General features: G+C 44.4%; 4 protein-coding genes across 4 annotated transcripts; all 4 read right to left on the bottom strand.

The window, feature by feature from the left end:
- Positions 1–45,416: 45,416 nt before the first annotated feature.
- LOC141148078 (forkhead activin signal transducer 3-like) lies at positions 45,417–99,829 on the bottom strand. The gene is made up of 5 exons (XM_073635230.1): positions 99,556–99,829; positions 97,950–98,054; positions 97,096–97,717; positions 49,269–49,466; positions 45,417–45,421 (listed from the first exon to the last, which is right to left on the bottom strand). Exons 1-5 carry the CDS (start codon positions 99,826–99,828, stop codon positions 45,417–45,419), a joined length of 1,203 nt encoding a protein of 400 aa, XP_073491331.1. The 5' UTR covers position 99,829.
- Positions 99,830–102,766: 2,937 nt separating this feature from the next.
- LOC141148079 (forkhead activin signal transducer 3-like) lies at positions 102,767–106,512 on the bottom strand. The gene is made up of 4 exons (XM_073635231.1): positions 106,228–106,512; positions 104,608–104,712; positions 103,694–104,375; positions 102,767–102,780 (listed from the first exon to the last, which is right to left on the bottom strand). Exons 1-4 carry the CDS (start codon positions 106,498–106,500, stop codon positions 102,767–102,769), a joined length of 1,074 nt encoding a protein of 357 aa, XP_073491332.1. The 5' UTR covers positions 106,501–106,512.
- Positions 106,513–110,238: 3,726 nt separating this feature from the next.
- On the bottom strand, positions 110,239–114,098 carry LOC141148080 (forkhead activin signal transducer 3-like). The gene is made up of 4 exons (XM_073635232.1): positions 113,814–114,098; positions 112,149–112,253; positions 111,250–111,916; positions 110,239–110,252 (listed from the first exon to the last, which is right to left on the bottom strand). The coding sequence occupies exons 1-4, from the start codon at positions 114,084–114,086 to the stop codon at positions 110,239–110,241; spliced, it is 1,059 nt and encodes a 352-aa protein (XP_073491333.1). The 5' UTR covers positions 114,087–114,098.
- Positions 114,099–117,832: 3,734 nt separating this feature from the next.
- LOC141148081 (forkhead activin signal transducer 3-like) lies at positions 117,833–121,686 on the bottom strand. The gene is made up of 4 exons (XM_073635234.1): positions 121,402–121,686; positions 119,737–119,841; positions 118,838–119,504; positions 117,833–117,846 (listed from the first exon to the last, which is right to left on the bottom strand). Exons 1-4 carry the CDS (start codon positions 121,672–121,674, stop codon positions 117,833–117,835), a joined length of 1,059 nt encoding a protein of 352 aa, XP_073491335.1. The 5' UTR covers positions 121,675–121,686.
- Between the last annotated feature and the right edge of the window lie 3,254 nt (positions 121,687–124,940).

Below are 124,940 nucleotides of genomic sequence, written 5' to 3' on the forward strand. Positions count from 1 at the left end.
AATGGGGATATTTATTATAGCAAAAAGTACAAAATATTGTGTTTTTTCCAAAATTGTCGCTCTGTTTTTTTGTTTATAGCACAAAAAATAAAAACCGCAGAGGTGATCAAATACCACCAAAAGAAAACTCTATTTGTGGGGAAAAAAGGGCGTCAATTTTGTTTGGGTACAGCATCGCACGTCCGCGCAATTGTCAGTTAAAGTTACACAGTGCCGAATCGCAAAAAATGGCCCGGTCATTCAGCAGCCAAATCTTCCGGGGCTGAAGTGGTTAATGCTATTGATCAGTTAAATTATTTGTTATTTATACTTTTGTTAATAAAAGGCTGTTGTGGTGTGGTCATTATATTGGAAGGGTGGTGTTTTTTGGGTATAGCAGTTAAGCACAAGCCATATTTTCTACCGTAGTCAAGCATTGTACCAATTGTTTCCAAGTAAGGTGGTCATGTGCCTACAGCTGTTCTTCTATGTTTCCAGTACAGAGACTCCTTTAGCCACTCACCTGTGGAACCGGACTTGGGGTCTTTCCAGTCGACTGCCTGGACTGCCAGACCCAGCCTACCTCAGTAGAAGAAAGATGATGTTTAGGGGCCAAGCGCCTGTTTATTTACTTTTACGTTTACTGGAGTAGTTATTCCCTCTATAGTCTGTTTCTATGCAGTTTCACATAGACTGTGTTGTGCTGCCACCTAGTGTCCTTACTGAGGAACAAAGGTATTGCTCTCAGGAGCTCCTGTTTGCATTGCTACATTAACTGTTTAACACGGTTCTGTACAGAATGCATACTATTTGCCTTTCTGACCCCATTGGTATAGTCCTTCCCTCTCTGCACCTATTTAGTAAAGCCATTCTTGAAGCTACCCTCTCTCTGATCCTTTGCCTGATTACTTGTCCTGTTACAGCCTTGCTACGCGGAGTTCAGCTTTAACTCTTGTGGGTCCCTCGATTCCTCATAAAACGTCCTCACTTTTTCTCCGTCTGTTTTTTGCTTTGGCAATAAACAACGCACTGATGTTATCGCCATGTTTTGAGAAGTTCTTGAATGAGAGAATCTTGTTCCCACATGATGGGGGGGAGAAAAACATCAAATCCATCCCTGGAGACGAGACAAGGACCGTGATGGCACAGGGGTGGGTTCTGCACTGCCGAACGAAAACATGTCAGCGTTGTTTTCCAAAAAAAAAAGAAGAAAAACGACACTCGGAGTTAAGAAGTTTGGGGATGCTTCTGCTTACATGCTGATTGATCAAAGGCCACAGCTGACACCGTTATGTAAATGTACTGTGAATTCTTGTGGGTAGATCTGGCTATAATTGACAAATGCTGTACGGCTGACATTAGCCTATGTTATAAATATCTAATGTAGCAGTAGCACCCCTCTGACACCCCAAAGGCAGAATAGCACCTCCAGAGGCCAGAGGTGGGATAGCATTTAAGAAGTGGGTAGTTGGGGGTCCCAGATACCGTAGCAGATCACTTATACATACCTCCCAACTTTTGAACTTCAGAATGAGGGAAACTTGAGGAAGGAAGTAACCTTGCATAGCGCGCTGCGGCAAATGTGGGCGTGGTCAAACTTTTGACAGTGGGAGGAGCTTAATGGGCATCATTACACAAAACTTGGGCTTCCTTGTATCTATAAAATATGCTTTTATTATTGTTCCACAAGCAAGAGTCTCATGGATACATACATACCCCAGCACATTCATTTAAAAAAAGGATAAAAGAATGCAGTGTTTGGAGTGCATTACGTACAAAGTGCAGGGTTGTAGGATGAGCTATATACAGAGTGCAGGGTTCTGGCATGAGCTATATACAGAGTGCAGGGTTGTAGGATGAGCTATGTACAGAGTGCAGGGTTCTGGCATGAGCTATGTACAGAGTGCAGGGTTCTGGCATGAGCTATGCACAGAGTGCAGGGTTCTGGCATGAGCTATGTACAGAGTGCAGGGTTCTGGCATGAGCTGTGTACAGAGTGCAGGGTTCTGAGATGAGCTATGCACAGAGTGCAGGGTTCTGGGATGAGCTATGTAAAGAGTGCAGGGTTCTGGAATGAGCTATGTAAACAGTGCAGGGTTCTGGAATGAGCTATGTTCAGAGTGCAGGGTTCTGGAATGAGCTATGTGCAGAGTGCAGGGTTCTGGGATGAGCTATGTGCAGAGTGCAGGGTTCTGGGATGAGCATATATACAGGGTGCATGGTTCTGGGATGAGCTATATACAGGGTCCAGGGATCTGAGATGAGCTATATACAGGGTTCTGGGATGAGCTGCATTCAGAGTGCAGGGTTCTGGAGTGAGCTGCATGCAGAGTGCAGGGTTCTGGGTTGAGCTATGTACAGAGAACAGGGTTCTGGGGTGAGCTATGTACAGATTGCAGGGTTCGAGATGAGCTATGTACAGAGTGCAGGGTTCTGGGATGAGCTATGTACAGAGTGCAGGGTTCTGGGATGAGCTATGTAAAGGGTGCAGGGTTCTGGAATGAGCTATGTAAACAGTGCAGGGTTCTGGAATGAGCTATGTGCAGAGTGCAGTGTTCTAGGATGCGCTATGTGCAGAGTGCAGGGTTCTGGAATGAGCAATGTGCAGAGTGCAGGGTTCTGGAATGAGCTATGTGCAGAGTGCAGGGTTCTGGAATGAGCTATGTGCAGAGTGCAGGGTTCTGGAATGAGCTATGTGCAGAGTGCAGGGTTCTGGGGTGAGCTATGTACAGAGTGCAGGGTTCTGAGATGAGCTATGCACAGAGTGCAGGGTTCTGGGATGAGCTATGTAAAGAGTGCAGGGTTCTGGAATGAGCTATGTAAACAGTGCAGGGTTCTGGAATGAGCTATGTTCAGAGTGCAGGGTTCTGGAATGAGCTATGTGCAGAGTGCAGGGTTCTGGGATGAGCTATGTGCAGAGTGCAGGGTTCTGGGATGAGCATATATACAGGGTGCATGGTTCTGGGATGAGCTATATACAGGGTCCAGGGATCTGAGATGAGCTATATACAGGGTTCTGGGATGAGCTGCATTCAGAGTGTAGGGTTCTGGGATGAGATATATACAGGGTGCAGGGTTCCTGGATGAGCTATATACAGGGTGCAGGGTTCTGGGATGAGCTATATACAGAGTGCAGGGTTCTGGGATGAGCTATATACAGGGTGTGGGGTTCTGAGACAAGCTTTATACAGGGCACAGGGTACTGGATGAGCTATATACAGGATGCAGCAGAGGCGTAATTAGAACCTTCAGGGGCCCTGGTGCAAGAAACCATGAAGGGCCCCCCGACCTCCAGCCTGGGCCATTCCCTTCGAGCCCAGAGCCCTTCCCACTGATCCCATCACCCTTCATGGTCCCACAGCAGATTGGGCCCGGCCATGGTGGCAGAAGGCCAGGGCCTAGTTGCAAGTGCAACCTTTGCTGGTAGTTCCGCCAGTGGTGTCAGTGTGGACTGTGAATGGTGTCAGTCAGTAGGGCAGTGGACATGGTCAATAGAGCAGTGGAAGTGGTCAGTATGGCAGAGAAAGTGGTCAGTATGGCAGAGAAAGTGGTCAGTAAGGTAGTGGACATGGTCAGTAGGGCAGTGGACATGGTCAGTAGAGCAGTGGACGTGGTCAGTAGGGCAGTAGACATAATCAGTAGGGCAGTGGACAGGATCAGTAGTTTTTTTTTATTGTTGTTATTTTATTTTTTTTATTATTTTTTACCATTATATTTTATCCATTTTATTTTTTAGAGTTTTTTTTTACAGTTTTTGATGGGAGTTGGTGGCAGTGGAGGGCAGTATGATGGGGTGGAGGGCAGTATGATGGGAGGGGGTGTCAGTGGAGGGCAGTATGATGAGAGGGGTGGCAGTGGAAGGCAGTATGTTGGGGGCGGAGGCAGTGGAAGGCATTATGATGGGAGGGGAGGCAGCGGAGGGCAGTATGATGGGGTGGAGGGCAGTATGATGGGAGAGGAGGTAGTGGAGGGCAGTATGATGGGAGGAGGCAGTAGTGGAGGGCAGTATCATGGGAGGGGGGGTTAGTGCAGGGCAGTATGATGGGAGGGATGGTAGTGGAGGGCAATATAATGGGAGGGGGTTTAGTGGAGGGCAGTATTATGGGAGGGAGAGCAGTATGATGGGAAGGGTGGTAGTGGAGGGCAGTATGATGGGAGGGGTGGTAGTGGAGGGCAGTATGATGGGAGGGGTGGTAGTGGAGGGCAGTATGATGGGAGGGGGGTTAGTGGAGGGCAGTATAATAGGAGGGGTGACAGTGGAGGGCAGTATAATAGGAGGGGGGGCAGTATGATGGGATTGGGGCAGTATGATGGGAGGGGTGGTAGTAGAGGGCAGTATATTGGGAGGGGGGCAGTATAATGGGGGGGTAGTGGAGGGCAGTATGGGGGGACTGTACAGCATGACTGGAGAGGGGCAGTGTATGGGAGGGAGCAGAGTGACCATGAGTGTACTCAGAGTCAGGGCAGTGCAGGGAGCATTTCTCCTACCTTTATTCCAGCGCAGGAACAGCCTTCGGGGAAGACCCGGATTGGGGGCGGAGTCAGGGGCTGAGCCGGGGGCGGAGCTTAGGCGCGGAGAGGATTCCTCCTTTGGCTAAATGCTGGGGCTCCACTCAGGGAAGACCCGGAGTCGGGGGCGGAGTCAGAGGCGGAGCAAAGAGGACTCCTCCTTTGGCTAAATGCTGGGGCTCCACTCTCCTCCTTGTCGTGACGTCACTGGTTGTTAGACGCCAGGCGGGCCATGCCTAGCAACCAGTTGTTTTGGCAGTGAGCCAGGCAGCGTCTGGGGGTGAAATGAAGCGGTCTCGGCCAAAACTAGTACAGCGGGCAGTGAGGGACAGCGGCAATGCGGCGGCAATTTTTAGGGGGGCATCAGATCGGCCAGTGGGGCAATTCCGGGACATTGTATTGTCCCGGAATGAAGGTGCCTGGGACGTGGGACAGACCTCCCACAGCGGGACTTTCACGGGCAATCCGGGACGGTGGGAGGTATGACTTATAGGCTCTCCAGATCCAGATCAATGTCCAGCTTCACAGTGTCAGAATATTTAAGCTGACCCCGGCAACACTGTGAACATGTTCCCAAATTTCAGTGCGTCCTCCAAGTGAGTCACTCGGCCCTTCTAAGAGACCAGCCTTCTTACTGGTTCTCTCCAGCAAGGGGCCACCCCTGGGTCTCCTCCTTGGCACGGCTTCCTCCAGGCCAGGCAGGACAGCTTCGGGACCACTTCAGCACACGTTAGGCCCCGAACCAGGCTATTGGGCCTAACTGCAGAGCTCCATTGAGCAGCACCTCCCTAGGCCTCAGCCCAGGGGAAGAGAGCGAGCACATGGCCTGTCCCAAATATTTATATCCTCCTCCCAGCATGCACCAGTGGCCCAAACCTCCTACTGGATTGTCTGAAGAAAATATAAACATTCATAACTTAGTTTTGTTTGTGAAATCTCATACTATGACCAGTGACATCTACTGGCGACAGTGAGAAATCGCAAGCCAACTTAAAGTGGTTGTAAAGCCTAAACATTTTTTACCTTGATGCATTCCTTGCATCTCCCCCTCACCCCTTTATTTACCTGAGCCCTCATTCGATCCAGTGCCGTGCACTTCTGCAGATCTCCTCTCCTCTCGCTTCTGGGTCTCGCTGGCTTTGCTGGGCCATTAAGCCAGTGACGAGGGAGCGGGGCAGAGTCCCGTTGTTTGTGTCAATGGACGCAGCAGTGGGGCTTGGGTTGCAAGCACGCACAAGTGCCCCCATGGGAAGCGGCTGGTCACTGGACAGAGGGGAAGGGCCAGGAGCGCCGGTGGGGGACCCCAGAAGAGAAGGTTCGCGGTCGATCTGTGCAATTCCATTGAGCAGGTAAGTATAGACATGTTTGTTACTTAAAAAAAAAAAAAAAAAGAATTTTACCTTAACAATCGCTTTAAGCTTAAGGAAAAACCAGGTGAAAAACTATACAATCAGCCTGAGCTAACTACAGCCCAGCCAAAAACTACATTGACATAGTAGCCCCTGTTTAGGACACTATACTCACTTAAGTCCCTCTTGGATATTTTAAAAGAGAACTGAGTGATTGAAGACTGCTGATCACTCGGTTCTCAGAGCTCCGTGAGCAGAGAGCTGGTGACTGTCTGCTATGCCCCCCCACACACACATACACTGGAGCACCGGGTTGCGGAGGGGGCTGGCTCAGGCTCTCAAAGGCTCGCTGAGAGGCTGAGCCAGGTGCCAATCCAGGCTTCTGGGTGGATTCAGACTCCTTGGGACGTAAGCCGACTGCGGGCTTCAGGTGTCATTGAAAGCGGGTCACAGGACTGCGGAACGAACTGCACTCCTGTGATCAACAGAAGTACAACCCAACAAGCTTTGGCTGTACTTCTCCTTTACCCACTTCCCACCCGTAGGACGTCATATGACGTCATTATGTTGAAATGGTAATATCTGAATGATGGGTGCAGCTGCAGCCATTATTCAGATATCTTTGTTATCAGGCAGCAATTCCCTGTAATGTAAAGGCCATCCTAGCGGCTATTCAGCTGCTGGATTGCTTTTATAGGCAGCGGGAGGGGACATCTCTGGGCTCTCCTGTGTGATCAGAAAGCCAGAGTATCAATCTGGCGGCGGCGCAAAATTTCCATAGAGATGGCTGTGGACCTGATGGTCTCCGGCCATATCTATGACCCTGGGAGGCCCGAAGTGATGCCATGACATTACTTCCGGCTCTGGCAGATGTAAACACGGCCAGTTTTTTCTTCCTGGGAAGCAGAGATCAATGTTTTGGGTTTTTTTTATCCCATGCTTCCCAGGGTAAAGAAGATATCTGGTATATTATTGACCCCAGATGTCTCCATAAAGAGGACCTGTCATGGCCTATTTCTATTACAAGGGATATGTACTTTTCTTGTTATAGAAATAAAAGTGATCAAAAAAAGAAATTAAAGGGACAGTGCAAATAATGATAAAAAAAATATTTTTTAAGCACCCCAGTTCACTCGCATGCAGAAGTAAACGCATAAGTGGGTTGAGCACGCTTATGTAATCGGCGTTCGCACCACACATGTGAGGTATCGCCGCAAACGTTAGAGTAAGAGCAATAATTATATCACAAGACCTCCTCTGTAACTCTAAACTGGTAACCTGTAAAAAAATTTAAAAACATAGCCTATGGAGATTTTTAAATATCTTAGTGTGACGCCATTCCACAAGTGTGCGCAATTTTAAAGCGTGACATGTTAGGTATCTATTAACATTATTTTTTATATTGTACCAAAAAATTGGGTTATATTTTTATTTTTTTGCATTAAAATGCATTAAAGCGTATTTTTTCCCAAAAAATTGCATTTGAAAAATTGCTGCGCAAATACAGCGTGACATAATAAATTGCCTTTTTATTCTCTAGGGTCTCTGCTAAAAAAAAAAAAAAATACATATATAATGTTTTGGGGGTTCTGAATAATTTTCATGCAAAAATATGATGATTTTAACATGTAGGAGAGGAATGAGGTCAGGACTCTGTGTAGGCCAGCCAAGTTCCTCCACCCCAAACTCGCTCATCCATGTCTTTATGGACATTGATTTGTAAACTGGTACGCAGTCATGTTGGAACAGGAAGGGGCTATCCCCAAACTGTTCCCACAAAGTTGGGAGCATGAAATTGTCCAAAATGTCTGATGCCTTAAAGTGATTGTACACCCTGTACAACCGTTTTTACCTACAGGTAAGCCTATATTAAGGCTTACCTGTAGGTTCTGGAAATATCTCCTAAACCTCTACAGTTTAGAAGATATTTACAAAAAAATAGTGCGCTGATGCCTACGGCACATGCGCACTTTAGAAATGGCAGATCGTGCCGTTTCTAAAGGGGTCACGCCGTGACTGGCGGTCACGCAACTCCGGCCAGTCACAGAGCTGGAGTTTGCGGCCCCGGGAGGAAGAGGGGTGAAGATGGACGCTCGCTGCTAGTGGGGACAGCGGTGACATTGCAGGCTTCAGTTCCAGGTAAGTGACACATAATGGGCTAGTATGCGATGCATACTAGCCCATTATGCTTTACATTTGCAGGGAAATAAAGAGGAAGTAAAACCCATCAGGGTTTACTTCCTCTTTAAGAGTTCTCTTCACTGGAACTAAGGGGTCAAGCCCAACCCCTTTAAAAACAATCCCAAACCATAATACCCCCCACCAAATGATTTGGACCAGTGCACAAATCAAGGTCCTTAAAAACATGGATGAGCGAGTTTGGGGTGGAGGAACTTGACTGGCCTGCACAGAGTCCTGACCTCAACCCGATAGAACATCTTTGGGATGAATTAGCACAAAGACTGTGAGTCAGGCCATCTTATCCAGCATCAGTGCCTGACCTCACAAATGCTCTTCTGGAAGAATGGTCAAACATTCCCATAGACACACTCCTAAACCTTTGTGGACAGCCTTCCCAGAAGAGTTGAAGCTGTTATAGCTGCAAATTCAACTCAATATTGAACCCTACGGACTAAGACTGGGATGCCACTGAAGTTCATGTGCGTGTAAAGGCAGGCGTCCCAATACTTTTGGTAATATAGTGTCTAACATATGGGTTTGTACCACACCCATGGCCAAATGTTACCGGGACCTGGAAAAGGAAGAATTCAGATGTTGGTGCATTTTTGTGAATTCTGTGAAAATTCAGAACAATTTGGTCAGCAAAATACGTTTTAAAAGTACAATAAAGGACACTACGGAGTTCAGCGATGACCTGCATATCGATCGTTCCCCCAACTAGTTCTGGATCATCGTTAATTCAGCATAAGCTGTTACATTCTTCTCTCCTTCACACGCGGCCTTTTCTCCTAACTCAAGAATTTTCCACCCAAACCCATTTACATTTCGTCTCATTTTATTTATTTATTTTTTTTTTATAGGAAAAGGGCAATCGTTAATCTGGGCATTCCTTGTCATGCAAAATCCAATTCGTTCAAAATTCCGGGCCCACATGAAGGAAAAGAAGAAAAAAAAAAAAAAAAAGTTTTCCTCGTCCAAAACTATTTTAATTTCCATAAAATGTCAAACGTTGATAGTGCTGCTGGCCTGGAATACAGCTGCTCCTGTTTAGTCACAGTGTGAGCGAAATCGCATTTAAATAACATATTCTCACCGGAATATCTCACAAGGCGCTCCTCTCCTCCCCGCAGCTACATTAACCTCCTCCTGACCAGAGATGGTCAATGCAAATTTATCAAACAACATCCTAAAACAAAGGTGATTGCTGGGAGACAAGAATGGGATTCTACGACCAAAGCAAAAAAAAAAAAAGGCACCACTTCCCACCCGCCCAGACATCCCTTTAACCACTTGCCTACCGGGCACTCTCACCCCCTTCCTGCCCAGGCCAATTTTCAGCTTTCAGCGCTGTCACAATGACAATTGCCTGGTCATGCAACGCTGCACCCAAACAAAATTTTTTATATTTTTTTGAAACAGATGGAGCTTTCTTTTGGTGGTATTTAATCCCCACTGGGTTTTTTTATTTTTTTGCTTAACAGGCGAAAAAAGACTGAAAATAAAATTTTGTAAATAAGTAATTTTTCTCCTTCACTGATGAGCACTGATAGGCTGCACTGATGGGCACTGATAGGCTGCACTGATGGGCACTGATAGGCAGCACTGATGGGCACTGATAGGCTACACTGATGGGCACTGATAGGCGGCACTGATGGGCACTGATAGGCTGCACTGATGGGCACTGATAGGCGGCACTGATGGGCACTGATAGGAGGCACTGATGGGCACTGATAGGTTGCACTTATGAGCACTGATAGGCTGCACTGATATGCACTGATAGGCGGCACCGATGGGCACAGATAGGCTGCACTAATAGGAGGCACTGATGAGCACTGATAGGCGGCACTGATGGGCACTGATAGGAGGCACTGATGGGCACTGATAGGAGGCACTGATGGGCACTGATAGGTTGCACTTATGAGCACTGATAGGCTGCACTGATATGCACTGATAGGCGGCACCGATGGGCACAGATAGGCTGCACTAATAGGAGGCACTGATGAGCACTGATAGGCTGCACTGATGAGCACTGATAGGCGGTATTGATGGGCACTGATAGGTTGCACTGATGGGCACTGATAGGCTGCACTGATGGGCACTGATAGGAGGCACTGATGAACACTGATAGGTGGCACTAATGGGCACTGATAGGCTGCACTGAAGGGCACTGATAGGTGGCACTGATGGGCACTGATGGGCTGTACTGATGGGCACTGATAGGCGGTATTGATGGGCCTTGATAGGCTGCACAGATGGGCACTGATAGGCGGCATTGATGAGGCTGCACTGATATGTGGCACTAATAGGCAGCACTGATGGGCACTGATAGGCGGTACTGATGGGCACTGATTGGCACTGACAGGCATTACTGATGGGCAGCACTGGTGGGCACTGTTGGGGCTGTACTGATCACCAGGACACAGATGATCAGTGCCCTGATTTTCAGTGTACATGTCCCCTGTGTGGATTTGCCGGTTTTCGGCTCTCCTCTACTCATGCACTGCCAGCGTGAGGGGAAGATTGCCGATAACCAGTAAATCCTGTTTACATCCGTGATCAGCTGTGATTGGACACAGCTGATCACGTGGTAAAGAGCAGCTGTGATTGGCTCTTTTCCCCGATCTGTGTCAGCTGTGTCTGAAGGACGCATCGATCACAGATTACTGCTCATGCGCACCGCAGGGGGAGCACGGGCAGCGCGAGCACGGGAGGACGTCATAATAGGCCCTCCTGCCAAAGCTTGGCCTCGCTGTAGCTATAGCACAGTCACAAAGAAGTTAACCACTTGAAGACCAGGCCTTTTCTGGCACTTTTTGTTTACAGGTTTAAATCAGTATTATTTGCTAGAAAATTACCTGTAATTGACATGACAGGTCCTCTATATGGAGAGATCTGAGGTCCAAAAGACCCCAGATCTCTCTATTACCTTTAAAAGCAATATATATATATATATATATATATATATATATATTGATCTTTTGCTTTAAAAAAGAGAAACAATGTTGTTAACGCGTTTCACATAGACAGTCCATGCTTACTCCTAATGAGTAAGCACGAATTGTCCATGTGAAGCGCGTTAACAACATTGTCCCTGTGTGTCTGGCATGGTGACGAATAAAGGATTTGAATTGCTCCAGCTCTGTTTGTGGTATGCGGCCGTTTCTTTTTCTTTATCTGTATTGTTTACTTCCACCTTGGACCGGAAGTCACGCCAAAACATTGTTTCAGTCCTCCAAGGCCATAGAGGTGATCAGAGACAATCTAGTCTTTTATCGTCTCTGTGACCAGCCGGTTGGAAAGTTTTTTGGGCGTGCCGGTAATAACAGTAAGCCCAAGAAACACCGGTGAGCGGCCTCCTGGCATTTCCGAAAGCGTTCCAGTGGCCCTTGAGCCACTCGGAACGCTTTCTAGAGAAAGCCAGCCGTCGGGTGAAGTAAAAGATCCCATGGTTATGGGTGATAGTTTCATTTTGGTCTGATCTACAGTATGTAGTTGTATATAAAATGCACTTTTTATCTTTCAAAATGTGTTTCCCAGCGCTAAACCTTCCATCCGATTTCTAAATTGCTGCATTTGTAACATTCAAAAGCCAATATAAAGGAATATCAGTCGTAAAAGCACTTTTTTTGTATAATTCTCCTTTTAAGGGGGCGTGGCAGGGGGTGTGTCCTATGTCTACTTACTTTTGCTAATAGGTGTCCCTCATTCCCTTCTCAGAAAGTTGGGAGGTATTGATGTGTAGGTTGCCATTGTTCTCTTTTGTGAACTTGCTAGTTTCCTGCCTTTTCTGTTTCTCCATGGGTCACTAGTTTTAGAGTCACTGACCCAGAATAAGTATGCAGAATAGGAGATATGACGTCACCCTGAATTGTTCAATGACTCAGAAAGCATTGGGGACACAGGAAGCCAGGCACTCAAGTATCTCCTAGAGCAGGGGTCTCCAAACTTTGTGAGCAAAGGGACAGTTTACTGTCCTTCAGACTTCAGGGGGGCCAGAATGTGGCCTGTGGGAGCTGAAAATTCCCTGGCATTAGCGGCCATAGACAGTGCTCCATCATTGGTTTTCTAGTTCAAAAATTGTATTGAGTTTTACATCTGCCATCCCACACAAGGCCATGTAAGAAAAAGAGATGGAGATCTCCTCGCAGGTAGAAGTATAAGAAAAAGTCCAATAATAACATACAGTAGCTCTTCACAGTATACAGTACATGTGCATGCGATAGAATGCAACAAGGTGATGGCAACAACACAGACTAAAATCAGTTTTAATGGGAGGAATAGTACCCCATCATTGGTGTCAGTGGGAGGAATAGTGCCCCATCATTGGTGTCAGTGGGAGGAATAGTGCCCCATCATTGGTGTCAGTGGGGTGGATAGTACCCCATCGTTGATGTCAGTGGGAGGAATAGTACCTCATCATCTGTGTTACTGGAAGGAACAGTGCCCCATAATTGGTGTCAGTAGGAGGAATAGTGCCCCATCATTGGTGTCAGTGGGAGGAATAGTGGCCCATCATCGGTGTAAGTGGAAGAATAGTACCCCATCATTGGTGTCAGTGGAAGGAATAGTGCCCCATCATTGGTGTCAGTGGGAGGAATAGTGCCCCATCACTGGTGTCAGTAGGCGGAATAGTGCCCCATCATTGGTGTCAGTGGGAGGAATAGTGCCCCATCATTGGTGTCAGTGGGAGGAATAGTACCCCATCATTGATGTCAGTGGGAGGAATAGTACCCCATCATTGATGTCAGTGGGAGGAATAGTGCCCCATCATTGGTGTCAGTGGGAGGAATAGTACCCCATCATTGATGTCAGTTTGAGGAATAGTGCCCCATCATTGGTGTCAGTGGGAGGAATAGTACCCCATCATTGATGTCAGTGGGAGGAATAGTGCCCCATCATTGGTGTCAGTGGGAGGAATAGTGCCCCATCATTGGTATCAGTTGGAGGAATAGTGCCACGTCATCAGTGTCATTGGGAGGAATAGTGCCCCATCATTGGTTTCATTGGGAAGAATAGTGCCCAATCGATGTCAGTGGGAGGAATAGGGCCCCATTGTTGGTGTCAGTAGGAGGAATAGTGCCCCACCCATCATTGGAGCACAGGTGTGTCAGGAGGAAGCTGTCTGGAGCTGCTGCAGGTGATCCGTGTCAGAGGGGAGTGGTGAGGAAATCTCTCCCAGCTCTCCTGGCTCCTTTCTGGGGAAGCCATGGAGGCCAGCAGGGCCTCTCCTGCTGGAAGCTCCCAGCCATCTCCTGGGCCATCAGGTGACATGCCTGCCCCTGTGCAAACCATGGCTTGTGATCTCTCTACCCCTGGTGAGAATGAAGGCTCAGAGGCAATTCAGGAGCGAGTGGTGGCCGGGATTAAGGTCCTGAATAGGGAGAAAGACAAGCTCTATAAACTGAGAGCGGAGGTGAAGCGCTTGAGAAGACAGCGTGAGAGCTTGCATAGCCAGAGACGTGGGTCCATGGATCCGGAGATCCAACTGGCCAAGGTCCGGGTTGAACACCAGGAGACCATTGTGGCCATGATGGAAGGCAGAGATGGGCCCTTTAAGGAAAAATTCTGCAATGACCGAAGGTTTGCCAGGATGACAAAAATGGAGGTGGAGGAGGAGACCCCCAGTTCAGACCCCCTGCCCCCTCAGGGAGAGGTAAGCAGCCCCATGCCTTCCCAGGACTCAGGAGGCATGCTCAGGGTAATCCAAGCAATGGAGTCTCCTATGCGGGAAGATCAGTTGGTATTTCATGAGGAGGACATTACAGATAATGTGCCTGACAAGTAAGGATGAGCTCCGGCGTGTTCGCATGGCGCACGTGCCGAGCCCGCCAGGAAGTCGGCACGGCGCAGCGCTAATCACAGGCAGGGAGACATTTCCCGATCTCTGCAGCCGCACATCGGGAAATGTCTCACTGCTTGTGATTAGCGCTGCGCCGTGCCGACTTCCTGGCGGGCTCGGCACGTGCGCCATGCGAACACGCCGGAGCTCATCCCTACTGACAAGGTAAAGCCTGTCAAGCCTCATGTGGTGCATAAAACTGTTTTTGTGAACACTGTGACTGATACTGACAATGTGCCCAGTGACAATCGGGCTGCTAGTCCTATGTGTGGCAATGCTGTGCCTGCTGATGCTGCAGTGCAGCAAAAAATGCATTTAAAAAATGACATTCCTGCAGAGGAACTACAAGATTCAGCAGAACCAATTAACCCCCCTTTAGCTGAGTCTAAAGTTGTTTGCCCCACAGCTGCTGAGGACTCTACAGCACAGCTTCAGGAGACAGCTGGTATTACATCAGAAACTGTGACTATTCCTGATGGGAATGTGAATGTTTGTGTGACTGATAAGAATCTTCCCAGCACAAGTGTGATGGACAGTCCTACCAACTCCATTCCAGCAGATAATAATAATAATAATTGTAATGTACAGACTAATGTTACATCAGTGTGGGGCCTTGGCCCTGATAAGCCTACATTTGCCCAGGTGGTACGCTCTGCTCCTGGTAGCTCCGCCCCCAAGAGGGTTTTCCCCCTGCGACCTACCACCTTGAGCACCCCAGGATCTGGTCTTGGGTCTCTGGTTTCTGCTGGGGGTCCGAGACGAAATGTAGTGATTCTTAAATGGGAAGGTGGTGCAATCCCTCCAGCACGGCGTGTGGTGGTGGACATGATTTTGGAGATGGGTTTTGGGGCAAACGATCTGTATGCCCTAATACATGTTGCTGGGAGCCGGGAATATACTATTAGTTTCACCAGGCCAGAGGGTCTTGACCTGTTCTGGGAGAGATATGAGGCTCGGTGCAGGTCAAGACCCGAATGGGAAGGTCTGGCCCCAGTGGCGGTTTCACAAAGGTCTACAGTGAAAAAAATCACAATTATTCTCACTAATGAGAGTGTTCCTGCTCGAGATTTAGAGGTCTGGTTAAAGAATTATGGTGAGGTATTGACTAAGCCCAGCAAAATCCTTGATGAGCGTAACATCTGGACTGGGGGTTGGTCGGTTACAGTCAGGTTGGCCAGGGATGGGAATGTTGTCCGTCACCTGCCCTCCTCAGCTTTTATAGGGAGGGATAGGATGAATATTTTCTACCCTGGTCAGCCGAAGCTGTGTCACCGCTGTGGAGAAAAGGGGCATTTGAGTTCCTCCTGTTCAGCCTTGATATGTTCAGTGTGTCGGGGTCAGGGTCATATGGCCAAGGACTGCACCGAGATGATCAGGTGCAACCTGTGCCTGCGCCTTGGCCACCCCTACAGCAGATGTCCTGAAGCCTGGCACAATATGGAGAAGGAGGTAATTGATGACATGTCAAGGCTGGACAGGATGGAGGGTGAGGCCCCTGGTGTACCATCCTCCTCTGCGGTGACTGACTCCCCTGGTCCTGCTCAGGATCCCTCTCCAGTTCCTGTGGCCACCCCTCCTGTATCTGTAAGTATTCCTTCTGTATCTGTCTCCCCCCAGCCTACTGTACCCTCTCCTCATGTGTCAGAACCTTCCAAGTCTGTGCCCCCCGAGTCAGTTCCCCCCCAGGAGTCTACCCCTCCTAAGTCTGACTCAAAGGGAGCACCCCCCCCACCAGGAGTGGTAACATGTACTAAAAAGGTTGCTTCTTCCTCTGTAAAGAAGTCTTGTGGAAAGACTTCACAGAAAAAAGTAACAGATGAGGGCATCTCTGAAGCTGACCTGCAGTACCTGGAGGAGAGAAGGAAGGTTGGGAAGCGAAAGAAGCAGGTGGTGAGGGCGGAACAGGCTCCAGTGCCTGTCTCCAACCGTTATAGGTCCTCTAATTGGGATATCTCTTCATCTGGAGCTTCTTCGGAGCGAAGTTCTGATTCCGAAATGGAGTTTGAGGCGGCCTCAAGAAAGAGAGAGGCATCTGGTGATGAGCAGCAGAGGGGAGCTAAGAAGCAATCCACCCAATAACCCAAATGGCGGTTCCCCCTCCGTTAAAAGTGGTGACAATAAATGTCGCCAGCATTAAGTCAGTAAGAGCTCGTTCTATGGCCTTCTTTTTGTTCAGCCAATTAGATGCTGAAATTTTATTTTTGCAAGAGACTAGGCTCACCTCCTTGGCAGATATTCATATGGCCAAGAGAGAGTGGAGGTATGGTCCATCTTACTGGTCTCTTGCGGCCGAGCCTTACGGCGGTGTGGCGGTGTTGTTTAAAACCGGCATGGTAACTGTCCGGTGGGTTATTGAGGTGGAGATTGGGAGATGTATGGTCTTAGACGTCCTTGTGGGAGGGCAGGACCTGCGCCTAATTAATGTTTATGGGCCGCACACAAAGTGGGACAGGAAATGCCTTTTTACAAGGATCAAGCCATTTCTTTTTACATCCCGGCAAGTGGTCTTTGGAGGTGACTTTAATACAGTAACTAGGCCCAAGGACAGGAAGGACTTCAAGGACAGGCTGGGATATGATAGCGTTTTTTTAAATAGTATGGTTAGGGATGCTGGTCTTGTGGATGTGCACATTAAGCACCTCCCGGATGACACTGGGTTCACCTTTCATCGAGGTAATAGTCAGAGTAGAATAGATAGGTTTTTTTTGAAGGAGAACTCTGCTTTCTCACCCCCAGTGGTGCAGGCAGTAGAGTTCTCTGATCACTGTATGCTATCTGTGGTCCTGAATGCTTCAGACGCCCCTCAGAGGGGTAAGGGCATCTGGAGATTTAATTCGACTCTACTCAAGGAAGAACATGTTAGACAATCCTTTGAGGAATTCTTTCAGGCACAGGTGACCATCCTGGACTTTTGTAGCAGCAAGGCTGAGTGGTGGGAGCTGACCAAAAAGAGGATTGCTGGATTCTTCAGGGGCCTAGCCAATAGAAAGCAGTTTAATAAATACATGACCTACCAACGTTTACGGAGGAAGCTGGATATTCTTGTCTCGAGAGGAGGAGATCCTGGGGCAATCTCTGAAGTGAAACTCCTTCTCAGGAAGTGTCAATATGACCGGCATGCCTCTTTGGTTCTGGAGAGGGACTATGGGAAGTACCACTCGCCTGACCCTTACCAGAACTGCAAACAAGGTGTAGCTGTTAAAACGGTCATTGGCCTTAAGGACAGTACAGGTTCCTTGACAAAGTCCAGGTCAGGGATTCTGGAGGTCGTGAGGTCCTTTTATGCTGACCTTCTTGGGAGGAAAGAGCTTGACCGTGACAAGATGGAAAGCTTTTTGGACTCTACTCCAGGTCTAAATGATGAAGATGTCCCATTGATGAATTTGACAGAGGAGATCACAGTTGAAGAGGTGATGAGGGCAATTGAACAGCTTGCCATCAAAAAGTCACCTGGACCGGATGGCTTGACGGCTGAGTTTTACAAAGCTTTTAAGCCTATTCTGGCCCCACATTTGGTAGAGGTTTTTAACAGTTGCCTTGCAGAGGGGGTACTTCCCCCTTCCATGAGGCACTCAGCTGTGATTCTTCTTTCAAAGGGTAAAGATCCTTCGATGATTGAGAATTGGCGCCCCATCAGCCTTCTTAATGTCGATAGAAAGATACTGGCAAAGATCATTTTCTGGCGCCTATCGTCAGTAGCAGAGTCTTTGCTTTCTCGCCATCAGCACTGTTCGGTCCAGGGTAGGTGCACCTTCACAGCAGTTTTAGCTGTCCGGGAGGCCTTGGAGCGATGCAGGGCTGCAGGCTGGGGAAAGTATTTGCTGACATTGGATCAGGCAAAAGCTTTTGATCGTGTTAACCATGAGTACCTGTGGTTGCTCCTTAGTAAGTACGGTCTGCCGGGTGGTTTTGTCAATTGGTTAAAAGTCTTGTATAAGGGGGCAGAAAGCTTTCCTCTTGTTAATGGTTGGGTTGGGCAGTCCTTTGAGGTTGGCTCCGGGGTGCGCCAGGGTTGTCCCCTGCTCTATGTGTTTGCAATCGACCCCTTCATCAGGAGGCTAGAGAGCGGCATGTTGTGTAGGGTGCCAGTGGGGCTCCCAGGTGAGCCGCCTTTGAGGGTTGTTGCCTATGCGGACGATGTGTCCGTGATTGTCACTGGGGCGGATGAAGCAGAGGAGGTGGTCTCTCTGACATCACGGTATTCTGAAGCATCAGGCTCCAAGATCAATCAGGAAAAGACTGAAGTTTTCTGGATGGGAAAGGAAGGTGAGGGTTTTGATCTCCCGGACACCTTTCCAGTGCCCCAGGAAAGAATTAAGATTCTAGGCATTGAATTTGGACCTGGCGATTATGGCCTCAAAAACTGGGAAGGCAGACTAGAAATTGCCAATACTAAGGTGGTCAGCTGGAAGAGATGGAAGTTATCTATGAGGGAAAGGGTTGATCTGATTAAGACTTACCTGATTCCGATCTTCTTGTATGTCAGCTTTGTCTGCATCTTGCCAGTGTCTCTCTATGCTAGGGTCAGTAGTGTGTTCTTCCAGATGTTGTGGGGGAACAGACTGAACCCCATCAAGAGGAATGTCACCTATCTATCCAGGAGGGAGGGTGGCTTAGGTATGGTCAACCCAGTTCTTTTCTTTTCACTGCTTTTTCTCAAGTTTAATATTGGTAATATGCTTGCAGTGGAACCTCCTGGATGGGCAGGCATATTTAGATCTTGGTTTAGGCCTTTTCTACGACTTTGGGAAGAAGGTGGCCAAGTGAAGAATCTCAGGGGTCATCGTGGTCAGCTACCAGCCTATGTCGCTCCGTGCCTGAAGTTACTACGGCAGTGGCGATTGTCGGCTGAAGATCTCAGATCGGTTCCGAGGAAAGTCCTTATGAGCCGAGTCTTGAGCGAAGTCTTTCATGACCCATTGGCCTTAAGGGATTGCCCAGGCCCAGTTTTGAGGGCAGGGTTAAGACTTATTAATTTGGACAGAGTACCCCCTAAATTCAGGGATCTGGCCTGGTTGTGCTTCCATGGGAGGCTCTATGTTAGGGGCAATTTGAAATTCCGCAGTGGGGTGGATCGTAGCTGTCCTCGGGAGGAGTGTGCAGGTGAGGAGGAGACTATGGACCATTTTCTGCTTCATTGCCCCTTTAACATAGAGGTGTACAAACAGGTGGGGCGGGCCCTCGGGGTCCCTTTCCTCTCCAGGCTGGGTTATGCTGAGTGGGTGTACGGAGCATTCAATACTGGTGGTGGTTTTTGTTTAGATACACTTTTTCTAGTTAGCCTAGTAGTCCGTTATTTCACTTGGAACGCACGGTGTCAGGTCAGCATTCGGCATAAAATCCTTCCTGTTCAGGTGGTGGTGTATGACATTCTGCATGAGGTGGAGAAGATTCGGGTACTTGAGAGAGACAAGCGGAGTCAGGGGGCTTGGTTGAAGGCGTGGAGGGGTTTCAAGCCTCCCTGACTGCCAGGAGTCTCTTTCCCGGGTGTGGCTGTCTGTCTCTTATCACCCTAGATTATTATTTTTTTTGGGATTAATTTTTGATAAATGGCTGCGTACATAGGTGATGGGTTGTGCCTCTTAGGCCCTCTCTGCTGCTTTATGTAAATAATTTTGGTAGTGGATTATGTATATATTGTATATATTCTGAACATGGATGTGTATTCCTTGGATTTCTGTTGAAGTTTTGTACTATGGTTTTGTTTTTTACTTTTGTATAAAATTGGTTGCTTGATTCTTTTTAATAAAAGATCAATAGTGCCCCATCATTGATGTCAGTGGGAGGAATAGTACCCCATCATTGATGTCAGTGGGAGGAATAGTGCCCCATCATTGATGTCAGTGGGAGGAATAGCGCCCCATCATTGGTATCAGTTGGAGGAATAGTGCCACATCATCAGTGTCATTGGGAGGAATAGTGCCCCATCATTGGTTTCATTGGGAAGAATAGTGCCCAATCGATGTCAGTGGGAGGAATAGGGCCCCATTGTTGGTGTCAGTGGGAGAAATAATGCCCCATCATTGGTGTCAGTGAAAGGAATTGTGTCCCATCATTGGTATCACATGAAGGAATAAGGCCTCATCATTAGTGTCATTGGAAGGATTAGTGCCTAGTATAGTGGTAAAGGCAAGCAAAGGACGGCATCTGGCCCATGTGCCGCAATTTAGAGACCACTGTTCTAGATTATGAAGCAGGGTAAGTGTCTTCTACATTAAGGAATAGGTTAAGCATCTTCTATATTATGGAGTAGGGTAAGTGTCTTCTACATTATGGAACAGGTTAAGTATCTTCTATATTTTGGAGTAGGGTAAGTGTCTTCTACATTATGGAACAGGTTAAGTATCTTCTAGAATCTAGATCATGGAGTAGGGTAAGTGTCTTCTACATTATGGAATAGGTTAAGAATCTTCTAGATCATGGAGTAGGGTAAGTTTCTTCTACATTATGGAACAGGTTAAGTATCTTCTATATTATGGAGTAGGGTAAGTGTCTTCTACATTATGGAACAGGTTAAGTATCTTCTAGATCATGGAGTAGGGTAAGTGTCTTCTACATTATGGAACAGGTTAAGCATCTTCTATATTATGGAGTAGGGTAAGTATTATGGAATAGGTTAAGCATCTTCTAGAATCTAGATCATGGTAAGTGTCTTCTACATTATAGGGGAAGTACGTTGAAAGTTACTCAATCTCATGTATTTATGGTGTTCATTGTCCGCATTTTTTTTTTTTACCAAAGAAATTATGACGGCTAAATGGTTCATCAGTGTCCTGTTATTTGTGCACATTCTACCCTAAGTGGTGAACCCAGTTTGCCCCCCAATAAAACCATTCCCATTGCCAGCTCCAACCTGTATCAACATATCTGTCCATCTGGCTCCACGCTGCTACCCCCACCAGCTTGGAAGAACATGAACAGAGGTTTCGCAGAAGCTTGTGGCTCTACATGCTTCGTGCCGCTGGTGGGGGTTGTAATAAAAACCACATCTGGAGCAGATAGCGGAGGGTGAAGGGAATGACCGAGGGCGAGAGGAAACCTGGCCTCCACAAACAGGGTGTTGGTGATGTGAGAATGAGCTGCTGTGAGAGGCACTATCATCTCGCTGTCCCACAGAAAACAAGCATGAAGAGAGGGATAAACACTGTGAGAAGAGGGAAGGCTGTGGTCGCTCGGATAACACATGAAGCAGCGACTGAAAGCCATCCAGGCCTGCTCCCATCTGGTGCTCAGTGACAGGTGCGATGCTGCGTTGGAATTCTCTGTTTCCAGGATATGAGTAATACAAACACACAGAGGAAAGTGTGCTGAGAGGTGCTGTTCTCTCCTGTATGGCCCTTGCTAAGAATAGAGGAAAGAAAGGCAATGCTGCTTTCGCAAAGCAAATACTTGCCACAGTTTAGGGTTTAGCAGCAGTCATCAGGATAACTCTTGGCCTGGTCCATTGTCTTTGAGTCGGAGGAAGGCCAATAGCCTGATGGAAGTGTCCCACCTGTGCACATAGAGTTCTTTTCAGCTGCTATATCCAATCTGAATCTTTACCGGTCTTGCTGTCCTTGATTTAAAAGTCTCAACCAATTGACCTCCAGAGTGTTTTACTCCCTTCATGACCAGGCCATTTTTTGCTATTCAGCACTGCGCTACTTTAATCCCTTGGCGTCATCTCCCGCTGGCCCTTTAAGGGGTTCGGCATTCAGGGAGGTGGGGCGGGGCTTGTGACCATGTGGCCGCCGTGATTGACTGTCACAGCGGTCACATGATCGGAAGACTCCTATGATCCCATTGTAGCTCTACTGCTAGGTCTAATGATGGCAAATCATTTTCATGCTTCCTTCTTTTGAAGTAATAGACTATCTGGGGTAAACTTGTAAGTGAAATCTCTTAAATGTACTATGTTGGTGGTATTATTATGTATACTTATGTTATATGTTTATTTGATAGCATGGCATAACTCGCAATGGACAAATACATCCCCTGAAGAAGCCCAAGAGGGTGAAACATGTCAGGACCTTGCCTAAATCATGCCAAATAGGAACTGTATGAGATGATTTTCCAAATGTTATATGTATATTTGATGGAATGGCATAACTCGCAATGGACAAATATATCCCCTGAAGAAGCCCAAGAGGGTGAAACATGTCAGGACCTTGCCTAAATCATGCCAAATAGGAACTGTATGAGATGATTTTCCAAATGTTATATGTATATTTGATGGAATGGCATAACTCGCAACGGACAAATATATCCCCTGAAGAAGCCCAAGAGGGTGAAACATGTCAGGACCTTGCCTAAATCATGCCAAATAGGAACTGTATTAGATGATTTTCCAAATGTTATTATACTGACCAATTTGTATTGTACTTTTTTTGGATATGGACTATTTTAATCATGTTTATAAATAAATACTGGATTTGAATTCAATCATTGTCTATATTATACCAAACACCTTTTAAAATCCCCAAATAACTCTTTGCATTTCTATGTTTTCTTAAAGCGGTAGTAAACCACAGCTGGTTAAAAAAAAAAAAAACACCTGCAAGGCAATTGTATAATGTGCTAGTATGTATACTAGCACATTAGGAAATACTTACCTTGGAACTAAGCCTTCCAGCAGCGTGCTGTCATCAATGAAAGGGTTCACATTTTCCTCCAGTCTTTCTTCCGGGTTCGCAGGCTCCGGCTGTGTGATTGGCTGAAGCAGTGATTGTTTATGCAATACATGGTCACCCCTTAGCGCTCCTTGTAATACTCACTTTAACTTGGCATCCTCTCGCCCTATTGGTTAGGATGCATTAGTATCACACCGCTTATTTTGTTTCATTCATTGTCAAACTTATTGAATACAATACACTTGAAAGTTTTTTGTCACCTTTTAACATGTTTATTTTATTTATTTCTATTTTCCACTTTTGTTTGCCCGTTTTGTGGTTTGGGCATGAACTGCTTACCTGCACACCCTTACCATATATTTGATTTAACACGCATGTGTTTTCCGTATACACTCTTCTTTATGACATGCATCTTTTCAAATGGATTATATTCATTCGGGCCGCCATAAGCGGTAACTATACACACACAGACACCTATTTCCTCTCTTCACCTTGCTGACACAATATCATTGTGTCACTCTTTACTGTTTATAACATACCCAGATCATCTGTTGTATGCCAAGTACTAAGATGATTGTGAGAACAACGCGCAATTCACCATTGCAATTAACCACTTCAATACCGGGCACTTATACACCTTCCTGCCCAGACCAATTTTCACCTTTCAGCGCTGTCGCAATTTGAAGGACAATTGTGCGGTCATACAACACTGTACCCAAACTAAATTTTTATCATTTTGTTCCCACAAATAGAGCTTTATTTTGGTGGTATTTGGTCACCTCTGGGGTTTTTATTTTTTGCTAAACAAATAAAAAAAGACAGAAAATTTAAAAAAAAATAAAAGTTTTGCTTTTGTTTCTGTTAAAATTTTTTGCAAATAAGTAAGCTTTCTCTTTCACTGATGGGCACTGATAAGGCGGCACTGACAAGGAGGCACCGATGAGGTGGCACCAATGAGCAGGCACTGACGATGGGCACTGATATGCGGCACTGATGGGCACTGGTAGGCGGCACTAATGGGTGGCACTGATATGCAGCACTGATGGGCATTGATAGGCTGCAAAGATGGGTTCTTATGGGTGGCACTGATAGGCAGCACTAATGGTTGGGCACTGATAGGCGGCACTGCTGGGCACTGATGCGTGGCACTGATGGGCACTGATAGGCATCCCTGGTGGCACTGGCAGTGGCAGGCATTGTAAGTGGGCACTGATTGGCAGCTGCCTGGGCATTGATTGGCAGCTGCCTGGGCACAGATTAGTTTTTCCTTGGGGGGGTCTAGGGGGGCATACCTGGTGGTCCAGTGTGGTGCCCATCCTGGTGGTCCTGAGCGTTTTCCCTGGTGGTCTTGGGTGGGATCCGAGGTTGGGCTGTGCTGATAAACAATCAGCACAAACCCCCCCTGTCAGGAGAGCAGCCGATCGTCTCTCCTCTACTCGCGTCTGTCAGGCTCTTCCTATGTACATCGTGATCAGCCGTGACTGGACACGGCTGATCACGTGGTAAAGAGTCTCCATCAGAGACTCTTTACCTAGATCGGTGTTGTGGTGTGTCAGACTGACACACCGCAACAACGATCGCCGCGATGCGCGCCCCCGGGGTCAATATCCTGAGGACGTCATGTGAAGCCCAGTCAGGATATTGAAACCACTTTGCCGCCGTCATTTTGCTATATGACGGGCGGCAAGTGGTTAAATAGAAAATGATATACCATGTACGGCGTGACTTGGTGACATGGTTTCTCTTATATAGGGATTGGATATAAACTTCCCAACCCCTCTATGGAGAAAAAACCTAGATTATATACTGAGTTAACATTGAAACAACCCCGGCAGCGCATGGAGGGGGGACTCCTTTCATTAAGATTCTCCCCCTCTTACAATGTCCTAAAAAACGACCCTTACCTCTTTCAGGTGCTCCTGCCCATTTGATTCCCCATTGGGGGGCCTTTAACATGTGACCACTTGTAAGCCTCACAGATCGGGGTCGCCCCCTTGGGTTGAGGGCGTGGACAGGCTCTCAGTGGGTCCAGGATCGTACTTGAGGGGATTGGTTAAGCGAGTCTTCCTGGCGGAAAGGGTAAATACACTGTGATTACATAAATCAAACACGAGACAATGTATACGTAATTAATGAGACTGTGTTGGATATCAAATTATATGAAAATTAGAATATTGAAATCTGTCCTCTTGATGTATTTATAGAAATGTAAGAACACCCTGAAGAAGACCATAACATGAGGTCGAAATGCATTGGGGCATTTCCATACATCGGATGGTGCAATTCCAAGTGCAACAATGTATCACCCTTGGTGTATGACCTTTCCTAGCCTAATTTGTCTCGCCTTGTATATACCAGAGCTCATATTTTAATAAATTTTTTATATATGTTTTGTGTCCAACCAATTTTTGAAATAAATCTGTGATTTTTACAAAATATTTGACTCCTATTTGCTGCAAAAAAGTCCTGTGGGGAACCTTCCACTTTTTTTTCAAAGACTTTAATTGGGGTGTGCAGCCCTCTTAGACTCTCACATATGTGTCGCTCTATGATATATAACAGCCCCCTAGAAAGAAGCACCTCCCCCTATAGATAGCTCAGCTTAATTCCTATAATGTACATATGTCACATCACAGTATACTGTAAGATGTATATACTATATATCCAAATGGGGATGCAACATCCCAACGCGTTTCACACTTAAAAGAGAAGTATGGGTTTGTTTTTGGTTTTTCATTCATACTTACCTAGGTGGAGCTGGATCGAACACCACCGATCGCTCAGTTCTCACAGCTCCCCGAGCAGAGAGCTGGTAACTGTCATTCACAGCTTTCTGCTCTGCCCCCTCCTCGCTCACTGGAGCACTTCCCTGTGGAGGGGGCGGAGCGGCTGGCTTAGGCTCTCAGCGACTCGCTGAGAGCCTGGGGCTGGGTGCCGGTCCAGGAATCTTGCGGATCCCGACTCCATTGTCGTGATGACCCCGAGCCTGGACCAGCTCTGTGACATCAGCAGAAAGCGGATTTCACCCCACTCTCCGCTGAAAATGGGTCACAGGAGTGCAAAACGAACTGCACTCCTGTGATCCATAGAAGTACAACCAAACGAGCTTTGGCTGTACTTCACCTTTTAGGGTAGACTTAAATATGGTTGAGAAACCAATTTTAATACAGTGGAACCTTGGTTAACGAGTAACGTGGTTAACAAGCGTTTTGAAAGACGAGCAACTTTTTTTTTTTAAATCCTGACTCGGTTTGCAAGTGTTGTCTCGCAAAATGAGCAGGATTCAAGCTAATGGGGTGTGCAGTACCGCATTTGGCCAGAGGTGCGGGGGCGCCAGTGGCACTCGGAACGGTTCAGAGCCGTTCAGAAATACTCTGAATCACTCGGAAATACTCGGAAACACTTGAAAATACTCCATTCCTGAGCCTTTCAGAGGGTTTCCCGAGTTCAGCCAAGCTGTCCCCGGGTATTTCTGAGGCTCTCCGGTGCCCCCCCACCTCTGGCCACATGCGGTATTACATGCAATAGAAGTCAATGCGGAACGAATTATCTTCGCTTCCATTGACTTCTATGGGGAAACTCACTTTGATTTGCGAGTGCTTTGAATTAAAAGCATCCTCCTGGAACAGATTATGCTCGTAATCCAAGGTTCCACTGTATACAACTCCAAGGGAGTATAACCCCGAAGGGGTGTATTTAGATCTGATAATAATCTCTCAGAACGTGGCTATGAGCGTAAAAGGCAAAAGGATGAAAAGTATGTAGGAGCGAAGCCCAAAGAACCTGCAAGGAGATCCCAAGACAATGCCCAAGGGGAGTCACAACAACCCATCAATCCCAGATGGTGCAATGGCCTCCATAGATAGAAGTATCCAGGAGACAGATCTTAAAGACCACTGGTCGCTGTACAAGTGCTTCACTTATCTTGGGCAAAGATGTAAAGATCACGCCACTGCACACCAACACCGATACCAGCCCCCAGATAATAGAATAATCTCCCACTAGCAGAAAAAAAATCCTGTATCATGATGGAATGCATGATGTACTTCACCTTTAAGGCTTCTTCGGGGGTTCATAGGGTAGACTTAAATATGGTTGAGAAACCAATTTAAATACAGTGGAACCTTGGTTTATGGAGTAACGCGGTTAACAAGCGTTTTGAAAGACGAGCAACTTTTTTTTTTTTTTTTAAATCCTGACTTGGTTTTCGAGTGTTGTCTCGCCAAACAAGCAAAATTCAAGCTAATGGGGTGTGCAGTACCGTATTTGGCCAGAGCAACGGGGGCGCAGGTGGCACTCGAAATGTTTCAGAGCTGTTCGGAAATACTCAGAAATCACTCGGAAATACTCAGAAACACTAATGCCCCGTACACACGGTCGGATTTTCCGATGGAAAATGTCCGATCGGAGCGTGTTGTCTGCAATTCCGACCGTGTGTAGGCTCCATCGGATATTTTCCATCGGATTTTCCGACACACAAAGTTGGAGAGCAGGAGATAAAATTTTCCGACAACAAAATCCGTTGTTGGAAATTCCGATCGTGTGTACACAAATCCGACGGACAAAGTACCACGCATGCTCAGAATAAATAAAGAGATGAAAGCTATTGGCCACTGCCCCGTTTATAGTCCCAGAGTACATGTTTTACGTCACCGTGTTTAGAACGATCGGATTTTCCGACTTTTATGTGACCGTGTGTATGCAAGATAAGTTTGAGCCAACATCCGTCGGAAAAAATCCATGGATTTTGTTGTTGGAATGTCCGAACAAAGTCCGACCATGTGTACGCCCTATTAGAAATACTCCATTGCCGAGCCTTTCCGAGGGTTTCCCGCGTTCAGCCAAGCTGTCCCCGGGTATTTCTGAGGCTCTCCGGTGCCCCCCCATCTCTGACCACATGCGGTATTACATGCAATAGAAGTCAATGCAGAACGAATTATCTTCGTTTCCATTGACTTCTATGGGCAAACTCGCTTTGATATGCGAGTGCTTTGAATTACAAGAATTCTCCTGGAATTCATTATGCTCGTAATCCAAGGTTCCACTGTATACAACTCCAAGGGAGTATAACCCCAAAGGGGTGTAATTAGATCTGATAATAACCTCTCAGAACGTGGCTATGAGAGTAGAAGGCAAAGGATGAAAAGTATGTAGGAACGAAGCCCAAAGAACCGGCCAAGACAATGCCCAAGGGGAGTCACAACAGCCCATCAATCCCAGATAGTGCAATGGCCTCCATAGATAGAAGTATGCAGGAGACAGATCTTAAAGACCACCGGTCGCTGTACAAGTGCTTCACTTACCGTATATACTCGAGTATAAGCCAAGTTTTCCAGCACATTTTTTTGTGCTGAAAGTGCCCCCCTCGGCTTACACTCGAGTCAAGCACTTTTCTAGTGCAAAGAATTACATTTTCCGAACCGAACCGTATCTCGGGACCACTTGGAGCTAGGAACCCCATATTTGGTGTGCATACCCAGTGGAACTAGCACTACAACATATCTCCAGCTTTGGATATGTTGTAGCACTGGGTTTGCACACCAAATTTGGGGTTCCTAGCACCAAGTGGCCCCGAGATACGGGCCCCAAAGTCGGTCAACTGTGTCCATCTGCAGCAATGTCATTTCGGGACCCTTTGGGTCCAGAGACCCCAAATTTTGGCTGCAGCTAGGGGGCATCTAGGAACCCTTAACTACAGAGTTTGAAGTTTGGGGGACCTATGGCTGCAAATGGGCACAGTGAGGCATGCAAATGGGCATTATTGACCCTCTTTTCCACTTACAGTAGCTGCGCATTTCTCACCCTAGGCTTATACTCGGGTCAATAAGTTTTCCCAGTTTTTTGTGGTAAAATTAGATGCCTCGGCTTATATTCGGGTCGACTTATACTCGAGTATATACGGCATCTTGGGCAAAGATGTAAAGATCACGCCACTGCACACCAACACCGATACCAGCCCCCCAGATAATAGAGTAATCTCCCACTAGCAGAAAAAAAAATACTGTATCATGGTGGAATGCAGAACAGAGAATAAAAACGAAAAAAACAAACAAATTTCCTGAACATTTTGCAGGATAAAAAAATATAATAAATGATGATGTTTATAAAATTCTTGGGTACTGTGTTAAAGTAATGTACATTGACATTGCCAGTGACTTTTCCTCATTCTGGAAGGATGGGAACCTTCAGGTCCCCGAATATCTGGAGAGCTCCTGGTGGGTTTTCGAGCGGCAAGCGTTCTCAGCCATTTGAGCAGCCCGAGAGCAGAAACTGCAGAGAAAACAGATTGTTTTGGAAAGGGACAAAGTTTACACTGTAATTCCTAGCAGATTCGGAAACATGTGGCCTGCATGCTGTATTTCAAGCGAGCGCAGGTGTTTGGCCCCGCAACCTGGACAAGCAACATTTAGCAGGCAGTAAAGTTGAGTGTCAGAGGTCACCGCTTCTCCATTCACACATTAAATGCAGATTAATGGGACAGGAGTCCCCAAAGCGCCCTCCGAGGAGCTTAACGCTAATGTGTTTTCTGTTTTCTCTGCGAAATTAAAACAAATGATAAATTATTCTCTGTCTTCCACCCTTTAGGAAACATCTTTTGTTTTCTTTTAAGACAGAGCATTCCGTTTAAAGAAAACAAAATGGATTCAGCCCACATGGTTGGGTCTAGGGAAGCCTTTCTCAACCTTTTTGCCTTGGAGGAACCCTGGTAACACTTGGGAGATTTCGGGTATCCCTGAAATATTTTTTTTTTGCTTATAAAATATAAAACATAATGGCATACTACTGTATATATCTAAAAGACAATATTGCAAAAATAAAAAAAAATTAATAAATGTCATTTTGGCACACATTGTTTAACCGCTTTCAGACCGATCGCCCACAATGCACTGTATGTCGCTGCCTGCTTTGGGGTCTATAACGCACGTATGCGGGCCCACCCACCAATATCCGCTGTGATTGTACACAGTAGAAGTCTGTCAGCAAGTCCCAGCCAATGATTCATGGCTGGGACCTGCTGATCGGCTGTGTCCAATCACAACCCTGTGTGTGACAATAAACACCGGGCTCAATATAGATGGAATGATCTCTGTTTCTTATCCCTGCAAAGCACAAGCCTTTGGAATGTTTGCACTGATGTAAAGTTATGCCCTGTACACACGGGCGGACTTTTCAAATCCGTCGGACAATCCGACCATGTGTGGGCTTCATCGGACCTGCAGCGGACTTTTTCGGTCGAAAATCAGACGGACTTTAGATTTGGAACATGTTTCAAATCTTTCCGACGGACTCGAGTCCGGTCGAAAAATCCGCTCGTCTGTATGCTGGTCCGATGGACGAAAAACGACTCTAGGGCAACTATAGGCTACTGGCTATCAACTTCCTTATTTTAGTCCCTTCGTACGTCATCACGTACGAATCCGTCTGACTTTGGTGTGATCGTTTTTAGGCAAGTCCGTTCGTTCGAAAGTCTGTCGGAAGTCCGTCAAAAGTCAGTCGGGAAAGAACGTCGGACCTTTGATGTCGAAAAGTCCGGGAGAGAGTGTTCCCGCCCAGGGCTATGGCCTGGGTGGATGGTGTATGTAGAGTTCCTGGCTGCTAGGCCCAAGCCTGGGACTTATCCAGGATGATTCCGGCTGCTAGGCCTGACCGAGGCCCATCCGGGCGTCCAAGTTTTTGCGGAGGAAAGCCTGCCAAAGATCCGGAAACGATTCTAGAGGGATGGAGCATCAGAGGGGACTTTTCATGAGCTGGAGGCTATGAACTGGCTGGGAGGACTTCAGAGAGAACTCATCCAAGGGAATCAATGCATGGAGCAGTGAGTAAAGTTCAGTTACTAGAGGAGACAGCCTGTCCTGCAAAGTACAGATGTGCTGGTTCATGATAAAGGTTCTCATTCCTGTACTGCTGTCTGCCTTATCTCACCTATTTTTGTCTAAGGAGTCTGCCAATCTGCCTATTACAGATCGTTACTAAGGGTATCCTGTGCCCTATTCCCTCTTTCCCACATTTTTCCTGTTTTAGAAATAAACTTCTCTATTGTTTAACCACTTAAGGACCGAGCCTCTTTCTGTGATTTGTTGTTAACAAGTTAAAATAATTTAGTTTTTGCTAGAAAATTACTTAGAACCCCCAAACATTATACATTTTTTTTTCTAACACCCTAGAGAATAAAATGGCGGTCGTTGCAATACTTTCTGTCACACCGTATTTGCGCAGCGGTCTTACAAGAGCGCTTTTTTTTTTTTTAAATACACTTTTTTTAATTAAAAAAATAAGACAACAGTAAAGTTTGCCCGATTTTTTTTAATATTGTGAAAGATAATGTTACGCCGAGTAAATTGTACAAAATTATATATAAACCTCTAAAGGGATTTTTAGGGCAATGAAATTTAATCAAATTTTTGAATAAAAGAATATTTATTTATACCAATAGATTCTTAGAAAATATAAAAATACAAAAATACAAAAATTACATTAATGGTGCAAAGACGAAATTACATGAATAACAATTCCTGGGTTCAAGAAAAGCTTATGTGTACAGCAAGTCGCATTACAGTGAAATGTAATGTAATGTATCGCACTACCCGGTAGAATCACTACAGACGATACCGTAGCGTAGAGTAGTGGGACCTTTGATCCTTACCATGGGAGACTACACCCATCCATGAGATGTTCTGAGAGGATGTAAGTCTATGTGATATTTTCACAATGTGGAAAATGCATGGATACACAAAGTTACAAAAAGTAATATTATCATCTCTGAATCTTTTTACATTGCGATGTATTTCCCTGAAGAAGACTGTATTTGTTGAAACGCGTTGGAATCCACTACTCTACGCTACGGTATCGTCTGTAGTGATTCTACGGGGTAGTGCGATACATCACTTTCCTTCATATACTCTCATTTTTTAGTCCATGTTACACTGTAATGCGACTTGCTGTACACATAAGCTTTTCTTGAACCCAGGAATTGTTATTCATGTAATTTCGTCTTTGCACCATTAATGTAATTTTTGTATTTTTGTATTTTTATATTTTCTAAGAATCTATTGGTATAAATAAATATTCTTTTATTCAAAAATTTGATTAAATTTCATTGCCCTAAAAATCCCTTTAGAGGTTTATATATAATTTTGTACAGATTGATATGGGATGATGGCAATGACACACCCACACCATCAAGGTCATATGTCTTAAAACGCCGAGTAAATTGATACCCAACATGTCACGCTTCAAAATTGCGCCCGCTCGTGGAATGGAGGCAAACTTTTACCCTTAAAAATCTCCATAGGCGACGTTTAAAAAATTCTACAGGTTGCATGTTTTGAGTTACAGAGGAGGTCTAGGGCTATAATTATTGCTCTCAGTCTACCGATCGTGGGGACACCTCACGTGTGTGGTTTGAACACTGTTTTCACATGCGGGCGCTACTCACGTATGCGTTCGCGAGCTCGGCGGAACAGGCGCGTTTAAAATGTTTTTTTTTCTTTATTTTACCTTTTATTTTTACACTGTTTTTTTTTTTTTTTTTTTTTAAATGTGTCACTTTTATTCCTATTACAAGGAATGTAAACATCCCTTGTAATAGAAAAAAAGCATGACAGGTCATCTTAAATATGAGATCTGGGGTCAAGAAGACCTCAGATCTCATATTTACACTAAAATGCAATAAAAAAGAAAAAAAAAATGTTGTAATTTTTTTGAGCTATGTGCGGAAGCGTCCTTTTGATGTCGCTTCCGCCCTGCAATGGTATGGAGACAGATGGGGCCATCTTCCCCTCACTCAGCTCCATACCCATGAAGTATCTGATCACCCTCCGCCACTACCGACGGCTCCAGTAAGCGACGGAGGGCATTGGAGAGCGGCAGGAGGGGGGGCCCTCTCCCGCCGCCGATAATCTCGCTGTGAATTCGCCGCAGAGACCACTATTATTAAAAACTGGACCGCCCGCCAAAGAAGAGGATACCAGGGTTATGGCAGCTAGCTGCTGCCATAACAAAGATATCCCTCTTCAAAGTTAGGACGTATATCGGCGTGCGGCGGTCTGGAAGTGGTTGAAGCATAAAAGTGACTGGCGCCTAACTTCTTTCTTGTTCATCACCCACCATGCCCACAAACCTGCACCCTGAGAATGTAGCTCAGCCATCCCTACCCATCCCTGGTAACCACCATCAGGCTCCCCGGACAGTTGGGGTAGGCGCTACATACATTCCTTCTCAGTTTTGGATATATGTTAATTTTTTCATAGAAACAGAAGACAAATATAAACACAGCTGGAGGCAAATCCACATGGCATATTATCCACACTACGCGGTGATAAATGTAATGTATGGAAATGATCCTCTATCCCCTTTCTATGCCTCAACGCCTCTCTTTCATCTGTGTCCGCTCTCTTCGGACCCGTCTTGTATTTCACAAATTAACTTTTGTTTCATTCTTCAGAATGTTTTCGTTTTAAAATTACAGGTAGTGAGGAACCCCCCGGGGGCCAAGTTTAAAGCTCTTCATAAATTAACACCTGAAGGAACCTTCAATAACACAAGTTCAAACAAATGTGGTTCCCTCCCGAAAAAAAATCTGTAAAAACTCAAGAGTAGAAGAAATTTCTTAGAAAACTTACCCCAAGAACGTGACTTTATTTTCCTTGAAATCCCCGGAGGGGGTCTCACTTTAAAAGGCCTGGTTCACACCTATGCATTTTTTAGTGCATTTTCAGTTTGGCAGATGCACACTACAGTCTATATAACATGGTTTTCCTTAGGATGTAGTTCACATCTGTGCTTTTTATGGAAAGGGCCTGGGACTGTTTTCTGGTTTTTGGTTCCAGAGACTCCAACGTGCATTGAAAAACGCACAATGCACCTGCAATATGCAAACTGCAATCTGCATAGGTGTGAATCGGGCCTGACCCTAGGTTCACACCCATGCGTTTTTTAGTGCGTTTTGCTGTTTGCAGAAACGCACTACAGTCCATTTAACATGTTTTCCTAGTTCACATCTATGCGCTTTGTGGCCGGTGCGTTATTGGAATAGGTCGGGGACTTTTTTCCCACAATTTTCGGGTAATAGACTTCACTGGAACGGCACCAGAAACGCAAGTGTTGTGTTTGTGATGTGATTTTTGATGGGTTTTGTGTTTTAGCACTGTAAATAGGTGGTTGCTAAGCAGGGGGCCGGGAAGCCGGCCGCCGTGTCCTTAACAACCAAGGAGTCATCAGCTTTCCCGCTGAAAGCTGAATGTAAAAAAATTAAAAAATTGCCAGCAAATAAATTAGCGAAAAAAATGGCATGGGGTTCCCCACCCCCAAGTCCATACCAGGCCCTTTGGGTCTAGTATGGATTCCCCCATGGCAATTTTTTTTTTTTTAAATGGCGTGGGGTCCCCCCCAAAATCCATACCAGACCCTTATCCGACCTTGCTGCCTGGCAGGTCAGGAAAGGGAGGGGACGAGCGAGCGTCCCCCTCCTGAACCACACCAGGCCGCATGCCCTCAACATGGGGGGGGGTAACGGCTCTCCAGGCGACGTTATTGGATGGCCACGCCCCATGCCTACATAAGAGGTGCCAGACAGTGGGAACATCACAACGGAGAAAGACAGCTTCACGACAAGACCAGATTTTTTTTGTTTTTTTACAGGTAACTGGGGGAGATGGCGGCGGCGAGGAAGAAGATGACAGTGGGAGAAGACGGCATGTGGAGAAGACAGCACCGTTGAGAAGACGGCGGAGGAAGAAGAAGATGGCACCGGGAAAGACGGTGGCAGGAGAAGACAGCTCAGAGCTATTTTACTAAGAAAGGACTTGTCGAAAACCGTTTTGATGTTTTTTTTTACATTTCACTGCTTTTTCAGGTGAATGGGTAGGGATATGATGTACCTGGTACCCATTCACATAGGAGGGGCTGGGATCTGGGGGCCCCCTTCTTAAAGGGGGGCTTCCAGATTCCGATAAGCCCCCCGCCCGCAGACCCCAACAACCACCAGCCAGGGTTGTCGGGAAGAGGCCCTTGTCCTCTTCAGTATGGGAACCCACCCCCCCCCCCCTATGTTGAGGGCATGCGGCCTGGTTTGGTTGAGGAGGGGGGGGGGGGGGCGCTCGCTCATGGTATGGGCCTGGGGTGGAACCCCACACCATTTTTTTTTTTTTTTTACATTCAGATTTCAGCGGGGAAGCCCGCTGACAGCTGATGACTCATCAGTTGTTATGGACGCAGCCTCCTCCTTAGCAACCAGCTATATACAGTGTGTTTACAGTGCGTTTAAGGAGAGAAAAAAACCCAAAATGCACGAAAACTGCATGCAAAAAAGCATAAAAAGCGCTGGTTTAAAAACGCAAAATGCACTGCAAAATGTGCCTGAAAAACGCATCAAGCGCAGCCGCATAGATGTGAACGTAGATTAAATGGATGATTTTGTTCAGTGAAAAGGGGGAAAAGGTGGAAGACAGATGATATATTTTTTTTTTTTTTTTTTTACGCCAGGACTTATTAACAATTTTATTAGTTCAGAAGACACACACTGAGACTTTGAAGATTATGCAATGCCGTCAAACTCCATTCAGACAGGTGTTTGTCCTGGCGCCTGAAGGCAAATCGGCAATGATGAGCCGGCGTTGTGGAAAGTGTTTTGTGATTTTTAACTTTTAGATGGTAACTATTTATAAACTGGAAGTAGAAATGTGAAAAGGGCAACAAAGTTTAAGTATCAAAGTGGAAACTCAATTCGGTTTTAGTGAGGAAGGTCCACAAAATGCATTGGCTTTTTTTTTACCTAGTATTGGAATAGATTTGAATCTAAAGAAGAATTCCAGGTAGGGATATTTCATGGAGTTACATTGGTCCAGCTTGGGCCAATTATATCCATGGCTATACCATACCTGGCTGATGCCCCTGGATCCTGGAAATAATGTGTAATTAGGTCTCGGGCAGCGCTTCCTCCGGGCGGCGGCTTCCCCTGCGTCTCCTCCTACTTGGCTTCTGCATCTACTCCCTCCTCCTCCTCGGCAGCCAATAGAATCGCCTCTCCTCTCGGCCAATCGGGTGACAAGTCTCAGGACCCGCTTCCTGATTGGCCAGGAGGGAGGAGACTCAGGAAGAGAATAGCGAATATTAATTAGTTATTGTCACACAACTGGGTGGGCTCACCCTTCTTTGAAGCCTATTATAGCCTCAATCACGTGCTTGTAAAAAAAAAAAAAAAAAAAACCACATTGGAATCTATGCGTCCGGCGCCATGCATGTAGATTAGGGGCTGGGAGCACCCTGTATGGACGGGCCTCCATTCCTATAGGAGGGCCAGACTGTGGCCAGTGGAAATAGAAAATGCCTGGGGCTTGGTAATCAGTGAAATTAAAATAAAATTACATAGTGTCTGTGGTCAACAGGAGGAGGAATAGCCTGGGATTAGTGGGAGGAATAGTGCCTCATCGTTGGGGTCAGTGGGAGGAATAGTGCCCAATTTTTGGGGTCAGAGGAAGGATTAGTTCCCCATCGCTGGTGTCAGTGAAAGGAATAGTGCTCTATCATTGGTGTCAGTAGAAGGAATAGAGCTCATTCATTGGTGTCAGTGAAGAAATGAGTGTCTTATCATTGATGTCAGTGGACGGAAAGTGCTGCATTGTTGCAGCCAGTGGAAGGGATAGAACCCATTCATTGGTGATAGTGGAAGGAATAGTGCCACGTCGTTGGTATCAGTGGGAGAAAAAGAGTTCCAACATTTATATCAGTGGAAGGAATAATGCCCCATTGTTGGTATCAGTAGAAGGAAAACAAACCCACCTTTGGTGTCAGAGAGCAGAAATATGCTCCACTGTTTGTGTCAATGGAAAGAACGGTGCCTCGTTGTTGGCTGGAATAGTGCCCCAAGGCCCAGCTAAAGACAGGCAAAGGGGCCGTATCCGGCCAACGGCCGCAGTTTGGAGATCACTGCTCTATGGTTTCCTGGGTCTCTGGGGCAGCGATCTGGTTAGATGCTGGCCACCCACATGACTCTGGTGGCCATCTTAAGTGTGAAAGAGTCTGGCTCCTGGGTTTGGTGTAGTAGTGAAGGGACAGTTCAACCGTCTGTCAAGCATAGTATTAGCAGTAGGAAAAGCTTAGGTTTCCACCACTCTCCTTGGACACTCTCCTTGGACACCTTCCCATTAGGGCTCAGACAGAAGCTGTCAGTTCGGCTGAAACCTGCTCTGCTACATGCTGTTGGCATCCATGAGTGTTCCTACACCCACCCACAAACGGAAGTAGACACCACAACTCTAGATCACATGAGTGGCTGTCCTGCTGCATTGTGAACACAGGTCGGCCACTCGGCATGGGCCCCGTTCAGTGAATTAGCATTTTATGAGTAAATGCAAAGTTTTCTTCGATTGGATGCAATGAAGAAGTGTAACAATGATGTCACTCTCTCCACCTTGTCTAATCAGAGAACACTTTGCATTCAATCAGAAAATGCAAAGCTTTCTCTGAATGGCGCCCATGCCGAGTGGCTGACCTCTTGTGTTCAGAATTCATCAGGGCAGCTGCTTGGCACGGGCCTGCATGGGTGGGTGCAGTGTGGTGCGGCGACGGCAATAACATACACTTAGTCTGGATGCAATTGAAAGAACTTGTATTGAAGTCAAAGTAAAGCAGTTCACAACAAGCTTTGCAGAAGGAAGCCCAACCAGGAAAAATCACGGATGACAGCAGCATGTAGTGGAGCAGGTTTCAGCCGAGCTGACAGTGTTTGTCATGAGGGGCAGAATGCGGCCTGGCCAGTCCAAACCCAAGTTTCCAGGAATAGTGATGGATCCCTATGCTTTCACTACTCATCTGGAACCTTTCCCTGCCGCTAATATTGTTCCTGGCAAATGGGTAAATTGTCCCTACGCTATCCACATACCAGGGTCCTAAATAGACTCTGCCTGACCCAAGATGGCCATCAGAGTCACATGGGCTGACAACTCTCTTGATTATGGTCTGCTTTGACCCCTGCATGGTCCATCTTTTTATGTCACCTGCCTTGACCAATGCCTGAACCTGACTATTCTCTTGTTTGTCATCTGCCTAGAACCTTGCCTGGATCTGACTACTCTCTTGTTTGTTGCTTGCCTCAACCATTGCCTCTCTTGTTTGTCACCTGTCTCGAACATTGTCTGGACCTGGCTACTCTCTTGTTTGTTGCCTGCTTCTACCCTTGCCTGGACCTGACTACTCTCATTTGTAACGCGTCCCAACCCTTGCCTGGATTTGACTACTCTCTTGTTTGTTGCCTGCTTCGACCCCTGCCTGGATTTGACTACTCTTTTTTTTTTGTCGTCTGCCTCAACCCTTCCCTGACTACTCTCATTTATTGCGTGTCTCAACCTTTGTCTGAACCCGACTACTCTCTTGTTTGTCACCTACCACAATCTCTGCCTGGACTCTCTTCTTTACCACATCTGGGAACATTTGCCACAGCTTAACCCTTCTGTTCCAATATACCCTTGGTGGATCATTCCTTAGGACTGGTACTTGGTGACAGTTTTGCAGCAGAAAAAAAAATGAGGACCACCAGGGTCTCTTGCCTATCTCCACTATTAGGAGCTCTGGTGAAGAACAGTTGGTACTTAGACTCTTCACATTGGGTGAGCTCTGCCATTGGGCACCATAACATCTGTGGGGAAATTTCTTCTGACACCCTTTTCTTTCTCCAGAACAGGAAGTGAAGGGAAATCTCCCCAATAGGTTTGAACGTTCTCCAATGCTAGCCACACCAAAAAAGTTTTAACTTTTTTTTCCAGTCAATTTTTATTGAGTTTTAAGAGAAGGCATACAGCACTAGACAATTTCACAGCACAATAACAATGAACAGAATTCCGCTAACGTATTCGTAAAGTGTAGTATGACACACACAATGCTACTAGTGTCATACATCTGGTAATCATGTTGCAAGTCATTGAACAGGCTGAGTATAGCAAGTAAACCACTACAAAATAAACTAAAATGAAATATGAAGAGAAGTTCCTTATTCCAAGGCCCCTACTGTAGTATATGTATCAGACTTTTCATAGATGGGGGTCTTTGGGCCTTGGGTAAGACACTCACCGCTTCTTTGTAGGTTTAGATTTAACACGTCGGAGGGGAGATGTAAGGATAAGAAGAAAAAAAAGGGGGGCGGTGGTACTAGTGAGGCAATGGGGGTTCATATGGGACTGTGGGTGTTATAAGTGGCCTTTGAAGGTAAGGGTAAGAAAGGGGGACAGTAATTCCCATCTTCTTTCACGCCCAAGGAATGATTGGACAGCTATGCTAGGTGCCTCTTGTAATCATCTGTCATGATGAAATGTGTCCAACAGGACCATGTGTCCAGGAGGGGGGAATCTTTCGCTTGATGGACAAGTTCCTCCATTTCTGAGATTTTTGTGATTCATTGAAACCAGTCTGCAATGGTCGGGGGAAATGGACGAACGCCATCGGGCTGGGATGCACAATCTGGCCGCGTTTACCAGATGCATGGCTAAAGAGTGTAGGTATGGTTTTTTTTTTTTTGGTATTGTCTAGTGGTGCAGCAGAAATTGTGCCGGTGAGTACTCTAACGCGAAGGTGGTGATTTTAATTGTGAGACGGTGGACTTCTATCCAGAATGGTTGGATTTGAGAGCAGGACCACCAGATGTGCAAAAGCGATCGCAACTCTTCACCACAGCGCCAGCACTGGAAGGGGCTTGTAGGCGAGATATTTTGTAGCTTGAGGGGAGGCCTATACCATCTGGAAAAAAATTTTAATCTGTTTTCTTGCGTGTGGATGTTTACTGTCCCCTTGTGAATATATGTGTATATATTTTCCCACTCAGGTTCGGAGAGATCTAAGGATATGTCTTGTTCCCACCTGCGGCTTGCTGTATTAGATTTAGTGTCATAATAGGCAAAGAGCATAGCATATAAGTCAGAGATTAGGTGTCTTTGGGGTTTTAGTCTTAAACATGTTGACTCGAATGGTGTGAGCTGTCTGGACCAGTCGGTTCAAAAGTTTTAACTTTACCTTTATTACAGCCATGGCCAAACGTTTTGAGAATGCACAAACATTAATTTTCACAAAGTCTGCTGCTTCAGTATTTTTAGATCTTTTTGTCAGATGTTACTCTGGTAGACCGAAGTATAAATACAAGCATTTCATAAGTGTCAAAGGCCTTTATTGACAATTGCATTAACTTTATGAAAAGAGTTAATATATGCAGTGTTGGCCCTTCTTTTTCAAGATCTGTGCAATAAGCCCTGGCATGCTGTCAATCAACTTCTGGGCCACATCCTGACTGATGGCAGCTCATTCTTGCATAATCAATGCTTGGAGTTTATCGGAATTTGTGGGATTTTGTTTGTTCACCCATCTCTTGAGGGTTGACCATATGTTCTCAATGGGAATACGTTCTGGAGAGTTTCCTGGCCATGGACCCAAAATTTCGATGTTTTGTTCCCCAAGCTACTTAGCTATCACTTTTGCCTTATGGCAAGGTGCTCCATCATGCTGGAAAAGGCATTGTTCCTCACCAAACTCTTCTTAGATGGTTGGGAGAGTCACTCTCAGAGGATGTTTTTGTACCATTCTTTATTCATGGTTGTGTTCTTAGGCAAAATTGTAAGTGAACCCACTCCCTTGGTTGAAAAGCAATCCCACACATGGCCTCAGGATGCTTTACTGTTGGCATGACACAGGACTGATGGTAGCACTCACCTTTTCTTTTTTTTTTTTAATTCCTTTATTTTGATATACAGAAGGCATAGAAATACAGTCTAGGTTACAGCAGGTTACGTATTCCATACAAAAATACTTTTGAATCATATGAAGTATGACTGTAGCCCAAAATCCAAGTTATTTACCAAACAAATATGGTAGCATAGATATGTTCTAGCCAAAAGTATATCTGTTTCATACATAATATATTATATCAAGGTTGCCTACCAACGGGCCTCCTTGCAAAAAACTTAATTTGTTTATGAACAGTTTTGATATATATTATAATATTTAAACCTTTAAAGACAGATATGTCTCTTGCTATACAGGTAAATGTTACCTGCTCACCTCAAAAAATGTCGTTCACATTGTATTCGTTATCGCCGTCACCACGGCTGCTTAGTGAGCTGATCGAAACACAAGATACTAAGGAGAAGAAAAGAGTAGAAGGTGGAAGGAAAGGCGGGGTAGGAAAAGGGAAGGGGAGGCATGAAAGGGTGAGAAGAGGGCAAAAAAGAAGGGGTTGTAAAGGAATGGCTGCGACACCGCCCCCAACTCGATCCCACCTGTCACACCCCAGAGGGGTGTACACATATATCTGTTTCAATGGGGTCCTTGGGGTTGTATCTCAGGTAGGCGGAGATTGTGTCTCTGCCATGTCCTGCAGATATGCGTCTGTACCAACAAAATATCTCCAGGGTCTCCATTTGTCAATAAATTGTTCCTCTTTGTTTTGTAGAGTTGCCGTCAGTTCCTCCATACGTAAAATACAGTTAACTTTTGAGTACCACAGGACCCTGGTCGGAGGGAGAGGATTCCGCCAGAGCGCCGGAATGCATGTCCTAGCTGCGTTTAGGAGTTGCATTGTCAATGTTTTCTTGTACTTTTGAATCAGTCTCGTGGTCAGGTGTAGGAGACATGCGGCCGGGTTATCTTTGAGATCGACCGAGGTCAGACTTTGAATAGTCGAAGTCACCTCCTCCCAAAAAGGTCTCAGGAGTGGGCACGACCAAAAGACGTGAAGCATACTTCCCACTTCCCTGTCACATCTCCAACACCTATCCGACAGCGATGGGTTCATTTTATGTAACACATATGGGACTCTGTACCACCTGGTCAGGATTTTATATCCCGCTTCTTGATAATGGCTCGCAATCGAGGACTTATGTGCTAAGACCAAGACCTTCTCTCTTTGCTGAGTGGAGAACTGAGTCTCCAGGTCCCTTTCCCATTTCAGAAGGAACTCTGGAGTTGAGTCCCCCCCCTGGCCCGTGAGAAGACTGTATAAGAATGACAGTGTGTGTCTGGTTCCCCAGATTTGCAGAGAGATTCCAGGGGAGTGTGGCCCTGAGGGACATAGGGTAGTTTCTGGAGGGTCTTCAGATAGTGTCTAAGTTGAAGAGTGCTGAAGCTGTCTAATGGAGGATCTATGAGTCTGGAGAGTGTGGAGGCAGTTGGGAATTCTCCCCGGGGCCAAATCTCACCTAGGGACTGTTTCTCATAAATCGTTAATTGTCTCAATCGGCGACTTGTGAGTCCGGGGGTAAAGTCCGGGTTACCTATAATCGGCGTCATGGGTGAGGGTAGCGGTGATATATCTGTGGTGCGGAATATTTTCCTCGCCACCCGGAGGGTGGCCCCTATTAGCGGGTGAGATTTCACGTCTACCGGCGGAGTGGACATGAGCCACGGGGATGGGAGTAAGGGAATAGAGGAATCTTCAATTTCCATTCCCACCCATTGTTTGGAGTCCCTGTTACAGTGCCAATCGGCAATCCTGGCTAAGTGAACCGCTTGGTAATATCGAGAGATATCCGGGAGACTCCCCCCTTTTCTTTGGGTTTGGTCAGTGTTTGTATTTTCGCTCTGGGGGATTTATGAGACCAAATAAACTCTCTAATGATAGACTGAATTTGCTTAAAGAAAGTAGTTGGTAACTGGATCGGTAATGTTTGAAGTACATATAAAATCCGGGGTAGGGCTGTCATTTTCAGGGCGGTACAACGCCCAAACCAGGTCAAGGTAAGTTTGTGCCATGTCTGGAGATCTATCTTAAGTCTCTGAAGTAGGGGTACGAAATTGCTGGTGTACAGGTGCGCCAAGTCCGGGGTGATGTCCACCCCCAGGTAGCGGATAGATTTCTCCGCCCACCTAAAGGGGAAGGATTTGCTCATGTTTACAGCTTCCCTAGCTGGTAATGTGATATTCAACACCGCGGACTTGGCACAATTGACTTTGAAATTTGATAATTCCCCATATACCCTAAGAGCTGACAAGATGTTGGGTAGAGTGATCTGTGGGTTGGAGACGAAAAAAATCAGATCGTCGGCGAAGGCTGCGATTTTGTGATGTCCAGAGGGCTTAGTAATTCCCGTTATATTAGGGTTCCCACGGATGCTACACATGAACGGTTCGAGGGTGAGAATGAAAATCAGTGGGGACAGGGGGCACCCCTGTCTCGTCCCGTTTGAAATGTCAAAGAATTCCGAACGCCACTCGTTGACCCGTACCGCCGCCGAGGGAGCCGAGTACAAAGATGATATCCAGCCTCTCATGTTTGGGCCCATACCAATATGCTCCAGGGTGGCCCGCATAAAATGCCAGGCCACCCTATCAAAAGCCTTCTCTGCGTCCGTGGAGAGGAGCAGAAAAGGCTTCTGGACTGATCTCGCTTCATGTATAAGATTGAGAACTCTAATAGTATTGTCTCTCGACTCCCTCAGCGGCACAAACCCTGCCTGGTCCAGGTGGACCAGTTGTGGGATATGCGGTAAGATTCTATTGGCGAGGATTTTGGAAAATAATTTCAGATCCATGTTAAGCAACGCAATCGGGCGGTAGTTACTGCAGTAATTGGGATCCTTCCCTTCCTTTGGGATCAGGGATATAAATGCCCGTAGGGAGTCTACCATGTTGGTACTACCCCCCTTTAATGTGTTGTATGCTTTCAGAAAGTGTGGCGATAAGTTGGGCTCAAAGGTCTGGTAATAGGTCAGGGTGAAGCCATCTGGCCCCGGTGCCTTCCTGGGCTTCGTTTGTGCCACTCACCTTTTCTTGTCCGGACAAGGTTTTTTCTGGATGCCCCAAACAATTGGAAAGGGAATTCATCAGAGAACACAACTTTAACCCAGTCCTCAGCAGTCCAATCCCTGTACCTTCATTCTATGAATAGTGTAGGACCCACTGATAATGGGGTACTTTGACGCAGTAGTGGACTTAAGCACTATATGGCCATATGGTGTGACCAAATACCCATATTTTTTGCTGAATATGTTCAGGTGCTTTAAAGGGGTTGTAAAGATAAAAATGTTTTAACCTATTACCACTCACTGTTACATACTGATTGTTAATAATTTGATGATTTCCTCCCAAAATATTTTATTACTTGTAAAATTTGTATGTAAAAATTGTCCTCCTCCTATCCTCCAGCGATTCTTTCCTCTACTTCCAGGTTTGCGGTGCGCGTGCATTAAAGCAACGTCACGGCAACCACGGAACTACCTTTCCCATTATGCTTAGCGGCATCGCGCATGTGCAGTTCCCTTTTTTCTATATTTCATCTAACGAGAACGAGCAACGTTCTCGTTCACACGCAGCACGAATGAAACGCCCATTCCCGCCTCCCCAGCCTCCTCAGCAAAGGGGTGGAGTCAAGGCGGGGCAGTAAAGATTAGTGCAGATTAAAAATAAGGCACATGAGGCGGCGCTGCGGCGTCATAGATACGCCCACTAACCCCCAGCTCCTGTGCCTCTGTGATACGTAGGGCTGTAGTGCTAGGGAGGGGGCCAGCACATTCACTCACCACCAGGCAAAACGGCTCGAATGACAGTGACAAGCTCCATGAAGACTAACAGGAAGTGAGGATTTCAAACAAGGATTAGTGACATTTAGAAGAGAAATCGAAGGAACAGGTAAGTGAACTAGCACTGCATTAGCTTAAAGGAAGCTAGTTAGCAAATAAAAAATGTACCTTTACAACCCCTTTAAATAGCCTTGCAGGAGTTAAATGTCATTTTTGTATGTGTGTAATCTTTTGCTCTGTTTGTATGGTCTTATAGCAGCAATCTTTCGCAGAATATCAGTCTGTCCCTGATGTTTTCCCTGGAGAGAAGTGGCTTCTTTGCTGCCCTTCTTGACACCAGTCCATCCTCCAAAAGTCTTCTCCTCACTATGCGTACAGATGTCCTCACACCTGCCTGCTGCCATTCCTGTGCAAGCTCCGCACTGGTGGTGCCACCGATCCCGCAGCTGAATCAACTGTAGGAGACGGTCCTGGCGCTTGCTGGACTTTCTTGGGCGCCCTGAAGCCTTCTTTACAAATGCAGTGGAAATGTTTTTATGGGATTAAGTTAGGTACCTTAATGGCAAAGATGTGCTTTGCAATTAATTGCAATTTATCTGATCACTCTTCATAACATTCTTAAGTATATGCAAATTGCCACCATAAAAATGGAAGCAGCAGACTTTGTGAAAATTAATATTTGTGTAATTCTCAAAACTTTTGGCTACGGCTGTAGACAAAATGCTGTTCATGGCTCCCTTTAGTATTGCTCACATCCTAGGCAATTGGCCATGTCATCTCAACCATTCCCATTGGCTGATCTTCCCATATAGCAGAGATCATGTGACCAGATGCCTAGGCCTTGAGTTATATGAGCTGTATCAAGGGGCATTTGAGGGAACCTAATGTAATGCAAGGTGTTCCACCTTATATAAATATATCCTGCAGTGCAACAGTTAAACGACATGGAAAGCATTGTGTCATTCTTTCAAAACAGAATGTGTTTAATTTGATCTTGTTTAATCTCTTCCTAGAACGATGAAAGATTCGAGCAGAATGGCGATGCCCATTGCTTATCGTAGTGGAATCTTGTGTTTGTGTAACAGCAGGGTATGAGACTACGAAATATTTCTATAGTGAGTATTGTGTCATCGGCGAAACAAGCATGTCGTGTTATCTTTTCCTCTCTTTCATGGTCGGTGCTGGCTCATTACATCATCAGCGTAAACACGGCCGGGAGAAAAGAAAGTTTGTTTGCTTTCTGGGTTATTTTTAAAGCGAAACGTGAAGTGCCTGCAGCCATACAAGGTGCAAAGCTCTGTGACGCTGCTCTCCCGGGGGCCTCTGCGACAGGTGAGGAGATGTCCCAACATCTGCAATAAGATTGTAAAGAGGACCAGCCATGAATGGGCCCAATGCAAGAAACCGAATACTCCGTCTCATGAAGAAGAATATTAAAGTATAACTCAATTTTGTTTTAAACTAAAAATAGAAGAGGCCAACAATATTAAAAATGTAATCCAAAACTGTCCACTGCACTAATAAACTTTTGCCACTAGATGCCTCCTGTGAAGGACCCCCATACTCAAGAGGAGTATGTCCGCCATATAAGCTTCCCTTGTCCAGTACCAGCATGATCCAAGTTCCCACACAGTCACTTGTCGAGGCATCAGAGTAGGGTGGTAAGAAGCATAAGACTGTTTATTCAAACACAGGCACAGAGATATACACTCAGGGGACAATCCCCCTTCTTTGCATAATGACACAGGGCGGGGTAAACTTTACCCCCTCCAGTAACATGAGACACAGGTATATTCAACTTTCCAGCACTAGACCATCTTTAGGAGGGGCTGCTGGAGAAATCCCCCCCTCCCTCTCTAGCATCTAATCCACATACACATATACATCCCAGAATACTTTGCTCCCAAGGCAGACAGAAACAATAGAACAATGGGATACAGGCACTCAACAAACACATAGCAAGATCCACCCCTCCTCAAACTATCTAGCAATGGTCTGAGACGAAAAGTGGAATTATTTATCTTCGTATATTTCTTGAGGGATATTGTTCAGAAATATTACTGTCCCAAGTGGAAGATCCCCTTCATTCTTTCAACACAAACCACACATATAAGACTCAGGATAACAGGGATAAAAAGAAATGCAGAGTCCGGTGTGGTTGTACGGTGAGTCTGGTGCAGACCTGACTGGAGTTCTCGGTCACCCTGTGCCCCTAATAGACACAGGGTGACTTTCACATAGGTGGGGCCGGGGGAGCTGGACAAGGAGTTTCCCAACTTAGGTAAGCTGGGTTCCACAAGCCCTCCGCCCAAATAGACTCCCGTCACACCGCCAGTATTTCAGGTTGAATGACAACCAGTGTCATTCAGCTCGCTTACCCTGAGTCGAGGCTGTTATGCACCTGCCCCTGGATCATCAGGCAGCCAGGGCTTGGAGTATTTCCCCCACCCCATCACCAGAGGAGAGGAGGAAGGAGCCCAACTGCACAGTCACACACATGGTCATTGGCCATATGAGTACTATGTGACTCTGGAACATCTGGGAGTTTGGCTTTGTTCCATTTGGAAATGTCCCTGTGTTGTGGTTCGTTTATGTAGCTGTGTGCATTGTAAACTGCGTGCCTGATATATACATCTTCTCTGGGACTTTTGTTTTTAAATTGGGTCCATTTCTATACCTCTTTGGCTCTCTCCGCACCCCTACAGGCTGGTTGGAAAAAGTGGCCAGCCACAGAACCAACCATCGGTTGACTGTTTGGTTGTGGTTGGTGTTAGGCTGTAGATCAGTGGTCTCCGAACTGTAGCCAGGGGGCCGGATGTGGCCCTTTGCTTGCCCTTATCTGGCCCTTGGGGCACTAATCTTCCATCTGACACCACTGATGGGGCACTATTCCTCCAATTGACACCACTGATGGGGCAGTCTTCCTCCCACTGACACGATTGATGGGGCACTATTCCTCCCACTGACACTAATGATGGGGCACTATACCTCGCGCTAATACCAATAATGGGACACTATTCCTTTCACTGACACCAACAATGGGGTACTATTCCTCCCACTGACACCAATGATGGGATACTATTCCTCTCACTAATACCAATGATATTCCTCGCACTGACACTGATGAAGCACTATGCCTCCCACTAATACCAATGATGGGACACTTTTCCTTGCACTGACACCAATGATGAAGCACTATTCCTCCCACTAATTCCTCACACTAATACCCACTAATACCAATGAGTACCATGTTTCTTTACAATTGTTTGGATTGGGACACTATTCCTTTCACTGACACCAACAATGGGGAACTATTCCACCCACTGACACCAATGATGGGATACTTTTCCTCTCACTAATACCAATGATATTCCTTGCACTGGCACCAACGATGGGACAATATTCCTCGCACTGACAACAATGATAAGGCACTATTCCCCCCCACTAACTCCAACAATGGGGCACTATTCCTCCCACTGATACCAAGAATGGGGCCTTGTTTACTCCCACTGACACCAGGACATATTTTACTCCCACAGGCCACAGTCCGGCTCCTCTAAAGCCTGAAGGACAGTAAACTGGACCTTTGTTTAGAAAGTTTGGAGACTTCTGTTGTAGCTGGACCTTGATTTATTATCAGAATACACATAAAAGCACATTTTTCAGTCCCGAAGAAGCAAGATTACCGTAAAATGCGTAGACTAAGCCAAATATATTACATTGGGCTTTCTGTGGCTTTCAAACATATGTCTGTTGCAGTTAAGAAGATCCTGTTCATTGTATGTACTGGTGGTATTTTAACATTTTGCACATAATAAAATCTCATTCTTTACCTTGGTATTAGTTGTAAGCACGATCAATGAAAAATTCCTGGAGTCCATATTGTCCTCTGTATACCATGTTTCTTTACAATTGTTTGGATTGGGACGATGCCCCGTGGAAACATTTTACTGACATACTGGAATTGACTTCATATATTTTTGATAATTTTTAATATTTTTCTTTAATACTTCTCCAGCAGTCCTCTCTTTTCCTTCTTCAAGAGCTTTGGCCTCCAGAAAAATCTTCTGCATTCAATACTTATCAATGTGTTTGGATGCTGCATTCCCTTTCAGGCTCCGTGGTTCCATCTGCCGGCCCCTAAGTCACCATAAGGGACAGTAAAGACACAGGAGCCAGGGCTAACTTTAATGGTGGCCCCACTGGTAGGTTATGTATAATTTCACTTACCTCTGCCCCTGCTCTGTTTGGCCACCGGGAGAGAAGAAAAATACCTGGAACATCTGGGAAAGGGAGAACATGCAACTAGGGAGGAGCTCATGCATGTTTGGATTGTAGTCTGAACCCACTTGAGCTATCCCATTAGGAAGTTCTCACAGCGTCCTGCCAATCATAATTGACCGAAGCATGTATACATTTGCTGAGGGCCTTGGAATGCCCTGGCTTCTTATGATTGTCAGGATGCCATGCCAGCTTCTCGATGGGATAGCTTAGGTGGGTTCAAACTAGGATCTGAACAAATCTGAGCTCATCCCTACAGACCCAGACTCCTATTCTTCCCACCTAAAACTGTAGAGCTGGTACTTGGCCATTCAAGCTGAGAGCCCTCAGCCCTGTATAAATTTGCCTGGAGGTTAATTCCATTTCACTTCCAGAAGCCCAACGGAGTAGCAGAGGAATGAAGGGAAGATACTGTGTAACCAGTGGGGTTAGTGTTAAAGTCAACCTGTTAACAGTTTTTTCTCTTTCTATGTTTTATAAATAAATTTAAAAAAATCTGATTTAAAAAAAAAAAAAAGTCAACCTGTTGCTTTGACCTGCATGGGCAAACCACAGGTTTATTTATTTATTACAGGTACTTATATAGCGCTATCAATTTCCACAGGTTCAGCTCAAAGCACAATGACTATTTTTTATTGTTTTTTTACCACTTTTAAATATTAAAAAAAGCTCTGGCTTCAATACTCACTTGGGTTGGCCATAGATGGCTTGCACTTTGGCCGATCCCTATCGAATTGGCCAAAATTGGAGCCATGGGTGGTCCTGCAAGCACTCAGATGGACAAAATTTGATCTAAAAATTGACTGAGCCAGGGGAGAAATTATTGACTGAGCAGTGACTGCATCCTATGAGATGTGGTCACTTTACGGCAGCGCCATTGTGCATGCACATATAAAATATCTGGGACTGTTTATCATGGAAGTGATGGAAATGATTTTCTTTTGGTCAGCCCATGGGCTGAATGTGGGAGAATCTAAACCTGTATGGATAGTTTTGCCCTCTCCAGCCCTGTCTCCTGCAAATTTACCACTCCCAGATCCAGCACCACAGCTCTTCCAGGTTGAATGACTCCCATCGTCATAAGCTTTTGGAGCCATGGACATGCCATTTAGGGATGCACCATCACGTTGCTCCAAGCACATGCCAAGATGTGAGCAGTGTTTAAGACCACTCACCATTGTAGTAGCTGTGACATCATATAACATATGACCCAGACAGAAGATTCCTGCAAGAAAAAAGTATGTATGCAGAAATTTAAAAACAAAAATATGCTGGAGTGGCGGGACACCAGTAGATGAGTGGGATAGGTTTGAGGGGGTAGATTTAAGATGGAATAGATTTTTAAAATATTGTTAAAAAATAGCAGCTAGATCCCACAAATATCTATCTCCTTGACATTGGGTGCCCTGAAGTCCTGTATTCTCCTGTGGTTGAGAAATTGATTGGCTGCTTGGGCCATAGAAAAAAAAACAAAAAACAATCCCCACGTCTGAATGGCAGCCCCTGCTGTCAGGACCTGGATTACCTGCTGGTGGCACTGTGCTTCCCAGAGCAGAAGGTTGTAGTTCTAGTGTCCACCAGTGGGTGTCTCCCAGCACATTCTAGTAATCAGTTTCCACCTGATGCTGGCTGCTGAGAGAGTATTTAGTCCCTCTTCTACTATTACACTTTGCTTCAGTGTTTTGTTTTGCTACCAGATGCTGCTAGCTGTTTATCTTGTTCCTGCTCTTTATTGTGCTCTTTGCCTTGTACTATAGCTCCCAACTGTCCCTGATTTTCTATTTGGAGCAATGTCCCTCTGTCCCTCTTTCCCCATCATTTGTCCTTCATTTTGGTCTGATCTATATAGTTGTATATAAAATGCACTTTTTATCTTTCAAAAAGTGTTTCCCAGAGCTAAACCTTTCATCCGATTTATAAATTGCTGCATTTGTAAATTTTAAAAGCCAATATAAAGGAATAGTAGTGGTAAAAAAAAGTCCTTGTGGATTTAATTAACCTTTCTTTTGTTAATTCTCCTTTAAGGGGTGTGGCGGGGGCATGTCTTATGCCTTTATACATTTGCTAGTTGGTATCCCTCATTCCCATCTCAAAATTTTGGGAGGTATGCTTGTACCTTTACCCTAAACCTGCTGCCTTGTACCTATCCCCCCCCCCTTGTTCCTGATCCCAATCTTGGTTCCCCCCTTCTTTGCATCTCCAGTTTTTACCCTGTGATCTGAATGGATGAACTTCCTATACCACTTCACATGCGCTATAATCCCTACAGTCTTGTGAGTTTAAAATCGTCTGTCCTATATTAAAATGTTTTTATCACGCTGCACTTAAATGGCGCTGCTCTCTTCTTTATTTTTACCCTGTGATCTACATTCCTCATTTTGCATATATTGTATTATATTTAGCTTGTTAGGTATTTTGCCTTTGGGTTATGGCATACAGTATAACCCTGCTGTTTGCTGGTATTTGGATGGCTCTTGGATTCACTGTAAATAAATCTTACTTGAAATAATTTGGTCTGGCCCCAGTCTCCTGAGTGTAGCTACACAGGTCTGGTCATCCCTGCTGCTGATTCCTGATACCCATATTTCTATCCTAACCAGTATCTTTAAGAGTTAATTACATTATTAATATTTTTTGGCAACCAAGACACCAAAAAAACATTTTAAATGGTCTCTAATAGTTTTTGTTTTGAAGTGTAGCCAAGTCCCAGGCCTCTTTAGGCCTTATGGTGACCTCCAGAGTTATGGAGAGCTGCCATCCTTCTGTGTAGAGTGGGTTACAAGGCATGGTGGGTGCAATGCTGGATGAACAGGTGGGCACCAGACACTTTTGAATGTAAAGAGATTTATTGTCTCTTAAACAGAACTGTGGGAGAGAGGGTTAGGGCCAGGACACCCTTAGGTAGATGTGTAGCGGTGCCCCCATGGGTTTTTGCTTGTTTCAGCTCCACACATCACCCTGCTTGGTCAGACATTCATTTTAGGCACACTTTCTCCAGTCAATGAACAGTCTCTTGCTTGTTTTTGTTGTTTTTATTAGGGGATTAAGCTTGGATGGGGAAAAGGGACATGGGATGCCCAAATGATGAATCTTTCTTAGTAGAAAAAAAGGTAGTTGAATCTAAATTGACAGCCTCTGCTACTTCACATGTCCTCCAGCACACTACTTGAGATCACTTACTTTCCTATACTGTCCGATTCTAGATTCCTGTCACTGTTAGCACATGGCTAGGCCTCACTCTGAATAAGTCCTAACATTTTCCTAGTAGCCCTTTGCAGGCAGGGGTCTGCAGTCCCCTTAGCTAAAGCAACCATTTAAGATGAGAAGAATAATTGTTCTGACACTTGGTGGACTACTGATCCCAGCATGTCCAATGAAATCCTGCCAACCTTCCTGGCTGCAGTAACTCAACTCCAAAAAAGTACCACAGTCTCTCCCACTGGCTTCACATCCAATCCTGGCATGTCTCTCCCAGAGCTTCTCACTGTGCTTCTCACTCACCAACCCCGGCATGGATCCCTCCTGAATGACTTGTCCAGCAGTGCTCCCCACTGTCCTCCTCCTGCTCCTGTTCCAGGACACCTCTCAAGGCCACTGCTATGGATGGTGGGAGTATGCTTCGGACGCCACACAGTATACACAGTGCAAGTCAGCCTGTTACAATCCTCTAAGATTCATACTCAAATTGGAGGATCTATATGGGTGCTATGTGCCTCTGGACACTGTTGCTCCTCTGCCTCATTTCCATTTTTTGGACTACACTGAGGCTGTACATTCTGGAGCGCCGTCTCTTTTTTACCAAAAACTTTTTATAAAAATCTATATTTATGTGTGCACCGCCTCTTGCTACTCCATTGTGGGATTTGTGTGGACAATTGGTGGCCCACTTATTACATCTAAGTCTTCGTGACAGTGTGGTGTAGGTCTGCGATGCCTCTTCTGCCCCTGATCTAGCAGCATAACCTCATGATGACCACTCAGGTGTAATTCCTTCCTGACTTTTTTCCCCTGATGAAGGGACGTTTGTGTCCTGAAACGCGTAGGGCTGTCTGGACTCCACAGAAAATCATCTAATTTTGTCATCTACTTTTTAGTGGTTTGATTTTTTGTATATATGTATAATTATTTCATAAAATGTATATTTTTGTATTTATGTATACTTATTGCCGTTAAAGTCCCAGCTCTCCGTGGGAGGTACATCTTTTTCTATACAAGACACCTCTCAATGACCGTGTAAAGAGGGGCTCCCTCCCAGCTCCTGAGTTCACCCCCTCCACCAGAAAGGGGGCTTCCTCAGACCACGGCAGTCTAATGCCCCGTACACATGGTCGGACATTGATCGGACATTCTGACAGTCACTAGGCAGAACGGGGAAATGCCTTGTTTACATAGGCATCTCCCCTGTCACGGAACGTCCCACACTCCTCTTAAGTGCTTCCGTCAGTATACCACTTCCTCCCAGTCTGGATATAGATATCAGATATTCCAACCGTTCGTGCGGCTCCGTGACACGATCCCCGGGACACCGGCGGACATCGAGTCCGCGGGGCACGGTTACGCTGTACGCAGCGGGCGCGCGCGCGCTAGCCCTGCCAATTAAAGGGGACGTACAGGTGCGCCCATTTGCCCACCGCTGCCATTGTGCCGACGTATAACGGCTTGCGGCGGTCGGCAAGTGGTTAAGGGCTGTGTCCTCAATCTTCTTTCTCTATCTCAAAAGGTGACACATCAGAGGTCTGTTTAGACCCCCAATATCTCACCAAAGCCCTCCAGGGGGGCTCCTAAAAAAATGTAAAAAATATATAAAAAAAAAAAAAAATTGTAAATAAATAAATAAAGCAAGTAATACATAAAATAAAATGGTAAAAAATACTAAAAAATAAAGTAACAAAAATAAAAAAACTACTGACACCAGTGGCGAAAAAAATGCCAAAGGCTCGCACTTGGGACCAGGCCCTGGCGTTTTGCCACCGTCGGGGAGGGGGTCAGGGAGGCCCCTTATGGTCTCTTGCAGCGGGGACCTGAAAGTTCTAGTTGCACCTCTGCTCGCGCCGCTCGGCCGCAGTAAATGTACTGTGGGCAGGCAGCAATTGTTTAAACAACAGTGTGAAAATGCCAGATTTTGGCCGCTAGATGATGTTGAGTGTCACAGGAGCTCCCTCTAGTGTCCATAAAGCAGTATTTTCCCCATTCGTCATTTTTGTTTCAATGACTAGCATTCGCTCTGCAGAGGATATAGCCTAAGAACTTTCAATTTAGCCCCATTCATACAGAATGAGGTTAAGTTATGCAATTTTTTTTTTTTTTTTTATAAAAACACCCTGAAGTGTTCCTGAAAGAGTGATGGTAAAATGTCACGTCTGGCACAAATATTCCCAGTCCTTTCTATGTAACAGGGCTGTGGCCCTCAGGTCGACAAAGCTTTGTAAAAGGTTCCTAGGTGACATCAGTCAAAGGCATATCTGTACTAGCAGTGATTGTTGAACTGATTGATTGCATTCTTATGCAGAATCGGTTGCAGTGAGTCATTTTTCTATAAAAAGTCCCCTACACTGCACCCTTCTTTGCATCAGAAAGGACAATAACCAGGAGCTAAAAAAAATCAGGTTTTGCCATTTAACGTCATAGAGGGGCCTCTGGACGTTTGTAAAATCGGCTGTGAGTGAGTTTGGCATGCGGAGGAGGCCTAGCCGTTTCCAGTGCCGATGCAGGTACACCCAAAACAAACGCAATCAAGTCAACACAAGCCACATTGCCTGTGACACGATACCGACAGAAACCTTTCAAAGACCTTTTTTTACATGATAATGATGTCAGTAATTTGTTACTACTCTCGGCTGAAGATCTTCCCTGGGGGGGTTGGTGTGGGGGGGGGGGGAGACAGGGGTTTAACACTTTACAATCTGTCACGGGTTTCGAGTCATGTGTATGCGTTGAGAAATTGCAGACGTCTATCATTACCGTGTCTGGCGCATTTGTTCTTAAAGCTGAACTCCAGGCAAACAGCTAAATGCACAGATGAGATACATACAGTGCCTTGAAAAAGTATTCATACCCCTTGAAATTTTCCACATTTTGTCATGTTACAACCAAAAAACATAAATGTATTTTATTGGGATTTTATGTGATAGACCAACACAAAGTGACACATAATTGTGGAAGGAAAATGATAAATGGTTTTCAATTTTTTTTTACAAACAAATATGTGAAAAGTGTGGGGGGTACATTTGTATGGCGCCCCCCGGAGTCAATACTTTGTAGAACCTCCTTTCTCTGCAATTACAGCTACAAGTCTTTTTTAGGTGATGTCTCTACCAGCTTCGCACATCTAGAGAGGGACATTTTTGCCCATTCTTCTTTGCAGAATATCTCAAGCTCTGTCAGATTGGATGGAGAGCGTCTGTGAACAGCAATTTTCAAGTCTTGCCACAGATTCTCAATTGGATTTAGGTCTGGACTTTGACTGGACCATTCTAACACATGAATATGCTTTGATCTAAACCATTCCATTGTAGCTCTGGCTGTGTGTTTAGGGTCGTTGTCCTGCTGGAAGGTGAACCTCCGCCCCAGTCTCAAGTCTTTTGCAGACTCTTATGCCGTGTACACACAAGCGGACTTTTTGACCAGACTGGTCCAACGGACCGAGTCCAGCGGACAATTCGATCGTGTGTGGGCTTCATAGGACCTGCAGTTTTTGGTCGAACATCTGACGGACTTTAGATTTGGAACATGTTTCATAGGACCCAGTTCCTATCGAAAAGTCCGCTCGTCTGTATGCTAGTCCGACGGACGAAAACTGAATCTAGGGCAGCTATTGGCTACTGGCTATCAACTTCCTTATTTTAGTCCGGTCGTACGTCATCACGTACGAATCCGTCGGACTTTGGTGTGATCGTGTGTAGGCAAGTCCGTTTGTTCGGAAAGTCCGTCGGAAGTCCGCAGAAAGTCCGTCGGATAGATCGTCGGACCAGTCTAGCTGAAAAATCTGCTTGTGTGTACGCGGCATAACAGGTTTTCTTCTACGATTGTCCTGTATTTGCCTTCATGAATCTTCCTATCATCTCTGACCAGCTTCCCCGTCCCTGCTGAAGAAAAGCCTCCCCACAACATGATGCTGCCACCACCATGTTTCACAGTGGGGATGGTGTGTTCAGGGTGATGTGCAGTGTTAGTTTTCCACCACAAATAGCGTTTTGCTTTTAGGCCAAATAGTTCAATTTTGGTCTCATCTGACCAGAGCACCTTCTTCCACATGTTTGCTGTGTCCTCCACATGGCTTCTTTCAAACTGCAAACTGGACTTCCTATGACTTTCTTTCAACAATGTCTTTCTTCTTGCCACTCTTCCATAAAGGGCAGATTTGTGGAGAACACGACTAATAGTTGTCCTGAGGACAGATTCTCCCACCTGAGCTGTGGATCTCTGCAGCTCCTCCAGAGTTACCATGGACCTCTTGGCTCTTCTCTGATGAATGCTCTCCTTGCCCGGCCGGTCAGTTTAGGTGGACGGCCATGTCTTGGTAGGTTTCAGTTGTGCCATACTATTTCCATTTTTGGATGATGGATTGAACAGAGCTCCGTGAGATGTTCAAAGTTTGGGGTATTTTGTTTTAACCTAACCCTGCTTTATACTTCTCCACAACTTTATCCCTGACCTGTCTGGTGTGTTCCTTGGCCTTCTTGATGCTGTTTGTTCACTAAGGTTCACTAACAAACCTCTGAGGACTTCACAGAACAGCTGTATTTATACTGAGATTAAATAACACACAGGTGGATTCTATTTACTAATTAGGTGACTTCTGAAGGTGGAGATCTTCTTTCCTTCTTACTAATGCAACTCACAAGAGGTGGAAGTCGCCCTCTCCGGGAGCCGGTTGCCTTTGAAAGTCATCCCCCCATCTCCAGGAGCTTGCTGCCTTTGAAGGTCATCCTCCTATCTGATGTGGATCTATACACCACCCAGTAAACTACGGTTGTCCTGGATGGAATCTATCGGTATGGTCTTCCAGCACAGTACCTGAGGGATTGTTGGATCCCCAAAGCTCGCATGACACTCCACCGTATGGTGACTGTGTCCATCCCCTCTGGTAAGAGTATTCACTTCTGCCACCTTATATGCTGATTTGAGTGCATGAGATTTCCTTCCCGAATAGAAACTACCATCTACATTCATTTTTTCATCTCACTCCAAGAATACTGCTTTGCACATGTCAATAGATTTTCTCATTACTATGGACATTTTTTAGTTACTTATGATTGTCTATTGATTTTGCTCAGTTTTGTATGAGCATTATTTGCTCTAATTACCACACAATTATATATAGGATGCGGGTACGTTATCTTACGTTATCACTGATTGCATATAGTGCTGCATTCATTTTATTTGTGATTGTTTGTTCACTTTGTTCATTTTTTTCTATAAAGTATTACCTGCATTAATTACCACATAATTATATACTGATTACATATAGCGCTGCATTCACCCACCATTATATATTATCATTGCATGGTGCACCACACTGTTTTGATGCTGGCAGCTATTTCACACAAAAAAAAAATTTTAATAAGCGCAATTATTCTTGAGTTTTATTACCTTTATAAGAAGGTGGTCCACAGATAATCAGCCCCTCCATAGGGAAATAAGTACAGGGTACAAGAAGACCCCTTCTCTCTCATTCACCAAAACAATGTAAAAAGTACATAAAAACCCCCACATCATGGAAAAATAATATCCCACATTGTAAATCCAGCGACAGTCATGATGACCTTCCCAATGGTGTTGTCCAACCACCCAACAATGTTGCCCACAATACTACCAGTGCAAATTGAAAGATCCCCATGTGGTTTTTGTTGATCAACAAATGGCCTTGGGAACTTGGGTGATGTCCTTCACCAAATATGGCCATGACCATATTTGGTCAATGATGCCACCCAGGATGCATGGGTGACATTCTGCTTTTGTCCTCCACACTGCCACTGCAAAATCACAGATTCATGGATGGATTCTGTTGATAAACAAATTGGCTAGGAATCCCGGGTGACATCATTGACCATATATGATCATCACAATGTCTGGTCAGGGTCATCACCTTAAATGCTTGGCCAGTCTGTTTGTCAACAGAAGCCAGAGAGGGATCTGTCATTTTGCAGTAGTGTGGCAGGGAAAAAGCATTGGATGGTGGGATGTCACCTGGATGTCACCTATGCATCCTGGGTGATGTCATTGAACTATTATGGTCATGACAGTATCTGGTCAATGACATCACCCAGGATTCCAAGGCAGTTTGTTTGTTTATCAAAAGAAGTCAGCCAGGGATCTGTCATTTAGCATTGGTGTTTTTTTAAGGTTTTTTTAATGGACACTTTATAAAGGGTTAAGTTTAAAAGGTACTGTTCCATAACTTCACATGCAGCTAGGTTGAAACTAGGGTGTCCTAAAGGTAATGTAAATAGCTAGCTGGATCTAACAGCTTAGAGCAGGGGTCTGCAAACATTCTAAACAAAAGGCCAGTTTTCTACCCTTCAAATTTCAGGGGGGGGGGGGGGCAGACTGTGGCTAGCAGAAATAGTACATGTCCTGGTTTCAGTTGGAGTAAACAGTATTAGGGGGGAATAGTGTCCCTTTGTTGCTGTTTGTGGGAAGAATAGTGCCCCGTCATTGGTGTCAGTGGGAGGAATAGTGCCCCATCATTGGTGTCATTGGGAGGAATATTGCCCCATCATTGGTGTCAGTGGGAGGAATATTGCCCCATCATTGATGTCAGTGGGGGGAATAGTGTCCCATCATTGGTGTCAGTGGGAGGAATAGTGCCCCATCATTGGTGTCAGTGAGAGGAATATTACCCCATCATTGGTGTCAGTCAGAGGAATAGTGCCCCATCATTGGTGTCAGTGGAAGGAATAGCGCCCCGTTGTCAGTGTCAATGAAACTAACTATGCCCTACTGTTGCTAATGATCGGGGGAATAATGCCCCAAGGGGCAGATAAAAGCAAGCAAAGGACCACAGCCGCAGTTTAGACACCACTGGCTTAGAGGGTTGGGTCTAGCTGGTTGCTATTTACATTACTGTTAGGACATGCTAACTTCAACCCAACCTCAATTCATGCTTCCCATATAATTTTTACCTTGATTGTATCATAAATAGTTCTCCAAGCCCTGAAGAAGGGGAAATCCTTTTTCCCTGAAACGGGTTGCCTGCATCTGATCCTCCCAAAAAATGTTTTGTTTTTTTTTCCGGACAACAAATACAAAATTTAAACAAATTTTGAGATGGAAGTTTGTACAAGTCGCTTCTAACCGCACACCCAGAACTTGAATGTATGAGCTAAGGGCTTCAGGATTCCAGGAGTAAATGCTACAGGAATCATCTGCCCTTCCTCAAGATGGCCATGGCTAAAATTGATAGGGGGGTGTTATTCAAAAAGGTTTCTCAATACAATAAAGCATGGAGACATGAATGGATGGATGGGGAAGTTTGCTTTGAATAGTTAAAAAAAGAATGAAATCACGTTTTTGGTTTGTGGTGCTCAGATAAAGTGGAGTTCCACTTTAAGTAAGCGCCCCTCCAATGGTACAGACAACGGGACAGAGCGCTGTATGCTAAAACAAGGATAGTTTGCAGAAGTGAGTCACTGCGAATGGAAACTCACTAACTAAAGTGTTACAAAATTCAGTAACATTATCTAAATGAATCATTTCAATAAAAGTCCCTTCAATGGTATGACAACGGGACGGAGTGCCACATGTCAGGAGAAGTATCGTTTGTCAAAGTGAGTCACTGCGAACTGAAACTCTCACTAAGCAAACTGAAGCAAACTCTCAATACACTTCTGTCTTCTACAGAATGTTATGACACAGAAAAAACAGTTGAGCAGGAAATAATGGAGTAATAGTAGTACATGGAGCAACAGCGCCCTCTAGAGAGTATTCTTCACATGACAGTTGCCCCTTACTTGTTACAGTTTGTAACACTTGTAGCATTTTGTGGATCAATCCAGAGATAAAAAGAATCAAGGTTCATATACCAGGGATCTTCAAAACTTTTCAGCATTAGGGCCACATTGAATATTTCACAAATATTCAACGGTGGAAAACAAAACAGTTTTGTATATGACGGAAACAAATTAAAATGAATTATTACATTTTCCTTAGAGTTTTGTTTCGTAATCAGCATGACATGATTTAGAGCAGGGGCCTCCAAACGTTTCACTTCAAGGGCCACATTGTATATTTTACAAATATTTTACACATATTTGTAGGCTGAAAAAAAATACGTTTATAAATAAATCCACAGCAGCGGAATATAATAAAGTGTGCCAGGCTGGCAGCAGCAGGGCTGGGTGGTGCACATGGACCCTCTGCCTGTACCTAAACAGTATAGCCTCATGCAGGGGGTTACATTTGAGTGTGCATTAGGGCCTTACATTTGTGTTCCAGTCACAGTGTCCCCATATATCTATGTCCCCATCAGAGTCTCTCTGCACATTTGTATCCCCATTACTCACCAGAGTCTCCCTGCTATTTGGTGTACCCATTATAACCCCCCCAAACACACACACACACTTTTGTGTCCTCATCACCCATTAGAGTCTTCTTGAAAATTGGTGCCCCTATCAGAATCTCCCCACACATTTGTGTCCCCTTCAGAGCCATCAAACCTCACAGTTGTGTCTTCTTCAGAGCCATCAAACATCACAACTGTGCCCCATTCAGTGCCATCAAACCCCCCAACTGTGTCCCCTTCAGAGCCATCAAACCCTCACAACTGTGTCCCCATCAGAGCCATCAAACTCTCCACAACTTGGTCCCCATCAAAACCCCCACAGCTGTGTCCTCATCAGAGCCATCAAACTCCCCACAACTGTGTCCCCTTCAGAGCCATCAAACCTCACAGTTGTGTCTTCTTCAGAGCCATCAAACATCACAACTGTGTCCCATTCAGTGCCATCAAACCCCCCCCCCACCTGTGTCCCCATCAGAGCCATCAAACCCCCCAACTGTGTCCCCATCAGAGCCATCAAACCTTCACAACTGTGTCCCCATCAGAGCCATCAAACTCTCCACAACTGGGTCCCCATCAAAACCCCCACAGCTGTGTCCTCATCAGATCCATCAAACTCCCCACAACTGTGTCCCCTTCAGAGCCATCAAACCTCACAGTTGTGTCTTCTTCAGAGCCATCAAACATCACAACTGTGTCCCATTCAGTGCCATCAAACCCCCCAACTGTGTCCCCATCAGAGCCATCAAACCCCCCAACTGTGTCCCCATCAGAGCCATCAAACCCCCCAACTGTGTCCCCATCAGAGCCATCAAACCCTCACAACTGTGTCCCCATCAGAGCCATCAAATTCCCCACAACTGTGTCCCCTTCAGTGCCATCAAAACCCCCTAATGGTGTCCTCATCAGAGCTGTCAAACCCCCCCCCCCACAACTGTGTCCCCGCCAGAGCCATCAAACCCCCCACAACTGTGTCCCCTTCAGTGCCATCAGAACCCCCACAACTGTGTCCCCATCAGAGCCATCAAACCCCCCAACTGTGTCCCTATCAGGGCATTCACCCGCCACAACTGTGTCCCCATCAGACCCATCAAACCCCTCAAAACTGTGTCCCCAACAGGGCCATTACCCCCCCCCCCCAACTGTGTCCTCTTCAGTGCCTTTAAACCCTCCACAACTGTGTCCCCATCAGAGCCATCAAACTCCCCAAATCTGTGTCCCCATCAGAGCGATCAAACCCCCCAACTGTGTCTCTATCAGAGCAATCACCCCCCTCAACTGTTTCCCAATCAGAGCCAGTCCCTCCCCACCCCACACATTTGTTTCCTCCTCATCCGTCTCTCCATACATTACTACTTTACCATTGTACATTGTGTCTCAAGTGCAGACCTTTTGCACCTCCTGGCTCCTGCCCTGCTATTACACAGGCAGGCTGTATGCAAAATTACAGTGCTAAAGAACACCGACACCTTGTCATGTCAGTGTTCCAAGCAACTAACACATTGTGGCGCCGGGAGTGGATCTGTACTGCATATTGCCAATGTGGGGGTGAGTATGTATTGCAGGTTCCACAACCTGACAAAACTTTAAAACAGAGATACCATCCCTGCAGTGCCGGGATACTCCTGATTTAGAGCAACAGAAAAAAAAAACTCATCAAAGCAAAGTACTGAAATTCCAAATAAACTTGGGCCCATCAGAGCCCCCCTTTACATCAAAGCCTACTTACAGCATTCCTTAGCTCCAGAAGACAGGGGGACGGGAATCTGATCAGGGGGATGAGGATCTGATGTTGCACACTGCACAGCATAGACCAGGGAGCCGAGTGTAATCTGAAACCTGAGTGCAGGTAATAGACACACACCCTTCTACACAATCTGAGAGGAGGCTGGCCATCTCCTGTGATTGTCTGGTATGGGCATAGACTGTCAGCAGTGACACATGCAGATAGCAGAGAAAGGAGAGTTCAGAAAGAAATCACACGGGGGGGGGGGGGGAGTTGGTGGGCTATGGATCAAGGTAACTACACACTATTGAAGGGTATACTTTTATCGTTTTTCATTTCACAGTTGTAAAACCACTTTAAATAGAAGCCCTGAAAAACTTTCAATTCACTTCACTGCTGCAGTGATGTGTTGAGTTCCTGTGTGTTGCTTCCCTGGACATCCTGTCAGGGAATGTGCAATTGTAACATTATAGGAAGTGCCCTTGATCCCCTTCCTTGGGACTACATGTCCAAGCACCCCTGCGCATGCATGCCCATATAGTTCTCCATGGCTGCCTTGCGTGTCCCTGCAGGCAGCGTCATGTATAAAAGGTGGAGAAGGCAACAACGCCACCCAATAGCCAGGAACCAGGAGTGACTATTTTTGGTCCCACTCAAATGAGAGGAAGGGGGTGCTTTAAGAAATCATTTACACTTGCTTCAAAATGTTGCATTGGACACGCTTTTTTCAAACAATCTAAATGCCAATCAAAGCTCCTGTCACTAAATAAAATGGTCACCTTACAGTCTTCTTTACACGTTGTGTTTGCTTCGCTTAAAAAACTATTCCCCATGTCACTTTCTTGGTGCTCCAAAATGTCTACAAAGCCTCCACAGAAGTCTATGACAACGCTCGCTTACAGCACCTGAAGCTTTTGAGAGGCTTTTATTCAGCGTTAGCTGAGGTATTAGAGGTATTGCAGGTATGAGATATCCCAGGATGCACTGGGAAACCAACAAGCGAACCGGAAAGACATTATCAGCAGTCACTTCCAGTTAATGTGTTTATATTCTGGGAGTGTCTGGTGCAGACATCATATCTTGTGTGCAGCCTGGAGCAGCAGGAAGGTGAGCGGGGTCCATATGGAGAGGACTGAGCATCAGAGGATCAGCAGAGCTGGGGGACCGGAGCAGGAGAAACTAGTAATGTCACACGTGGCGCGCAGCATGGGAGCAATATAGCGGGAGGTGAGTGGGACCAGAGAGAGAGGGGGATCAGCAAACAAACAGAACAGTAGAGCTGGGGGTTATTACTGGATGGGGTATCAGCAGAGCTGGAGGTAACTACTGAGCAGGGAATCAGCAGAGCTGGAGGTTACTACTGAGCGGGGAATCAGCAGAGCTGGGGATTACTACTGAGCGGGGAATCAGCACAGCTGGGGTTACTACTGGATGGGGCATCAGCAGAGCTGGGGGTACTACTGAGTGGAAAATCAGCAGAGCTGGGGTTTACTACTGAGCAGGGAATCAGCAGAGCTGGGGGGTTACTACTGAGCAAGGGATCAGCAGAGCTGGGGGTTACTACTGAGCAGGGAATCAGCAGAGCTGGGGGGTTACTACTGAGCAGGGAATCAGCAGAGCTGAGGGTTACTACTGAGCAGGGAATCAGCAGAGCTGGGGGTTACTACTGAGCAGGGGATCAGCAGAGCTGGGGGTTACTACTGAGTGGGAAATCAGCAGAACTGGGGTTTACTACTGAGTGTGGCATCAGCAGAGCTGGCTGTACTACTGAGCGGGGGATCTGCCAAACGAGGATACCAATGCTGAACAGGGGTATTAATGAGCTGGGAATCTGCTGTGTGGGGGTACTACTAAGCTGGGGTTCTATTAATCAACACACGCAGTGCATTTGCCAAGCTTCATTAACCACTTCAATACAAAAAAAAAGACCAAAAACTTTGAAAAAATTATTTTTTAAAATTTTTTCTCTATCAGTAAATTTTGTAATTAAGTAATTTTTCACCTTCACTGATGTGCGCCGATGAGGCAGCATTGATGGGCACTGATAGGCTGAACTGGTGGGCATTGATGAGGTGGCACTTATGGGCACTGATGAAGTGGCACTGATGAGGAGGCACTAATATGCCACACTTATGGGCATTGATAGGTGGCACTGAAATGTGGCACTGATAGGCGGCACTGTTAGGTGGCACTGGTGGGCACTGATAGGTGGCACTGATTGGTGGCACGGATAGGCGGTACTGATGGGCAAAAATGGGTGGCACTGATGGGCATTGATCAACAGCAGTGATGGGCATTGATGGGCAGCACTGATAGGCAGAATTGATTGTCAGCACTGACTGGCATCGCTAATGGGCACTGATTGGTGGCACATCTTTATGTAGAGTAACAATTCTTTTTTTTAGATCCTCCGAGAGTTCTTTGCCATGAGGTGCCATGTTGAACTTCCAATGACCAGTACTTAGGGGTGTACTCACTTTTGTTGCCAGCGGTTTAGACATTAATGGCTGTGTGTTGAGTTATTTTGAAGGGACAGCAAATTTACACCGTTATACAAGCTGTACACTCACTACTTTACATTGTAGACAAGTGTCATTTCTTCAGTGTTGTCACATGAAAAGATAGAAGAAAATATTTACAAAAATGCGAGGGGTGTACTCACTTTTGTCAGATACTGTATATCTGATAATTGATCAATCCTGATGTACTGACAGCTGAAAACAACGGGACAGTACAAATACCCCCCCAAATGACCCCTTTTTGTAAAGTAGACAGTCCAAGTTATTTAGTAAGAGGCATGGCAAGTTTTTTGAAGCTGTTATTTTTTTTGCCATCATTTTTTGTTCACAATGTTTTTTTTTTGTTTTTTGTTTTTTTACATACTGTCACCCGTGCAGTACAGTGTCATCATATAACAAAATAATAATAATATTAATACTTTTTAAATTTATTTTCTTTTTCTTACTTTTTTCACATTTTTTTTTCTCAACACACTGTGACCAGAGCAATACAATGGTAACACTGTACTACTCTCGGGATTTTTTTTTTTTTCATAATGATTGCTTGTACCAATAAGTTTCATTGGTATAAGCAACGATTTTTACTAAATGAAACTGATTCATTCAGTATCTTTTGTTGTAATTAGCTATGATTGGCCAAAGCTAATCACATGGTACAGATGGGCTGTGATTGGTCCAGTCTGTACCATGTGATCACTGTGACCAATCACAGCAAGCAACACAATTGTATACAACGGATGGCATGAAAGGAAGCCATCCATTGTTTACAATTGTCATGCCATCTGTTGTGATTGGTCACAGTGATCACATGGTACCGGCATGTTATAGTCAGTCATCAGCTGTGGACAATCAGATCGCACCGCTGTGTGGCGCCCTCTGAGAGGACGTCATATAACATCCACTGTTAAAGCTTCATAAAAAGCATCACTGAAGCATCAAACACACATCAAAAAAATGATGTTGAAGAAGTAAGTTGAAGTGTAAATGAGCCCTTAGAGAAGAAGGTATGTATTGATGTCGGGCAAATTAATTGATAATATACAGTGAAACCTCGGATTACGAGTATACTCCGTTCCAGGATTATGCTAGTAATCCAATGTACTCGCATATCAAAGCGAGTTTTCCCATTGAAGTCAATGGAAACGAAAATAATTCGACTTCAATTTGACTTCAATGAGATGCAATACCGCATGCGATTAGAGGAGGGGGGGCGCCGGAGAGCCTTGCAAACGGCCGAAAAGGCCCGAGGGACACTTCGGCGGGCCTCGGCAAACGGAGTCTTTCCAAGGTTTGCTGAGGTCAGCCGAACTGTCCTCGGGCCTTTCCATGCATTTCCAAACGGCGCTGATCGGCGACTTTCGGCTCTGCTCGGCTCCGGCGCCCCCCACCTCAGGCCAAAAGCGGTGTGCAGTACCGCTTTTGGCCTGAATCCAGCTCGTCTTGCGAGACAACACTCGCAAACCGAGTTAGGAAGTTTAGAAATACAGTGCTCAGTTTGCGAAACGCTCGTTAACCGTGTTAATCACAAAACGAGGTTCCACTGTAATGCTTGGGTTTTTGGGTTTAATAACATTTGAATTTGCGCTATTGTGAGGAAGGATTGCATATTCAGGAGGGATGACTCCATTCCTTCAGTGCTGGAACGATTGTTCTTGCTGCGGAGCCAGTATAAAATATCTCTGCCTGCTCCCCCTCTCAGGGAGACGTCTACGGGCAGTTCATGCTCTGTCCTCGGACTGCGTGGCTGGAGGCGATAGGCTGGCCATGACGTTTGATGGTCCTGGAAGGCTGAATCATCTCTAGACTTATTTCAGGCTCCGATTTGCTCTAATTGTTTTGTCGTCTAAACCCCCTGATTATGTCTTTCTGCTGGCAGCTGCTTCACCAACCTGTCAAAACCCATTTCACTCCTCGCCTGCGAAAACCTTTCCAAACCTCCGAGAAAAAAATCCTGAGAGCCAACGCCGATCGGAGGAGCCTCAGAGAGACGTCCCTCGCCACGTGTGTGACCCGATCATTATATCAGCTCTTAAAGTGAAACGCCACCTTGCTTGTATTGGGAAATGTAACATATTCACTTTGAAGTGGAGTTCTCCAAACTTCTCAGTACAAGGAGATACATTGTATATTTTACAAACTTTCATGGATCAAAAAAAAATAAATCACTTTAGCTAAAAAAAGCAAAGAAATTCAAAATTGTACTGTTACATCAGTGTCCCCATCAGAGTCCCCCCCTTACATCAGTGTCCCCATCAGAGTCCCCCCCATTACATCATTGTCCCCATCAGAGTCCCCCCTTACATCAGTGTCCCCATCAGAGTCCCCCCTTTACATCAGTGTCCCCATCAGTGTCCCCCCTTACATCAGTGTCCCCATCAGTGTCCCCCCTTACATCAGTGTCCCCATCAGAGTCCCCCCCTTACATCAGTGTCCCCATCAGAGTCCCCCCCATTACATCATTGTCCCCATCAGTGTCCCCCCTTACATCAGTGTCCCCCCCTTACATCAGTGTCCCCATCAGAGTCCCTCCTTACATCAGTGTCCCCATCAGAGTCCCCCCCTTACATCAGTGTCCCCATCAGTGTCCCCCCTTACATCAGTGTCCCCATCAGAGTCCCCCCCTTACATCAGTGTCCCCATCAGTGTCCCCCCTTACATCAGTGTCCCCATCAGAGCCCCCCTTACATCAGTGTCCCCATCAAAGTGCCCCCTTATGTCATTGTCCCCATCAGAGCCCCACACTACATCAGTGTCTCCATTAAAGTGCCCCCTTACATCAGTGACCCCATCGGAGTCCCCCCTTACATCAGTGATCCCAACAGAGCCTCCCCTTACATCAGTGTTCCCATCAAAGTGCCCCCTTACATCAGTGACCCCATCAGAGTCCCCCCTTACAACAGTGTCCCGATCAAAGTGCCCCCTTACGTCAGTGTCCGCCTCGGAGTCCCCCCTTACATCAGTGTCCCCATCAAAGTGCCCCCTTACGTCAGTGTCCCCATCGGAGTCCCCCCTTACATCAGTGTCCCCATCAGAGTCCCCCCTTACATTAGCATCCCCATCAAAGTGCACCTTACATCAGTGACCCCATCGGAGTCCACCCTTACATCAGTGTCCGTATCAAAGTGCACCTTACATAAGTGTCCCCATAAAAGTGCTCCTTTACATCAGTGTCCCCATCAGAGCCCCCCTTACATCAGTGTCCCCATCAGAGCCCCCCCTACATCAATGTCCCCATCAAAGTGCCCCTTTACATCAGTATCCCCATCAAAGTCCGTCTTACATCAGAATCCCAATCAGAGTCTCCCCATACATCAGTATCCCCATCAGCATCCCCATTAAAATTCCCTCTTATATCTCAGTCCCCATCAGAGTTCCCCTACATCAGTGTCCCAATCAGAGTCCTCCTTACATCAGTGTCCCCATCGGAGTCCCCCCTTACATCAGTGTCCCCATCAGAGTCCCCCCTTACATCAGTGTCCCCCCCTTACATCAGTGTCCCCATCAGAGTCCCCCCTTACATCAGTGTCCCCATCAGAGTCCCCCCCTTACATCAGTGTCCCCATCAGTGTCCCCCCTTACATCAGTGTCCCCATCAGAGCCCCCCTTACATCAGTGTCCCCATCAAAGTGCCCCCTTATGTCATTGTCCCCATCAGAGCCCCACACTACATCAGTGTCTCCATTAAAGTGCCCCCTTACATCAGTGACCCCATCGGAGTCCCCCCTTACATCAGTGATCCCAACAGAGCCTCCCCTTACATCAGTGTTCCCATCAAAGTGCCCCCTTACATCAGTGACCCCATCAGAGTCCCCCCTTACAACAGTGTCCCGATCAAAGTGCCCCCTTACGTCAGTGTCCGCCTCGGAGTCCCCCCTTACATCAGTGTCCCCATCAAAGTGCCCCCTTACATTAGCGTCCCCATCAAAGTGCACCTTACATCAGTGACCCCATCGGAGTCCACCCTTACATCAGTGTCCCCATCAAAGTGCACCTTACATCAGTGTCCCCATCAAAGTGCTCCTTTACATCAGTGTCCCCATCAGAGCCCCCCTTACATCAGTGTCCCCATCAAAGTGCCCCTTTACATCAGTATCCCCATCAAAGTCCGTCTTACATCAGAATCCCAATCAGAGTCTCCCCATACATCAGTATCCCCATCAGCGTCCCCATTAAAATTCCCTCTTATATCTCAGTCCCCATCAGAGTTCCCCTACATCAGTGTCCCAATTAGAGTCCTCCTTACATCAGTGCCCCCATCAGAGCTCCCCTACATTAGTATCCCCAACGGGGCCCCCCCTTACATCACAGTCCCCATCAGAGTTCTCCTTACATCAGTGTCACCATCCCAGCCCCTTACATCAGTGTCACCATTAAAGTCCCTCCTTACATCAGTGTCACCATCAGAGTCTCTTCTTATATCAGTGTCCCCATTGGAGCCCCCTTATATCAGAGTCCCAATCAGAGTTCCGCTTACATCAGTATCCCCATTAAAAAACCCCCATGCAGCACTGTCCCCATCAGAGTCCCCCTTACATGAGTGTCCTCATCAGAGCCCCCTTTTATCAGTCCCCATCAGAATCTATTACTTCATTGTCCCCATTGGGGTCCCCTTTATATCAGTATCCCCATCAGAGTGCCCCCTTACATCAGTGTCCTAATTAGAGCCCCCTTGCCTCATGGCCACCTATGCACAAAAACACTGACTGTGCTACACATGTGACAGATCACGGCACACACTGGAGTGACAGCAATAATTCTAGGCCCATTATTCACAATTAGCTCTAAACTGATGACCTGCAGGGGGCTTTTATGGAAGATATACAGTGCCTTGAAAAAGTATTTATACTCCTTGAAAATTTCCACATTTTGTCATGTTACAACCAAAAACGTAAATGTATTTTATTGGGATTTTATGTGATAGACCAACACAAAGTGGCACATAATTGTGAAGTGGAAAGAAAATGATAAATGTTTTTTTCAAACTTAATAACAAATATATGTGAAAAGTGTGGGGGGCATTTGTATTCAGCCCCCTTTACTCTGATACCCCTAACTAAAATCTAGTGGAACCAATTGTCTTCAGAAGTCACCTAATTCGTAAATAGAGTCCACCTGTGTGTAATTTAATCTCAGTATAAATACAGCTGTTCTGTGAATCCCTCAGAGGTTTGTTAGAGAACCTTAGTGAACAAACAGCATCATGAAGGCCAAGGAACACACCAGACAGGTCAGGGATAACGTTGTGGAGAAGTATAAAGCAGGGTTAGGTTATAAAAAAAATATCCCAAGCTTTGAACATCTCACAGAGCTCTGTTCAATCCATCATCCGAAAATGGAAAGAGTATGGCACAACTGCAAACCTACCAAGACATGGCCGTCCACCTAAACTGACCGGCGCAGAGAAGAGCCAAGAGGTCCATGATAACTCTGGAGGAGCTGCAGAGATCCACAGCTCAGGTGGGAGAATCTGTCCACAGGACAACTATTAGTCGTGTTCTCCACAAATCTGCCCTTTATGGAAGAGTGACAAGAAGAAAGACATTGGTGAAAGAAAGCCATAAGAATTCCCGTTTGCAGTTTGCGAGAAGCCATGTGGAGGACACAGCAAACATGTGGAAGAAGCTGCTCTGGTCAGATGAGACCAAAGTTGAACTTTTTGGCCTAAAAGCAAAACGCTATGTGTGGTGGAAAACTAACACTGCACATCACCCTGAACACACCATCCCCACCATGAAACATGGTGTTGGCAGAATCATGTTGTGGGGGTGCTTTTCTTCAGCAGGGACAGGGAAGCTGGTCAGAGTTGATGGGAAGATGGATGGAGCCAAATACAGGGCAATCTTAGAAGAAAACCTGTTAGAGTCTGCAAAAGACTTGAGACTGGGACGGAGGTTCACCTTCCAGCAGGACAACGACCCGAAACATACAGCCAGAGCTACAATGGAATGGTTTAGATCAAAGCATATTCATGTGTTAGAATGGCCCAGTCAAAGTCCAGACCTAAATCCAATTGAGAATCTGTGGCAAGACTTGAAAATTGCTGTTCACATACGCTCTCCATCCAATCTGACAGAACTTGAGATATTTTGCAAAAAGAATGGGCAAAAATGTCCCTCTCTAGATGTGCAAAGCTGGTAGAGACATCCCCAAAAGACTTGCAGAGAAAGGGGGTTCTACAAAGTATTGACTCAGGGGGGTGCCATACACATGCCCCCCACACTTTTCACATATTTATTTGTAAAACATTTGAAAACCATTTATCATTTTCCTTCCACTTCACAATTATGTGCCACTTTGTGTTGGTCTATCATATAAAATCCCAATAAAATACATTTACGATTTTGGTTGTAACATGACAAAATTTGGAAAATGTCAAGGGGTACGAATACTTTTTCAAGGCACTGTAGCTACCGAAGTTTATTGCCATTTCACGGACTCACGCATGTGTAAGATTTGACATGTTGGGTATCTATTTACTTGGCGTAACTTCATCTTTTATACTTTTTATATTGAGTTTGTGTGCCCTAAAAGTAACCCAAGTCTATTACAACATGTACTGTTTGGCCTCATGTTGTTAAGCCATTGGGCAAGTCGCCAGGACTATATAAATCCTGTATAATAATAATAATTTTTGAGCTGAGGCTTGAAATTTTGAGCTTGGTAAACCATTACACTAATATCATGTGACATAAAAAAGTTAGAAACACCACTATTTTATTCTCTGCTTTCAGAAAATATATCATGCTTAGAAGGTTTTAAAGTGTCACTAAACCCACATCATAAAAAAAACTCTCAATAATACATGGTGTATTACATGCTCTTCTCTTCTGTATTCTACAAAAAAAAAAACTGGTTGATCCTTCTGCTCTCTATCTCCCCCTTCTGTCCATGTCCCCATTTCAGCTAGGGGATTTTGCAGCTGTGGTGGCAACTCTGCACATGCTCAGTTCTCAGTGAGTTTCTGTGCTGAGCATTTCCTCCCTATCATTTCTGAGCAGCCCATCTGACTACATGTGGGCGTATACACAGTGGTCCCTCCCTCCTCCTCCATGCCCACTAACCAGCTAAACACAATGAGGGCGGAGTATTACATCTTGATTGATGGAGGCTTCACCTCCCTGTTATTCTAAGACACAGGCTGGAGGGGTGCGACACAACCTGTGACTGGCAGAACTCCGCTCACACCATGTTATTGCCAGAAAAATAATAAAGATTTGATTTCAAATATATACTTGTATGATGATTTAAAACAGTTTATTGATGTTAATTATTTATTTTTACTCCAAAGTATTGTATTCCAAAGGGTGGTTTCCATAGTTGAGAATGATAGGGTAGATCCTTTTCACAATGCCACCACAGTGATTCACATCAAAAAAGTGCACCGCCACCTTAGGAAAAACTTGCTTACCAGATAGCAAGCAAAACCAGGCATGCGGCTATAGCCCAGCCAAGGCCTTTACTCGAACAGAAGATCTTTTGGATGATTATCCCAGGATGGATGGCTGCAATGTCTCTCACCACACTGGCAACACTGTAGAGTACGTGACCGTCTCATTCAGAAAAGGACCCAAAAAGAAAAAGATTGGCCATAGTGTAAAATTCTCTGACTTATTTAATTTAGAAAAAAGTAATGCACTTACATTGGTAGGTAAAAAATTAGCATAGATTAAAACAGAGCTGGCCGGCTTGCAACAGGTGCCCATCCAGCGTGGTCAACACCTACCCTCCTCCAGACGCATTTCGTCATATGTGACGTTGTCAACGGGGGGGCATAGTAGTTATGGTAGTAGCAAGAAATATACAGCTAAATTAAAAAAAATATATATTTTACTATTTTGGGCAAGTTTTCCTTTGATAATAAAACAAAAATCAGGAGATCTCCATTACCATTTACCACCAAATGAAAACCCAATTTGTCCAGCAAAAAAAACGCGGTATAATCCACCTGTATGTACAAAGTAGTTGTGGTGATATGTACGGTTTTACTAACACATGTCAAAGTTGCAAAATTGTGCTTAGGCATTAAGATTCGTTTTACCATTAGGCGCAAAGGGGTTAAAAAAAATGGCAGGCCATATATAGTTCCTTTTCAGTACATTCACAAGTGTCTTTTAACAAGACTCCGGCACTCAGTGATGAAGTGAACTCCTTATCTGTGAACTGATTTTTAAATATTTCCTGCCCATCCCAGAATGAAATATTGTTTATAGGAGGTGAACGCTGGAGGCCATACACATCCCAGGGAGATTCAGATGGAGATTAGAAACACATGACGACCACGGAGCCCAAATACAAAGCTATCAATTAGTGTTCCTGAGAAGGAAGGTGAATGTGGAAGGTGAATGTGGAAGGTGTTCATGTTGTTTAGTTACTTTGTAACGCTCAGACCTTACCCGATCAGGCTGGGGGGAGGGGGGGGGTTGGACAGGTGATATAAAAATGCCACTTTCCTGCGGCTTGAAAGGGGCTCATTGAAAAATCATGGAAGGTATGAAGTGAACACGTCACGAGGCTGCAGAAATTCTCTCTTCAAATTGTCATCATCTACATTTCCTAACCTGCATTTATTAGAATTTATTTCTGAAAAATATTTTATTTCACAAGGTAATATGAGACCGCGCATTACTGGATCGGGATCAGCAATAAGTTCCACCTGACCACAATGGGTACTGCAAAAGGGATTTTTTTTTAACCAGTTAGGGAAAATGGGAAGGCTACATACAGGTGCAACTCATAAAATTAGAATATCATCAAAAAGCTAATTTTATTAGACATGTGCACTGACAAAAAATGAGTTTGTTTTCATTTTTGTTTCATTATTTTGTTTTTGCTTTTTTGGGAAATTCAGTAATCAAAAATTCGAAATCCGAAAATTCGGATTTTCACATTTCCAAATTTTCGAATTTTTCAATTACAAATTTCCAAATTTTCGGAATTCGGAAATTCAGAAGTTCGAAAATCCAAAAATGTAACCACTTCAATACCGGCCCATAGTCAAATGACGACCACAGATGGGATCTCCCATCCTGGGTGGCCGTCATATGACGTCCTGGGCCTCCCGGCTGTCTAGGGGGCGCGCGCGTGCGCCCGTGGCATTCCTCGGGACCCGGTGCGTGTGCCCGGCTGCTGCGTTTGCCGCCGGGCACCCGCGATTGCCCGTTAACCGAGCAGGACCGTGGATCTGTGTGTGTAAACACACAGATCCACGTCCTGTCAGGTGAGAGGAGACCGATCTGTGTTCCCAGTACAGAGGAACACCAATCGGTCTCCTCCCCTTGTGCGTCCCCGCCCCCTACAGTTAGAATCACTCCCCTAGGAAACATAATTAACCCCTTGTGTCCCCCTAGTGGTTAACCCCTTCCCTGCCTGTCACATTTATACAGTAATCAATGCAATTTTATAGCATTGATAGCTGTATAAATGTGAATGGTCCCAAAAATGTGTCAAAAGTGTCCGATGTGTCCGCCATAATGTCGCAGTCATGAAAAAAATTGCAGATCGCCACTATTACTAGTAAAAATAAATAAATAAATTTTTTTTTTTTTTTAATGCCATAAATCTATCCCGTATTTTGTAGACGCTATAACTTTTGCGCAAACCACTCAATATACGCTTATTGCGATTTTTTTACCAAAAATATGTAGAAGAATACGTATCGGCCTAAACTGAGGAAAAAATGCGTTTTTTTTTTTTTAAATTGGGATATTTATTATGGAAAAAAGTAAAAAATATTGTGTTTTTTTCAAAATTGTCGCTCTTCTTTTGTTTATAGCGCAAAAAATAAAAACCGCAGAGGTGACCAAATACCACCAAAAGAAAGCTCTATTTGTGGGGAAAAAAGGACATCAATTTTGTTTGGGTACAACATCGCACGACCGCGCAATTGTTGTTTAAAGTGCGACAGCGCTGAAAACTAAAAATTGGTCTGGGAAGGAAGTGGGTGAAAATGCCCAGTATTGAAGTGGTTAAACATCTTAAAAAAAGAAAGAAAATCAGTAAAATTTGAAATAATAACTAACTATTAAATTATAGGCATTGGAATTTCCTTTCAAATTTGGCTGTTTGTGAACGTAACGAATACGAATTCGGATTTTCAAATTTCCAAATTTTCGACTTTCCGAATTTCCGAAAATTCGGAAATTTGGAAATTCGGAAATTCAAAATTTGGAAATTCTACATTTGGAAATTCGGAAATTTGAAATTTCGGAAATTGAAAAATTCGGAAATTCGGAAATTAACTAATTTGTCAAAATTCGTTAAAAAACGAGTTCGGAACTAAATGAATTGCACAGGTCTATTATTAATTTCAGTGATTCAATTCAAAAAGTGAACCTCATATATTTTATATAGATTCATTGCACAGAGTGATATATTTCAATCATTTCTTTCTTTTAATTTTGATGATTATGGTTTACAGCTAGTGAAAGCCCAAAATTCAGTATCTCAGAAAATTAGAATAATACATAAAAACAATAACAAAAAGGATTTTTAATACAAAAATATTGGCTTAGTGAAAAGTCTGTCCATGTACAGTATAGGATGCACTCAATACTTGGTCGGGGCTCCTTTTGCATGAATTACTGCATCAATGCGGCGTGGCATGGAGACGATCAGCCTGTGGCACTGTTGAGGTGTTATGGAAGCCCAGGTTTCTTTGATAGCGGCCTTCAGCTCATCTGCATCTTGTTGGGTCTGGTGTCTAGACATGTGCACTGCCGAAAAAATTTGTTGGTTTTTGTTTCATTCATTTTTTTTTTAATTTTTCTTTTTTCGTTTTTCGGTTCATTCGTTATGATCAGAATTTGTAAATACGAAAATTCTGAAATTTGAAAATCCAAAAATTTGAAAATCCAAAAATAAGAAAGAAAATCCGAAAATTCGAAAGAATGAAAATCCGAAAATTCAAAATGATAACTAACTAATAATAACTAACTATTAAATTATAGGTATTGGAATTTCCTTTCAAATTTGGCTGTTAATGAACGTAACGAATAAGAATTTATCCAAAGTTATGAATTATCCGAAATAACGAATGCTGCATCTAAATAAATGAAACGGAATGAATTATTAATAATAATAATAAAACTTTTTTTTTCTTGTAATTCCTTTATTAGTATAAAAGAGTCATAGAGAAACATATACAATGGAAATATGCAACTTGGTACATTGACAATAGAGACTTCAATATATGGATGGCTGACAAGAAAAAAGGAAGGTAAAGGACAACTGTCCCAAAGGTAGTATTCAAGATGCTAATCCAATACCACGACTGTAGCAAATACAATATTACTCTCTCATAAGTCAGGAGAGCAAACATCAAAAACATTGTCAATGAACAAGAAATGGCACATATGGTAAGGTCATGCGTGTCGGTAAGTGGGGGACCATGAGTGGTCCAAAAGGTTCCACTCAACTAGTACAATAAAACGTTTTTATTTTTATTGTTATCTATTATTATTAATTAGTTACGTTCCTTTAATTTAGATATTATTATTATAATTATACAGGATTTATATAGCGCCAACAGATTACGTAGCGCTTTACAACTTGGGGGTAGACAGTACAACTACAATACACTTTAATACAGTAGGAATCAGAGGGCCCTGCTCCTTAGAGCTTACAATCTAAGTTACAGCATTCGTTATTTCGGATAATTCGTAACTTCGGATAAATCCGAATTCGTTACCTTCACTAACAGCCATATTTGAAAGAAAATTCCAATACCTATAATTTAATAGTTAATAGTAGTTAAGTTATTATTAGTTAGTTATTGTTTCAGATTTTCAAATTTTCAGGTTTTCGAATTTTCGGATTTTCATTCTTATTTTCGGATTTTCGCTCTTTTGAATTTTCGTTCTTATTTTCGGATTTTTGAATTTCCGAATTTCCAAAATTTCGGATTTTTGAATTTTGAATTTGCGAATTTTTGAATATTCGAATTTACGAATTAAAGAACTTGTGGAAATTTGTTAAAAAAAAAACGAAGTCGGAACAAAACAAATTGCACATGTCTGCTGGTGTCTCTCATCTTCCTCTTGACAGTACCCCACAGATTCTCTGAAGTTTAGGTCAGGTGAGTTTGTTGGCCAATCAAGCACAGTGATACCATAATCATTAAACCAGGTATTGGTACCCTGTTTCCCCGAAAATAAGACCTAGCGTGATTGTCGGTGATGGCTGCAATATAAGCCCTACCCCCCAAATAAGCCCTACCCTGTTTCCCCCGAAAATAAGCCCTACCCTGAAAATAAGACCTACAAGGACTTTAACTAGGGCTTATTTGGGGGGTAGGGCTTATATTGCAGCCATCAATGACAATCACGCTAGGTCTTATTTTCGGGGAAACAGGGTCGTTTTGGCATTGTGGACAGGTGCACAGTCCTGCGGAAAAATGAAATCAGCATCTCCATAAAGCTGGTCAGCAGAGAGAACCATGAAGTGCTCTAGAATTTCCTGGTAAAGGGGCTACACTGACTTTGGACTTGATAAGACACAGTGGACCAACACCAGCAGATGACACGGCTCCCCAAATCATCACTGACTGTGGAAAATTTTGGATTTCATTGGGAAATCAAGGTCTCAGAGTCTGGAGGAAGAGTGGAGAGGCACAGAATCCAAGTTGCATGAGATCCAGTGTGAAGTTTCCACAGTCCGAGAAACTTTTTTTTAAATAAAATGTCTTCCAGCATTACATTCAGTGGAGCACAGAGGAGAGATTAAGGGTCTTTTAAACCCTGGATGTCTCTTTAATGAGAACCTGTCACCAAATAATCACCACATAGGCTAAACTCAAGTTTAGGAGCTGCTAGTGTACATGAAGCCTACTGGTTTTGCATAGAGCAGCCCCGATCCTCTTCTTTTTGGCTTCTCCCGTCTGCCAAGTGCCCTGAAGAGCAAGCCTCTTGCTATGGGGGGCCCTCAAGCTGGCTCACTTCTGTCCATTCACACATAGAGCATGGCTCAGGCCCCGCCCCCCCGCTCTCTCATCATTGGCTCACTGGCTGGCCAACGGCTCCTGCTGCTGTGTGAGCCAAGGGGGGCTGGGGGTGGGGGGAGCAGCACCCAGAAGTTTTTTTTTTTTACCTTATTGCAGGTAATGCAATAAGGTAAAAAAACTTGAGCATTTGGAACCACCTTAAAGGAGAAGTACAGCCAAAGCTCGTTTGGCTGTACTTCTCCTGTAGATCTCAGGAGTGCTGTTCGTTCTGCACTCCCATGACACATTTTCATCAGCAGAAGCCCGCTGTCGGCTGCCATCACAGAGCCGTCCCAGGCTAGGGCAAGATCACGACAATGGAGTCGGGATCTGCCCACATCCCTGGACCGACACCCGGGTCAGCCTCTCAGTGAGTCACTGAGGGCCTAAGCCGGTCGCTCCCACCCCCTTTACAGTCCAGCGCTCCAGTGAGCGAGGACGCGGCGGGGAGGAATTCCTATGGTGGGGGTGGACAGGGGTGTGTTTTTTGAAGCACTGATTAGAGCCAGAGGCTCTAATAGGCTTCAAAATAGGGTGGGCTCGGGGCGCAGAGCATTGCCTCTGGAGCCCACCCAGGTGTGTTGCAACAGCTAATTATTATTCGCTATTGCAACACTGATCCTCCTGCCGACCAATCGTGAAGCAGGTCTGATACCCTTCACCGATTGGCTGAAAGGAAAGGCGATCCTATTGGACGCCTAGGAGAAGAAGGGAGGAGCCGCACAGAACACGCAGGAGCCCGCCCGCCGTCCATAGAAGCCCGCTGCCGCCGGAGCCTACAACCTGCCGAAGCCCGCCGGAGCCTGCAACCCTACGAAGCCCGCAAGAGAGGGAAAAAAAGCCTAAAAAAAAGAAAACCAATGCAGATACCACATCTAATGATTGGTAAGTTGCGATATGTCACAGTTTTGGTTTGGGGTTTAATACCGCTTTAATCCTTAGTGCACCCTAATGAAATGTTCCTAAACTGGGGTGCCATCTGGGTTCCCCTGGGGTGTCACAAGCATGGGACATAGCTTGCTCTGGATCAATGCCATCAGTTGTCAAGGTGCAACTTTCTTAAGGAATGCAAAGTTTTCTCTGATTGGATAAGGTGGAGAGTCGGGGCTGTGATGTCATACCCTCCAACTCATCCAAACAGAGAACACTTTGGGGTTTATTTACTAAAACTGGAGAGTGTAAAATCCAGTGCAGCTGTGCATAGAAACTAATTGTAAGAATTATGCTTTATTTAAAGGTTATATAGTCGTGCTTAATTGATTTTTGGAGTTAGACTTCTAAATCTACTGAAGCTCTCTGTTTGCAACGAACGTAGACATTTCTGTTTGAGGATATAAGATTCCTCCCATTGTTATCTGAAGTCTGAGAATATTTGTGTTTTCACGTTATTTCTGCTAGTCTAGGATCTCTCTTTCCTGAGTTAGTTTTCCTGTTCTATATACATCTGTTTCCTTTTACGTACATACACCCTGTTTATCATTTCAGATTGTTTGTGCACTACTATTTCCTATGACGTGTATATGTGTTGATCATTTCTCGTAAATATTATATGTATATTTTTAGTTGGTCTGGGGAACTAATGTCACATCCCTTTTTGAGCTGTATATAAGCTGTCCTGACTTGAATCCAGTTGAATACAGACTGAAAGACCACATATGTCTTAAAGTCTTATTTCTGAGTGCTCGTACTAGACATGTGTACTGACAAAAAATTTGTTCGTTTTCGTTTCATTCTTTTTTCTTTTTTTCAGAAATTCGAAAATTAGGGAAATTCGGAATTTGGAAATTCAGAATTCAAAAATTCGGATTTTCGAATTTCTGATTTTCGAATTTTCGGATTTCCAAATTTCCTAATTCCGAATTTCTGAATTTCCGAATTTTCAAATTGCCAAAATTCCAAATTTCGAATTTCTGAATTTTCAAATTTCCAAATTTTGAATTTCTGAATTTTCAAATTTCTGAATTTTCAAATTTCCAAATTTTGAATTTCTGAATTTTCAAATTTCCGAATTTTCAAATTTCCGAATTTTCAAATTTCCGAATTTTCAAATTTCCAAATTTCTGAATTTTCAAATTTCCCAATTTTCAAATTTCCAAATTTCGATTTTCCGAATTTCCGAATTTTCAAATTTCCAAATTTTCAAATTTCCAAATCTCCAAATTTTCAAATTTCCAAATTTTCTAATTTTCAAATTTTGAATTTTCGAATTTACGAATTTTCAAATTTACGAATTTTCAAACTTCTGAATTTTCTAATTTACAAATTTTCAAATTTACATATTTTCGAATTTACGAATTTTCGAATTTTCGAATTTACGAATTTTCGAATTTACGAATTTCCCAATTTTCTAATTTCTGAATTTTCAAATTTCCAAATTTTCAAATTTATGAATTTACGAAATTTCAAATTTCCAAATTCCGAATTTCCAAAATTTCATATTTCCAAATTCCGAATTTCTGAAATTCCCAGTTTCCGAAATTTCATATTTTCGGAAATTCGGAAATTTAAAAATTCGGAAATTCGGAAATTTAAAAATTCGGAAATTCGGAAATTGAAAAGATCGGAAATTTGGAAATTGAAAAGGTCGGAAATTCGGAAATTTCGTAATTAACGAATTTGTCAAAATTCGTTAAAAAACAAATTTGGAACTAAACAAATTGCACATGTCTAGCTCGTACATTCTTTACAGGTTAAAGGGAAGCTGGCCAGCAGAAGTGTACCTTCCAGAACTGGTGTCAGAAGTGGGATGTGTGGTAATATGCCAAGCAAACGTGAATAATGGCCACGGATTGATGCCACCATACAAAAATGGATCAAATAAAAGCGGATGCACTTCTGCGATAAGAAAAATAAAGTATAAAATATATATAAGCAATTAAATAGAAAGTGCCACAGTGCTAGATGAGATAAACAATCACCCCTCAATAGGTGAAAGAAAAATCTGCAGATATGGACAAATGACTTCCCAAGTGAATGCTCACAACCAAAATTCATATATAAAGTGAAAGCAATTAGATGTAAAGTGACTCAGTGCTTAATGAAATATAACTGTGAATAAGAAAAATTACCTTCCCAAATAAATTGCTCACAACCAAAATTCATACACAAGTGATACCAGTGACTCAAAATTAATCGCTAAACATAAATAATAATAAATAATAACGCTGATACAGAATAAATAAAGTCACTTCTTCTAAGTGAGCTAAAAAATGTATCTAGGCAGTGATAAAGTGACATATAGTGCAGTATAAAATATTAAGATCAGCACCAAATGTGTGCATAGATTGCAAAATAGTGTATAATAACGACCAAATTGAATAGTAAAATCATGCCATAAAATACAATAATACAGTAATGAAATAGTCAATGATAATAGGACAGCTAATCCCACAAAAGAGATGCTGTCCCAGATAGTGACAATAGTGCAATAATGTCCATACAAAAGTGCGGTAGTGATGAGTGATTTCCACAAAGAGTCTTTAGACACAGTGCAAAAAAATGTGCAGTGACTGATAATTTTTCTTCTATGCACGTTCTAGTGCATCTCCCAGGTGTTTCCCCCAGCCTCTCACCTCCAACAGCGGCCCCCAATGGGCCTAGTAGGGCGGGTGGATAATTCTAGGAGAGGATGTATTTCCTGCAGCGTGTCTTTCAAACATCCAGTAGGTCTGTCTCTCTGCAACTCATCCCACAGCTCTCAGCACTCTCAGCGGTCCCAGCAGTTTTTAAGAGCAAAGAAAAGATCTCATGGTGTAGTATTTAAAAGCCCATTTATTAAAAAAAAAAAAAACATAGTAACTTACATTGAGATAAACAGCAAACAGTAGATGTGAGGGAAGCTTCCGGGTTCGGCCGTCCCCGAGAAGCGTCGGCACCTGACTCCTTACATATTTTCGAATTTACGAATTTTCGAATTTTCGAATTTACGAATTTTCGAATTTACGAATTTCCCAATTTTCTAATTTCTGAATTTCTGAATTTCTGAATTTTCAAATTTCCAAATTTTCAAATTTATGAATTTACGAAATTTCAAATTTCCAAATTCCGAATTTCCAAAATTTCATATTTCCAAATTCCGAATTTCTGAAATTCCCAATTTCCGAAATTTCATATTTTCGGAAATTCGGAAATTTAAAAATTCGGAAATTCGGAAATTTAAAAATTCGGAAATTCGGAAATTGAAAAGATCGGAAATTTGGAAATTGAAAAGGTCGGAAATTCGGAAATTTCGTAATTAACGAATTTGTCAAAATTCGTTAAAAAACAAATTTGGAACTAAACAAATTGCACATGTCTAGCTCGTACATTCTTTACAGGTTAAAGGGAAGCTGGCCAGCAGAAGTGTACCTTCCAGAACTGGTGTCAGAAGTGGGATGTGACTTTTCGCCATCAGAGGTAAGACATCCTGTCTTATGACCCCCTGATTGCGGGCACATTTCAAAGAACCCTAGTACTGTGGAAGCACAGGAGATAGGTCTGTTTGAGCTGAGGTAGCTCACAGACAGATTATTAGCATAGGCAAATTTAAATAGTGGTAGGAATACTCCCTCCAGCCTGATATTGCTTATTGTGCTTTTGTTAGAATGAAATGTTAGAATTTTTGTGCTCTTGATCTTTGCAAGATGCCCCACCCCTCTGGCTGGGGGGCTCACACCACTGACCCAGAGAAAGGGGAAGGCAAGTGGCAGAGAGACGGAGTGTTAGGGGTATTCAGATTTTTGCTCACTATAAAGCTCCTGTGTTGTTGAAAGGCATTGTCAGAGGCTCTACGAGATTGTTGTACAGCCATTCCAACACAGAGAGTAATGAGTAATTATCACAATACTAGGAACCGCTTGCATAACCGCTCTTTTGCATCCAAAGGATTGGAAATGCCCTAGGTAAGGGGAAACTCCCAGACCCGCCTAAACCTCCTAGAAGGGTTGGTAGGAAAAAAATTGTTGCGTAAACTTGGTAAAATGTCAAAATCATCTGCAAAACTAAATCCTGAAAATTAAACATGTAAAGAGTATGTTGCATGGACATCCCCATGGGATTATTATTATTATTATTATTATGTAAATCCTTGGGTAGATAATCTGTCAGGGTATACTGAGTTAAAGCATAGTTCCAGCCCCTTTCCCAGAGATGGAGCTGTAGCACCCTGATGTTTAGAAAGGGTTGCTAGTAAATTTACATGCCAAGTATAGTTGCATTGGCCAATTGATAGGTGATCAATTGATTCCACCCTAATTCTGGAATTGGCGCACTTCTCTCTTCTGTCACTAGATTGCCGGGTATCTGGTGGCATTAGATAAGACAAGGGCATTGCAAGGACAGATGAGGAATAGATGGGGTATCTCAGCCAATGGATAGGGATCTTCTTGGGTCTCTTGGCCTGCTGGGAGAGCCTATTTTTTTGGGTGAGGTCAGGAGATCGGGGGGTTCTGTGCCACCTGGAAGGCTGTCTGGGTGGATGTGTGTTGTATTGCCCCGGGCTGCTAGGCCAGAGCCTGAGGCCTATCCGGGGACATCTGGCTGCTAGGCTGTCTTAGGGCCTATCCAGAAGCAAGAGAGCAGCACAGGGTTGGGATTGAGGCTTGTAGTCCAACCAAAAGTAACGGTTCTGCTGGCCGGAGAACCTGTCATGGTCAGAGGTAGAAAGGAAGGTGTCGCCACTAAGGGACCATCCACCTTGTTACCAGGGACCACAGTGAGTAACTGAACCAAGTACCAGAGCAGTATTCTCACTAACCGGGGACGGTGAAGAGTTGAGAAACTTCAGCAGGTGTTAAGCCAGGGACCCAGCCAGCGGAGGTGACGCTTGCAAAGCAGTCTTGTGTGCCATGCCAGGGACCGAGCAGGCCAGTCGGGTGAAGTTTGAGGAGTATCTGTGAGTGCGAAGCTAGTGACCCAGCAGGGAGGCGGGGGTGACGCTTGTGGAAGATACTCAGTGAGAAGAATGGAAGAGCTCAGGAGATCCAGTGGCAGTGGATCAGCGGGTCTAGGTGATAGACTGGGAACTCAATTGAGTGAAGATCTGAAAAGGAGATTGTGGAGGAAGTGAAAAAGTTCACTGCAACCTTTGTTATAAACTGTTCAAGATTGTTGCCATAGGAGACAGCGTGTCTACGCATGCAGATGTGGTGTCCGGCCGGGTGCCTTTCCCTGCATGGCTGTCTACCTATAGAAATCCCGGAGTCTGCTAATTAACATTGCAACTACAAAAGGGTGTCCTGGCCCTAACCCCCTCTCCCACAGTTCTGTTTAAGAGAAAATAAATCTCTTTGCATTCAAGAAGTGTCTGGCGCCCATGAATCTACCTTGCATTACACCCACCATGCTTCGTGACCCACTCTACACAGAAGGATGTCAGCTGTCCCTAACTCTGCAGGTCACCATTAGGCCTATAAAGGCCTGGGACTTGGCTACAGAGCTAATGATGAGTTTCATATGAATAAAGTGAAGAGTCTGTACCTGGGAGACAGGGAAGCTTTCCTATGGGTTGACCCTGATCCAAAATGGCATAAAAAGTACCGGGATATGTACCTTCAGGACCATCGCTGGCAGATAAAAAAATCCAATAGTCCTTTCCATTTAGATACAATGGAGCCTACGGCTCCACTCCCGGGGCCCCCTAATTATACACAGATATACCCGCAATTTACTTTCTGCCATAAAAACATATCCAATAAAAAAATCTAATTTCTTCATAAATTTAGGACAGTATGTATTCTGCTACATATTTTCGGTAAAAAAAAAAAAATTCTTATAAGCGTATTTTGATTGGTTTGCACAAAAGTTATCGCGTCTACAAACTATGGGATAGCTTTATGGACTTTTTATTTATTTTTTATATTTTTTACTAGTAATAGCGGCGATCGGTGATTTTTAGCGGGACTGCGACATTGCGGTGGACAAATCTGACACTAAGTGACACTTTTTTGGGGACCAGTGACACCAATACAGTGATCAGTGCTAAAAAAATAAATGCACGGTCACTGTATTAATGACACTGGCAGGGAAGAGGTTAACATCAGGGGCAATCAAAGGGTTGAATGTGTGCCTAGGGAATGCTTGCTTATTGTGTGTGGGATAATTTGACTGGAGGAAGAGAGAGATCCGTGTTCCTGCTTAGCAGTAACACAAGATCTCCCTCTTCCTCACTGACAGAATGCCGTTCTGCCTCTCTTTGAATGATCAACGCGTGTCCAATCACAGCGGGTCGGCGGCGGCGTGTGCACCAAAGACCCAGAAGAAGCGAACAACGTACAGGAACGTTGTTTCGTGCAGCAGGGCTGCCCTGCCGCAGTATATGTGTGGTGGGCGGTCCGGAAGTAACTAAAAAACTCTACCACGAAAAGTGGACGGGTTACATTTTTCAGAGACTTCGATCTCAGGGTATCATCCAATAGATCCTACTTGTACTGGACTTGGGAAGTGTGGGGGGGGGGATGCCATCTGGCTCTGGCCTCCCATGACTTAGATTAACAAGCTGTGGATCTTGGTCATGATACACTTACACCCACAAAACTTTAATAAAATGTACAGGGTGTGTGTAGTATGCCTTGTCCTTCTGGCCTGCTGAAGTTTTGACTCTTGCATTTGGCAGCAATTTACGGCTGTAAAAATGACAGCTGGGAGTTGCTATGTAAGTAGAGCAGCTATGTGAGTTAGAAAGATGCAAATTACCGTGTTTCCCCGAAAATAAGCCCAGGGCTTATATTAATTTTGGCAACAAAAGACCCAGTAGGGCTTATTTTCGGGGAAGGGCTTGACATGTGCTGTCTCCTCCCCCCATCTCCCTCCCTGCCTGTCAGGAATCCCCTGTGGCCAGTGGAACTAAGTAAAAGTGGTTGTAAATTCCTAAAATTCACTCTACTACAGTATTATATAATGTAAACTGTGCAATTTTCTGTAATCTATTTGTGATACATACCTTGTTATAGCACCGCTCAGCGTTTCCGTGACCCCCAATCTTCTCTTCCCACACTTACCTTAATTTACTGGTGCAGTCCAGGGCACGCTCCGAGCATTGCAGAGGGATGGGGGCCCGAGATCCCCCGCTTACAGCTGGCAGAAGAGGAAAGCAGGGGGGATCAGCTGAGCTCCACTCGGTGCTTCCATGGCCCGCCGGAGCTCCCTTCCCCGCTCCGAGCAGAGGGAGGGGGACCTGAGATCCCCTGCTGGCAGAAGAGGATGAGAGCAGCGGGGGGGATCAGCTGCGGCCAAGTGGCGCTGTACGGAAGGTATTTTTTCCACAGATTACAGCAACATACACAGTTTACGTTATATAATATTGTAATACAGTGAATTTTAGGATTTAACAACCACTTTAATCACTTAAGGACCAGCCGCCGCAGTTGTACTACGGCAGGTTGGCTCCCCTGTGCAAATCGCCAATGGCTCGCGCAGGCGCAGTTGCGGGCACGCGCCGGTGGCGGCGCGCTCTCGTGGCCGCTGCACACCGCAGTAAAGTTTCCACGGGTCAGGGGGACTTGATGTCCTCCGGCGACCCGCGATCGCCTGATACAGAGGCAGAATGGGGATCTGCCTTTGTAAACAAGGTGGATCCCCTTTCCGACAGATGACATGACAGAGATCTGCTTTTCACAGTGATCGGGAACAGTGATCTCTGTCATGTCCCAGGCAGCTGATTCCCCCCTACAGTTAGAACACACCTAGGGAACACAATTAACCCCTTGATCGTCCCCTAGTCCCAGATAGCAAGGATAACTTGCCACACATTTGTGGCAGTATTGAATTGTAAGTCTTGTGAACTTGCTGCACATCTTCCCTGGCAAGTTGTACACTCGCAGAGCACTTGAAGCACAAGTTCTAGTTGACACTTTTCCAACTTGTAGCAAAATTTGCGTGGTAAGTCTCTAGCAAGGGAAAAGGGGATGATTAATGCGCTACCCAAAACAAACTAAACAAGCTGCTACAAACCATGTGACAAAAATGTAAACAGATATTAAATAAATTGTAGCGCTAAAACACACATGCGCAATGTAAATCTATATAAATAAAAAGTCTCTGTGCATGTGAACATAGTGTCCCAATAGTGACGGGTTATCAAAGCAAGGATAGTCCACAGTGAATATAAATAATCCGTGTGTCAGTTCTATCTGCTTCCCAACTGTCAGCTCAGATGTCATCAAACTTGACAAATGGATGGAATACGCTTACCAGAAATGTTGGATTCTACTGCCATGAGCATAGAATCAATGGAGCTTTGTGCCACCAAGGGCGAAGGTGTAGAGTGATGGAGGCAGGGTAGAGCCTCTGCAGGGCTGAGATACCACCTCTTGATCCACGGAAGCAAGGCAGGATGGGTTCCAAAGTAAGAATGGTTTCTCAGTTCCCCGAAATATGTGGAAAAAAAGAAGAATGCTTCCACATGTGTAACTCAGGGTATTTTATTGCTTAAAAAAAACGCAATACATAAAAAAGTGATCACGAATAAAAGGCAGTGTACAGGGTATATAAAAGCCGCCCTGCGCGTTTCGGTCCAACGACCTTCAACTGGGGCATCCCAGTCTCTAGCAAGAGCAAAGTTGCAGTGGTAAGTCTATAGCAAGAGCTCTGCAAGTCTACAGTAAAACCCCCGTGGGTCTATAGCAAGAGCCCCGTGAGTCTATAGCAAGAGCCCCGTGAGTCTACAGCATGAGCCCCGTGAGTCTACAGCAAGAGCCCCATGAGTCTACAGCAAGAGCCCCACGAGTCTACAGCAAGAGCCCCACGAGTCTACAGCAAGAGCCCCACGACTCTACAGCCAGAGCCCCGCGACTCTACAGCCAGAGCCCCACGACTGTACACCAAGAGCCCCGCGACTCTACAGCAAGAGCCCCGCGACTCTACAGCCAGAGCCCCGCGAGTCTACAGCCAGAGCCCCGCGACTCTACAGCCAGAGCCCCGCGAGTCTACAGCCAGAGCCCCGCGAGTCTACAGCCAGAGCCCCGCAAGTCTACAGCCAGAGCCCCTCAAGTCTACAGCCAGAGCCCCGCGACTCGACAGCCAGAGCCCCACGACTCGACAGCCAGAGCCCCTTAAGTCTACAGCCAGAGCCCCGCGACTCTACACCAAGAGCCCTGCGACTCTACAGCCAGAGCCCCACGACTCGACAGCCAGAGCCTTGTGAGTCTTTAGCCAGAGTTGTACAAGTCTCCATTTTTGGCAAGAAAAAAAGAAGAAGCTAGCAGCGCACATCTATAATCCCACAATCTGGTGATAGTGAACCCACTGCTATTAACCTAATCCCTTACTGTACACATGTGAAATACATTCAATACAACAATCATATACAGTACCTGACCGCGAGATTGTGTTTCCAGCGCGATACCATCGCGCTGGTTCTCGGCGACAGGGTACTGTGAATGTCGCGCTGGCTCGCTCATCGGGAAAGGAAAACTTTGTTTTCCTTCCGCGATGAGTGACAGGCAGCGCTGACAGCTGTCTGGTATGAATCCTGAGGCGGGAACACCGCGCCAAATTTTAAATGAAAAAACCGGCGTGGGTTCCCCCCTCGGAGGCATACCAGGCCCTTAGGTCTGGCATGGATTGTAAGGGGAACCCCCTATGCCGAAAAATCGGCGTGGGGGTCCCCCCCAAATCCATACCAGACCCTTATCCGAGCATGCAGCCCGGCCGGCCAGGAAAGGGGGTGGGGACGAGCGAGCGGCCCCCCCCCTCCTGAGCCGTACCAGGCCGCATGCCCTCAACATGGGGGGGTGGGTGCCTTGGGGGAGGGGGGCGCCCTGCGGCCCCCCCACCCCAAAGCACCTTGTCCCCATGTTGATGAGGACAAGGGCCTCTTCCCGACAACCCTGGCCGTTGGTTGTCGGGGTCTGCGGGCGGGGGGCTTATCGGAATCCGGGAGCCCCCCTTAATAAGGGGGCCCCCAGATCCCGGCCCCCCACCCTGTGTGAATGAGTTTGGGGTACATGGTACCCCTACCCATTCACCTAGGGAAAAGTGTCAATGTAAAAAAAAACACACTACACAGGTTTTAAGAATAATTTATTAGTCAGCTCCGGGGGTCTTCTTCCGACTTCGGGGGGTCCCCTTCCGACTTCTCCCGGTGTTCGGCCTCTTCTCCCGGGCCCCACCGCTATCTTCTTCCAGCTCTATTGCCAGCGAGGGGCCCGGTCTGCTGCCGCTGTCTTGTCGCCGCTGTCTTGTCGCCGCTGTCTTGTCGCCGCTGTCTCGCCGCCGCTGTCTTGCCGCTTCTTCTCTTCTTTTCTTCTTCCCCGATGTTGACACGACGCTCTCTCCGACTCGAATGCTGTGTGCGAGCTGCGGAGCCATTTATATAGGCGGTAACCCCGCCCCCTTACGACGTCATGGTCCCAGCATGCGCAGGGACTCTGGCGTCATAAGGGGGCGTGACCCCAGAGTCCCTGCGCATGCTGGGACCATGACGTCGTAAGGGGGCGGGGTTACCGCCTATATAAATGGCTCCGCAGCTCGCACACAGCATTCGAGTCGGAGAGAGCGTCGTGTCAACATCGGGGAAGAAGAAAAGAAGAGAAGAAGCGGCAAGACAGCGGCGGCGAGACAGCGGCGGCGAGACAGCGGCGACAAGACAGCGGCGACAAGACAGCGGCGACAAGACAGCGGCAGCAGACCGGGCCCCTCGCTGGCAATAGAGCTGGAAGAAGATAGCGGTGGGGCCCGGGAGAAGAGGCCGAACACCGGGAGAAGTCGGAAGGGGACCCCCCGAAGTCGGAAGAAGACCCCCGGAGCTGACTAATAAATTATTCTTAAAACCTGTGTAGTGTGTTTTTTTTTACATTGACACTTTTCCCTAGGTGAATGGGTAGGGGTACCATGTACCCCAAACTCATTCACACAGGGTGGGGGGCCGGGATCTGGGGGCCCCCTTATTAAGGGGGGCTCCCGGATTCCGATAAGCCCCCCGCCCGCAGACCCCGACAACCAACGGCCAGGGTTGTCGGGAAGAGGCCCTTGTCCTCATCAACATGGGGACAAGGAGCTTTGGGGTGGGGGGGCCGCAGGGCGCCCCCCTCCCCCAAGGCACCCACCCCCCCATGTTGAGGGCATGCGGCCTGGTACGGCTCAGGAGGGGGGGGGCCGCTCGCTCGTCCCCACCCCCTTTCCTGGCCGGCCGGGCTGCATGCTCGGATAAGGGTCTGGTATGGATTTGGGGGGGACCCCCACGCCGATTTTTCGGCATAGGGGGTTCCCCTTACAATCCATGCCAGACCTAAGGGCCTGGTATGCCTCCGAGGGGGGAACCCACGCCGGTTTTTTCATTTAAAATTTGGCGCGGTGTTCCCGCCTCAGGATTCATACCAGACAGCTGTCAGCGCTGCCTGTCACTCATCGCGGAAGGAAAACAAAGTTTTCCTTTCCCGATGAGCGAGCCAGCGCGACATTCACAGTACCCTGTCGCCGAGAACCAGCGCGATGGTATCGCGCTGGAAACACAATCTCGCGGTCAGGTACTGTAGTTGAGCTTTTTTGGCCTATATTTTACCATTTCCCTAAAAAAAATGTACCTCTGTTCACTGAATAGTGCATTAAGACAAAACTGATCTTTATAAAAAACATTTATTAAATATTTGAATAAAATCAATACATAACACTGGATTACATTTTAGTTATTTTTTTTTATTAGGGTGAACATTTAACAAAACATAAAAAAAGAACATTTATAATATGAAAAAGAACAGTCTCAAAAACAATAAAAATGATACAATAAAAAAAAAAAATTGCAGTAATTTGCAAAACTATGTGAAACAGTACTAATTCAAGAAGCTAAAGAGCAAAAAGAAAAATATACATAAATGACTTTCCCTAATTAAAAAAAAATACAATAATATGCGATAATATGTGAAACAGTGATAAAAGTGCTTGATCCAAAAGCAGGTATTCATCTTATTTTATATAAAAAAAACAATAAAATAAGTCCCAAATAATAAAGTGCATGTGCATCAAAAAGTGATGAGATGTGAAGATCACACGCTCAAAAAACTGTTCTTGAAAGTTGTGAACACAATTGTTCTCACAATCCAGCCATCCACCAGGAGTGTGCCCTAGCAGCTTGCCTTAAACAAAGACCACAACAAGTCTAGTGGCTCTTTGGTATACAAATCCTTAATGGCAGTTTCTCTTCTCCTCTCCTCTCGTCTCTTCTCTCCCCTCCCCTCCCCTCCCCTCTCCCCTCTCCCCCTCTCTCTTCTCTCCTCTCCCCTCCCCTCTCCTCCTCTCTCCTCTTCTCTCCTCCCCTCCCCTCTCCTCCCCTCTCCTCTCCCCCCCTCCTCCCCTCTCCCCTCCCCTCCCCTCTCCTCTCCCCTCTCCCCCCTCTCTCCTCTCCCCTCCCCTCCCCCCTCTCTCCTCTCCTGTCCTCCCCTCTCCTCTCTCCTCCCCTCTCCCCCCTCTCTCCTCTCCTCTCCTCTCCCCTCCCCTCCCCTCTCCTCTCCTCTCCTCTCCTCTAATCTCTCCCCTCTAATCTCCTCTCCTCTCCTCCCCTCTCCTCTCCTCTCCCCCCTCCCCTCTCCTCTGCTCTGCTCTCCTCTCCCCTCCCTGCTCCTCTCCTCTCCATTTAAGGTGAGTTGCTAGCATATAAACAAGGAAAAATAAAACATTCCAAATTGTGCTCCACCAATGGGATATTAGGGTTAGTCATTCCTTGATTTCTACCTCTCTGAACTCCATATCAGATCTCATGGCTACCACTCACCTCTCTGCACACCACGCCCCAGCACCAATTAAAGAAAAACCTTACACGCAGCAGGGAGCAATAATGAAAATTTCAGCCATAGTGACCCCCTGTGGTGGGGGTGACTATTGCACAACATAACTGAACCAGAACTTGCAGCAGACTTGCAGAATGTTTGCAAAGAAAGTTGATCTGGAGTCATGTAATGCAGACTTGCTGCAATTGTGCAACAAACTTGTGAGGCCTGGCAAGTCTAGCAATAGCTTAGCAGGTCATTTTCAAACTTGCAGCACAATTGCTTGCTATCTGGGGTGTTAACCCCTTCCCTTGCCAGTGTCATTTTTACATCGATCAGAGCATTTTTATAGCACTGATCAAAGTAATAACGTCACTGGTCCCCAAAGAGTGTAATTTGGGGTCAGATCTGTCTGCCGCAATATCGCAGTCCCGCCAAAAAACGCAGATTGCCGCCATTACCAGTAAAAACAATAAAAAAATAAATAAAAGTCCCTAAATCTATCCCATAGTTTGTACACTCGATAACCTTTGCGCAAACCAATCAATATACGCCTATTGCGATATTGTTTACCAAAAATATGTAGAAGAATATATATCGGCCTAAACTGATGAATAAATTCGTTTTTTATATACTGTATTTATTGGCGTATAACACTCACTTTTTCACCCTAAAACTCGGGTGCAAATAGCACGTGCGTGTTATATGCCAATACTTCAGATTTAGCTGCCTCGGAGGGGACAGGGAGGGGGCGGGACGAGCGCTGTCAGATTACATACAGTGAGGGCGGCCTCTGTAATAGGAAGTCCCGTCTCCTGGGCCGCCATTGGACCACTGTTCTGTCTATAATAGGAGATTCTCTCTGTATATAATCTGTCTGCGCTCATCCCGCCCCCCTCCCTGTCCCCCCTAGGCTGCAGATGGGCATCGATCAGGCTGCACTGATGGCAATGGTGAGGCTGCTGCATTGATGTGGACTGATGAGGTTGCATTGATGGCACTTGTGAGGCTGCAGATTGGCATTGATCAGGCTGTATTGATGGTAATGGTGAGACTGCAGATGGGCACTGACCCTTATTTTGTTTCAAAGTTCCTTATTTAAAATTTAAGTTTTTTTCCTGAAACTTCCCTCTTAAACCTAATGTGCGTGTTATACACCTGTGCGTGTTATACACCGATAAATACGGGTATTTTTTTGGTATGTATTATAGCAAAAAGTAAAAAAAATGTATTTATTTTTTTCAAAATTGTCACTCTTTGTTTATAGCGCAAAAAATAAAAACCACAGAGGTGATCAAAAGCAAGCTCTATTTGTGGGTAAAAAAAGGGCGTCAATTGTATTTGTGTACAGCGTCGCATGACTGCACAATTGTCAGTTAAAGTGACGCAGTGCCGTATCCCAAAAAATGGCCTGGTCATTAAGGGGGAAAATTCTTCCAGTCCTTAAGTGGTTAAGCTAGGGCTTATTTTTGGGGTGGGGCTTATATTGCAGCCCTCTCCGAAAATCACAGTAGGGCTTATTTTCGGGGCAGGTCTTATTATTACCATACAAACGGCTCTTTTGTTTGGTTTTGGTCTGGCACTCTTTTCTGTATTTCTATGGTTTCAGCTACTGTCTGGTGCCAATCAAAGGAATCCTTGCTGTGTGGGAGCCACCTTCCAAGAGCTACTGAGCTTGTTTGAAGTTTTCTTCATCTGACTACCTGTGCAAGTCTAATGCCGCGTACACACGGTCGGACTTTTCGTCTACAAAAGTACGACGGACGCCGACGGACCAAAGCCGGCTGACAATCCGATCATGTGTGGGAAGGATGCGGCCGTTTCTCTGTAGGTATCCGGACAAAAAAGCGGCGCGATTGTTGGAAGAGGGTTTTGCGGTGGGTTTTAGGATCCCCTGTACGTTAGATGCTATCCCCCGGTGTCTCCTAATTTGAGGTCCGCATTGCAACATCTGGAGGTGGTTTCGGCGAAACTAAAAAAGGAAGTTGCATTGGGGAGAATGGGGGGCCCCTTCCCAGCGGCGCCTTTTGCTGATTTGGTTGTGTCACCGCTGGGAGTCGTGCCAAAAAAGGAGCCCAACAAATTCAGGCTTATTCACCACTTGTTCTTCCCAAAGGGCGGGTCGGTGAATGATGCCATAGACCAAGAGGCGTGCTCGGTGACATATACATCATTTGATGCTGCAGTGGGGTGGATGCGCCGTTATGGTAAGGGAGCCTTGATGGCGAAGGCTGATGTGGAATCGGCTTTCCGGCTGCTGCCAGTTCACCCGGAGAGTTTCCGTTTGTTGGGGTGTCATTGGAATGATGAATTTTATGCCGCCTCCTCTTCAGACCCGGACAATTCACCTGGCAAACACCGACCCACATCTTCCTCTTCTTCTGATGAAAGCCCGCCAGCCCTGTCCACCATGGCTGCCGCTGGAGCTGTAGACATCCGCCCCCGCCTCCGCAGAGCAAAACCACCTGATGACTTCCGTGCCGCGGTACCGGCAGCCTCCTCTCTCTCTGACGATATCCCAGGCCACCCTTGATCGATCCTCCTCTGGTCCCCTGCCGAGCCATTGGAAGGCCCGGGGACCCGTCCAGGAGCACTCAGCTCCGTTGTACCTGTGTCTCATGATGTCATCCTGGGGGCGGGGCTTGCACTCTCCGCTCTTCTCCTCCTAGTAGGCCGCGCCGGTGCCACCAATCCTTCCTGCCGCCCTTGTCCCTGACTCTTCCGTCCGGTGGGTGTCCTAGCCGGATGACCGCCCCCATAGCACGTTTTGCCGGTGGGCCCACCGGGTGACCATCATTCTGCCTGCCCGACTGCCGCTGTGAACCCGCCTGAGGCTCCGGCGAGAAACGTTCGGGCGGCCGCGATCTCCGTGCCTGTGTGCCGCTCCTACCCCCCCCCCACTTGCCTCCTGTTCTGGTCGCCGCAGTGCGGACCCTAATGTGTCCCGGAGCCACGCAGAGCCCCTAATCACCGCTTCCTCCCGGATCTGAGCTAAAATCCTCTCCACGTCTGCCATGCTGCTGCCTCTGAACTTTCCCCCACGCTTCTGTTAATCCTTCCAGAGGCGGAGCCTCAATTTAAAGCACTCTCCAGCCCCTCCCCCTCGGCTACCTAATATCTCCTAATACACACACTGCTCCCACTGTCATGCACGCCCTGCGCCTATGACTCTTTGTCCTATTGCTCCGGGCTCTCTTTTGCTTTGTTATTCATATATATATCCTTGGACTGCACTTAGATTGTTTGGACTTTTTTTCTTTGGTCACACCTGTGCAGGGATAGACAAGTACACATACGATTTCTGTTGAGCTATCACACATATATTATTATATTATATTTTTCACTTAGTTTGGATGGAACCGTGAAGACTCCTTTGCCACATTTGCGCAGGGAGGGCCCTGAATACACAAGATTTTATCTATTTACTCCACCTGTAGCACTTAGCACTTTATAAAAGGTTTATAAAAGGTTTTTTCACTTTATGTTATCCTGCAGACGCCTTTACATTCTTGAGTAGGAATCCATTACATCCTCTAGCTTAAACCTAAGTAAGGTAAATAGAGTTTATGTCAGAGAGATTGGTTTCACATACCTATCGATCTCAGGTAGCGCCACCCACCCAGTGCCATCTTAATAGCATCATGGGCCCCTGGGCAAAGTAATGCATTGGGGCCCCAACAATGAATATGGTGACCTGCGGCCTGCTACGCGTGCCGTGGCAAACAGTGGGCATGGCTAAATTATGCTACATATTGGGCGCGGCTTTTTAGGCTGATTAGAACTTTTAGTTCGATTTTGACCTATTTTTTTTAAATAATTGTTTACATTTTTTTCATAAGGCTGTTGTCTTGCTGGTGAGATATCAGGGGTGTAAAAAGACCCCGGGAGTCTCACTTTTGATACAATGAAAGGGACTGAGGAAACTAATTTCCCTAGTTGGGAATGGAACTGAAGGGATCTAGGGGGACTCTGAGGGAGCAAAAGGGATTGAAAAGGCTCTAAGGCAGGGGTAGGCAACCTTAGACAGATGGAGATCTATTTGAACAACACTGATGAAGTCAAAGATTACCGGGCACAGTGTCCTGTTGTTAGGGCCGGTTCACACCAGAACGTGGTGCCAGTGCATGCACTGCTTTTTGTGCAGTCTGATGCGATTTGCAGGCATGGCTGGATTTACATCTCAGGAGCCTATAGGCAGGGAATTCTGAAGCACCCCACCAAACAAAAATAAAAAGACAGTGAGCAGGGTTAAGGAGTGCATGATGCTCAGAATGCAGGGTTAAGGCGTGCTCTGCGCTCAGAATGCAGGGTTAAGCAGTGCGTTATGCTCAAAATGCAGTGTTAAGGCTTGCGTTGCGCTCAGAATGCAGGGTTAAGTAGTGCATTGCACTGAAAATGCAGGATTAAGGAGTGCGTTGCTCTCAGAATGCAAGGATCAAGAGTGCGTTGCTCTCAGAATGCAGGGATCAGGAGTGTGTTAGGCTCAGAATTTAATATGAAAAATATAAATACCTATATAATATCATGTCATATTATATCTATAAGTAGAACAATTTTGTTATGTTAAGATGACAGATCTGAGCATTTTGCAGGAAAAAATGTTTTTGATAAAAAAAACTCAGTAGGACTCCACATAACATGGGAGGTCTATAACTGATAATATATTTTCAAACATGCATCTCAAAAATGCTTGGGGCAAACATAAATCTATACTAAAAAAAATTAAAATATAGATATACTGTAGATATAAATGAAAAAAGTGGGGCAGACTTGATAGAGCGCTTGGTCTTTTTTTTTCTGTCCTCACTCTTCTATGTGTCTGTGTGTCTAGATGTAATATTAAATGGGTAAAAACTACGAATACATATTAATTGATTATTATTAATAATCAATTAATAATGAGTTAATGACTTATTAAATGTTGGTATAATGATTGATGGGGTCAGTACTGAAGCTGCTCCTAATATGTTTCATCCCTCAGACCTTTCACCATTTTGTTGTCCATCTCTGAATTCATTCTAGGGCAGGTTGGGTGATATGCGGCCGGTTGGGTGGTATAGGGCAGTTTGGAGTGGTATAGGGCAGGCAGGGGTGAAATAGGGCAGGCTGGGAAGGTATAGGACAGTTTGGGGAGGTATAGGGCAGGTTGGGGTGGTATAGGGCAGGTTGGGGAGGTGAAGGAAATATTAAAGATATTAAAGAGATATTAAAGATCCCCGAAGTGAAGTCAGCTTCACTGACTGGGGAGTGTTATAGGCAGCCTCCCTCGCACGGCTACATGTCCCGCTCTCACCGGTCTGCTGCAGCTCTGCAAGTGCATACAATATAGTGCACTGTGTAGCAGCGGCCCCGGTGTCACCTTTCTGGCAGGTGTCACCCAGTGCGGGCCGCACCCCACCTTGTCCCCCCCCATAGCGATGCCACTGCTTCCATTATCACTAGACACGAGCTGAGGAATTCCGAATACAACCAATACACCCGCAGGAATCTTTATAAAGATGGAAATTGTTATTTCGTTACAAATCTCATATATAAAACATTTGTGTTTTGATGCCTTCTGTCACATTCTCCATAACATAAAATAAATGAAAAATGGTGCCGGGATGGTGGGAAGTTGGGAACCCTTTATAATGGGGACAGCAAGTGTGTAAAATCGGGAGATACACGACCCTGTCAGGGCAATTAATTCACCAGCATTAGACAAATACTGAAATGTCACTTTTGGGTGGACTGACCCTTTAAGAACTAGACTATACAGTTGATATATACATTTTTCAGACTATTTTACTAGTTCTAATCTTGATACCCATGTGGACAATTACAACATTGATGCCAAATTTCAGTAAAACAAAAATTCAAATTTATTTCAAGTGAATATAATCAGACAGGATTCAAAATGATTGTCATATATACATGTGATCCAATTCCAATGCTTTTGGACTGTATGTCATGTTTGGTGCCACCTCCGCTGGGCCACATGCCGAGTTGAGTGCCAACCAGTGTTAATTTTGGCAGCAAATGTCAGTTTGGTTTTAATCTTTGTCTTTTCACTAAAATGCCATTTCAGTTTTAGTCGTATTTTAGCCATCTGAATTGTTTTAGTCAACTAAAATAGTGTTATTTTAGTCGACTAAATTACCACTGGGGCCAATGTCATCAGGTAAGCCTTCAAGTGCAGCTAGTCCTTGGACAAAAGTGAACGGCCCAAAACCAGCCTTGTCTCAGCATCTGGCCAATCAGTAACCATTGGGTCCGTACCCTTGGTACACCCCGACCTGAGATATATGTTGCCCGTAAGCACCACCCTGAGATAAATGTTGCCCATATGCGCCACCCTGAGTTAAATGCTGCCCGTAAGCACCACCCTGAGATAAATGCTGCCCGCAAGCACCACCCTGAGATAAATGCTGCCCATAAGCACCACCCTGAGATAAATGCTGCCCGTAAGCACCACCTTGAGATAATTGCTGCCCATACATGTTTTGAGGTGACATGTAGCTCCCGTGTGGGGGATATATGGGGATGTCAAAGATTCTTGTATTGGGAGGGAAATCTGACAGGGAATTCCTGGCTTCAGAGGGTCTAGGCTGGGTAGACATTTGAGGTCTCACATTGGGAGGGTAGATATCCCTCCGCTCGGCACAGGTGGAGCCTGAGTATGGGGAAGGCATGTAATTACACAGAGAGAGTGAGAAGTTGGGGTAAAGCAGCAGAGGGTGTATGCTGGGAGGGGCCACCACATTAGGGGCCATGCATTTTGTGTATGATGTTGGAAGGTTCCATAAGATCTCTGGGAAAGTTGAGGCGGGATGTACACTAGGGGGCTGGGTTGGTACTGGGGACTGAGCCTCTGCTTCTGCTCCGACCGCAGTATTTTCTATTGGAGGATTACGGTTATGAAAAGTGGAAGGTCTGTAGGGCCATCCATGCAGGATATAAGGAGCCAGGTCATGAGGGTAGGCTTCCTGGCGGGTGACCGCCGTGTTCTGCAGCTTCATGGCTTCGGCGGGAATCCGGCTCACATTCACCGTCCAGTAGTTGCCTTTAGCCTTCGGCTTCAGTGGATCTTTCAGGATCTGCAAAAGAGGGAGAAGACATTAGAGGCGTAAGCCAGCACAGCAGATTCACACAAATCTATTACAGGTCAGGGTAACAAAACCCTGTGACCTATTTATAATGATCAGAAAAGTCATTTCTCAGAATCTGCACCTATTTTTGAAAATGTTTTTTTTTTTTCTTGGCTGCAGTATGTAGAGAGCCTTAAGAGCCCATCACTGCCATCACATCTTAGGAGCAACAAGTCCTTACCTTTCGGAAGCAATCCTTGGAGGAGAGGTTATGTCGAATTGAGTCCTTCCAGCCCTGATAATCCCCCTTGAAGAAAGGGAAGAGGATGCTGATCTCATGGAGGATCTGCCAATAAAAAAAAAGTTTAGTTGTAAGTGAATGAACATGACCGTAAACCAAGACACATAATACCTCTTACATTATATAAGTATAACCAGGAGACCTGTACTGAGATACTTAGGAGGACATCACTGTAGACTTCCTGTCCATTTGTGGTATAAGGCTTCCTAAATTAAGCATGTAGAAAGTGATGTTAGGGTATAGACAGAACACTTTGTGCATGCTTGTATTGAATTGGGGAGGCAGCTAGCACTTTCTGAAGTCTGGTGTTGGGAGCCAAATGTATGTATCTATGGGAGAAAGGGACATCAATGTCCTGGGGGGATTTTTAGGAATTTTTTTTGGACATTGTGGATGGAGTGGAGATTTTTTAATTTTTTATTTTTTGTGTCCCCATTGAGGAAATTTCTCTTTTCCCTTTCCTTCAAGTAAGATGAAACCTCCCCAAAAGGAGGCAAATCTCAAGTTAGACATTTGCCACAGGAACAATTGTCTTCATTGGAAGGCTTCCCCTGTTTTGTTGACAGCCCAATATTTTGGCTTTTCCAATCACTTTCATAATTTGGGGAGGTCTCAGAGTAAATCTCCCCAGCTGGGACACAGACAGCAATAAAGACTAAAATAAAATGCAAAAGCACCCCTCTCTATAAAATCATTTACTATTACAAAACACGGGTTAAGCCCAATAAGAGTAATAATAATGAAGGCCTTAGCTGCACTGTCCTTACATATATTATTCACATATGTTCAATTTATTATATCAATTGTATCAACTGTATTCTCAAAACACAATATGAAAAAAGCAACAAAAAAAAAAAAAGGAAGAAAAAAATAAAGTAGAAATATTAAAAAAACACAAATTTGAAAAAAAAAGCACAGACAAATGAAATTACATGAACAAAAAATACAAACAATACAAATTTAAATAATACAATCCTATGTTTTTTTCTGAATGTTTATGTGATTCTATTATTTTTTTCTTTATATTTTCTTTCCGTATTTTGGAAAAAAAGTTGGTATAATTGAACTGCTGTAAATGATATACATAAGGACAGCATAAGGCTTATTGCTCCATAAAAAAACAACAAAAATCGGTCCCACTTCATCAAAAAAAAAAAAAGTTTGGGCTTTAGATCATTTTTTATTTATATATAAAATTTGAGGAGGAAAATAAAACAATTTTTTTTCTGTGATTCAGCCTGTAGTCATAAGAGTTTTATATGCTGCAAATATAACAGGTAGCCAGGGGCCTACATTAAAAATAAAAAGATAACTAAAAAAATAAAACATTGACAATTCACCCAACTTCTTGAACTTCTATTTTTGATAAATACTGGTATAATTTTTTCAGCCTTCATAGGCCTAACAGAAACGAATAATTTTGCGCTGAAAATAAAGAATATCCCTCTGACAAATCCTTTATCTGAGCTAGTCTCATTGTCACCCCCTCCCTCTACCCTTAGCTGCCCTAAAGCCCCAAGAAGCCCCATAATGGAAGGTTGGTTACCTGGGACAATTTGAGCATCCTCTTGGGGGAAGTCTGGATGACCAGGGCGATCATGGCCAAGTAGGAGAAGGGTGGTTTGGCGTAGCGTTGATAATTCTTCTTCTTCTTGCTCTTTCTGCTCTTCTTGCTGAGCTCGTCAGTGGTGTCGGGCTTTTTGGGGCCTCCGTTGGCCTCCCCAGGACAGCTCTCTACGTCGGCCATGATCCTGTCTATGCTGTGTGGCTCAGGGACTTGCTTGTAGAGGGGGTCCCAGGAATGTTGTGGGCAATCCATGGCTTGTCAGGTGTGTTGTGAGTATGGGGGGCAGCCAGGTATACATAGTGCTGGGATCCCCACCCTGGGCTTTATAATGTAAATGCACCTGTAACAATAAGAGGCGACACCTCCCTTACTGCAGAGGGCCCCTCACCATCCATTCAATTAAGTTTCTAGGAAGTTTCCGGGCTGAGATGTTGGGGGGGGCATTGTTATGTATATGTTGTGTTGACTATAAACTGATGGAGCATATATCATATGCTTATGGGGTGAATATTACATTCATATACTAAGATTATCTCTTGTATACACAGTTTTTTTTTTTTACCTGTGGATATAGATTTATTTTTATATATTTTTATGTCACATGTATAATTTAGATTTTTTTTACTAATTCAAAAATATATTTATTTTATCTTTTAATTTTCCTACATTTTGCATAAAATTTTAGACACGTTTACCAATCTCAGAATGGCTTTTGTTAGGGTACATCGGACATCAATAGCTTAATACTGCTTTTTATCCATCAGAACCACTTAAAGTGTCCAAACTTGAATTTGATGGTTTTATTATTCTAAATATTCTTACGACTTACTTTTGGCTGTCAAAATAGTTTTATTTTATGTCTGATTTTTTTTTTAAATAACTTTATCCAGTTAACATTCACGAATACATTGAATTTTAGAAGTTATTTTTATTTATTACAAAGAAAGATGTATTTGCTGAGGGATCTTATCTAAGGAGCACATACTGTGTTAAATTACAACTGATTTTTTTTTTAGCTTAAATTTACATTTTTTTGTTCTGTTTGTTTATTTCTTAATTGAAATCAGCGTTTTAAATTTGCTGCACGTTGGTGTCCCCGTTATTCCAGATGGTTTTCAGCATTTTTTCCTTAAAGCGGTAGTAAACCCACTGATTTTTTTTTTTTCTTTCCCTACACCTGTAAGGGAAAAGGCATAATGAGCTAGTATGCACCACACACTAGCTCATTATGAGATACTTACCTTAGAACGAGGCGCCGGCAGCTCACCCGGTCCACGCCGAGGGAGCTGACATTTCCCCTCGGCGTGTCTTCCGGGTATCGCGGCTCCGGCGCTGTGAGTGGCCGGAGCCGCGATGTCATCACTCCCGCGCACATGCTCCTTTCCGGAAAGTTGCGGAGTTTGCCGGGCCTTCAGCCGAGAATCCCCTGTGCGCATGCACCGCTGGAGTCAGCGGCTCATTGCGAGGGGAATATCTCCTAAACCGTACAGGTTTAGAAGATTTTTTTTTTACCTACAGGTAAGCCTTATTATAGGCCTACCTGTAGGTAAAAGTTTTAAAAATAGGTATACAACCGCTTTACTAGTGGCCATTTTCCAGGCATTCGCTCTATTTAAGAAACTTGTAGAAGCAAATTGAAGGGGATTATATTTGATATAAAAAATATAAATACCTATATGATAGTCATATTATATCTATATAAGTAGAACAATTTTGTTATGTTAAGATGATAGATCTGAGCAATTTGCAGGAAAAAATGTTTTTGATAAAAAACACACTCAGTAGGACTCCACATAACATGGGAGGTCTATAACTGATAATAGATTTTCAAACATGCATCTCAAAAATGCTTGGGGCAAAAAAATCTATACTAAAAAAAAAATAAAAATATAGATATACTGTAGATATAAATGAAAAAAGTGGTGCCGACTTGATGGAGCACTTGGTCTTTTTTTTCTGTCCTCACTCTATGTGTCTGTGTGTCTAGATGTAATATTAAATGGGTAAAAACTATGAATACATATTAATTGATTATTATTAATAATCAATTAATAATGATGAGTTAATGACTTATTAAATGTTGGTGGGGGTTGATGGGATCAGTATTGAGGCTTCTTTATTGCTCTTGCTGTTTGCAGAACTTTTTTTTTTTAACTAGTTTGACACCCCAACAACGAAACGGCTATTCTAAATCTATGTTAGACATGCTTTGAAATAGATTTTTTTATACTGATAAAAATATGGTGGAAAAACGATATGGTGCAGGGATGCAAATCTGGAGAATTATATACCCAGTAATGTTAAACACATTAGGGGAGATTTAGGCTGGGTTCACATATATGCAAATTGGATGCGTTTTACACCGCATCCAATTTGCACGAGTCGGCGTCGCACTGATTTGAACAAAGTGATGGTTGGCAATAGGATGTGACTTGTCATGCGATTTGACCTGTCAAATCGCATGACAAGTCGCTCTAATGTGAACAGGGGCTGACTGTTGACTGACTCACTACCTCTTCTGAAAGTCTGTTCCAAGTCTTTAAGATTAGTGTAGAACTTTCTTTCATCTGGTTTGAGGCCATGTCCCCGTGTTCTTAAACTTGGCTTCATATTGAAAATCCGGCCCCCCTGAACCTTATTCACCCCCTTTTATAAGTTTAAAGGCTGTCATATCCATCCTTTCCCTTCTTTCTTCCAGACTGTAAGTTCCTGAAGTCTCTCCTGATATGTTTCATCCCTTAGACCTTTCACCATTTTGTTGTCCATCTCTGGATTCATTCTAGGGCAGGTTGGGTAATATGCGGCCGGTTGGGTGGTATAGGGCAGGTTGGGGTGGTATAGGGCAGGCTGCAGTGGTATAAGACAGTTTGAGGAGGTATAGGGCAGGTTGGGGTGATATAGGGCAGGTTGGGGAGGTGAAGGAGATATTAAAGATCCCAGAGGGTTAGCTTCACTAACTGGGGAGTGTTATAGGCAGCCTCCCTCGCACGGCTACATTTCCCGCTCCAATCGCTCTGCTGCAGCTCTGCAAGTGCATACAATATAGTGCACTGTGTAGCAGCGGCCCCGGTGTCACCTTTCTGGCAGGTATCACCCAGTGCGGGCCGCACCCCACCTTGCCCCCCCCATAGCGATGCCACTGCTCCCATTATCACTAGACACGAGCCGGGGAATTCCGAATACAACCAATTCACCCGCAGGAATCTATATAAAGATGGAAATTATTTTGTTACAAATCTCATATATGAAACATTTGTGTTTTGATGCCTTCTGTCACATTCTCCATAACATAAAATAAATTAAAAATGGTGCCGGGATGGTAATGGGGACAGCAAGTGTGTAAAATCGGGAGATACACAACCCTGTCAGGGCAATTAATTCACCAGCATTAGACAAATACTGAAATGTCACTTTTGGGTGGACTGACCCTTTAAGAACTAGACTATACAGTTGATATATACATTTTTCAGACTATTTTACTAGTTCTAATCTTGATACCCATGTGGACAATTACAACATTGATGCCAAATTTCAATAAAACAAAAATTCAAATTTATTTCAATTGACTATAATCAGACAAGAAACAAAATGATTGTCATATATACATGTGATCCAATTCCAATGCCTTTGGACTGTATGTCATGTTTGGTGCCACCTCCGCTGGGCCACATGCCGAGTTGAGTGCCAACCAGTGTTAATTTTGGCAGCAAATGTCAGTTTAGTTTTAATCTTTGTCTTTTAACTAAAATGCCATTTCAGTTTTAGTCGTATTTTAGCCATCTGAATTGTTTTAGTCAACTAAAATAGTGTTATTTTAGTCGACTAAATTACCACTGGTGCCAATGTCATCAGGTAAGCCTTCAAGTGCGGCTAGTCCTTGGGACAAAAGTGAACGGCCCAAAACCAGCCTTGTCTCGGCATCTGGCCAATCAGTAACCGTTGGGTCCGTACCCTTGGTACACCCCGACCTGGGATATATGTTGCCCATATGCGCCACCCTGAGATAAATGTTGCCCATATGCTCCACCCTGAGTTAAATGCTGCCCGTAAGCACCACCCTGAGATAAATGCTGCCCGTAAGCACCACCCTGAGATAAATGCTGCCCGTAAGCATCACCTTGAGATAAATGCTGCCCGTAAGCACCACCCTGAGATAAATGCTGCCCGTAAGCACCACCTTGAGATAATTGCTGCCCATACATGTTTTGAGGTGACATGTAGCTCCCGTGTGGGGGATATATGGGGACGTCAAAGATTCTTGTATTGGGAGGGAAATCTGACAGGGAATTCCTGGCCTCAGAGGGTCTAGGCTGGGTAGACATTTGAGGTCTCACATTGGGAGGGTAGATATCCCTCTGCTCCACACAGGTGGAGCCTGAGTATGGGGAAGGCATGTAATTACACAGAGAGAGTGAGAAGTTGGGGTAAAGCAGCAGAGGGTGTATGCTGGGAGGGGCCACCACATTGGGGGCCACGCATTTTGTGTATGATGTTGGAAGGTTCCATAAGATCTCTGGGAAAGTTGAGGCGGGATGGACACTAGGGGGCTGGGTTGGTACTGTGGACTGAGCCTCTGCTTCTGCTCTGACCGCACTATTTTCTATTGGAGGATGATGGTTATGAAAAGTGGAAGGTCTGTAGGGCCATCCATGCAGGATATAAGGAGCCAGGTCATGAGGGTAGGCTTGCTGGCGGGTGACCGCTGTGTTCTGTAGCTTCATGGCTTCTGCAGGAATCCGGCTCACATTCACCGTCCAGTAGTTGCCTTTAGCCTTCGGCTTCAGTGGATCTTTCAGGATCTGCAAAAGAGGGAGAAGACATTAGAGGCGTAAGCCAGCACAGCAGATTCACACAAATCTATTACAGGTCAGGGTAACAAAACCCTGTGACCTATTTATAATGATCAGAAAAGTCATTTCTCAGAATCTGCACCTATTTTTGAAAATGTTTTTTTTTTTTCTTGGCTGCAGTATGTAGAGAGCCTTAAGAGCCCATAACCGCCATCACATCTTAGGAGCAACAAGTCCTTACCTTTCGGAAGCAATCATTGGAGGAGAGGTTATGTCGAATTGAGTCCTTCCAGCCCTGATAATCCCCCTTGAAGAAAGGGAAGAGGATGCTGATCTCATGGAGGATCTGCCAATAAAAAAAAAGTTTAGTTGTAAGTGAATGAACATGACCGTAAACCAAGATACATAATACCTCTTACATTATATAAGTATAACCAGGAGACCTGTACTGAGATACTTAGGAGGACATCACTGTAGACCTCCTGTCTATTTGTGGTATAAGGCTTCCTAAATTAAGCATGTAGAAAGTGATGTTAGGGTATAGACAGAACACTTTGTGCATGCTTGTATTGAATTGGGGAGGCAGCTAGCACTTTCTGAAGTCTAGTGTTGGGAGCCAAATGTATGTATCTATGGGAGAAAGGGACATCAATGTCCTGGGGGGGATTTTTGGGTTACCATTGAGATCCCAGCACAAAACTTGGAAGGCAAAGATGACCTGAAGGCAAAACTTTTTTTTGGACATTGTGGATGGAGTGGAGATTTTTTAATTTTTTATTTTTTGTGTCCCCATTGAGGAAATTTCTCTTTTCCCTTTCCTTCAAGTAAGATGAAACCTCCCCGAAGGGAGGCAAATCCCAAGTTAGACATTTGCCACAGGAACAATTGTCTTCATTGGAAGGCTTCCCCTGTTTTGTTGACAGCCCAATATTTTGGCTTTTCCAATAACTTTCATAAGTTGGGGAGGTCTCAGAGTAAATCTCCCCAGCTGGGACACAGACAGCAATAAAGACTAAAATAAAATGCAAAAGAACCCCTCTCTATAAAATCATTTACTATTACAAAACACGGGTTAAGCCCAATAAAAGCAATAATAATGAAGGCCTTAGCTGCACTGTCCTTACATATATTATTCACATATGTTCAATTTATTATATCAATTGTATCAACTGTATTCTCAAAACACAATATGAAAAAAGCAACAACAAAAAAAAAGGAAGAAAAAAATAAAGTAGAAATATTAAAAAAACACAATTTTTGAAAAAAAAAGCACACACAAATGAAATTACATGAACAAAAAATACAAATTTAAATATTACAATCCTATGTTTTTTTCTGAATGTTTATGTGATTCTATTATTTTTTTCTTTATATTTTCTTTCCGTATTTTGGAAAAAAGTTGGTATAATTGAACATCTGTAAATGATATACGTAAGGACAGCATAAGGCTTATTGCTCCATAAAAAAACAACAAAAATCGGTCCCACTTCATCAAAAAAAAAAAAAAAAGTTTGGGCTTTAGATCATTTTTTATTTATATATAAAATTTGAGGAGGAAAATAAAACAATTTTTTTTTCTGTGATTCAGCCTGTAGTCATAAGAGTTTTATATGCTGCAAATAGATAACTAAAAAAATAAAACATTGACAATTCACCCAACTTCTTGAACTTATATTTTTGATAAACATTGGTATAATTTTTTCAGCCTTCATAGGCCTAACAGAAACGAATAATTTTGCGCTGAAAATAAAGAATATCCCTCTGACAAATCCTTTATCTGAGCTAGTCTCAGTGTCACCCCCTCCCTCTGCCCTTAGCTGCCCTAAAGCCCCAAGAAACCCCATAATGGAAGGTTGGTTACCTGGGACAATTTCAGCATCCTCTTGGGGGAAGTCTGGATGACCAGGGCGATCATGGCCAAGTAGGAGAAGGGTGGTTTGGCGTAGCGTTGATAATTCTTCTTCTTCTTGCTCTTTCTGCTCTTCTTGCTGAGCTCGTCAGTGGTGTCGGGCTTTTTGGGGCCTCCGTTGGCCTCCCCAGGACAGCTCTCTACGTCGGCCATGATCCTGTCTATGCTGTGTGGCTCAGGGACTTGCTTGTAGAGGGGGTCCCAGGAATGTTGTGGGCAATCCATGGCTTGTCAGGCGTGTTGTGAGTATGGGGGCAGCCAGGTATACATATTGCTGGGATCCCCACCCTGGGCTTTATAATGTAAATGCACCTGTAACCATAAGAGGCGACACCTCCCTTACTGCAGAGGGCCCCTCACCATCCATTCAATTAAGTTTCTAGGAAGTTTCCGGGCTGAGATGTTGGGGGGGGGCATTGTTATGTATATGTTGTGTTGACTATAAACTGATGGAGCATATATCATATGCTTATGGGGTGAATATTACATTCATATACTAAGATTATCTCTTGTATACACAGTTTTTTTTTTTACCTGTGGATATAGATTTATTTTTATATATTTTTATGTCACATGTATAATTTAGATTTTTTTTACTAATTCAAAAATATATTTATTTTATCTTTTAATTTTCCTACATTTTGCATAAAATTTTAGACACGTTTACCAATCTCAGAATGGCTTTTGTTAGGGTACATCGGGCATCAATAGCTTAATACTGCTTTTTATCCATCAGAACCACTCAAAGTGTCCAAACTTGAATTTGATGGTTTTATTATTCTAAATATTCTTACGACTTACTTTTGGCTGTCAAAATAGTTTTATTTTATGTCTGATTTTTTTTTTAAATAACTTTATCCAGTTAACATTTACGAGTACATTGAATTTTAGAAGTTATTTTTATTTATTACACAGAAAGATGTATTTGCTGAGGGATCTTATCTAAGGAGCACATACTGTGTTAAATTACTACTGATTTTTTTTTTTAGCTTAAATTTACATTTTTTTTTCTGTTTGTTTATTTCTTAATTGAAATCAGCGTTTTAAATTTGCTGCATGTTGGTGTCCCCGTTATTCCAGATCGTTTTCAGCATTTTTTCCTTAAAGCGGTAGTAAACCCGCTGAATTTTTTTTTTCTTTCCCTACACCTGTAAGGGAAAAGGAATAATGAGCTAGTATGCACCACATACTAGCTCATTATGAGATACTTACCTTAGAACGAGGCGCCGGCATCTCACCCGGTCCACGCCGAGGGAGTTGACATTTCCCCTCGGCGTGTCTTCCGGGTATCGTGGCTCTGGCGCTGTGAGTGGCCGGAGCCGCGATGTCGTCACTCCCGCGCGCATGCTTCTTTCCGGAAAGCTCCAGAGTTTGCTGGGCCTTCAGCCGAGAATCCCCTGTGCGCATGCGCCGCTGCAGTCAGCGGCTCATTGCGAGGGGAATATCTCCTAAACTGTACAGGTTTAGTAGATTTTTTTTTACCTACAGGTAAGCCTTATTATAGGCTTACCTGTAAGTAAAAGTTTTAAAAATAGGTATAAAACCGCTTTAATAGTGGCCATTTTCTAGGCATTCACTCTGTTTAAGAAACTTGTAGAAGCAAATTGAAGGGGATTATATTTAATATAAAAAATATAAATACCTATATGATATTATGTCATATTATATCTATATAAGTAGAACAATTTTGTTATGTTAAGATGATAGATCTGAGCAATTTGCAGGAAAAAAATGTTTTTGATAAAAAAACACACTCAGTAGGACTCCACATAACATGGGAGGTCTATAACTGATAATAGATTTTCAAACATGCATCTCAAAAATGCTTGGGGCAAAAAAATCTATACTAAAAAAAATAAAAATATAGATATACTGTAGATATAAATGAAAAAAGTGGTGCCGACTTGATGGAGCACTTTTTTTTCTGTCCTCACTCTTCTATGTGTTTGTGTGTCTAGATGTAATATTAAATGGGTAAAAACTATGAATACATATTAATTGGTTATTATTAAAAATAAATTAATAATGATGAGTTAATGACTTATTAAATGTTGGTGGGGGTTGATGGGATCAGTATTGAGGCTTCTTTATTGCTCTTGCTGTTTGCAGAACTTTTTTTTTTTAACTAGTTTGACACCCCAACAACGAAACGGCTATTCTAAATCTATGTTAGACATGCTTTGAAATAGATTTTTTTATACTGATGAAAATATGGTGGAAAAACGATATGGTGCAGGGATGCAAATCTGGAGAATTATATACCCAGTAATGTTAAACACATTAGGGGAGATTTAGGCTGGGTTCACATATATGCGAATTGGATGCGTTTTACACCGCATCCAATTTGCACGAGTCGGCGTCGCACTGATTTGAACAAAGTGATGGTTGGCAATAGGATGTGACTTGTCATGCGATTTGACCTGCTCTAATGTGAACAGGGGCTGACTGTTGACTGACTCACTACCTCTTCTGAAAGTCTGCTCCAAGTCTTTAAGATTAGTGTAGAACTTTCTTTCATCTGGTTTGAGGCCATGTCCCCGTGTTCTTAAACTTGGCTTCATATTGAAAATCCGGCCCCCCTGAACCTTATTCACCCCCTTTTATAAGTTTAAAGGCTGTTATATCCATCCTTTCCCTTCTTTCTTCCAGACTGTAAGTTCCTGAAGTCTCTCCTGATATGTTTCATCCCTCAGACCTTTCACCATTTTGTTGTCCATCTCTGGATTCATTCTAGGGCAGGTTGGGTAATATGCGGCCGGTTGGGTGGTATAGGGCAGGTTGGGGTGGTATAGGGCAGGCTGCGGTGGTATAAGACAGTTTGGGGAGGTATAGGGCAGGTTGGGGTGATATAGGGCAGGTTGGGGTGATATAGGGCAGGTTGGGGAGGTATAGGGCAGGCTGTAGTGGTATAAGACAGTTTGAGGAGGTATAGGGCAGGTTGGGGTGATATAGGGCAGGTTGGGTAATATGCGGCCGGTTGGGTGGTATAGGGCAGGTTGGGGTGGTATAGGGCAGGTTGGGGTGGTATAGGGCAGGCTGTAGTGGTATAAGACAGTTTGAGGAGGTATAGGGCAGGTTGGGGTGATATAGGGCAGGTTGGGGAGGTATAGGGCAGGTTGGGGAGGTGAAGGAGATATTAAAGATCCCCGAGGGTTAGCTTCACTGACTGGGGAGTGTTATAGGCAGCCTCCCTCGCACGGCTACATGTCCCGCTCCCATCGCTCAGCTGCAGCTCTGCAAGTGCATACAATATAGTGCACTGGCTGACTGTTGACTGACTCACTACCTCTTCTGAAAGTCTGTTCCAAGTCTTTAAGATTAGTGTAGAACTTTCTTTCATCTGGTTTGAGGCCATGTCCCCGTGTTCTTAAACTTGGCTTCATATTGAAAATCCGGCCCCCCTGAACCTTATTCACCCCCTTTTATAAGTTTAAAGGCTGTCATATCCATCCTTTCCCTTCTTTCTTCCAGACTGTAAGTTCCTGAAGTCTCTCCTGATATGTTTCATCCCTTAGACCTTTCACCATTTTGTTGTCCATCTCTGGATTCATTCTAGGGCAGGTTGGGTAATATGCGGCCGGTTGGGTGGTATAGGGCAGGTTGGGGTGGTATAGGGCAGGCTGCAGTGGTATAAGACAGTTTGAGGAGGTATAGGGCAGGTTGGGGTGATATAGGGCAGGTTGGGGAGGTGAAGGAGATATTAAAGATCCCCGAGGGTTAGCTTCACTAACTGGGGAGTGTTATAGGCAGCCTCCCTCGCACGGCTACATTTCCCGCTCCAATCGCTCCGCTGCAGCTCTGCAAGTGCATACAATATAGTGCACTGTGTAGCAGCGGCCCCGGTGTCACCTTTCTGGCAGGTGTCACCCAGTGCGGGCCGCACCCCACCTTGCCCCCCCCATAGCGATGCCACTGCTCCCATTATCACTAGACACGAGCCGGGGAATTCCGAATACAACCAATTCACCCGCAGGAATCTATATAAAGATGGAAATTATTTTGTTACAAATCTCATATATAACACATTTGTGTTTTGATGCCTTCTGTCACATTCTCCATAACATAAAATAAATTAAAAATGGTGCCGGGATGGTGGGAAGTTGGGAACCCTTTATAATGGGGACAGCAAGTGTGTAAAATCGGGAGATACAAGACCCTGTCAGGGCAATTAATTCACCAGCATTAGACAAATACTGAAATGTCACTTTTGGGTGGACTGACCCTTTAAGAACTAGACTATACAGTTGATATATACATTTTTCAGACTATTTTACTAGTTCTAATCTTGATACCCATGTGGACAATTACAACACTGATGCCAAATTTCAGTAAAACAAAAATTCAAATTTATTTCAATTGACTATAATCAGACAAGATACAAAATGATTGTCATATATACATGTGATCCAATTCCAATGCCTTTGGACTGTATGTCATATTTGGTGCCACCTCCGCTGGGCCACATGCCGAGTTGAGTGCCAACCAGTGTTAATTTTGGCAGCAAATGTCAGTTTAGTTTTAATCTTTGTCTTTTGACTAAAATGCCATTTCAGTTTTAGTCGTATTTTAGCCATCTGAATTGTTTTAGTCAACTAAAATAGTGTTATTTTAGTCGACTAAATTACCACTGGTGCCAGTGTCATCAGGTAAGCATTCAAGTGCAGCTAGTCCTTGGGACAAAAGTGAATGGCCCAAAACCAGCCTTGTCTCAGCATCTGGCCAATCAGTAACCGTTGGGTCTGTACCCTTGGTACACCCCGACCTGGGATATATGTTGCCCATATGCGCCACCCTGAGATAAAAGTTGCCCATATGCGCCACCCTGAGTTAAATGCTGCCCGTAAGCACCACCCTGAGATAAATGCTGCCCGTAAGCACCACCCTGAGATAAATGCTGCCCGTAAGCACCACCACCCTGAGATAATTGCTGCCCGTAAGCACCACCCTGAGATAAATGCTGCCCGTAAGCATCACCTTGAGATAAATGCTGCCCGTAAGCACCACCCTGAGATAAATGCTGCCCGTAAGCACCACCTTGAGATAATTGCTGCCCATACATGTTTTGAGGTGACATGTAGCTCCCGTGTGGGGGATATATGGGGACGTCAAAGATTCTTGTATTGGGAGGGAAATCTGACAGGGAATTCCTGGCCTCAGAGGGTCTAGGCTGGGTGGACATTTGAAGTCTCACATTGGGAGGGTAGATATCCCTCCGCTCCACACAGGTGGAGCCTGAGTAAGGGGAAGGCATGTAATTACACAGAGATAGTGAGAAGTTGGGGTAAAGCAGCAGAGGGTGTATGCTGGGAGGGGCCACCACATTTGTGTATGATGTTGGAAGGTTCCATAAGATCTCTGGGAAAGTTGAGGCGGGATGGACACTAGGGGGCTGGGTTGGTACTGGGGACTGAGCCTCTGCTTCTGCTCTGGCCGCAGTATTTTCTATTGGAGGATGATGGTTATGAAAAGTGGAAGGTCTGTAGGGCCGTCCATGCAGGATATAAGGAGCCAGGTCATGAGGGTAGGCTTGCTGGCGGGTGACCGATGTGTTCTGCAGCTTCATGGCTTCGGCGGGAATCTGGCTCACATTCACCGTCCAGTAGTTGCCTTTAGCCTTCGGCTTCAGTGGATCTTTCAGGATCTGCAAAAGAGGGAGAAGACATTAGAGGCGTAAGCCAGCACAGCAGATTCACACAAATCTATTACAGGTCAGGGTAACAAAACCCTGTGACCTATTTATAATGATCAGAAAAGTCATTTCTCAGAATCTGCACCTATTTTTGAAAATGTTTTTTTTTTTTCTTGGCTGCAGTATGTAGAGAGCCTTAAGAGCCCATCACTGCCATCACATCTTAGGAGCAACAAGTCCTTACCTTTCGGAAGCAATCCTTGGAGGAGAGGTTATGTCGAATTGAGTCCTTCCAGCCCTGATAATCCCCCTTGAAGAAAGGGAAGAGGATGCTGATCTCATGGAGGATCTGCCAATAAAAAAAAAGTTTAGTTGTAAGTGAATGAACATGACCGTAAACCAAGATACATAATACCTCTTACATTATATAAGTATAACCAGGAGACCTGTACTGAGATACTTAGGAGGACATCACTGTAGACCTCCTGTCCATTTGCGGTATAAGGCTTCCTAAATTAAGCATGTAGAAAGTGATGTTAGGGTATAGACAGAACACTTTGTGCATGCTTGTATTGAATTGGGGAGGCAGCTAGCACTTTCTGAAGTCTAGTGTTGGGAGCCAAATGTATGTATCTATGGGAGAAAGGGACATCAATGTCCTGGGGGGCATTTTAGGGTTACCATTGAGATCCCAGCACAAAACTTGGAAGGCAAAGATGACCTGAAGGCAAAACTTTTTTTTGGACATTGTGGATGGAGTGGAGATTTTTTAATTTTTTATTTTTTGTGTCCCCATTGAGGAAATTTCTCTTTTCCCTTTCCTTCAAGTAAGATGAAACCTCCCCGAAGGGAGGCAAATCCCAAGTTAGACATTTGCCACAGGAACAATTGTCTTCATTGGAAGGCTTCCCCTGTTTTGTTGACAGCCCAATATTTTGGCTTTTCCAATAACTTTCATAATTTGGGGAGGTCTCAGAGTAAATCTCCCCAGCTGGGACACAGACAGCAATAAAGACTAAAATAAAATGCAAAAGCACCCCTCTCTATAAAATCATTTACTATTACAAAACACGGGTTAAGCCCAATAAGAGTAATAATAATGAAGGCCTTAGCTGCACTGTCCTTACATATATTATTCACATATGTTCAATTTATTATATCAATTGTATCAACTGTATTCTCAAAACACAATATGAAAAAAGCAACAAAAAAAAAAAAAAGGAAGAAAAAAATAAAGTAGAAATATTAAAAAAACACAAATTTGAAAAAAAAAGCACAGACAAATGAAATTACATGAACAAAAAATACAAACAATAAAAATTTAAATAATACAATCCTATGTTTTTTTCTGAATGTTTATGTGATTCTATTATTTTTTTCTTTATATTTTCTTTCCGTATTTTGGAAAAAAAGTTGGTATAATTGAACTGCTGTAAATGATATACATAAGGACAGCATAAGGCTTATTGCTCCATAAAAAAACAACAAAAATCGGTCCCACTTCATCAAAAAAAAAAAAAAGTTTGGGCTTTAGATCATTTTTTATTTATATATAAAATTTGAGGAGGAAAATAAAACAATTTTTTTTTCTGTGATTCAGCCTGTAGTCATAAGAGTTTTATATGCTGCAAATATAACAGGTAGCCAGGGGCCTACATTAAAAATAAAAAGATAACTAAAAAAATAAAACATTGACAATTCACCCAACTTCTTGAACTTCTATTTTTGATAAATACTGGTATAATTTTTTCAGCCTTCATAGGCCTAACAGAAACGAATAATTTTGCGCTGAAAATAAAGAATATCCCTCTGACAAATCCTTTATCTGAGCTAGTCTCATTGTCACCCCCTCCCTCTACCCTTAGCTGCCCTAAAGCCCCAAGAAGCCCCATAATGGAAGGTTGGTTACCTGGGACAATTTGAGCATCCTCTTGGGGGAAGTCTGGATGACCAGGGCGATCATGGCCAAGTAGGAGAAGGGTGGTTTGGCGTAGCGTTGATAATTCTTCTTCTTCTTGCTCTTTCTGCTCTTCTTGCTGAGCTCGTCAGTGGTGTCGGGCTTTTTGGGGCCTCCGTTGGCCTCCCCAGGACAGCTCTCTACGTCGGCCATGATCCTGTCTATGCTGTGTGGCTCAGGGACTTGCTTGTAGAGGGGGTCCCAGGAATGTTGTGGGCAATCCATGGCTTGTCAGGTGTGTTGTGAGTATGGGGGGCAGCCAGGTATACATAGTGCTGGGATCCCCACCCTGGGCTTTATAATGTAAATGCACCTGTAACAATAAGAGGCGACACCTCCCTTACTGCAGAGGGCCCCTCACCATCCATTCAATTAAGTTTCTAGGAAGTTTCCGGGCTGAGATGTTGGGGGGGGCATTGTTATGTATATGTTGTGTTGACTATAAACTGATGGAGCATATATCATATGCTTATGGGGTGAATGGGGTGAATATTACATTCATATACTAAGATTATCTCTTGTATACACAGTTTTTTTTTTTTACCTATGGATATAGATTTATTTTTATATATTTTTATGTCACATGTATAATTTAGATTTTTTTTACTAATTCAAAAATATATTTATTTTATCTTTTAATTTTCCTACATTTTGCATAAAATTTTAGACACGTTTACCAATCTCAGAATGGCTTTTGTTAGGGTACATCGGACATCAATAGCTTAATACTGCTTTTTATCCATCAGAACCATTTAAAGTGTCCAAACTTGAATTTGATGGTTTTATTATTCTAAATATTCTTACGACTTACTTTTGGCTGTCAAAATAGTTTTATTTTATGTCTGATTTTTTTTTTTAAATAACTTTATCCAGTTAACATTCACGAATACATTGAATTTTAGAAGTTATTTTTATTTATTACAAAGAAAGATGTATTTGCTGAGGGATCTTATCTAAGGAGCACATACTGTGTTAAATTACAACTGATTTTTTTTTTAGCTTAAATTTACATTTTTTTTTTCTGTTTGTTTATTTCTTAATTGAAATCAGCGTTTTAAATTTGCTGCACGTTGGTGTCCCCGTTATTCCAGATGGTTTTCAGCATTTTTTCCTTAAAGCGGTAGTAAACCCACTGATTTTTTTTTTTTCTTTCCCTACACCTGTAAGGGAAAAGGCATAATGAGCTAGTATGCACCACACACTAGCTCATTATGAGATACTTACCTTAGAACGAGGCGCCGGCAGCTCACCCGGTCCACGCCGAGGGAGCTGACATTTCCCCTCGGCGTGTCTTCCGGGTATCGCGGCTCCGGCGCTGTGAGTGGCCGGAGCCGCGATGTCATCACTCCCGCGCACATGCTCCTTTCCGGAAAGTTGCGGAGTTTGCCGGGCCTTCAGCCGAGAATCCCCTGTGCGCATGCACCGCTGGAGTCAGCGGCTCATTGCGAGGGGAATATCTCCTAAACCGTACAGGTTTAGAAGATTTTTTTTTTACCTACAGGTAAGCCTTATTATAGGCCTACCTGTAGGTAAAAGTTTTAAAAATAGGTATACAACCGCTTTACTAGTGGCCATTTTCCAGGCATTCGCTCTATTTAAGAAACTTGTAGAAGCAAATTGAAGGGGATTATATTTGATATAAAAAATATAAATACCTATATGATAGTCATATTATATCTATATAAGTAGAACAATTTTGTTATGTTAAGATGATAGATCTGAGCAATTTGCAGGAAAAAAATGTTTTTGATAAAAAAACACACTCAGTAGGACTCCACATAACATGGGAGGTCTATAACTGATAATAGATTTTCAAACATGCATCTCAAAAATGCTTGGGGCAAAAAAATCTATACTAAAAAAAATAAAAATATAGATATACTGTAGATATAAATGAAAAAAGTGGTGCCGACTTGATGGAGCACTTTTTTTCTGTCCTCACTCTTCTATGTGTTTGTGTGTCTAGATGTAATATTAAATGGGTAAAAACTATGAATACATATTAATTGGTTATTATTAATAATCAATTAATAATGATGAGTTAATGACTTATTAAATGTTGGTGGGGGTTGATGGGATCAGTATTGAGGCTTCTTTATTGCTCTTGCTGTTTGCAGAACTTTTTTTTTTTAACTAGTTTGACACCCCAACAACGAAACGGCTATTCTAAATCTATGTTAGACATGCTTTGAAATAGATTTTTTTATACTGATGAAAATATGGTGGAAAAACGATATGGTGCAGGGATGCAAATCTGGAGAATTATATACCCAGTAATGTTAAACACATTAGGGGAGATTTAGGCTGGGTTCACATATATGCGAATTGGATGCGTTTTACACCGCATCCAATTTGCACGAGTCGGCGTCGCACTGATTTGAACAAAGTGATGGTTGGCAATAGGATGTGACTTGTCATGCGATTTGACCTGCTCTAATGTGAACAGGGGCTGACTGTTGACTGACTCACTACCTCTTCTGAAAGTCTGCTCCAAGTCTTTAAGATTAGTGTAGAACTTTCTTTCATCTGGTTTGAGGCCATGTCCCCGTGTTCTTAAACTTGGCTTCATATTGAAAATCCGGCCCCCCTGAACCTTATTCACCCCCTTTTATAAGTTTAAAGGCTGTTATATCCATCCTTTCCCTTCTTTCTTCCAGACTGTAAGTTCCTGAAGTCTCTCCTGATATGTTTCATCCCTCAGACCTTTCACCATTTTGTTGTCCATCTCTGGATTCATTCTAGGGCAGGTTGGGTAATATGCGGCCGGTTGGGTGGTATAGGGCAGGTTGGGGTGGTATAGGGCAGGCTGCGGTGGTATAAGACAGTTTGGGGAGGTATAGGGCAGGTTGGGGTGATATAGGGCAGGTTGGGGTGATATAGGGCAGGTTGGGGAGGTATAGGGCAGGCTGTAGTGGTATAAGACAGTTTGAGGAGGTATAGGGCAGGTTGGGGTGATATAGGGCAGGTTGGGTAATATGCGGCCGGTTGGGTGGTATAGGGCAGGTTGGGGTGGTATAGGGCAGGTTGGGGTGGTATAGGGCAGGCTGTAGTGGTATAAGACAGTTTGAGGAGGTATAGGGCAGGTTGGGGTGATATAGGGCAGGTTGGGGAGGTATAGGGCAGGTTGGGGAGGTGAAGGAGATATTAAAGATCCCCGAGGGTTAGCTTCACTGACTGGGGAGTGTTATAGGCAGCCTCCCTCGCACGGCTACATGTCCCGCTCCCATCGCTCAGCTGCAGCTCTGCAAGTGCATACAATATAGTGCACTGGCTGACTGTTGACTGACTCACTACCTCTTCTGAAAGTCTGTTCCAAGTCTTTAAGATTAGTGTAGAACTTTCTTTCATCTGGTTTGAGGCCATGTCCCCGTGTTCTTAAACTTGGCTTCATATTGAAAATCCGGCCCCCCTGAACCTTATTCACCCCCTTTTATAAGTTTAAAGGCTGTCATATCCATCCTTTCCCTTCTTTCTTCCAGACTGTAAGTTCCTGAAGTCTCTCCTGATATGTTTCATCCCTTAGACCTTTCACCATTTTGTTGTCCATCTCTGGATTCATTCTAGGGCAGGTTGGGTAATATGCGGCCGGTTGGGTGGTATAGGGCAGGTTGGGGTGGTATAGGGCAGGCTGCAGTGGTATAAGACAGTTTGAGGAGGTATAGGGCAGGTTGGGGTGATATAGGGCAGGTTGGGGAGGTGAAGGAGATATTAAAGATCCCCGAGGGTTAGCTTCACTAACTGGGGAGTGTTATAGGCAGCCTCCCTCGCACGGCTACATTTCCCGCTCCAATCGCTCCGCTGCAGCTCTGCAAGTGCATACAATATAGTGCACTGTGTAGCAGCGGCCCCGGTGTCACCTTTCTGGCAGGTGTCACCCAGTGCGGGCCGCACCCCACCTTGCCCCCCCCATAGCGATGCCACTGCTCCCATTATCACTAGACACGAGCCGGGGAATTCCGAATACAACCAATTCACCCGCAGGAATCTATATAAAGATGGAAATTATTTTGTTACAAATCTCATATATAACACATTTGTGTTTTGATGCCTTCTGTCACATTCTCCATAACATAAAATAAATTAAAAATGGTGCCGGGATGGTGGGAAGTTGGGAACCCTTTATAATGGGGACAGCAAGTGTGTAAAATCGGGAGATACAAGACCCTGTCAGGGCAATTAATTCACCAGCATTAGACAAATACTGAAATGTCACTTTTGGGTGGACTGACCCTTTAAGACTATACAGTTGATATATACATTTTTCAGACTATTTTACTAGTTCTAATCTTGATACCCATGTGGACAATTACAACACTGATGCCAAATTTCAGTAAAACAAAAATTCAAATTTATTTCAATTGACTATAATCAGACAAGATACAAAATGATTGTCATATATACATGTGATCCAATTCCAATGCCTTTGGACTGTATGTCATATTTGGTGCCACCTCCGCTGGGCCACATGCCGAGTTGAGTGCCAACCAGTGTTAATTTTGGCAGCAAATGTCAGTTTAGTTTTAATCTTTGTCTTTTGACTAAAATGCCATTTCAGTTTTAGTCGTATTTTAGCCATCTGAATTGTTTTAGTCAACTAAAATAGTGTTATTTTAGTCGACTAAATTACCACTGGTGCCAGTGTCATCAGGTAAGCATTCAAGTGCAGCTAGTCCTTGGGACAAAAGTGAATGGCCCAAAACCAGCCTTGTCTCAGCATCTGGCCAATCAGTAACCGTTGGGTCCGTACCCTTGGTACACCCCGACCTGGGATATATGTTGCCCATATGCGCCACCCTGAGATAAATGTTGCCCATATGCGCCACCCTGAGTTAAATGCTGCCCGTAAGCACCACCCTGAGATAAATGCTGCCCGTAAGCACCACCCTGAGATAAATGCTGCCCGTAAGCACCACCACCCTGAGATAATTGCTGCCCGTAAGCACCACCCTGAGATAAATGCTGCCCGTAAGCATCACCTTGAGATAAATGCTGCCCGTAAGCACCACCCTGAGATAAATGCTGCCCGTAAGCACCACCTTGAGATAATTGCTGCCCATACATGTTTTGAGGTGACATGTAGCTCCCGTGTGGGGGATATATGGGGACGTCAAAGATTCTTGTATTGGGAGGGAAATCTGACAGGGAATTCCTGGCCTCAGAGGGTCTAGGCTGGGTGGACATTTGAAGTCTCACATTGGGAGGGTAGATATCCCTCCGCTCCACACAGGTGGAGCCTGAGTAAGGGGAAGGCATGTAATTACACAGAGATAGTGAGAAGTTGGGGTAAAGCAGCAGAGGGTGTATGCTGGGAGGGGCCACCACATTTGTGTATGATGTTGGAAGGTTCCATAAGATCTCTGGGAAAGTTGAGGCGGGATGGACACTAGGGGGCTGGGTTGGTACTGGGGACTGAGCCTCTGCTTCTGCTCTGGCCGCAGTATTTTCTATTGGAGGATGATGGTTATGAAAAGTGGAAGGTCTGTAGGGCCGTCCATGCAGGATATAAGGAGCCAGGTCATGAGGGTAGGCTTGCTGGCGGGTGACCGATGTGTTCTGCAGCTTCATGGCTTCGGCGGGAATCTGGCTCACATTCACCGTCCAGTAGTTGCCTTTAGCCTTCGGCTTCAGTGGATCTTTCAGGATCTGCAAAAGAGGGAGAAGACATTAGAGGCGTAAGCCAGCACAGCAGATTCACACAAATCTATTACAGGTCAGGGTAACAAAACCCTGTGACCTATTTATAATGATCAGAAAAGTCATTTCTCAGAATCTGCACCTATTTTTGAAAATGTTTTTTTTTTTTCTTGGCTGCAGTATGTAGAGAGCCTTAAGAGCCCATCACTGCCATCACATCTTAGGAGCAACAAGTCCTTACCTTTCGGAAGCAATCCTTGGAGGAGAGGTTATGTCGAATTGAGTCCTTCCAGCCCTGATAATCCCCCTTGAAGAAAGGGAAGAGGATGCTGATCTCATGGAGGATCTGCCAATAAAAAAAAAGTTTAGTTGTAAGTGAATGAACATGACCGTAAACCAAGATACATAATACCTCTTACATTATATAAGTATAACCAGGAGACCTGTACTGAGATACTTAGGAGGACATCACTGTAGACCTCCTGTCCATTTGCGGTATAAGGCTTCCTAAATTAAGCATGTAGAAAGTGATGTTAGGGTATAGACAGAACACTTTGTGCATGCTTGTATTGAATTGGGGAGGCAGCTAGCACTTTCTGAAGTCTAGTGTTGGGAGCCAAATGTATGTATCTATGGGAGAAAGGGACATCAATGTCCTGGGGGGCATTTTAGGGTTACCATTGAGATCCCAGCACAAAACTTGGAAGGCAAAGATGACCTGAAGGCAAAACTTTTTTTTGGACATTGTGGATGGAGTGGAGATTTTTTAATTTTTTATTTTTTGTGTCCCCATTGAGGAAATTTCTCTTTTCCCTTTCCTTCAAGTAAGATGAAACCTCCCCGAAGGGAGGCAAATCCCAAGTTAGACATTTGCCACAGGAACAATTGTCTTCATTGGAAGGCTTCCCCTGTTTTGTTGACAGCCCAATATTTTGGCTTTTCCAATAACTTTCATAATTTGGGGAGGTCTCAGAGTAAATCTCCCCAGCTGGGACACAGACAGCAATAAAGACTAAAATAAAATGCAAAAGCACCCCTCTCTATAAAATCATTTACTATTACAAAACACGGGTTAAGCCCAATAAGAGTAATAATAATGAAGGCCTTAGCTGCACTGTCCTTACATATATTATTCACATATGTTCAATTTATTATATCAATTGTATCAACTGTATTCTCAAAACACAATATGAAAAAAGCAACAAAAAAAAAAAAAAGGAAGAAAAAAATAAAGTAGAAATATTAAAAAAACACAAATTTGAAAAAAAAAGCACAGACAAATGAAATTACATGAACAAAAAATACAAACAATAAAAATTTAAATAATACAATCCTATGTTTTTTTCTGAATGTTTATGTGATTCTATTATTTTTTTCTTTATATTTTCTTTCCGTATTTTGGAAAAAAAGTTGGTATAATTGAACTGCTGTAAATGATATACATCAGGACAGCATAAGGCTTATTGCTCCATAAAAAAACAACAAAAATCGGTCCCACTTCATCAAAAAAAAAAAAAAGTTTGGGCTTTAGATCATTTTTTATTTATATATAAAATTTGAGGAGGAAAATAAAAAAATTTTTTTTTCTGTGATTCAGCCTGTAGTCATAAGAGTTTTATATGCTGCAAATATAACAGGTAGCCAGGGGCCTACATTAAAAATAAAAAGATAACTAAAAAAATAAAACATTGACAATTCACCCAACTTCTTGAACTTCTATTTTTGATAAATACTGGTATAATTTTTTCAGCCTTCATAGGCCTAACAGAAACGAATAATTTTGCGCTGAAAATAAAGAATATCCCTCTGACAAATCCTTTATCTGAGCTAGTCTCATTGTCACCCCCTCCCTCTACCCTTAGCTGCCCTAAAGCCCCAAGAAGCCCCATAATGGAAGGTTGGTTACCTGGGACAATTTGAGCATCCTCTTGGGGGAAGTCTGGATGACCAGGGCGATCATGGCCAAGTAGGAGAAGGGTGGTTTGGCGTAGCGTTGATAATTCTTCTTCTTCTTGCTCTTTCTGCTCTTCTTGCTGAGCTCGTCAGTGGTGTCGGGCTTTTTGGGGCCTCCGTTGGCCTCCCCAGGACAGCTCTCTACGTCGGCCATGATCCTGTCTATGCTGTGTGGCTCAGGGACTTGCTTGTAGAGGGGGTCCCAGGAATGTTGTGGGCAATCCATGGCTTGTCAGGTGTGTTGTGAGTATGGGGGGCAGCCAGGTATACATAGTGCTGGGATCCCCACCCTGGGCTTTATAATGTAAATGCACCTGTAACAATAAGAGGCGACACCTCCCTTACTGCAGAGGGCCCCTCACCATCCATTCAATTAAGTTTCTAGGAAGTTTCCGGGCTGAGATGTTGGGGGGGGCATTGTTATGTATATGTTGTGTTGACTATAAACTGATGGAGCATATATCATATGCTTATGGGGTGAATGGGGTGAATATTACATTCATATACTAAGATTATCTCTTGTATACACAGTTTTTTTTTTTTACCTATGGATATAGATTTATTTTTATATATTTTTATGTCACATGTATAATTTAGATTTTTTTTACTAATTCAAAAATATATTTATTTTATCTTTTAATTTTCCTACATTTTGCATAAAATTTTAGACACGTTTACCAATCTCAGAATGGCTTTTGTTAGGGTACATCGGACATCAATAGCTTAATACTGCTTTTTATCCATCAGAACCATTTAAAGTGTCCAAACTTGAATTTGATGGTTTTATTATTCTAAATATTCTTACGACTTACTTTTGGCTGTCAAAATAGTTTTATTTTATGTCTGATTTTTTTTTTTAAATAACTTTATCCAGTTAACATTTACGAGTACATTGAATTTTAGAAGTTATTTTTATTTATTACACAGAAAGATGTATTTGCTGAGGGATCTTATCTAAGGAGCACATACTGTGTTAAATTACAACTGATTTTTTTTTTAGCTTAAATTTACATTTTTTTTTTCTGTTTGTTTATTTCTTAATTGAAATCAGCGTTTTAAATTTGCTGCACGTTGGTGTCCCCGTTATTCCAGATGGTTTTCAGCATTTTTTCCTTAAAGCGGTAGTAAACCCACTGATTTTTTTTTTTTCTTTCCCTACACCTGTAAGGGAAAAGGCATAATGAGCTAGTATGCACCACACACTAGCTCATTATGAGATACTTACCTTAGAACGAGGCGCCGGCAGCTCACCCGGTCCACGCCGAGGGAGCTGACATTTCCCCTCGGCGTGTCTTCCGGGTATCGCGGCTCCGGCGCTGTGAGTGGCCGGAGCCGCGATGTCATCACTCCCGCGCACATGCTCCTTTCCGGAAAGTTGCGGAGTTTGCCGGGCCTTCAGCCGAGAATCCCCTGTGCGCATGCACCGCTGGAGTCAGCGGCTCATTGCGAGGGGAATATCTCCTAAACCGTACAGGTTTAGAAGATTTTTTTTTTACCTACAGGTAAGCCTTATTATAGGCCTACCTGTAGGTAAAAGTTTTAAAAATAGGTATACAACCGCTTTACTAGTGGCCATTTTCCAGGCATTCGCTCTATTTAAGAAACTTGTAGAAGCAAATTGAAGGGGATTATATTTGATATAAAAAATATAAATACCTATATGATAGTCATATTATATCTATATAAGTAGAACAATTTTGTTATGTTAAGATGATAGATCTGAGCAATTTGCAGGAAAAAAATGTTTTTGATAAAAAAACACACTCAGTAGGACTCCACATAACATGGGAGGTCTATAACTGATAATAGATTTTCAAACATGCATCTCAAAAATGCTTGGGGCAAAAAAATCTATACTAAAAAAAATAAAAATATAGATATACTGTAGATATAAATGAAAAAAGTGGTGCCGACTTGATGGAGCACTTTTTTTCTGTCCTCACTCTTCTATGTGTTTGTGTGTCTAGATGTAATATTAAATGGGTAAAAACTATGAATACATATTAATTGGTTATTATTAATAATCAATTAATAATGATGAGTTAATGACTTATTAAATGTTGGTGGGGGTTGATGGGATCAGTATTGAGGCTTCTTTATTGCTCTTGCTGTTTGCAGAACTTTTTTTTTTTAACTAGTTTGACACCCCAACAACGAAACGGCTATTCTAAATCTATGTTAGACATGCTTTGAAATAGATTTTTTTATACTGATGAAAATATGGTGGAAAAACGATATGGTGCAGGGATGCAAATCTGGAGAATTATATACCCAGTAATGTTAAACACATTAGGGGAGATTTAGGCTGGGTTCACATATATGCGAATTGGATGCGTTTTACACCGCATCCAATTTGCACGAGTCGGCGTCGCACTGATTTGAACAAAGTGATGGTTGGCAATAGGATGTGACTTGTCATGCGATTTGACCTGCTCTAATGTGAACAGGGGCTGACTGTTGACTGACTCACTACCTCTTCTGAAAGTCTGCTCCAAGTCTTTAAGATTAGTGTAGAACTTTCTTTCATCTGGTTTGAGGCCATGTCCCCGTGTTCTTAAACTTGGCTTCATATTGAAAATCCGGCCCCCCTGAACCTTATTCACCCCCTTTTATAAGTTTAAAGGCTGTTATATCCATCCTTTCCCTTCTTTCTTCCAGACTGTAAGTTCCTGAAGTCTCTCCTGATATGTTTCATCCCTCAGACCTTTCACCATTTTGTTGTCCATCTCTGGATTCATTCTAGGGCAGGTTGGGTAATATGCGGCCGGTTGGGTGGTATAGGGCAGGTTGGGGTGGTATAGGGCAGGCTGCGGTGGTATAAGACAGTTTGGGGAGGTATAGGGCAGGTTGGGGTGATATAGGGCAGGTTGGGGTGATATAGGGCAGGTTGGGGAGGTATAGGGCAGGCTGTAGTGGTATAAGACAGTTTGAGGAGGTATAGGGCAGGTTGGGGTGATATAGGGCAGGTTGGGTAATATGCGGCCGGTTGGGTGGTATAGGGCAGGTTGGGGTGGTATAGGGCAGGTTGGGGTGGTATAGGGCAGGCTGTAGTGGTATAAGACAGTTTGAGGAGGTATAGGGCAGGTTGGGGTGATATAGGGCAGGTTGGGGAGGTATAGGGCAGGTTGGGGAGGTGAAGGAGATATTAAAGATCCCCGAGGGTTAGCTTCACTGACTGGGGAGTGTTATAGGCAGCCTCCCTCGCACGGCTACATGTCCCGCTCCCATCGCTCAGCTGCAGCTCTGCAAGTGCATACAATATAGTGCACTGGCTGACTGTTGACTGACTCACTACCTCTTCTGAAAGTCTGTTCCAAGTCTTTAAGATTAGTGTAGAACTTTCTTTCATCTGGTTTGAGGCCATGTCCCCGTGTTCTTAAACTTGGCTTCATATTGAAAATCCGGCCCCCCTGAACCTTATTCACCCCCTTTTATAAGTTTAAAGGCTGTCATATCCATCCTTTCCCTTCTTTCTTCCAGACTGTAAGTTCC

This window comes from Aquarana catesbeiana, linkage group LG06 (genome assembly GCF_042186555.1).
Source record: "Aquarana catesbeiana isolate 2022-GZ linkage group LG06, ASM4218655v1, whole genome shotgun sequence".
NCBI classification, from domain to species: Eukaryota; Metazoa; Chordata; class Amphibia; order Anura; family Ranidae; genus Aquarana; species Aquarana catesbeiana.

Bases quoted from the DNA above. Each gene is read 5' to 3' on its own strand.
- LOC141148078 (XM_073635230.1), bottom strand. From the start codon at position 99,828: ATGGATTGCCCACAACATTCCTGGGACCCCCTCTACAAGCAAGTCCCT. The intron at 97,718-97,949 runs GTAAGGACTTGT...CCTCTTTTGCAG, and splicing joins CCAAGGATTGCTTCCGAAAG to ATCCTGAAAGATCCACTGAA. The intron at 49,467-97,095 runs GTGGTGCTTACG...TTTTTCTTGCAG, and splicing joins TGGGCAGCAATTATCTCAAG to GAATCTTCTGTCTGGGTCAT.
- LOC141148079 (XM_073635231.1), bottom strand. From the start codon at position 106,500: ATGGATTGCCCACAACATTCCTGGGACCCCCTCTACAAGCAAGTCCCT. The intron at 104,713-106,227 runs GTAACCAACCTT...TTTTATTGGCAG, and splicing joins GGATGCTGAAATTGTCCCAG to ATCCTCCATGAGATCAGCAT. The intron at 104,376-104,607 runs GTAAGGACTTGT...CCTCTTTTGCAG, and splicing joins CCAATGATTGCTTCCGAAAG to ATCCTGAAAGATCCACTGAA.
- LOC141148080 (XM_073635232.1), bottom strand. From the start codon at position 114,086: ATGGATTGCCCACAACATTCCTGGGACCCCCTCTACAAGCAAGTCCCT. The intron at 112,254-113,813 runs GTAACCAACCTT...TTTTATTGGCAG, and splicing joins GGATGCTCAAATTGTCCCAG to ATCCTCCATGAGATCAGCAT. The intron at 111,917-112,148 runs GTAAGGACTTGT...CCTCTTTTGCAG, and splicing joins CCAAGGATTGCTTCCGAAAG to ATCCTGAAAGATCCACTGAA.
- LOC141148081 (XM_073635234.1), bottom strand. From the start codon at position 121,674: ATGGATTGCCCACAACATTCCTGGGACCCCCTCTACAAGCAAGTCCCT. The intron at 119,842-121,401 runs GTAACCAACCTT...TTTTATTGGCAG, and splicing joins GGATGCTCAAATTGTCCCAG to ATCCTCCATGAGATCAGCAT. The intron at 119,505-119,736 runs GTAAGGACTTGT...CCTCTTTTGCAG, and splicing joins CCAAGGATTGCTTCCGAAAG to ATCCTGAAAGATCCACTGAA.